The sequence below is a fragment of the Symphalangus syndactylus genome, chromosome 5 (genome assembly GCF_028878055.3).
Source record: "Symphalangus syndactylus isolate Jambi chromosome 5, NHGRI_mSymSyn1-v2.1_pri, whole genome shotgun sequence".
Taxonomy (NCBI): domain Eukaryota; kingdom Metazoa; phylum Chordata; class Mammalia; order Primates; family Hylobatidae; genus Symphalangus; species Symphalangus syndactylus.
In genome coordinates this window covers 88,226,139-88,368,704 of record NC_072427.2, presented here as the reverse complement: position 1 = coordinate 88,368,704, position 142,566 = coordinate 88,226,139, and the positions used below count along the sequence as shown (strand labels likewise).

Here is a 142,566-nt window from a genome sequence, read left to right as displayed (position 1 = left end):
AGAGACCTGGCGGGGGAGGGGGCAGAAGTGGGGTGCTCACCTGTTGCCATGTCCAGGGTGGGGTGGTGATAGATTCAGGCTGAACTTCAGGCTGAGCCCTGGAGAGCCAGGCAGAGTTGATCCTGCCTCCTGGGGACCAAGGAGCCTTCAGTGAACTGTCACCCACTACTGCAGAGCCCAGGACCCTCAGAAAACATGTTTTGAATGAATGGAGTGGAAATCAGGTACAAATATGAGACAAGGGCCTGACACTATGTGTAATGCTGGGTCAGACCCGTGGGCAGGTGAGCAGTGCTTGTTTAGAGGGGACCTTGGGCCTGGTTTCCCTTGCTCTGTGGTCCTGCTTCTGAGCTGAGTAGCTGTGGACCTATCGTGGGGAGAAGGAACTCAGAATATGCCCAGCTCAGAGTCTGGGTCTTAGAAGAGAGAAATCGGGGGTGTGGTGCAAGCCCTGGGGGCATTCAGCTGTGCAGTCCAGGGGAAACCGCCATAGCTTTGTGGGGTCAGACTGTGAGGCTTGGAACCAGGTGGCCGGCCCGGCCCGGGTGTTCTACTCCAGATACTCTGTGTGAGTTGCTGTTCGTGTGGTCCAGGGCACTGCCTCACCCTGAGCATTGCATCCACTGGAGACTGGGCATTTCTCATCACAGAGGAGCCTGCACACGCTACAGAGCACAACCAGGCTCTGAGAGCTCTGAGAGGGGCCCTGGAGGAAAGAATTTCCAGCATGATGTGCCCAGTCCTTAGACCCTCTGTCCCCAGGTGTGTGGCCTGCAGCATCCCTGTGCATTCTGTGGGTCACCGATGTCTCCAAGAAGGGAGCATTTTCTCCGGAACCCAGCAAGGAGCAGCTGATGAAGGCCTGCTGACTGCTTTTGGCTTTGCGAGTGCTCTTGAAACCCGTGTACTCCCCAGGAGCTCTGGGCAGCTGCTTCGGCTGCAAGAAGCCTTCACTCACAGATATGGATGCGTCTCAGGGCACCTCGCTCCTGCCTTTATTCTTTCAGCCACACGCCAGGCGTCCCCAGGCCACCTCTACTGAGATTAGGCAGCGTGTTTCTATCATAATGATTCACACATTAGCCATTGTGATATATAATTTTAGCCTTAGAAAAAAGTTGCAAGAATAGTACAAAGAAATGTTTGTACACTTCAACCAATTCATTAATTGTGAGCATTTTCTCTCATTTGCTTAATATCCTCTCTCTAGTATAATCTCTATGTACATATCTTTTCTTACATATATATAGTACCATCTCTGTCCATGTACATATCTTTTCATATATATGTGTGTACATATGTGCATATACATAGGTGTGTATGCAAATATATGTGTATATGTATGTGTGTATATATGTGTGTATGTAAATATATGTGTGTGTATATATGTGCATATACATGTGTGTGTGAATATATGTGTATGTATATGTGTGTTTATATGTGCGTATACATATGTGTAAGCAAATATATGTATGTGTATGTATGTTTGTATATATGTACACACACATAGATTTTAGGGCAAGAACTATTTAAAGAGGTTGCAGACATCGGGTTTCTTTTCCCAAGTGCTTGGGTGTGTATTGCTAAGAATATTCATTCTCTTATATCACTGGCATTGCTATATCCTACCCTTGAACCCATCATCCTTATTCAAATATAATGCCCTTTGCAACCACTTTTTTTCCAGTTGAGGGTCTTTTCTCCAATCCATGCTGCATTTGCCCTCATGATCATGACAATACTGAGGGAAGGATTATTTTCATTTTCTTTAGTAAAGAAAGTGCAAAACTGGAACCAACAACATCAAAGTCGCTTTTATTGAAAGGCTTGGAATCCACAAATCCTTCCTATCGATCAGCAGAATCCAAAAACCTATCTGCTGGGCGGACCTCCGCATGTGGCTGACCTCCAGGGAGCAGGTGGGCGCGGTGGCCTGTTTTCAGGTTTGCAGTGTACGAGGCGACACCATCTGGATACTGGCCTCCTCCGAGTCTGTATGACTGAGAAGGCAGCCCCTGGTTCTCCAGCCTTGACTCTGGTTTCAGATGCTGCTCTTGGATTAAAAAGCAGATTTCTGGCCACGCTCTTTGATCACAAATTTAATTACAAAATTTGTTCTAACCCCAAAGGAATGAAAACTTACCAGCTAAATGAAAGCCGCAAGTTGCTAGATTTTGACTTGATCAGCCTGTCTTTCTATAACCAAATAATCATTCTTTGTCCCGATGCGATGTTGGTCACCCTCAACCTCAAAGCCCTTTTGTGGGCCGCCTTTATCTCTCTGAGGGCCTGTGTGATGCAGATAAGGGGAGTGAGAAGAGATGATGTGATCGCTCTTGGCCCTACTCTTACATCCTGAGCCAGCAGTGGGACTTAGACCGCAGCATCTTGACCTGACTTCCAGGCTCTGCTTCCAGGGAGTGAGCTTCTCCAGCAGGCTGAGGACACGTGCAAAATTAAGGTACATTTCCAGGCTGGCTTTTATGTTAAAAACCCCAATTTAGAAATTTTTTTTCCATAAGTTATTGGGGGGTAGGTGGTATTTGGATACAAGAGTAAGTTCTTTAGTGGTGCGTTGTAAGACTTCGGTGCACCCATCACCCGTGCAATATACTGCACCATATTTGTAGTATTTTATCCCTCGCCCCCCTCCAACTCTTCCCCCTAGGTCCCCAAAGACCATTGTATCATTCTTATGCCTTTGCATCCTCATAGCTTAGCTCCCACGTATCAGTGAGAACATATGATGTTCGGTTTTCCATTCCTGAGTTACATTGCATAGAATAATAGTCTCCAGTCTCATCCAGGTCACTGCAAATGCTGTTAATTCATTTCTTTTTATGGCTGCGTAGTATTCCATCATTGTATTATGAAAATTTTCAAACACACAGAAAAGTGGAAACAATTGTAAAGTAGACGCTCTGGGTTCTACAGTGAATATTTGCGGTACTTTATCACATATCTACCCACCCATTTATCTCTCATCCATCAACCCTTGGCATCTTGTGTTTAATGCATTTCAAAGTAACTTGTGGACCTCCATTTGTTTCCCTAAATATTTCACCTGTCATATCATTAATTAGAGCTTCATATTTGTTTACAGTCCTTTTTTGAGGTAAAATTTAGATACAGTGTAATGTGCAAATGCTAAGTGTACATTCATTGAGTTCCAACAAGTGCATAAGCTTCTTTCAAGGCTTAGAACATCCCCAGAACCCTAGAAGGTTCTCTAATGCCCTTTCCAAGCAATACCCCCTTCAATCTTCAGAAGCAAGCACTGCTCCTATTTTTTCTTCACCATAGATTTGTTTTGCCTGTTCTAGAACTTTATAGAAATGAAGTCATGTTCTGTATGTAGTCAGTTCTGTCTGGCTCCTTCCTTTCAGTGTGTTTTGTGCTATATTCATGTCCTTTGTGATGTGCTGAGGATTCATTTCTTTTTGTTAGTGAGTAGTACTCCATTTTAAGAAGATATCATAATTTGTTTTTACGTTCTCCTCTTAATGGGCTGTTTCTGGGTTTTGGCTATTATTCATAAAACTGGTGTGACCAAATATTTTTGTGGACATCAATTTTCCTTTATCTTGAGTAAATATCAGATTGAAATGGTTGGGTCTGGGGTAGGTGTATTTCTGGTTTTATAAGAGACTTCCAGGCCCTTTTCCAGATGGTTGCACCACTTTATATCCACCAGCAATGCTTGTGCGTTCCAGTTGCTCCACAGCAGCCTACTAAAGTCTTTTTAAAATGTTAGCCATTCCCGAGCGCAGCATATAGAATCTTCCAAAAAATTCAACATCATCTTCTGCTGTGTTTCCATCCATCTGAGGCCTGTTAAAATTTATCTAAACCCAAATCAGAGTAAACCCAGAGTCAGTTCTCCAAAAATTGTGTGGAAAATCTAAAATTAATCTTTAATACTGCTGGATGCCCCCTGTTGGCACTTCTGTGCTCTTAGGCACCAGGAATTTGGTAACTTGGTTTCTCATCTCTTCCATTGTTTTGTTTTGTTGGAGACAGGGTCTCACTCTGTCACCCAGGCTGGAGTGCAGTGGTGCCATCATAGCTCACTGCAGCCTCAACCTCCTGGGCTCAGGTGATCCGTCCACCTCAGCTTCTCAAGTAGCTGGGACTTCAGATGCACGCCACCACACTCAACTAATTTTTTTTTTTGTATTTTTTTCTACAGATGAGGTTTTGTCATGTTCCCCAGGCTGGTCTTGTACTCCTGAGTTCAAGCAATCCACCTGCTTTGGCCACCCAAAGTGCTGGGATTACAGGTGTGAGCTACTGCGTCCAGCCCTCTTCCATTGTTTTCAAGGAAGGATCAGGGGTCAGCTGTTCACATCTTGGTACGAATGAGTTGGTAATTGGATCACCTCCCTTGGGAGGAAGTCTTGCCGTGGGGATGTAGGAACAAGAACTAACATGCTCAGTGCCTCCTAACAGCCCCACTTTACCTAGTGTGTCAATTCCCCACAGACAGATAAACTGAGGCCCAGGAAGCATCGTTGTCTGAGGTTGCAGAGTTGATAAGCAAAGGTCTCAGTCCCTTGTGGACTCAGAGCCTGGGCTTCTTCTCTGGGACCCTGCAGCCCCACTGGCAGTTATTCCAATTCTTCCTCAGGTGTTGGAGGCTTGTACGGAAACTCCTTGCCTCTGTCTCTTGCTCAGCCCTTAGAAAACCTCCAAGAGATGGCCACTCCTGCCTGTGGTGCAGAGAACACCCAGGCAGAAGACCCTTGGAGGCTCAGACAGAGAACTCACTGCACTTTCAGTCATCCTGGGCTGGCTCCCCGGCCCCTCTCACATTCTTTATGGATTTGGCCCAAAGTCTTCCAGATGGATGGAGCTGTGGGCACTGAGTCTGGGAATGTCTCAGCCCACCTTGGCTCCCTTCTCCAGCAGGAGTGGGGGTGTGTGATGTCAAACAGGCCCAGCCTCTCTCTCAGACCCGGTTCTGGGCCCACACAGCCCCTTCTTCCTGAAAGCAGAAGTGGCGGTAAGAGGATGGCTTTGGTCTTTGAATGTTCTCGAGTGATCCAAGTTCAGAGTATACTGTTGCTGTCCTCTGTCCCTGAAGCTTCTCTCCTACTCCTTGGACAAACTCACTTCTCCCCTCAGGGACTTCTCTCACGTAGCAGAGTGTACCCCTGCTGCCCCAGCAAGGCCTTCACAATGATCCAAGCTGGCCTATTGCTCCAGCTTCTGGAACCTCCCATGGCTTTCGGTCTACTTGAATGCTCCTGAGGCCAGGTAGCTCATCACTGCCGGAGGACCTGTTGCCACTCACTTCTAGCCACAAGAAACATCTTCCTGTCCTGAGCAAAACCCACCTTGGGGGAACTTCTTTACTTCCTTGTTGAATTTTTGGCTCTACCAAATAAACATGAATTCCTTCCCTATGACAGACCTCCAAACACTTTCCTCTGCCTGTGTGATGTTAATCAGTGGTGTAGCCAAATCCAGGGGGAGGAGGACCTGCATTTTAGCTGGTGTTAACCAGAGTGGAGGGAGGATAAGGAGTGGCCTTCAGGTGGACAGGAGGCATGACAGGCTGCAGATGGTGGACCAAGCCTTGCTGTGCCCCCAACCCAGCTCGACATGCACACGTGGGTGGTTCTGGCTCCCTGGGTGGAAAGAATGGTGGGGTGGGTGGGCATTGTGAGCCTGGCAACCAGACTCCACAGAATAGCAGGGAGGAGGAGGAAGGAGGACCCCCTCCAAGAAACTGGAGTGAAACCTTAGTGCCTACTTCACAGCCTATCTGGGGTCTCTCCCTGTTTGCTTCTGGGCAGATGGTGTCCATTATACCACAAGCACAACCCTGAAATGTGCTGGAGCAGGAAGTTGCTCAGGACCTCGTTCCCCAGGACTTTCTATACATGAGGAATGCAGGACCGAGCAGGTGAAATGCGGCGGTGGGAGGCATGCCGCCTGCTCCCCTCTCCTGATTCACTGGGGTTTTGGGCTGCAGGCGGTCAGAAGGTCTCATTTTGGGGGGTTCTCAGCAATAGATGGGGATACAGTAGGAGGGAAAAGTCACAGAAATTCTCTACTGGAACTCCAAGACGCAGGGGCTGGGAGCCGTCTGTGGGACCAAGACCCAGAGTTGGACCAGGGTTAAAGGTGGTGAGGGGTGTGGGGTGCCGAACGTGAGGAACAGAATGGAAGTGCAGGAAGACAGCCCGACCTCCAGGAGACACCATCACTCTTGGTGTTTCCCTCCCTGTGTTTCTTTCTTCCAAGAAAGGGTATTTCCTAGAGGACAGATTGGATGACCAAAAGGCCATTTTATTTCTACTTTATAAAAATAGATGAAAGGAGACTTGAAATTATTTTGCCTCTTACATCACTGGGTTTGGGTTCTGGAAGTCCCCGGAGGGTGCACCTGTAGCCCAGCCTTCACAGGTAGACATGGAGGTCATGCAGGTCACATGGCTGGTTGACACTTGTAAAGCTATGATGGCCAAGCAGAACTTTGCTGGGTATCTCTGGTCCTATTCTCTTCCCGGGGTCATCTGCCTCTCTCCCGGAATTGATTGATTAAGTGCTGTCCCTCCATTTCGTCTAATAGACCACGGGAAGGATAGGCCAAACAAGAAGGGCCTACTTTAACTTACAAGTCAAGTCAGGGTTTCAGAACACCTGAGCTTGAACCTCTGCCCTTACCACCAGCCAGCCCGACAGTGTCCTCATCTGATTTTCTCAAAATAGTTTGGGTGATCTTGAGGGCAAATCCATTAAATGTCTGTACCCAGTCTAGCATCCAGAGTTGTCAGCATTCGTGAGCAAACAGACCTCAGAGGCATCAGTGTTCGTGAGCAAACAGATCTCAGAGGCGTCAGCGTTCGTGAGCAAACAGATCTCATTCTTAGTAGAGTGCTTCTCCTCTGGAAGCTCTCGGGGAGACACCCTCCTTGCATCTTCCAGCTGCTGGTGTTACCGGCAAACCATGGTGTGCCTTGGCTCACAGCCACATCTCTCCAACCTCTGCCTCCTCGGAGTCCTTTTCTGTTGCTTAGAAGGACGCTCTCCCTGGACTCTGGGCAAAGCTAGGGCAGGATGATCTCATCTCTGACCTTACATCTGCAACAGCCCTTTCCAAATAAGGTCCCATCCTAAGATTCTGGATGGACATGAATTTAGAGGAGACACGATTCGAGCATATCTTTGTATCTCTTCCTTCTCAGGGTGTGTCCCACCCCTCATAGCTTACTCTTTTTCTCTTCAAACACTCTGTTGAGATCTTACACCAGGCAGTTTCCCCAGACACCGCATAGATCACTCCTCCCTAACGAGTTCCGCAGACTCCCTGGAAGTCTGGCTGGAAATGCTGCTCTCCCTTTTTCCTTCTGGGATGGAAAAACGCTCCCGATGGCTCCACCAGTCAATCAGTGAGATGTTCCAAACCGGTCTTTCCACTTGGGCTTCCTCATCTGTTTATCTTTTATTTATACAAGCCTCAAACCACTGAACACTGCTTGGTAAACATTCCCTCATTTACTATGCAAATGCTAGCACGGGGGCCCATGCCTGCCCTTCCCCAGGAAAGCCACTGAGTGCTGAATGCGGATGGACTTTCTTCACATTCTTTGGGGTTTTCGGAAAGGGTTTGTTTTTCCTAACATCATTTCAAAGGTATTTCTTAACAAAAACCTTCTAACCTTTGGAAAATGGAAAAGAAGTTACTCATCTGGAAGGAAACTCCAAGTTTTTAGGACCTGTAACCAAACCCCTGAGTGACTGCGGTCACCTCGCCTGCCAGCATGCTAAGAAGGCATTGTCTTGCCGCAAGGCTGAATTTCTGGCAGCGATTTCTGCAGCATGTTATGTCTGGGTTATGTATTTGAATTCCCAGCCAGGATTTTCTGGTGGGTCTCCCTACCCGCCATGAAAGAGCCCCCGTGCAGTGCCAGCCCTGTTCTCGCAACGCCTGAGCATTCTGCACACGTGGAAAGGTGGAGCAGCCAGGAGGATGAATGGCCGTCAGCTTCTGAGTCCCTCCTCATCTTTACAACGCAATAGTGAGAGTCTTTTTCTAGGTCAGTGGTTTGTAAAATGGCCAGCTTTAGAGGGAACCACCACCCTTCTAAGAATTGTAACTATATAATCACATGGCATTTAAATATATTACCAAGACCAAAGGCATCAGAGGGCATCCGATTCTCAGCTGGGAGTGACTTCCTCACACTCCTGGATCCTCTCGGCAGGAGGCAGATGAAGCGAGCTGCTGAAAAAGTGACTTTCCTGGTTTGTGATCTCCACAGGAAACATGAGACCCGTCTGAGCCTTGAATGTCGGAATGAAGTGTTTTGCTGCTGGTCACAGCTATTCTGGGAAGCACGGCTGTGGGTCTGTGAGACCATAGAAGAGGTCCTTAAAATAAGATGCACACCCGGGATGTGGGAGTGATGAGCGGCTGTGGGGAGCCCTCTTCTGCCTGCTTCTTCCTGGTCCTACCCTAATGTGTATGTGGGCTGACCCCAGGCCATTCAACTAGCACTTATTGAGTACCTACTGTATGCCAGACATGGGCTGGGCCCCAGGAGGAAGTAGTCTTAGGTCCTGATTCCTCCTTTTGTTTTTGTTTTGTTTTGTTTTTGTTTTCGAGATAGGGCCTGGTTCTGCTGCCCAGGCTGGAGTGCAGTGGCCTGATCATGGCTCATTGTAGCTTAGACCTCCTGGGCCCAAGTGATCCTCCTGCCTTAGCCTCCCGCATAGCTGGGTCTACAGGCACACACCACCACACCTGGCAAATTTTTTCTTTTGTATTGTTTTGTAGAGGCAGGGGTCTCACTATGTTGCCCAGGCTGATCTCAAGCTCTTGGTGTGAAGTGATCCTCCTGCCTCAGCCTCCTAAAGTGCTGGGATTACAGGCGTGAGTCACTGCGCCAGGCCCTGACTCCTCCCTTTGTGCTGCCCATCACCTATCAGGGTAGGGGAGACCTTCACTCACATTGTCACAGAATAAAGGGAACAATGACCTCAGAGAGGTGACAGTGAAGTGCTGTTTTAGGTGTCGGGAAGTGGGATGGCAGTGGGCCGAGGACTGAAGGGCAGCAGGGAGGAATGAGAATTTGAATTGGCGCTGAGTGGGATGAGTGTTTGAATTGGCACTGATCGGAATGAGTATTTGGATTGGCGCTGAATGGGTCAATATTGGTTCTCCCATTTTGGGTTGATGCTGATGTGTGGCCCTAATGTCCCCCAGGCAGGGCCCTGATTATGTTGCTTGAACTTGGCCTCTGACCCCAGGCTGACGTGGACCCTGGGTTTAGCTGCTGCAGCTTGGCTCTGCCTCTGTTGCATTCTGGTTCTGGTCATCTGCTCAGTGGCTCACCCCCTTTGGGGATGGCTCTTGCCATATTTAGTCCCAGTGTCAGGAGTTTCTGGGCCTGGAGTCAGTCCTGCCACTCCCTGGAGGACTTTCCCGAGGCCGGCTGCCTAGTCCCCAGCCCCGATCCCCTGTCTGTGGCCTTGTGTCGTGATCCACACTGTCCTGCCCACCACGCTGTCATCTGCTTGCCTCAACGCTGGCCAGCTACTGCTGAACACCCTTGGAAGCCCTGACCTGGCCCAGGCTGAGTGTCCCCTCCCCTGACCATTGGTGGGGACAGCTCCTCCAGCTCTGGCCGGCTCTCATCGGGGTCCACTGGGGGCCGCTTCTAGGCTAGGCCTTCACTGCCTGCCTGTCTGTCCCTAGAGACCACCAATGGCAAGGAGTCCATCTGGCCAGTGGTCCCATGGACAGTGGACCGTGGACAGTGACAGCAGGTTGGACAGTGACTGCAGTGGACATGACACATCCCTTTCTTGCAGGGAAGGTTGATTTCAGGGTCACTCTTGCACTTGATCTTCCTAAGGAGGAAGCAAGAAAGCCAGCCTCTCTGAAGCACTGATTGCATCCTGGGGTCTCTGAGCAAGCTGGCTCAGTTGCCACCTGTGGGCATGTACTATTCTTCCATTTGCAGATTAGATGCCAGGCCAAGTGTCTTCCAAAGACCACCTAGAAAGCAAATGTCAATGGATCTGGGGTTAGACCTGGCTCTGCAAGGACTCAAAGGCCATGGCAGCCCTCTTCCTCCTCGTCTTCCTCAGCGGTCAGCAGCTCCTGATGTCTCCGTTCCCCATTCGGTGCGTCCTTGTGCCTCAGAGCTGAGCTTCTTATCTACCCTCCACAGATGCCGCCCACTCGGGAAGCAGCCTCCCTTGCTCCGAAGCTGTCACTCAGGTACGGAGGCTGGAGGGCCCCACTGGGGACAGACAGGGTGGGTAGGGTAGTGAGTGCTGCCTGCCTGGCAGATTCACCCAATGCCAGCATTTCTCATCACTGCACCTCAGACAAGGCAGCCTGAGGCTTAACAGCCCTCATTATCTGACCTAAATTCCAGCTGAAATTGAAGTCGGCCTCTTCTGATTCTGCCCCAAGTGATCTGGAGGCCTCGGTCACCATGCCCCTGTGAGGGGTCGCACCCTGCGCACGGGAACTGATAGTGACCGGGGCCACGTTCACTGGTGCCCTGCCTTGATGCCCACTTCTAGAGAGGCAGAGCTCTCAGCACCTACATTGTCCTGGGGGCTGGGCAGGCCTGGGCCTGGCAAGTGGCTGGAAGGGTGGAGTGATGGGGTGGTGGAAATGCATCTTGTGCCCTGTGCTCCGGCGTCCCTGCCCTCTGCATGGGTTCCTGGGTGAGGCCAGCTGCCGGCCCCAGCCTCTCTGGAAGGCCCAACTGACCCTTCTCCCTTCAGGCTTCAGTGTTGGTACCACGGACCCTGTTGTCTGGGCATAATTGGGCATGGGATTATGTTTAACCTACAGGTGCACACCTGTAGTCCCAGCTACTCGGGAGGCTGAGGTGGGAGGATTGGTGCCCAGGAGGTCAAGGCTGCAGTGAGCCCAGATCCTGTCATGCACTCCAGCCTGAGTGACAGAGAGAGACCCTGTCTAAAACAAACAAACAAACAAACAAACAAACAAAAAAACCAGCCAATTACTAAACAAATAAAAAAGCAGTGAGGGCAGGACATGGTGGCTCATGCCTGTAATCCCAGCACTTTGGGAGGCTGAGGCGGGAGGATTATGTTTAACGTGTTTAACCTCTTCCCCATTAGACCCTGTGTGAGTCGGCTTGGGCTGGGAACAAAGCAGTGCAAACTGGGAGCTTAAACAACCGATGCTGATTCCCTCACAGCTCTGGAGGCCGGAAGGTCAAGATCCAGGTGTCTGGACAGAGCCCTCCTGGCCTGTGCTGGTGCCGGCGGGGGCGGTGGTCCCCGGGGGTGCCCTGGCTGCAGCCGCCTCACTCCCCCTCCACCTCTGTTGTCTCTTGGTACTCCCTTCTCCATTCATCTGCATCCGAATGTCTCTCTTTTTATAAGGACATATTAGATTTAGGGCCCACTCTACTCCAGTTTGACCTCATCTTAACTACACCTGCAAAAACCCTGTTCCCAAATACAGTCACATTCACCAGTTCAGAGGGGTAGGACTTCAACATACCTTTTTGAGGGACACAATTTAGCCCACAAGAGACTTTAAGCCTTTTGGAGGCCGTGAGTGGGTCCCACTGAGGCCCCGGCTGGCCTGCAGCAGGCAGGGCGGCGAATGTGTGTGGAAGGAGTGGGGCAGGGCAGAGGCTGGCTCTCAGGCAGGCAGCTGAGGAAAAGCCCGGCGCACCCACGGGGAGTTCGTGCTGGTGTCTTCTCTCTCTCTTTTCCTCTCCTTTCTTGTACGTTGGGTTCTTCTCAAATGTGAATTTTCTGTATCAGCATCCCTCCTGCTTGCCCACACCCTCCTCCCACTGCCCAAGTCTCACTTCCTGTTTTCGGCCTTTTGCCTGAGCTGCTTCAGAAGTTGAAACCCCGCAGGGCTGGGCCTGCCTCTGCCAGGCGTGTTTTTTTCTGGAAGGAGGAAGCGGCAACAGGTTACAAGCTGGAGGCTGTCCCTGTGCTCAGATCCCACACACGTCCCCAACAAGCCCCAGCCCCTGCCCTGCGGGAAGCGGGGTCTTGAACACTGCCCTGTGGGGGCGATGTGGCTGCAGGGCTCTCTCAGTGGCAGGCGAGGCAGCGTCTTCTCGTGCCCTCATTTCCCTCCACTTGTCTCCAGGGTAAAATCCTACACAGTGGCAGCCAGTGACCGGCCCTGACTTTGATCTTGGGAGCTTTCCTCTCCACGCTAGAGGCTCTGAGGTCATCTCTGTATCAGAAAATCAGCAAGATCCGCAGCGGGACAGTGGCAACTGATGGTCACTGTCATCAACGTCATGGTGAGCACTTGAGCTGTGGTTTCCTCAGGACAAATTGGCCTTCCCCACGTGAACTCGTGGCAGGCAGAGAATCTAGGTTGGGACCCTGGACTGCACCCCGTGCTGGGCTCCTGACCTTTTCCCTCTCCACCCTGCTAAGGCTGCTGTGCCGAGCCCTGGGACCGTCCAACAGGGAGAAAGGCCTTGGGACAAAAATGACACTTTCTCAACATCACCCACTGTTGAGGTTACAAGAAGCAGAGAATGTGAGAACATTTCCAAATGAAAGTGGGGGAAGGATCACAAAGAAGCAAGTTAGTTAGTGCTGTGCCCGGCCAGCGCCAGCGCCAACGCTGAGCCGCCTCTGCAGGGGAAACTGAAGCAGATGTGGTGAGATAATACATCCAACCCTGAGTGCTACTTTAACCTGCCAGAGGCGGAGGGTTCTCAGTGAGATGAAAGCATTACAGATGCGTTAGATCTAAGGGAGGGGCCTGCAGAAGCGCAGCTGGCAGAGAAACCAGGGAGGGGCTGAACTGTCAGTTGCGACCACCAGGGATCTGAATCAGTTCACCAACAGCCTTGGGGACGTTCACCTTGGGCTCCACAACCTGTCAGAAATGCCCCCAAGCCCAAAGGCGTCGAGAGAATGGCCAGGTTGTTTCAGATTGACACACATCCTAATGTGCAAGTCAGCCCACACACCCCATGTGCACTGAGCGTCTCTTGTTCACCCCAAATAAACTCTGCTGGAACTGGGGCGGGACTCGCAGGGGTGGAGAAGAGGGGAGATGGGCAGAGGGCAAAAGTGGGTGGTGAGAAGAGCCAACGGAGGGGTCCCACGACAGTGAGTGAGGCTGCACTCTTAACCAACGTCCTGGGGATACTGTACAAAGAAAGAACCACAAGCTGGGAGGCTGAACAATAGACCTGCACTCTCTCAAAGCTCGGAGGCTGCAGGTCTGAAATCAAGGGGCTGACAGCACTGGTTTCCTCTGGAGGCTGCGAGGGAGAAACCGTCCCCTGCCTCTCCCAGGGTCTGGGGTGAGCCCTTCCTGGCATTCCAGGCTCTTCGTAGATGGATCACTCCAATCTCCATGGCTTCTCAGGGCTTCCCTCTATGCACCTCAAATCTCCCTCTCCTTCTTTTTGTAAGGATGCCAGTCATTGGATTTAGGTTCACCTTAAATCCAGGATGATCTCATCTAAATTACATCTGCAAAAAGACCCTTTTTCCAAATAAGTTGACATTCACAGGTACCTGGGGTTAGGATTGGACACATCTTTTGCAGGGGTGCGTGGGGCTGCCATTCAGCCCGCTGCACAGGGTGACCTTGGCCAAGGGCCCTTCGCTTTCACTTCCTCATTGGCAAGCTGCCCTGTGTTTGGACTGGGTCAAGGCTGTCAACCTTGCTGCCCCTTGGAGTCCCCCCAGGTGTTCCCCAAAGAGATTCTAAGCTGCTTTCCCGGGGCTGGAGGCCAGGCATCGGGATTTTTAAAAGAGCTTCCCAGCAGGTGAGCAGCCCGTCCTGGGTATCAGGAGTCTTTCCTGGCAAAGGTGGTGAAAGTCCTTCCTCCTGAGCGATGCCTTAGACCCAGGAACCCAGGGAGGCTGCTCACCTGATCGTTAGGACAGGAGCAGTGGAAACCTCTGGCCTCAGTCCCTCTGGAGGAATCCCTCCCTCTAAGACTCTGGGGCTGGTGCATGCAAGGAGCCATTGTGAACATTGCTCCCAACTGGCCACTTGCTTGTCCCCCGGCTCCCCCTCACCCCAGTGGAGGCTTTGCCTGAATTAGAGGGCGTGAGAGCCACCTGTGTCTCAGCACTGCAATTAAAGCAGGAAGCCCTTTCAGAAGCAGCCGTGTGCACCAGCCTTCCATGGGTGGAGCAGAGCAAACCACCCACTTCTGCCCTCTGCCCTTCTTCCCTCTTCTCCACACCCTGCGGCCCCCCAGTTTCACCAGAGTTTATTTGGGGTGAGCAACAAGAGACGCTCAGTGCCTGTGGGATGTGTGGGCTGACTTGTGCACTAGGACGTGTGTCAATCTGAAATAACCCGGCTGTTGTATGGATGCCTTTGGGCTTGGGGGGTTTCTGGCAGTTTGTGGAGCCTGAGGTGAATGTCCCCAAGGCTGCTGGTGAATCAGATCCCTGGCGTTCTCAGTTGGCAGTCCAGCCCAACGGTTTCTCTGCCGGCCGTGCCTCTGCAGGTCCCTCCTCTGATCTGATTGGATTCATATTTGAATCAATAGACTGAGTCAAGCAGAATGTGAGTGGGCCTCGTGCAATCAGCCAAAGGCCTGAAAACAGCAAAAGGGCTGCCCCTGCCCCCAAGGAGGAGAGAACCCCTCCTGCCGGATGGCCTCCGAACTGGAACATCAGCTTTTTGATGCCTTTGGACTTGAACTGAAACATCACCTCTCCCCGGGTCTTGAGTCTGCCTACGTCGGTGCAGGAACTCCACGGCGGCTCTCTTGGGCCCCAGCTTGCTGACTCACTCTGCAGGTGGTGTTGGACTTGTCAGCTCCATAACTGTGTGAGCCAATTTCTTATAATCACGAATTTCTTTCTTTCTTTTCTTTTTTTCTTTTGAGACAGAGTTTCGCTTTAGTTGCCCAGGCTGGAGTGCAAAGGCGTAATCTCGGCTCACTGCAACCTCTGCCTCCAGGTTCAAGTGATTCCCCTGCCTAAGCCTCCTGAGTAGCTGGGACTACAGGTGCCCACCACCACACCTGGCTAATTTTTGTATTTTTAGTAGAGACGGGTTTTTGCCATGTTGGCCAGACCGGTCTCTAACTCCTGACCTCAGATGATCTGCCCGCCTCAGCCTCCCAAAGCGCTGGGATTACAGGCGTGTGCCAACATGCCCGGCCCACAAATTTCTTTCTTTTCTTTTCTTTTTCTTTTTTTTTTTTTTAAATCAGTTTTCTGTTTCTCTGGAGAATCCTGACAAAGAATGCATATCTGAGAATTTTTAAATCATTTATTGGAGCTATTGAATCTGTTGTATTCTGTTTTTACTTTTGAAAATCCTTGTGGCTGGGGGAATGTACACCTTCTCTCTTTTCCTCTTAAAGATTAAAGCCTGATTCAAGGTAGAGGCAACTCGCTGTTGTGATGTCCTTTTATCCCAACCTCAGCCCCGGCAGAAAGACTCCGCGCCTTGGGACATTGGTGTTTCCCAGGAGTGACTGTGCTGGGGCAGCTGCCTGTTGAGATGAGGGCTGGCGGGGAACGATCCCCACTGAGTTTGGCGTCACTTATTTGGAACCCTCCAGCAGAAAGCTTTCTAACATGCCACACTATAAACTCATTCATGTAGTTACTGCATTTCAGTTCAGATTCGATTGCTCTCGCTTCATTATTTCAAAGCCACATGATGATATCCATTACTGGGTGCAGAATGGACCTGATGGGTCTGGAAGCACCATGGTCTGACCTGTCCTAAGAGATGATCCAGTCGTGAAATGCTGGTGCAAGTGTGGATCGAGCCAGTCATCTTCACCATCCGGAAACAAGACCCTGAAGTCCAGGTGGCCAACGACTGCACCAACTCTTTTTTTTTTTTTTGAGGCAGAGTCTAGCTCTGTCAGCCTGACTGGAGTGCAGTGGCATGATCTTGTCTCACTGCAACCTCCGACTCCCTGGTTCAAGTGATTCTCCTGCCTCAGCCTCCCGAGTAGCTGGGATTACAGGCGTGCTCCCCCATGCCCAGATTTTGTATTTTTATTAGAGAGGGGGTTTCACCATGTTGGCCAGGAGGGCCTCGATCTGCTGACCTTGTGATCCGGCCGCCTCAGCCTCCCAAAGTGTTGGGATTTCAGGAGTGAGCCACTGCGCTCGGCCTGCACCAACTCTTACAGACAGGCTGGAGTCCTGTCTAGAAGTCAGGACACCAGACCTGGCTGGCACCCTATTCTCCAGACCAAGCTGCCCTCCGCAGCCAGGTTCCAGGACCCAGACGTAGGTGGACTTTTGTTTCTGACTTGCATTCACTCTTTTACATGAACTGTGAATTCTTTGTCCTAACGTTACTTGTTAGGACTGACAGCATTCCTGATCGTGGTGCTAATGCTGTTATCAATAGGCTCCAAAGCTTATCCTTGATGCTCACTATCTCAGAGTTGGAAGAGGCCCTGGCACGCACCCAGGCCAGCCTTCTCTGGTAAGTGTGCTATGCCCTTAAAACCACCTCAGGATTTCAAGCACAGAGACAAATTAAAAATAGAGGCTTAAGTCTCCTGATTGAAAAGAAGGGAAGAGATTTTTCTCTCCTTTTTCTCTGAGCATTACTCTTTTTTTTTTTTTCTTTTTTTGAGACGGAGTCTTGCTCTGTTGCCCAGGCTGGAGTGCAGTGGCGCAATCTCGGCTCACCGCAACCTCCACCTCCTGGGTTCAAGCAATTCTCCTGCCTCAGCCTTCCGAGTAGCTGGGATTACAGGTGTGTGCCACTGTGCTTGGCTAATTTTTTTTTGTATTTTTAGTAGAGGCAGGGTTTCACCATGTTGGCCAGGCTGGTCTTGAACTCCTGACCTCAGGCGATCTGCCCAGCTCAGCCTCCCAAACTGTCTTCTGGCCTCTCTGGTTTCCTAGGGAGGCCAAAAGCCTAACTTAGTCCATCTTGCTCCAGGCTGCAAAACTACCTCTTGTCATGAAGATAGGAGTTCATTCTTCTTCTAGATACAGACAATTAACAAACACAGATGGTAACCCCAGTGACCAGGTGGTTCTGGGGTCAACAGTGTATGGGGTCAATGGTCAACGGCACTGTCAGGGCCTCTTCCTTAAGGACTAGTTATTGTTTATGTTGAAAACACGCATGCAGTGAGTCGTACCTGTTTGAGTCTTTAAAAGGATAAGATCCTTTCTTTGCAATCTCTTAGCCATTGCTTGTGATGCATATCATCTTCTGGCTTAATGGTTATTCAATAATGAAATTTTCTTTGTCTTCCACCTTTGTGGAGAGGTTTTCTGGGTTGGGAACACACTTCTTTATTCTTTCTTTTTTTTTTTTTTTGAGACGGAGTCTTGCTCTGTCCTCCAGGCTGGAGTGCAGTGGCGCGATCTTGGCTCACTGCAACCTCCGCCTCCTGGGTTCAAGCAATTCTCTGCCTCAGCCTCCCAAGTAGCTGAGATTACAGGCATGTGCCACCACACCTGGCTAATTTTTGTATTTTTAGTAGAGATGGGGTTTCACCATCTTGGCCAGGCTGGTCTTGAACTCCTGACTTCGTGATCCACCCCCCTCCAACCTCCCAAAGTGCTGGGATTACAGACGTGAGCCATTGTGCCTGGCCAGCACATTTTATTTTTAATTATATTTCCCCAGTAATGGCCTTACCTACATTTAATGACAATAAGTGATGGATACTTAAAATACACTCTAGTTCTGGAAGGCATTCCCAAACATTAATTAATTTGGTTTTCATAAAATCAGGAGGCATTAAAACACCACTAAATTAGAAGGCATCACTATTCCCTTTTGGTAATTTCCCATTTAGGGAACCGAGGCACTGCGTGGATAAATGCCACCCAGGGGACCCTGTCCAGCTGTTGGCAGAACGAGGACTGGACTGAGGGTATTTGGCTCCTAATCCAGGGCTTTCCCCAGGTTCCACTGTGAGGCATGCAGGGTCTGAAAACACACCGGCACGTGCATGTCCACCACGCCCCTGGCCTTAGATATGCCTTCGCTGTATTACAGAAGCACCTCTGAAGGCCTGGGCACCTCTTCTGGGAGTTTCTTGTGTCTCTTCGCCTTCCGATCTGCTCGGCCTCACCAGGAGAAAGCGACATGCCCACACTGCTCCTTGGGGCCTGGAGACAGCGTCCCGACCCCAGGCCGCACCCTCACTTTCCATCCAACCCGGCAGCTGTCGCCCGTGGACAGTCTCCGAAGAGGAATGTGAAAAAGGAAAAGTCATTCGGGCTGTGATAAGAAAGCCGAGCTCTGCAAAGGCAAACGGAAACAGAGACAAAGACGAGGGCACGTGTCTGTGTGAGTGAGGGAGAGAGAGATGGGGGAGGGGAGCAAAACAGAGGCGGCCCGGAGAACTCTCCAGAAGGGTCCGAAGGCTGCCACATGGAGGAGTGGCACTCACCGTCCAGTGTGAGGGTGGACCAGGCTTCTCGGGTGTGGTCGTTCCAGCAGGAAGGCCAACCGTGATTCCACATCGGGCGGAATTTTCAGGCAGAGCCATCTGTCCACAGAAGGGGCCATCCCACTGGATTCGTGGCCTGGTGTTCAGGAGGACGGAGTCCCGTACTCAAGGTCGTGTGAGCACCCCAGTCACCCGGATGCCGGGGGCCTACCTCCAGTGCCTGAGTGAGACAGGGGTGAGGCTGGGAGCCTGCATTTTCTATATGTTCCCTCCCCATGCAGGTGGTCCCCACCCACACCCCGAGAAACAGGGTGTTAAGTCACCACCGCTGTCGGACAGCCACCTGGATGGCCTGGATGCTGGGCCGGATGACTCAAGGTCTCTTCCAAGTCCAAACCATTTCTCGGTTGCATGACTCTCCTCCGTAGCTCGTCCTCACATTCTCCATCACAACCAGCTTTCCCTGAAAATAAACCCACCTGGCCACCCTTGGAGATGAGGGCTTCTCCCGCCCTGCCTCTTTCTGCCTGCACCTGCCTGGCAGCCGTTACCATGCATGCCCATATATGTATGAGTGAATATGTGTACATGTGTTAGTGTGGGCATGTGTGAATGCACATGCATGAGTGAGTGGTATGGCATATGAGTGTGTGTGTGTGTGTGTGAACGTGTGTCTGTATGTCAGTGCACATGTGAGTGTGGATGTGTCTGTGTTTACACCCAGTGTGAGTGCATGTATGTGAGTGTGAGTGGGTGTGAATGCCTGGGGATACGAAGAGGAGGCTGTGAACATTTTGGCTGTAGGGTAATGACAGACGTGTGATTTTGCAGTATAACTTGTTGAGCCTCTGTGAGCTTGCACACATAGGGTCCTAGAAGTCTGACCTGAGATGAGAAAGGCCCCCCGGAGGCCATTGAGTTCAAATCACTCCCTCTAGAGATGGAGAAAACAGGGCAGCTGCCGGCCCAGGCACCAGCGCTCAAGACAGGAGGTGCAGCACACGCCCAGGGAGAGGCTGCGTCCAGGGATGGGAAGCACTTCCTTGGCTCCTGTGTTGTGCGTGTGAGAGTGGGTAGCTGTGTGTGTGCAAGTACGAGTGTGAATGTGTGTGATTGTGAGTATGAGCATGTGTGTGGGTGTGCAGATTAAAGAGTGAATGTGAGTGTGCACAAGTGTGAGGGTGTGAATGTGTGTCTGTGTGTGTGCATGCCCATATGCGTATGAGTGTGAATACATGTACATGTGTTAGTGTGGGCATGTGTGAATGGGCATGCATGAGTGAGTGATGTGACATATGAGTTTGTGTTTGTGTGTGTGTGAACGTGTGTCAGTATGTGTGTGGACTTGTGTGAGTGTGTCTGTATGTGTCGGTGCACATGTGAGTGTGGATGTGTCTGTGTTTACGCCCAGTGTGAGCGCAGGTATGTGGGTGTGAGTGGGTGTGAATGCCTGGGCGTGGGTGCCCTGAAAGCCAGCATGGCACACCAGTGGCCTCCATTGTCTCTCCGGACTTTGGATGCTGTGTGGGGGATGCTGTCCTTTCTGCACAGCGGCACTGAGCGAATTTGGGGCTCTCCGCCGGATGGACTGTGGAAGACACACTCTGGGCATGTTGGACACCAAGTGCTGGAGAATTCTCTCCCTGTTGGGTTATAGTATAGGGTTGTTTTTCTCCTCAGAGTGTTTACATGGACAGTACAAACATGGAAAATCCCTCCGGCCATCATGCAGAAAAATATGCATAAAGGATAACTGGAGAAAAATGCCTTCTGTGGACAAAACACAGACAGAAACACACATGCGCGCGCGCACACACACACACACACACACAGTAGGGGTTTCTTTCATTGTGCCTCAATGAAATGGAGGTTGAAGGAGAGACCAAGCTAGAAACAGACAGTTAATTTTGAGATTTTTTTCTTTAATCATTTAATATAAAGAGACAGCATGTTACAATGACATTTTACGGGCAATTGTAACTTATTATGAAGTCCTCAATTGGTAAAATGTCTTGACTTTGTTCCCCTGTCTTGAGGTCTGTGGTTAAATCATGACAGACCAGCAGTGGAGGGGAGTGTGAAGAACTGCGGCTTGAGGCTTGGACAAGCCGGGGTTTAATCTCTTGTTTACTGGCTGTGTGGCCTTTCTGAACCTGTTTTCTCACCTATATAATAGGGACAAAGGACCTATTTCATAGGGTAATCGTGAAGATGAGAGACAACAGTGCACCAGACAAATTTTGAGTTTTAACCTGTAATATTATCTCTGATTTACCTTGATATTTTATAGACATTCATACATTATAGTAGCAAACATTTTGAGATGATATATACAAGATAATACAAATTCATCTTGCATTTTAAAATGTTCAGATTTACTTAAATCATAATACTTTTTTCTTTTAGTGTTAATAAATTTTCACTTTCTTGAGTATTATATAATAGCTTTAACATTTATTCTTTTCCCATGAAAACTTTTTTTAGTGAGCCAATTCTGCGTGAAGCTTTTGGTTTTCTATAAAAGCTGCTGTGTTCCAAGGACACCGGTTGTACGCAACCCCTTTGCTGTGAGATCATTTCCAGCCTCCTTTTTGTATTCTTGTCATGGCATCTGACGTTTAGTCATTAGCCAAGCAAATGCCACAGTTCATCATCTCAGAGATTAATCTACAGAGAATAAAAGAGGTAGCAACGTTGGTGCGGGCGTTAGGCGAGAAGGTCCCTTCTGGAGGAATTGTTTTGTATCTAGAACACCAGGGAACTATGCTCCCAAACCATGCAGCCAAGGTGAATCTTTGTTAACTCATCTGAATGTTTCCTCAGTAAAAGCAACAAGATCTTCTTCATCCAATGTTAAAAATTGGGCTTCAGCAGTCAGCACCAAGCAGTAAGAGGCAATCAACAGTGTGGTATGAACACATCATGAGCTAGAAAGAACTTAACATGAGATTTAGAAATCTACTTCACATATACCACGATGATTACTTAAATAAAACATAAATCACCTGTATCCTTATCACTCCTCAAAATGTTTTCTTCCTGTCCCATGGCCCTTTCTGGAGTTTTCTCCGTGCTTATATAACTGTACAGAGTTGTCACTTTCATGGAGATGAAGTTGCATGCGCTGCTGTTTTGACTTCACATTGTTAAGTATTTCCTATGCTACTAAAACTTCACGGTGAGCATTTCAACGCCCGTATAATACTGCATCCAGATGCTCTGTAATAATTACTCTCCCATTCTCCTGTGGCTGTTCAATTATGTAATTTCCCACTTTAAGTCATAATAAGTAATGCACATCCCTGTGACCACAGCTTCGTGCTCTCAGCCCAAGCTCCAGGAGGAGAGGACTGGGTCAAAGCACCTGGACATTTTTGTGACTTTTGAACTGCATTGTGGAACCGTGTGAAGGACGCTTTTCTGAACGTGATGTACCACTTTGATTTGATGCTGTTTTCTTCTGCCAGTTCGGAACGATAGGGTAAGAGAATAGTCTATGTTGATGGAGAGACTCAGATTTGGGTCTCAAATGTGTTTTCTGCGTAACAACGAGATGGGATCCAGCGATGCAGTCTGGGCTGTTAGGTACTCACCTTTCCTGAAAGATGCCATCTGCTTGGAGCAGAATAGGCTGTGACACGCAGGAGCCCCCAGGGAAACGGCCATGGCAGTGGTAGGTGTTAACGAGCAGGCATAAGGGACTGCTCCCAGCGGTGCTTCCTCTGAAGTCATTGCCACCTGCAGCAGCATAGGGGACAGAAAGGCCGTTTCTCCAGGTCCAGGCAGCTCAGGCCCCTATGAGCCTTGGTGTAGCAGAGACCCAGGCTTCGTGGTAGAGGCCCAGAGCCCTGTACTGCCACCACTGCCGGACGATGCTCAGGACCTCGGGGCTGGCCCTGCTGGCTCTGGTCAGTGCTGTGGGCCCAAGCCAGGCCAGCGGCTTCACAGGTGAGGGGTCTGGGCTTGGCATGGGCAGTTCTTAAGGACAGGGGCTCCCTGGCATGGGTCTCATGAGGACAGCCTCCTGCGGAGACCTGGGCAGGCAAGGACGCCTCTGCTTGGAGAGGCGACGTCTGTTCCTTGGTGGACAAGCTTTTCCGTAAGCGCACATGCTAGCAGCTGTGGAGGTGGGCCAGGAGTGCCAGGTAGGGTTTTGGGAAGAGGACTCCCCCAGTGGGAACCTGTTGCTGAATCACCTGGGCGTTCGTGGGGGTAAAATGCAGATTCTTAGCCAGCAGGTCTGGGGTGCAGGGCCTGGAACTCTGCATGTCTGTGGGTGATGCAGATGCTGTGGGTCCTCAGATCCCACTGAGAACAGTGAGCTCCTACAGAAGAAAGGTCTCCTGAACCTTGGTGCATTCAAGTCCCCGCTTATAGATTAAAAAAAAAAGGAGGTCTAGCCTGGGCAACATCATGAGACCCCATCTGTACCGAAAAAAAAAAAAAAAATTAGCCAGGCATGGTGGTGCACACTTGTGGTCCCAGCTACACAGGAGGCTGGGATGGGAGGATCGCTTGAGCTTGGGAGGTCGAGGCTGCAGTGAGCTAAGATTGCTCCACTGCACTGCAGCCTGGGCGGCAGAGCAAAAGCCCCCAAACAAACAAACAAACAAACAAAAAAAGCCACAATACAAAAACCAAAAAGAAAGGGAGACCCAGAATGGATCAGGGACTCGCCCAGCCCACACAGCTCACAGGGCAGAGTCACCACAGGAGCCAGAGGCTGCACCAGGGCTCTGTCCGGAGTTTTCCCAGGCATGCGGAGAGCAGAGCAGCTTCTAAAAAACACACGGGGATTCTGAAACCCCAGAATCCAGGGAAATGGGGGTGCAGAATTTTAAAATCATTTTCCTCTTAAAAATCTGTCTTATTCAGTTACAAATTTAAAGGAATCCATTCTGTTTCTAAAATAAACTATGTTTTTGTACTACTTTAAAGTTTTTCACCCAGAAGCAGGATTTTGCTTTGTGATTTGTGGAATGGATTTTCCCATTGGAACAGGTAATGTGTAGACCCCACAGTTCAGATGCATAATGAGTGGGAATCCTGGGAAGCTGGAGAAGGTCTTAGGAGGTGTTTACAGAACCCCTCATTGTATATGAGGACACGGGGCAGAACCTCAGCAACCCCACATGTGCTCGCCCCGAATTTCCCCTGTATGCCAGCACTGCCTTCACGGGCATGGCCCCACTTCAGCCTTTTGCAGCCACAGGGCATGGCTGTTATTTCACGGATGACAAGAGAGGGGCACTGGGAGGGCATGACATGGGCGCAATCATGCAACAGGTGTTTCTGAGCCTGGGTGTGAGCGCAGGTCCATCTGACCCCAGGACTCTTGTCGGCCCCAGAGCATTAGGCTTTCCCGTCTCTGAGACGGGAATCCAAGACCCCTGGCTCCTGCTCCGATGGCCCTTGTGGGTCTTTGTGGAATGGCAGGATCTGCTAAATGCTTTCTTCTCTGGGCTTGGCCAAGAAGCCAGGCTTGGGATGGCACATGACCTCAGATAAAACGTTAAAAACAAAACAGGGCAAACATCTCCCGGGTTCTACAGGAGACGAGTGTGTGTGTGTGTGCGTGTGCGTGTGCGTGCAGGAGGGCTCTGCTGCGGACCAGCTGGGGCTATGTAAAGATCAGGTGGGGCCCTGGCACCTCTCTAGAGACAAGGAGCTGTAAGTGTCCTTAATGTGGTTGGCATCTCTGCTCAGGTTACGATGAAAAACACAAGCTAGATCCACTCTGCTTCTTGGTGCAGGAAGTCCTCGGCCTTTGCCTTGCTCGGCGTGGTCACTGAGTAGGTGAGCGCGTTCCTTCCGGCCATATTCCACCATTCTTCATGCAAGTCACCTCTAGGCTCTCAGTCAAGCTGCCCTGGTCCTAGAAGCTGATTTGTCCTGTTCCACCCTGTATGACGAGGACCTCCCGTTCCTTTGCAGAGCTCACAGTAACTGCCCCACTGGTGATGCCAAGCAGCAGGTGGTCCCCATCCCCAGAGGCCCAGCTGAGCCCTCAAGGTGATTTGGGGTTCAGCCCCTAGAAGAGGTTGCAGCTTCAGTCCCTGTTGCTTGTGGAGTGGGGTCGCTCTGCAGCAAGTGTGTGGTCCAGCACCTGTGTTCTGCCCAGAGCAAATCTGCAGCCTCTTCCCTCACCTTGTTTGAGGGCTGGCTCTGCCCCTTTTCTTCCTGGGGTGAGTAACAAGCCCCTGGAGTCCCGCTTTCTGCACACTTGTAGGTTGCTGTGAAGTCCAAGGAGGGTATCTTCAGAGATGCTGCCCCAGTGGAGAGAATAAGGACAGCAGTGGTTTTGTGATCATTTCTGCTCCCATCTCTGTGTTCCTCCCCAGAAATCAATCCAGCTACTCATTGAGGGAAATAAACCGTAATACTGAGCCCCACCTCTTGGGGGTACGCTCTAGTAAAGCTTAGAGCCCAGGGGTTGAGTGTCTGAAATGCAAGCACTGTACGTCAAATCCTCCGTTCATCCTGCACTGAGAGTCCATGTACTCAGGGCCCCCTGCTAGGTGCCACAGGGGAGCTGGAGGGGACCCTTCACCATCCCTGTGTGCACTGGCTAGGGCTGCTGCAACAAAGAAACACAGCCTGGGCGGCTTAAACAGCAGAAATGGATTCAGTCACAGTTCTGGAGGCCAGAAGTCTAAGGTGAAGTTGCGGGCAGGCCTGGCTTCTCCCGAGCCCTTGCAGGAGTCTCTGCTCCGGGCCTCCAGTTTCTGGGGCTGCTGGCGATCTTTGGTGTTCCTTGACTGGTAGAAGCATCACCCTGGTCTCTACCTTCTCCCTATGTGCCTGTCTGTCTCCACATTTCCCTTTAATATAAGGACCAGTCATATTGTATTAGGGCCCACCCTAATGTCTCCACTTTAACTTGATACCCTCCATAAGACATTACTGCAGATAAGGTCATATTCTGAGTTACTGGGGTTTAGGACTTTAACACGCGAATTTTTGGAGGAACACAATCAATTCCAACTAGGCAGTAGGGGCTCCCGGAGAGATGGGTAGCCCAGGCACCATGTCAGGGGATGCCCACGACCAAAGAGTCTCGTGGTGAATGAATGTCATGGGGCCAGGGGTCTCGAGAACGGAGTAATCACATTGATGGAGGGTGATGGACCTTGTGTAAAGGAACCAGGCTCCGGTGAGAGATGTGTGGGGCCCGATAGGGTAAACTTGATGCTTGTCCTGCAGGGGGGGTGATGGTGCCTCCTCCTGATCACAGTGGTAACGGCTGAAAAGTTGAACTGGCCTTTTTTTTTGAGATGGAGTCTTGCTCTGTCACCCAGGCTGGATGGCAGTGACATGATCTAGGCTCACTGCAATCTCCGCCTCCTGGGTTCAAGCAATTCTCCTGCCTCAGCCTCCTGAGTAGCTGGGATTACAGGCGCCCACCACCACAGTTTTTTATTTTTTTCAGAGAGAGTCTTCGCTCTGTCACCCAGGGTGGAGTGTAGTGGCGCAATCTTGGCTCACTGCAAACTCCGCCTCCTGGGTTCACGCCATTCTGTCTCAGCCTCCCAAGTAGCTGGGACTACAGGCACCCACCACCACTCCCGGCTAATTTTTTGTATTTTTAGTAGAGAGGGGCTTTCACCATGTTAGCCAGGATGGTCTCAATCTCCTGACCTCGTGATCCGCCCACCTCAGCCTCCCAAAGTGCTGGGATTACAGGCATGAGCCACTGCGCCCAGCCCATACCCGGCTAATTTTTAAAAAATATTTTTGGTGGAGATGGGGTTTCACCATGTTGGCCAGGCTGAATCTCGAACTCCTGAGCTCTAGTGATCCGCCTGCCTCGGCCTCCCACAGTGCTGGGATTACAGGTGTGAGCCATCACGCCCGGCCTGAGCTGGTCTTTTATCATCAACAAACTTCTCACACACTTGCCACAGAGCGACCCCACTCCACAGGTGCTTTAAGTACCTGCTTACTTATCTTCCACCTCATAGAAAAGAAAGCCGTCATTGTCATGTCCTGGCCACAGCAGGCCTTCAGTTTGCACTGTGGAGGGAAGTGCTGCACGTTCACTTCCCATGTGGCAACCTTGAGGCTCAGGGGGACTAAGAGATAGATGTGCACGAGATTCTACGGCCTGTGGAATCAGCTCACATGGAGCAGAACAAAGGGACGTGATCTCTAAGCGTTGATTCCAGCGCTGTGCTCTCTCCTTCGTATATTGACAGTGAGACCCCTGTGCTTCAGGAAGTATGCATGGGGCCCAGGTGGCACCTCCTCCTCAGTCACAGCGGCTTTCTTAGCAGGCCAGGCTACGTTTATGCTTTATTCTTCAGTGCTCACTCAAGCAACAGCCTTCCTGGTGCACTAGCAGGCAAAGGCCGGTGGAGAGGGCTGGTGGGCAGCTTCTGAGCGGCCTGCCCGAGTGCGGGAGGCGTGGTCTCACTTGCTGTTGCAGAGGGACGCCTGGCGGATAACTGCGCGCACGGATCTGATCCTGGTGTTCTCAGTCGCCTCCTTGCTTGCCTCTTTTAGAAAAAGGCCTCTCCCTGTTGGGCTACCAGCTGTGCAGCTACCGTGTGACCCACACTGTACAGAAGGTGGAGGCGGTGCAGACGTCCTACATGACCTATGTGTCCTGCGGTGGCTGGATCCCCTGGAGGCGGTGCCCCAAGACGGTTTACTGGACCCAGTACCTGGTAGTGGAGGTCCCTGAGTCCAGGAACGTGACCGACTGCTGTGAGGGCTATGAACAGCTCGGCCTCTACTGTGTCTTGCGTGAGTCCAGGGCTGCTGGGCTGGGGCGGGGCCACCCTTGCCGTCGAGAATCCTGATGGGACAGGTGCTGGCATCCATTGGCCCCGAACTTGCTAGATCTTCTAGGAGCACGGTTCCCAGCCTTGACCAGACAGCAGGGTCATCGGCAGGGCTTGTCCCTGGCCCCACTCCCAGGTTTCTGAGTCCGTGGGTGGGGGTGAAGTACAAGAATTTGCCCTCCTGACAAGTTCCCGGGTGACACTGACGCTGCTGGCCCAGGGACCCCACTTTGAGAAACTCTGTTGTTCTCAGAGGGCTCCTGGACAGCTTTAAAAATGCAGATGCCTGGGTCTCTTCCTGAGAGAGTGTGGGGGAATTGGCCCGGGGCGTTGAGAGAGTGTCAGGGAATTCGTCGGGGTCGTGGCATGGGTGTCGGGAGTTTTCAAAGCTCCCAGAGTGATTCTCATATACTGCTGAGTGTGAGAGCCAGCACTGAACTCTCTTCTACAGCAGCCTTTTCTTTCTAAAAGCTGCAGTGAAATGCTTTCGTAACCAAAATCCTATTCTGAACTCCAATACGTGAAAGAGCTGGAAGGAGCCCCGAGCCTACCACCCTAAGTGCTCAGAGGCCCCCACATCCTCCCAGTTCCTCAGTGCAGTTTGGAAGCTGCTGTCCTGTAGGATGCTTGGGGCCAGTTACCAGGGTGACCTGTGTGGTTATGCCAGGCCAGGGTCTGAGCCGTTGGGATAGGGCGGGGACTCAGGGCACAGCCCACTGACACACAGGTGATCTCTTCCAGGGGAGGGGTGTGTGTGTGTGTGTGTGTGTGTGTGTGTGTGTGTGTGTGTGTGTGTGATGGCTGCTAATTTTGAGTCAATACCAGATCTGCAGTGAGTTTCTGTACAGTCAGAAGGTCCTGCCTCACACCCCCACTGTGGAGGGATGTGGGGATGTGTGGCTCCAGCTTGGTGCTGGCTAGGGTCACTGAGACATAAGGGCTGCGACCTCCAGAGTGCAGAAGCCACCAGCTCCTGGGTACCCCGAAGGGGATCCTACAGGACCCATCCTTGTGGCCTGAGACTGTTGTACCCAGGCGAGTTAGAGAAAACGCCACACTTTGAGACGAATTAAGAGTCCTTTATTAGCCGGCGACCGAGAGATGGCTAACGCTCAAAATTCTCTCGGCCCCGAAGAAGGGGCTAGATTTTCTTTTATACTTTGGTTTAGAAAGGGGAGGGGGTCTAGTTAAAACAATTTTACAGAAATAAAGTAGGCAAAAAGTTAAAAGGATAAATGGTTACAGGAAAGTAAACAGTTCCAGGTGCAGGGGCTTTAAGACTATTACAAGGTGATAGACACGGGGCTTTGGGCGTTACCAATCAGACGAATTCCTGGGAACTGCGGATATAGCTCGCCACAGTATCTTATCAGTTAATTGCACTCTTGGATGTGCTGGGAGTCAGCTTGCACGAGTTAAGTCCTTGAGGAAGGGGCTGCCAGTGAAAGAGCCAAGATGGAGTCTGTCTGGCTCTCTTAGCTAAGGGAGAGTCAATTCAGGTGGAAACAAGGCTAGGTGCTTAAAGGAAAGGGAGAGTCTAAAAACAGGGTTAGTAAAAACCAGGTTGGGCATTACAAGACCAGGACAACAGCAGAATGGAGCGCAGACTCCGCAAACCAGGGTGTCTGCCTCCTCCAGAAACCAAGGGCCCCAGATTGTAGAGTCTGGGGTCTGCATAGACCTGCATGCTGGGCCATCCTGAGTGGGCCCTCCCTCAGCCCCCAGTGCGATTTCACCGATGACAGGGACAGTTGACGTGTTTCTGTTGTCCCGTTCAGAGGGCCAGGCAGAGAGAGGGCCCGATGGTTTCAGGTGTGCTGTTAACAGGCATGTTCCTCTTTCAGGCGTGTTAAAACAATACCACCATGACCAACACCTCCATCACCAATAGAAACCAGGCAGGGCCAGCTGACCCCAGAGCAACACCTCCATCACCAATAGAAACCAGGCAGGGCCAGCTGATCCCAGAGCAACACCTCCATCACCAATAGAAACCAGGCAGGGCCAGCTGGCCCTAGAGCAACACCTCCATCACCAATAGAAACCAGGCAGGGCCAGCTGATCCCAGAGCAACACCTCCATCACCAATAGAAACCAGGCAGGGCCAGCTGATCCCAGAGCAACACCTCCATCACCAATAGAAACCAGGTGGGGCCAGCTGACCCCAGAGCAATGGCCCTTCTGTGCTCTCATTGGTTCCCTAGAGGGCCACTGGCAGGACAAGGCTATGCCTTGGCCATGCTGCTCAGGTGCTGGTCTAAGGAGACCCTTCCTGTCCTGATGCCGGGCCCCATTTCCACTTTCCCTTTCTTTGAGGGCCACACACACAGGGGCCTGCTGAGCCACAGTTGCTGCTGTGCAACAACTCCACTCCTAGGGGATGGTTGGGGGCCATTAGGACACAGGTGCTGGTGCCACAGCACCTCGGTTTAGAGCATGTGGGCTTTGCAGTCAGGACGTGCCCTGTCCTGTCCGGTCTTACCTGTGAAGGCCACACCTCTTCCTACCTGTTGGCATTGTCAGGACTAGTGAGGGGAGGAGGCCCTGGGGGAGGCTGATCAGCAGCCCCTTCCTGCCCCCGTTCTGCAGGGCCACACCAGCCCCACCCATGCCCACCATCACCTTCTGTAAGAGACCCTGGCCTGCTGCAACAAACAAGTTAATTCCCTCCCAGAAGACAGGGAGGCCCCTCCCCACCACCTGCCCTGCATCCCCCTCCACAGACCAGCCTCCAGGAAGTGCCTCTTGTTGGAATCAGCCCCACTTTTAGAGTGTTAATACCTTTAATTAGGGGCTCACCAGGGTGATGCCCTTGCAGTCAGGGAGTCCTGTGGGTGTGAGTGGGCTGCCCTGGGGAGCTGCAGGGAGTGGAGGGCGAGGCCACAGGGAGGGACGTGGGGCATGAGGGGAGGTAGACTCGCCCTGCAGGCCCCGAGCCCCTCAGTAATGGCCCCTCAGGTTCTAGAAGGCTCACTCTGGCACAGTGAAGAGGAGGCAGACCTAGAAGGAGGAAGGAAGAGAAGAGGGAGGGGAACAGGCACTGCCTGAGTGCATTCTTTCTAAGAGGCCAGGGCAGGAGACCCTCCAATCCCTCGGGCACCAAAGGAATGAGTATCCCTGGCTCTGCAGGTGGGGATCCAGGCTAGGGGAGGCCCGTGCCTCCGCCAGCGTGGCACAGCTCCAGGAAGGCAGGCTGGGAACGTGGACCTGGGGCTCTCTGACCCCCAGGCAGATTTTTGGGGGTTTACCAAGCTGCACTTTAGTGTAAGGGAGTTTGTGGCATTTGAGTGCTGTGGCTGTGGTGACTGTGGGAGGAGGAATATTTCAGGGCACTGAGGACATGGAGTTCTTTCTCAGAAAGATCCCTGCCTGTGCCAGGGCCTGGTGAAGGGCACAGCCCACGAGGTTTCTGCAACTCCTGCCACTGGAGGGCCTGTATCCCATTTCTTCCCAGCCCCAAGGTCAGAGACATCATGCTGGTGGTGTGAAGGCGCCTGTGGTGGGTGGATTTACACCCTGGATTTTGGCAGCGCAACCTTCTCCATGCTTGCACAGCTCTTTTGATCAAAGCCACTTTTTTCCGGGATGCCGCACAGCAGGTTGGTTCCTTGGAGCTGGATGTGAGATGGTTTCAGTAAGTGGCCTGTTGAGCACCATGACTCTGATTTGTACAGAATGAAGCAGGACCTGGCAGATGTTGGAGGCCCCTGGAAATACTGGGAGGCGTGAAGGGCAGGAGATGCTCCTTCCTCTGCGGTGGGGCCTCCAGGTCGCCCGAGTGTGGGTGACTCACACCTCAGCCGCCCAGGGGTCTGCGCCTCGGAGTCCTATGCCCCAGACAGTGGTAAAATGCCAGACATGTTTCCTCCTTTCTCCTCCCACTCAATAATGACTTATGCAAAAAAGGGAAGGGAAGCGTGGACACACACGTGATACGACTTTCAGTGACTTTTTCAACTTTTTCAGTCCAGCACGTGGAATGCGATGACAATTGGTGCATTATTTTATGTTTTTAAAAATATAATTACAGAAATGAACACACAAGCCATGCAGAAAATTTGGAAACACAGAAAAGAACAGGAGGAGGAAACGATCCCAAGCCTGCCACTCACGAATAACCACCTTTCACATGTTCTTTATCCAGGGCAGACATTTCACAAGAGGGTGGCCACTGTGTCCGAAACATTTGTAGCGTGATTTTACCACTCAGCAATGTATCCACAGCAGCTTTCATGCCCATAAACATGACTCCACTGCATGCTTTTACGGCCACGTGGCATTACCTCATACGCACATCAGCATTCATTGAGCAAGCTCTTGCCACTTCACAGTCAGTTGCTTCTAATTACTCATTATCATACATAATGCTGTGATGAACATCATACGCTACAAACACGACTGTGCACACGGGTGGATTATGTGCTGAGGATGAATTCTGAGAAGTGGAACCCAGCATCTTAGCTGTGCTCCGTAACTCCAGTGACACCCCAGTTCTGCACAGGATCAACCTCCTGGCAAACTCAGCCTCATTAGGCAAGTCCAGGACCCCCAGAGGACCAGGAGACTCCCCAAACTTCCTGTCCCCGCGTGCTGATGACCAGGGGCCCTTTGGTGAGAACCTCCTGTTCCGATCAGGCGAAGAGACACCAAAGAAGGAGGAGGGAGACAGGAGCGACTCCTCCCCAGCCCATCCAGTCCTCAGCCCTGGGAGCCTTGGGTTTTGTTGCTCAAACAGAAAGCTCCCCTGTTGCCTCACTGGACCATGACTAACAGTGTTGCCAGGAGCTGAGCAGCTCTGTTTTATTGTTTGCGTTGAGTTAGGGAAGAAGGAGATTTTTGACTTTCTATCAGGTTGGAGTTGTTCAGCGTTCTCAGGGCACTCGGTCAGCTGGCCGGCTCCAAGGGATGGAGGGGCTTCCCGGCAGTACCCAGTTAAGACGCAAACGTTTCACTCAAAAACACGCTTCTGGTGATTAGGCAACTATTTTTGGAAGCCAGTTTTGGGGGGATTGTTTCTATTTAAATAGGCTTTTAGTTTAGAATAGTTTTAGATTTGCAGGGAAGTTGCAAAGATAATGCAGAAAGGTCCTGTACCCCCCACCCCAGCTTCCCCTAATGTTAGCATCTTACAGCTCTCGGGGCTACTTGTCCTAAGGAACCGACACTGGGCATTGTCAGGAAACTCCATAGTTTATTTGGATTCCCCTGTTTTCCCCTGAATGTCTTTTCCTGTCCCAGGAGCCCACCTTCTCTTTAGTCCACATGTCTGCTTAACCCTGAGGCCTTTGCTTTTTGCACTGGGAGGCAAAGCAGAGACCTTCAGATTCTCAGCAAGCCTCCACCAGGCTCCTGGCATTGCCCTCCTCGAGCTGCACCCAACGTTCATTTTTCATGCACGGCCATTGGTAGAGCTGCCTGGATGATGAGGAGATGAAGAGTGAGTCAGGGACAACGCAGGAAAGAGAGTGCGGCTGAGAGGAATGCCCACAGCAAGGCTGGGCGCCAGGCAGACAGGGCTGTGTGAGAAGAGTGGGGATGCAGGCTATCTGTATATTCCCTGACTCTGGCTCCCCCTGCTCTGGCCAGCTGAGCAGTGTCCTTGGTGATGTGGTCCCAACAGAAGTCAGGGCCGCCACCTTCTTTCTTGGTTGCAGAGTGCTCTGCCGAGAACTTGGGGGACCTGAGAGGCTGGTCCCTGGGACTGCAGCCTGCTGAGGCTGCCCTTCCACTTGGCCAATCCCACGAGTTTTCCCCACCCTCGCGGGGGTGAGTCCAGGACCTAGTTACCAGCTGGCCTCCTCTAGTCTTCTGGGCTCTGAGAAGTCTTCTGAGTAAAGCCCCAGGGGGGCATGGCACCCACCATCAGGGTGGCTGGCCATGGAGGCCACAGAGCTGGGCAAGCCTTCTCTGGAGCCCAGCAATGGGGTCCCTCCTCCCTCTGTGTCTTCCTCATGGCTGCCCTCAGCCTCCTCCTGGAGCTCCCATCTTCTCAGCTTCCTTCCGTCCTGGGAGATGGGGTCGTCTCCTGCCCTGGGCCCACCTCTGCCATCTTGGCAAAGGCACACTGCAGGCTCTGCGGCATCGGGCACATGCTCCGCTGTCTCCTGTCCCCTGGGGTTCGGTTTCTTCTCCTTGCCCTCCTCTTGTGCTTCTCAGAGCCCTGAGCGTCAGCCCCCAGACTCCTGACAGCTTCCCTTTGGGTGGATTCTCAGACTCCTGCAGTGCTTTCTGAGAGCGCTACAAGCCCCTTTTCTGGAAAGCCCACCGTGGCCTCCTCCTGCAGCCTTGGCTGAGGTCTGGTCCCCAGGACCAGTGCACCTCCCAGGGGGACCCCACCGGGCTGGCCTCTTGCCTTCTTCATCTTTGCCTCCTGCAGAGGCTCGCCACGTTTCTGTGTCTGGAGCTGCATCCGAGCTGCACTCACACTGTGAAGGTCTGGGGAGCTGTGCAGCCAACAGCCGGCGGGCTGGCCTCAGTGGCCGCCTCCAGGGCCACTCTGCCATGCGTCTCCACATGGGCGAGCGGTGGACATGTCCGACTTCACATTTGCACTGCTACACTCCTGGTCTACACCAGGCCGTTCTTCCTGCAGCTTTCCCCAGCTCAGGAATGAAGCCCGGGAGCCTTCCTGAAGCTTCTTCTCTTACACCCCATCCTGTCTGTCAGCACATCCTGTGGACGCCCCCACCTGATCTCCCCAGGGTCCCATGCTGCACTCGCCTGCACTGTCACCTAGGCCGGCCCCCACCACACCCCACACCAGGCCTGTACCTCGCCTCGTGGGCGCCAGGGCTGATGTCTGCAGAGCTGCTCCGAGCTCCCCTCTACCCAGCCTGGGCATGAGCCCCTCTCCAGAGTGTCCTTCAACCCCCCACACTGCTTCATTCCCTGAGGCTCTCACCCCATCTGAATATCTGTAGATCTCCTTGCACTGTTGTTTCCCCACTGGAATATAAGTTCCCTGAAGGCTGGGCCCTGGGCACCCGGCATTGTGCCTGGCACATAGCAGGTGCTCAACAAATATTGAATGAATGAATGAATGAGCTATCAGGACTTGAAGCAGCAAGGGGCCCTCTCAGGGGGTGATGGAGCCCCCTGGACCTGGGCTTCTGAGGCCTAGAGGAAACAGAGACACCTAGGACCCCAGCTGAAGCTGCCCTGGCAGGACAGATGGGCAGAGGATATGAAAGCCAAAGCCAACGGCCCTCCATTGGGGTGGGTGTCTGCCCAGGCATGGGGATGGGCCCCGAAAAGGCCACGGACCTATAGGCAGACTTCAGCATCAGGAAGCACCGACACGAGGTCCCTGTGCAGCAAATCAGGTTTGTCCTTCATCGCCAGCATCATTAATTGTATCATTTTCTCCCAGCCCTGAATCAGTCCAGGGAGTTCACATCAAGACCCGGGGTCTGCCCCGCAGAGGGGCCTGAACCATCCACCTCCCCCTGCAGCTTGGACACCGACTGTCCTGGACTTGAGAAGTGCTGCTCCCGGTCAGCGGGGCGCTGCTGCGTGGCCCCTGCACCCCAAGGTAGGCTGCTGCGGGCCGTGCTCATGGACAGGCAGCAAAGGGGGGTCTCGGTGAGGCCTGATCTGTGTGAAGGTGTGGGGAGGAGCGTGTTTCTAGGAGCAGTGACCGATTTCACCAGGAGCCCCCACTGTGTGCACAGGCAACGCCTGCTCTGAGATAATTTCTTAGTCAAAATCTGGCCACTGAACTCTCGGGGGAGAAATCTCATGGTGCTCTTAGGGGCCCTGAAATGGGAAGATGCTTCTGGTGGAGCAGAGACCCGGATTTCCCAGTTTGCCTGGAGAGGTGAGGAGCTCCAGGTAGATTTGTTGCAGATGTGGAGCTGGCTGTGCCTGCAGTGCCACAGGGGCCTGATGAGCGCCACAGCATCCGTAGGCAGGCCCTGCCACCTCAAATGTGCGCCTGCTGGTCTGGAAAACTCTCTTTTGATTGGGGTCTGCATCCAGGAGAATGGGATGGCCTATACATATATATATGTATAATGTTACATATTATTTAATATTTAAAATACTATATATTATAGCATTAGTATGGTATGCAGTAATAAAGCAATAGTATACATAATATCAAATATTATTATATGATAATACTATATCATTATACTACATGCTATTATATAGTATATATCATATTACATATGATTATACTATCCAATATTTGTAGTATCAATAAAATAATGACACAGTATAAAGCAATTTTCTGTATCAACATGCTATGAGAGTATAATGAGGCTGATAGGCTCTATCTACCTCCTAAGTGGATCTCTTCAAGGGAAGGCCCGCTGCTGTGGGTCCCAGGCCCAGCTCACCTCTGAGCAGGGATCGGTGGTCTTCAGGGACATTAGGATGGAGAGGAGCAAGGGGCGGGCAGTGAGGACATCCCCCGTGTCCTGTGGTAGATGTCTTTTTTGCAGGGAGGTAAATGCAGGGCAGGGCCTCTCATGGCCTCTTGTTCCCTCTCCTGCCCCCTCTCCCACCCCAGTGGCTTTTGTGACTTCAACCTGTCCTGGGTCCATAATCATCAGTGTTTTCGCTTGTGCAGCTCCAGAGAGGGACCCCATGGGCTCCTGGTACAATGTCACCATAGTGGTGAAAATGGACTTCGAGGAACTCCAGCAAGTGGACCCCAGGCTCCTCAACCACATGCGCCTTCTGCATTCCTTGGTAGGTGACACGGACAGGGGCTACCTGCATGCTCCTTGCAGCAGCTGCTCAGGCAGACCCAGGTATGGGGCCCTGGAAGGGACCTGGGGGTTGGGCAGGGTGATGTTCCACAAATGGCCCCAAATGACTGACTCTGAACCAAATTCTAGTTCTTAAAAAATCAGCTTCAAAGAGGTATGATTTACATGCAACAAAATGCACACAACTGAAGCGTGTAGTTGGCTCAGTTGTGATGTGTGTACCCTCATAGGCCCGCCTGTTGTGGTGGAGAACACGGATCCCTAAGCTTGCAGGGGTCTGCAGTCCCAGCAAAGACAGCCTAAGCCCCGAGCTCTTCCCTCACCACCCTCACTCCCAATTTCTTCAAGTTCTGGCTCCTGCTTCGTGGAAGCCAGCACCATCCTGGGAGTGCCGAGATGGGAACCGTAGCCCAGGGCTGGAGAGCACCCTGGGGTCCGATGGTTAGCAGCGCCCCTGGCCTCTCCACACAAGTCAGAAGCACACCCCAAGGTGACATCCAAAACTGTCTCCAGACGTCACCCACTGTTCCCTGGGGATAAAAACAAACACCCTGGCTGACCCTTGCTGATGACACAGCTCATGCTTTCTGGCCCATCAGCAGTGATTTCCAACCAGGATGTCTTCTCCAGCTCAGGCCACCATCAGTCTCGGGAATCCCAGCGTGGACAGGGTGCTGCGTGTCCCCAAGGCGGCCCTCCCTGGGGGATGGTCTGGCTTCAGGGCCGGCTGCTGACAGGGCCTGTGCTCAGAGGGGCCTCAGCTTGGTCTAATGTGCTGCTGCTGTTGCCTCTGGAAATGCCGAACACTTTTCAGACAAGGGGCCCCGCATTTTCCTTCAGCATCTGTGTAGCTGTTCTGTGCTTCAGATCTTTTGTGTGTCCCATGTGTGCCTGGGTGTCTTGGTGTCAAACCCAGGGTTGGGGCGCTCCTTGGCCGTTAGACTAAGCTGGCTGGGAGCCCAGATCAGATGGTGCGCACCTCACGTTGTTCTGGGCTGCTGGCCAGTGAGCTGCTAGACGGGTAGTCTGCAGCCTCGGCCTTAACAGCCCGGGCTAGGAGTGATTCCTGTTTCCTCTTAGCTTGTTAAGGGGACTGCCCAATTGGCCAGTAAGAAACTAGCTCTGAAGCCACACTGCCTGGCCCTAGTGTTGCCACTCATCAGCTGTGTGACCTTGGGCAAGTCACTTAACCTCTCTGTGCCTGAGATACCGCCTCCATTAAATATAAATAATCGGCCAGGAGTGGTGGCTCAAGCTTGTAATCCCAGCACTTTGGGAGGCCAAGGCAGGCGGATCACTTGAGTTCAGGAGTTCAAGACCAGCCTGGCCAACATGGCGAAACCCCGTCTCTACTAGAAATCCAGTAATTAGCCAGACGTGGTGGCACGTGCCTGTAATCCCAGCTACGGGGGAGGCTGAGGCAGGAGAATTGCTTGAACCTGGGAAGCGGAGGTTGCAGTGAGCTGAGATCGTGCCACTGCGCTCCAGCCTGGGCTACAGAGCGAGACTCTGTCTCTAAATAAATAAATAAGTAAATAAATAGAAATAATCATCACCCTGCCTGAGACAGGGCCATGAGTTTAAATCATACATGTAAAGAGCTTGAGATGGTTCCTGAGCTTCCTGGTGTGTGTGGGCCTGAGATGTTGTGGCTGTTGTGATTTCAGTATTGCTGCGTGCCACCTGCTGTCTCCTCGTGCACGCAGGTTTCGTGTCTCCAACCAGCCCATTACCCCCGCAGAAGCGCCTTGCCTTGCACAGGGGTCAGGCACCAGCAGGGGCTGGGCTCTGAGACCTGCTTCTGCTGCTGAATAAGGGGTTCCGATGAGGCCGGGGCTGGTTCCCAGTTCTGTATGCTAAATTATGAGCTGCATCTCCTCCCAGGAAGGGGCTTCAAGTGTGTATCGGAGGACTCCAGCTCTCCCCAAACCTCCTTTGGAGTTCCCAGTGGAGACTTGGGGGTTTGCTGGCAAAGTTTGTTCTGGTGACCACTGGTCTGGCTGTGCAGCTGCCGGTTTGCCTGGCTTCCCAAAGTTTGAGATTTCAAGATACTAAGCTGAAATAAAAATAATGCATATGAAATGAGGAAAGTGATTATTAAACCTCAAAAAAGTAATTGGATGTGTACAACAGGAGACCGTGGCTTTTGATCTCGAATTGTCTAATTCTAGTTCTAATTCTCTGTTGTCAGCTGCAAGAGACCTGCAGTCTTGGCAAGGGTGGAAGACCGAGGGTCCTGGGGCCGGCTGCTGTATGAGTGTGCTGGGGCCACTGTAACCAAGGACCACAGACTGGGGGCTTCAAACAACAGAAACTTATTCTGTCACAGTTCTGAGGGCTGAAGAGTCTGAAATGAAGGTGTCGGCAGGGCTGGTTCCTCCTGAGGCCTCCAGGCCTCTCTCCTTGGCCTGCAGACAGCTGTCTTCTCTGTCTCTTCACATTGTCTTCCCCCCATTCATGTCTGTTTCTGTGTCCAAATTTCCCCTTTTGTGAGGGCACCAGCCATATTGGATTAGAACCCACCTTCACTAATTACATCTGCAGTGACCCTGTTTCCAAATAAGGTCACATTCTGAGGTACTGGAGGTTAGGACTTCAACATATGGATTTTAGGGCACAGAATTCGGCTTATCACAACTGGTGCTGAAAGGTACTGATAGTTCTGGTTTGTAGGACTTTTATTGGGATAGTGATGGATATATAAGTACTGTAGAGGTTCTTTGCTGAAGAGCAGAATGGTGTGTGTGTCTGGACAGTTCATTTCAGCTCTGTGGGCCTCAATCTTCTCGTCTCTCTGACGGAGTGTCCTTCTGCTGTGTGACGCTCTGATTCTGGCTTCACAGGTCACCAGCGCCCTGCAACCAATGGCCTCCACCATCCACCACCTGCACTCAGCCCCTGGGGATGCCTCCACCACAGTGTCACGGCTGCTACTGGGCCTGTCGCGGCCACTGCCTGTGGCCAACGTCTCCGCCCTGCTGGGTGACATTGCAAAGCGTGTCTACGAAGTGATCAGCGTCCAGGTGCAAGGTTGGGCTTCCCTTGATCCTCCCTCTGGGGAGGCTACAGGGCGGTGCCTGAACAGCCAAAATGCAAGGTGGACGCTAAAGCCAGACCAGTCCTTTGTCTTTTAAAGGAGGTTTAAGTTCAGGAGCAAAAGAATAACTGGTTCAAGTGTGTTCATCCCACAGGTGTGGGACCCATCTTCAGCTCACCCTGCAAACTCCAAGTCCCCAAGTGCAGACCTCGAGAACTTATTTTGCCCCCCATTTCCCGCCCCTCTCCCCTTCCCTCCATCTCTCCTCGGATCCCTCTGGCCTCCTGCCCCCTCGGCAGGCTTCTCCTTCCATCCTAGTGGACACTGGAGTGCAAATCCCAGAGCCACACACAAAGAACTTGTTTCTTCAGTTCTTTGGTTTCCTAAATTTCCCTGTCGCCTCTTTCCCACCCTCGCCAAGGACATCCTTGTACTCCAAAGGCTCCTTCAGCACAATTTGTCTAAAGCTGAATTCGTATCTGGCAAAGCACATAGACGTGGCCTTGTTTCTGGGAAGAAATTACCTATTCTTTGTTGTTGTTGTTCTATGTCAGGAATTGGCAAACCTCATCTAAAAGGGATCAGATAGTAAATATTTTTGGCTTTGTGGGCCCATGTGGTCTCTGTCTCAACGACTCAGCTCTGCTGCTGTAGCAGTCACAGACAGTCTGCAAGCAAACCGCTGGGCTCCCGTATGGCTTCCTGTACCCAAGCAGGAGGCAGCCAGGCTAGTCTGCTGCTCCCAGGGCTTTGCGGGAGGGTGGCTGCCTTGGTGAAGCCTCTTCTATGACACTGAGGAGGCACGTGACAAAGCCAGGGCTCAGAGCTGTGTGAAAGCTCTAGCGATTGCATTGATCTCCCTTCAGATCAGCACATGTTCTTCAAAACCAAGCTGCATTGCTCTAGTGCCATTAAGCAAAGTGCTCGTTCTGTCATCTGCTCTGTCAATGACCTTTGGCCAGAGGTGGCAGGAGCACACCTGTGGGTGGACCACTTGAGTTTATTATTTGAGGCAGCGAGGGAGAACCCACACCATGGAGAACCATGAGGTCTCTCAGTAAGAGATTGTTAGAAAGAACCTGTTATAGGATGTGGGTTTTGATTGGGTGGTTTGGGGAGGGTCTAGGGAAGTGTGATTTTGTTCTGAATTGAATGCTGTCAGAAAATGGAGGCAACTCCACGTTTGGGAATCTCAATACATCTAAGCAAAAGAGACGGGAACAATTGCATAAACATAAGCCATAGTTTGTAAAGAACTAATAATCACTCATTTGGGCCAAGAGAGGGGTATTAGTATTTTGTGAGTGACACATGAGCTTCTCGCTGTCTGTACTTAGACAGCATTAGGAGGAGGCCCTGTCTGAGGCTGGTTGCTGCAAGATGGTTCTGTCTGGGAGGCCTGGGCCAGCGTCAGAACGTCAGGGGTGGCTCCGGGTTTCCTTGTTGGCACAGAAAACACCCACTGATTTGCTTTACGCTTGGGGTGGGTTGTTTTGGCCCCGTCTTTTCATGACCACTCAGACTCAGTCCAGCCCGGAGTGACTTGCTCACGTGAGGCTGTCCGATGAGCCAGCTGTGAGTCCTGCCTGAACATGGGCTGCTGCTCGGATGAAGATGGTCAGCAGCCGCACAGGGCCTTCTAAGACGAGGCTTCCATAGTCCCCCTTGGGATCACTGCCCAAGGCACCCCTCAACCGACATGGCACAAATCCATGGCACGAGTCCACAGAGGCCGTGTGTGTGCAGGTAGATGAAGATGACGAGGCAGCTGCGACTGCTGAGCCTGGGTCCCGCTCTCCTTCCCTGTAGATGTCAATGAGTGTTCCTACAAGGAGCTCAATGCCTGTTCTGGAAGGGAACTCTGCGCAAACCTGGAGGGCTCGTACCAGTGCGTCTGTCACCAGGAAGCTCCAGCCACGTCTCCACGGAAGCTGAACCTGGAGTGGGAAGGTAATGGCTAGGCTCTCTCAGATGGTGTGGGAATGGCTTAATTCCTGTTTGCCCCCGGAATACTCACTGGCAGTGCTTACAGCTGCAGCATTTACCCCGCGATAACTCTGCCATGAAAGATCTTGCTTTTATTATTATTTTCACATCACTCTGGTATATTGACTTTGGAAACAAAGGAGACGATTCTACTTATAGCATTCTGCTTTTAGTAGTGGTATTTCCATTTACAACATATAGTGATTCTCAATCACTGAAAATGTCAAATCCTAGAAAACAGCAGTCCCATGTGTGTTGTTAACATTGTTCTCGAACAAGTTGTTGGCCGATGATTCATTTGCTGAACCTGTTTTTCTGAAATAGATGATTCTGATGATTCAGACAATTCTGATGTTAGTTCTGTTCAGAATTAATTCTAAGAACAGTTTTTATATTTTGTTTTCATATTGAAAATCAGTTAGATTTGCTTCAGCCCCAAAGAGCGTGTTTATGTAAAATTAAATGAGTGCTGGCAGCGAGCTGCCCTTTTTTTTCTACGAAACGGGAAAAGGGTGAAGGCATTTTTTAAAGGCTGGATGGTCTTCAGACCACAGGGACTCTTCTTGCCAAGAGGGAACGGCTGGCTCACAGGCACAGAATACACTTAGTTCTTTCAACCATTATTGATCTCCTAGTGGGCCACCCTTGCATCCATTCTTTGGCTTAGGAAATGTTGATTTAGGTGCTATTCACTGTGCTAGGTGCTGGTGATGGAAGCATGCAGAAGCAGGTCCTAATCTCTGGCTGTCTAGTGAATTGTGGAAATGGAGACATTTTGGCGCATGAAAGGGCATGACTGATGTCTGCTTTGGAACCACGAGGATAGGCTGGGGCCATCCCTAGCATCGCGGGATCAGCCTGGAGAGCAGAAGAGCAGACTGGGCGTGGGGGGAAGCACGTAGATAAACGTGCCCAGGTCTGTTCCTGTTGGGAGTGGGGAGGGATGTACCAGCCAGGACTGGCACACGGGATTGGCTCTGCCATCAAGCAGCTTGGAATAAGAAGTAACTGTGTAATCTGAAATGTAGGAAGGTGCTATAAAGACGATACTCTGAGTGCAGGAGTCTAGGGTGTGGAAGGTGGTGGAGAAAAGGATTCAGGCAACATTTTAGAGGTAGAACCTCTGGAACTTACTGATTAATTCAGTCAAGAAGAGGAAAAAGGAAAGAAGACGGAATCCAGATATCTTGATTGAACAATGGAGTAGAGGGTGTTTCCACTGGAAGGGAAGGGGAAGATGCGAGCTGTTGCTATTGTCAATAATAGTTACAGCTGAGATGGAGTGAGTGGAGGTGCCAGGATGCTGACTGAGTTGGACACGTGGTGCTGGAGCGCAGAGGTGGGGCTGGGCTGCATACGTGAGTCCAGGGTCACCTCCAGGTGACACTTAAACCATGGTATGGCTGAGAGAAGGGAAGAGGCCTGGGGCCTGTGGCCAGAGAACCCCAACAGTGCCAGGTCAGTGCAGGAGGAGAGGCTGCAGAGGACGTGGGTAAGGCAGGAAAACAGCTGGAAGGGCGTGCACAGCAAGGTCAGCAGGGAAGGCTCAGCAATCCCCAAGAGAGCAAGCGGTAAGCTGGATGGCAAGCAGGGAAGGCACACGCGTGGGTAACAGCGGGGCAGGAAAGCGCCCGTGGGAATCGTGGGGATCCAGTGTAGACTTCAGGAGAGCAGAAGGGAAGCAGCCAGCAGCCCGGGTTAGGAAGACAGCTGGAGGAGAGAAAGAAGAGAGAACAACCGAGAATCCCACAGGGAAGCTTGACTATGAAGAGGCTGAGGGAAGGAAAGCCTGATGTGGAGGAGGCTGTGCACTCCCAGGGGGTCTCTCAAAAGACAGGCGAAGCTGATCCTGGCTCTTTCTAGTCCCTGTTCCTTTCCAGGTTTGACCTTATTGAATACAGGGTTGTGTTTTTGTTTTTTTTTTTTTTTTGAACCTTATTTAAATCCTGCTACATGTGTAATTTTATAAGCTGCTTTCTTCAGTTCCTATAGTGTGTATAAAGTTTTCAAGAAGAAGCCTGGTTTTCACCATGATAATTATTGGTGGTTGAAAACTAGTGGCTTTCTAAGGCAATCATATAATATTCTTTCCCCTCATGGGAGCACTTCTGTTGCTTCCAAGAGTCTGGAACTGTAACATTGTGACAGGGATTACAGAGAATCTCTTTATATCCAATTTGAATTCATTAATCATTTAATTTGCATGTTCTTTTTCCTTAAAAGGGACTCAAGAGTGAGGACCGTCCCTTTGTTCACAATAACAGCACTTCACGCACACTGGGCTCTGCTCTGAGCACTCTGTGGGTATTGCTTCGTGTAAATTCTTAGAATAACCCCAAGAGGCAACTACTCTTCTTAAGCTCATTTTTTTCAGAAGAGGAAATTGAGGGAGAGAAAGATTATTTTCTTGCGTCAGATCCTAAGGCTGGTCCTTTGCAGACGCACATGAACCAGCTGTTCACGACTCCCTGCCGCCCCCGTGTCCCAAGGCCATCTTCCCTAGGAGCCCTCTGGCGGGGACCTGCCCGAGAGTGTGATGGCCTCTCCCCCGTCCTCGGGGGCTGCCTTTTGTCCTGGTGCACTCAGGACAACCGCCATGCCCTTTCCTACCTTCATGAGTGCTTAGGACCAAGAGTCGGGTAGAACTCCAGAAGAGCTGAATTATTTTATTTGGCGTTCCAGAACCCAACTAGGAAAAGGAGTCTAAGGTTCTGGTTTATTTAATTAATTTTATTTTTTGTTTTTTATAGAGACAGGGTCTTACTCTGTCACCCAGGCTGGAGTGCAGTGGCATGATCACTGGTCACTGCAGCCTCCAGCTCCCAAGCTCCAATCTCAGCCTCTGGAGTAGCCGGGATCACAGGCATGCACCACCACAGCCATGCACCAACACAGCCATGCACCACCACAGCTGGCTCACTTTTAAATTTTTTTGTAGAGACGAGGTCTCACTGAGTAGCCCAGGCTGGTCTCAAGCTCCCAGCCTCAAGAGATCCTTCCTCCTTGGCCTCACAAAGCGCTGGGATTGCAGGCAGGAGACCCCGTGTTCAGCCTAAGGTTCTGATTGGCTCTTCTCGTTGTCCTGTGGGCGAGGGGTGGAGGGAGTGGACGAGTTCCCAAAGCCAGCTGTGGATGTGGCAGGCTCCAGGGTCAGATCTTCCCCCCATCACCAGGAATGTTCCCCTCCTATCAGAATGAGGCTATGTGGGGACAGCGGACTTGCCTTCCACCCGCCGGCAGATGAATCCCTGGTGCCCCGCAAAGAGCAGGCACTCTACAAACGTTTCCTGGATCAATCACGGAAAGAGAGGTTTTCACAGTGGTCATCCCCAGGGTCTCCAAGTATTAAAAATTTCCAGCCCAGCTCTGGCAGCAAAACACTGAGAATACTCCTGTACCCTGCAGCATGTGGCCTTGAGATCCACTTAGAACTTCGCGCTGCGTCCACACCCCATGGCACCCCACTAAGCTCTGCAGAGAACCGTCTATAGATTCCTGCTCTGTGGCTTCCAGGGCGAGAATCCTGTCCCTTTCGTGAGCACAGAAGGTTGGAAAACAGGTATTTTCCGAATAGTTATTTTTACCCTGGTCAGTCATCTGGAAAAATATTAGATTCTATTTACGGTTAGGTTCGTTGGCAGTCACACTCTGCCGTGTTGCTTGGCACGGTGAGCTGCCAGATTGCGTCAGGATACAGGGACGCTCGAGCGACCGCCAAACACAAACAGGGGAGGCTGTGCAGCCCCAGCTTCACTTCTAATAGGTCAGGACACACTAATCCAGTGTTTCCAGATCAGCAGTTTAGAGTGAATTCCAATTGCATATTGCTAAAGGAAACAGCATCCCCAGCACCTTCTCTGCTGAACCAGAGATGAGTCACAGCTGCCCGGAAGAAACAAGGCCAGACCGTCAGACGTGGAGAACCCAGGGTGCTTTACCCAGATAGAGGCAAAGTTCTGAACTTGTGTTCCTAGCTGTGGATGGGGAGGGCTGTGGAGCAAGGGCTCTGGGGCCTGAAGTTTAGATTATCCGCATCGCCGTGGCCTTGGGTCATGCAAACACAGAGTCAAGAGCATCATTTTCTAGGGCCACATTTAAGGGGGACACTGAAAAGGGTCCCTATTTAAGGGTAACCAAAGGAGGGTGTCCTGGCTAATGAAAAACCAAAAACCAAGTTATAGGGGCCTACCCTGGAAGAGAGGAGTCAGGGGTAAAAGGAAGATTTCTAGTTTTAAAATACCCCAAGGTCTGTCCAACAAAAGAGAGATTGGCCTTAGCACGTTAGAAGTTGGTTGGTTGGTTTTACAACACAAAGAAAATTCTCCAAGCTGTCCAGCCATGGGAACAGCTGCCGTGAAATTTCGTTAAAGAAGGGTTGGGAGATATGTAAGTTTCCCGGGTTTCCCTAACAAAGGCCCATGAACTGGGTGGCTTCAAACAAGAGAAATGTATCCTCTCACAGTTCTGAGGACCAGAAATTTGAAATAGTTACCACTGGGCCTAAATCAGGTTGCCAGCAGGGCTGTGCTCCCAGGAGGCTCTGGGAGAATCCATTCCTTGCCTCTCTGCCCTCTGGTGGCTGCCAGCATTCCTTGGCTTGTGGCCGCATCACTCCTTCATCTTCTGCTGTTTTTTTTTTTTTTTTTTTTTTTTTTTTTTTTTTTTTTTGAGACAGGGTCTTGCTCTGTCACTCAGGCTGAAGTACAGTGGCACAGTCTTGGCTCACTGTAGCCTCCACCTCCCGGGTTCAATTGATCCTCCTAGCTCAGCGCCCCAAGTAGCTGGGACTATAGGCACACATCACCACGTCTGGCTAATGTTTGTACTTTTTGTAAAGATGGGGTCTTGCTATATTACCCAGGCTAGTTTCAACCTCCTGGGCTCAAGCCATCCGCCCGCTTTGGCCTCCCAAAGTTCTGGGATTACAGATGTGAGCCACCACGCCCAGCCCTACTCCATCTTCAAGGTGAACATCTTTGTTTTTTCTCTATTCCAGCTTCATACTGCCTTCTCCTCTGTGTGTGTGTGTGTGTGTGTGTGCGCAAATCTCCCCTGATTCTCTTTTATAAGGACACTTGTGATTGCATTTAGGGTGGACCTGGGAAATCCAGGATTATCTTTCCATCTGAAGATACCTCACTGAATCACATCTGCAAAGATTCCTTTTCCAAATAAGGTCACAGTCATAGGTTGCAGGGATTAGGACTTGATGTCTTTGAAGCTCATTATTCAGCCTGCTACTGGTGATAGGAAAGCTTAGTAGTAAGGCAAGTGAACTTTGCTATTTCCTATTGTTCAGCTTTGCGATTTACTACCTACTTGACCTTTCTAGGCCTCAGTTTTGTCCTCTGTAAAATGGGGATCCTAGAAGAACCTATTACCTGGGATTGCTGTAAGGACTAAATAGGATAACATGCCTGGTGCACACAGCATCCAGGAAACATTACCTGTAAACATGTCGCTGATAGCTTGGCTGGTTTGTGACATGTGTGTCATGGGAGGGAGTACTGCAGGGGGCTCACACCAGGGAGTTAATTTATAGCTCCCTGCAAGTTCCTACCGCTGCTATAATGCATGCTGCACTAGCTTGGACACTGTGGACATTAACTCATCATTGTTCCCTCAGTGTTTATGGTGATGCTGGGTGCATAGTAGATGCTCAATTTAAAAAAAAATGAGCCGTAAGAAACTGGTGCCCTTATTGGTCAAACATGGTCAAATATGGACAATTCCAAATGCTTCAGGGTAACACATTGGAGAAAGTGCCACACAGATATTGGATGGGAACATTGTCCTCAGGGATAATGCATTTCTTTGGATTAGATGAAATTCTCTTTCCCCAAATGCTCACAATCTCTCTTAGTTGCAGAAGTCACTGATGGCAGCTTCTGCAGATGCCTCGGAGGGTTTCACAGCATTTGAAATGCCAGGTTTCCAGGTCCCCCATCCAGTGATCCAAAAACCCCCTGGCATCTTAATTTAAAGAGTAAATATACTTATTAAAAGAGGTAAAGCCCGGTACCCTTTGAGACTTCTTTCCAAACACCATTCCTCTGCGTTCTTTTCAAATAAGTATGGGTGCCCTTTTAATTTGAACTCCGCTCCGCTCAGAAGCACTCCTTATAGAATGCGTTTTTAAATGGCCTGTAATCTGGGTGGGCCATCTGTCGTCCCACCCGTGTGCTCTCTTGCTCCGCGTCAAGTTTGATATCTGAACGGCAACAAGGAGGCAAGGTTGGAGCCCTGGGTGTGGGCTTGGGGGCTGCTGTTCAAGCTGCTGCGCCTGCTTGTGGCCGCCCCACTTTCCTATTTGCAGGGCGTTTTGCTGTCACACCATCCTCCACCAACGTGGATAAAAAAAATGCTTGGAGCTGTGTCCTGACTGTACAAAAATAGAACAGTCAGTGCTTTTAGCAGACTTTTTGGAAAAGAAATTGTAGCCCTTCCTTCCTTTTTCAGTGAGACATATGTTCCCAAGGAATAGAGTTTAAAAAGCTGGGTGGTTGTTAGAAGGCCAGGCAGTGAGTAGGGGGTTTCTTTGATTCCAGGGTTCTGGTGACCCTGGAGATGGGGGTGCCACCCACAATTTCAGGTTCCAAGCTTTGGGCCACCCTCAGTTGAAGCATTTCTGCTTTTCTTGCCACTAAAGAAAATATCATAAAGAATGAATCCATGTCTGTTTCTCTGACCAGTATGCCGAAAATCACTGGACAATCCTGTGAAAAGTATAGATGTGTCTTTTAAAAAAATACATTCTACCCCACATCCTAGAAGTGTTATTAGGACACATCAGAATTTGGATGGATGTCACTGATCCTGTCCCAGTGAAGCCCGTCCAGATTCCAGTAACAGATGCTCATCTGCTGGGAGGTGGAGCGGCAGGGTTCTCAGTGAGGGAGCTCACCTACACAGGGACCAAGATTCCAAAGAGGCAGCTCAGTCTCAGACTGGAAGGAGGAGACAGCAGGGCTATGTTGCATGGTGGTGACTGGGCACTAAATTGGATTCTGAGCCTCTCGGCAGCCAAGGTGAAAAGGGAAATGAGTTGGATAGTGTTGGTTTTTTTGTTTTTTTTTTTTTTTTGTTATTGAGAGAAAGTAGGCACATGTGTCTAAAAACAGAATTTTTTCATGATACTAGAAAGCATATATCCTACCAGTCCTAACATAAAAGTCTTTGGGAAGCCACACATTATAAAATTATTATTTTCTTTACCATGGTTTTGCAAAATGTATTTTTAAAAGTTCTTCGTTGCTTATTTTTATAGAACTTAAATTCTGATGTGAAAATTTTGGTGCGTAGACTGGGAGCCGTCTACTTTTTATATAATTCTTACTGCCCAGACACTTGCTGTACAGCCAGAATGTTTTTAACCAAAAAAGAGCTTCAATGCTATTTGAGCACTAGAATATATATAGGTTGGTACATCAGAGCTTTGCTCTCTGAGGCATGGATTTCAGTAGGAAAGCATAAAAAGGGCAATAAAGGAAGCTCAGCCTGATTTCTGAGTCCGGCTTCCTGATGAGACCATCGTTTACGGTGTGATGAGTCAGCCCAGGGCAGAAGTTCTCGTGGAAATGATCAAGTGCTTGTCATGAATCAGAGCAGCCCAGGGCCTTGGGAGAGGCTGTCAAGTCAGTATTTGTAGATGTGGCACAGAAACCTCACACTGTCGTGGCCATTGCTACAAATGTTTTCTGTACGATGACTGTATACGGGTCCCCAGAGAGACTGTTCTGACTTTCTAGTAACCACCGATTCTGGATCCCAGAGAGCCCCACGACTCAGTGCTGTTCACTGTGTAGACAGAGGCACACTTGGATGACTCCCACCCTCTAACTTGGCTCAGTGATAGAGAGGCTGGGATTTCAACTTCAGACCTCTTGCTTCTCCATTTCATCTCAAATATCCCCATCACCTAATGCAATCCTGAGTTACCTTCCAAAATTATTCAGAAGCCTGGAGAGAGAGAAGATTGATACCTCTGTTTTGAATGAATGGGTTTCATTTATTATTGGGAAAAAAAACAGCGAGTGGGTCAGGCGTGGTGGCTCACACCTGTAATCCCAGCACTTTGGGAGGCTGAGGTGGGTGGATCATGAGGTCAGGAGTTCAAGACCATCCTGGCCAACATGGTGAAACCCCATCTCTACTAAAAATACAAAAAATTAGCCGGGCGTGGTGGCGAGTGCCTGTAATCCTAGCTACTCAGGAGGCTGAGGCAGAGAATTGCTTGAACCCGGGAGGCGGAGGTTGCAGTGAGCCGAGATCACACCACTGCACTCCAGCCTGGGTGACAGAGTGATACTCTGTCTCAAAACAAAAAACAAAAAATAGCCAGTGCTGTCCTGGATGGGTCAACTTGATCAATAAATCGGTGAGAACCAAGTTGAGACGAGGCTGTGTTATCTGCTTCAGAAGATAAAGCCGCCCTCACTGACCCTTTGCTCATCTTCTTTCTGTGCTTTCGTAGACTGTCCTCCACTCAGTGACTACGTGGTCCTCAACGTCACCAGTGACAGTTTTCAAGTATCCTGGCGCTTAAATTCTACGCAGAACCACACTTTCCATGTCCGGGTTTACTGGGGTGTGGAGTTGCTCAGGAGTGCCAGGACACGGAGCCAGGCACTGGTGGTGGCTGGGCTGGAGCCTGGAGTGCTGTACAGGGTGAAGACCAGCTACCAGGGGTGCGGGGCCGATGTCTCCACCACGCTGACCGTCAAAACCGGTAAGGCCCCCAGTCAGAGACCCACATTAGCTTGCGAGCTTGTCTTTCTATCCCAGGTCTGTGGCCCTAGCATGTTGTGTTCTTCTTCCTATAACCAGGGCACCAGAAGTCAGTGACCGCCCTGAACTTCCTCCCTCCCCTCCCAGTCATCCCACTGCCTGCCCGGCATTGCACCGGCCCGCTGGTGCCTTCACTGGCTCCCTCGCTTCCCTACATCTCGTCCTGTTAGGGGTTCACTCTGCCGTGTGAGGGGACAACATGTGGACTCAGAAGCACCAACAAGGCATCAGCTAGAGTGAAGCAAAGGAATAAAATAATAATAATAAAGCAGAAGGCGGCAGCTCCTGGCAGGCAGATCAGGACCCTGTCTGCATACCCTGCAGCACTGAAGCCATCTAAGTTCCCTCCCCGAGAGGGGAGCATCGCTGACGTTTTCACGCCTTGCTTCCCTCATGATGCATGTAAAGTGAATGCCGTGCCCACCACATTTGTGCTGGGACAAAATGTTTTTTTCTTTTTGAGACAGGGTCTCGCTCTGTCACCCAGGCTGGAGTGCAGTGGCATGATCACAGCTCGCTGCAGCCTCGACCCCCTGGACTCACGTGATCCTGCCACCTCAGCCTCCCTAGTAGCTGGGACCACAGGCACACACCACCACACCAGGCTAAATTTTTTATTTTTCATAAGGATGGAGTCTTGCCTTGTTGCTCAGGCTGGTGTCAAACTCCTGGGCTCAAGTGATCTCAGGAGGAAACTTTTGTCTCCAAAACACACACGACGCACACAAGAACTTGGGACTTGTGTCGGGAAGGCAGCCGGTGTGGCCCATCTGGGTCTGTCCTGGGCAGCCCACTTGGCTCTGCCCGTGTCTTGCTCCCCACTTTCCTGGTGCCCGGTGGTGCCTAGACTTGGTCAGGTGAGGCCTGGCTGGTGGAAGTTCTCCCCCAGGCTGGCATCCGTGGCTGTGGGGTATGAATGTGGGGTTTCTGGGGCTCCATTCTGGTCCTGGGTTCCGATGCGTGTCCCTGACGTAGAGCCAGTGGGAGCCCTGGGCTGTGGGCTTTGGGCTTCATGTCTCAGCAGAGTGTACAGAGCATAGAAGTTGCTGCATAAAGAGCATACTGGGGCCTTTCTCACTCACAGAGGTTAATGCTAGTGACAGTGAGTGGTGGTGGAGAATGAATGGCGGAATGAGCAGACCTTCTGTGGCTCGGCCCTACACCCTTTTCAAACTGATTTGGGGCGGACCTCAAACCAAGTCCTCATAGCAGCCAGCACGGGCATCCAGAAAGCCCTCAAGCAGCCTGGCCACCCTCGACACAAGCCCTCCACTGTGCACGCGGCTTCCCATTCCAAGCTGACTCCACCTCATCTCATTTCGTTTCCAAAGTACGCCAGGACTAAAGGGAGGGACACTCTTTTCCCTTTTTGGAAACTGAGACCTGAGAGGCAGTTCCATTACAGAGCCATCCTCCAGGGTGCAAAATTGATCTCTACTGGGAAATGCAATAGGAACTTGCAGCTCCCTCCCAACCCCAGCAACCCCGTGTCCTCCTCACCCTCCCCACCCCAGCAACCCCGTGTCCTCCTCACCCTCCCCACCCCAGCAACCCCGTGCCCTCCTCACCCTCCCCACCCCAGCAACCCCGTGTCCTCCTCACCCTCCCCACCCCAGCAACCCCGTGCCCTCACCCTCCCCACCCCCCAACCCCGTGCCCTCACCCTCCCCACCCACCAACCCTGTGCCCTCCTCACCCTCCCCACCCACCAACCCCGTGCCCTCTGGAAAAAAAAATACCTGCATCCCAATGTCAGGCACAGATAATTTGGAAGAGTCTAGAAGACTCTTGAATTACCAACCTATTCCACTTCCCAGCCTTGGTTTTCTTTCCTTTTCCAGATTATAAAAATGCTCTTTTTTTGTAGAGCCCTTTTTTAAGGAGCCCAGTTTGCTTTAAAAGCCTCGTCTAATTCCACTTGTCATGAGACTGTGACGCTGGGAGGCAGCAGGGCAGGTGTTACAGTGGCAGCTGATGCCCAGAGCCTCCAGGAAGTCCAACTCCCAGGGCCCTGGAGGAGGCCACCAGTCCACGGGGCTCTGCGATACGTCGGGGCCTGAGAATCGGAGGCCACAAGGAGTGCTCCTCCCTCTTGCTAAGATGGGAGATTCACAGGGGCCCCAACTGGGAAATATACAATATATAACATTGGTGGCATTTCTGCGGCCTTAAGTGTGGCATGCATAGGTGACACACTGATGGCCCGTAGCTTGCCAGCTGGGAGAGAGCCAGGGTGGGGCACAGCTGCGGGTGGCTGTTAGATAACTAGAGAAACGTGCAGAATTGCAGCCGACCTGCTCCTGTGCCCACTGACGCTTGAGTTGTGCATGTTGGATTTCCTCTCAGTAATGAAAGATGAATATTCCCGTGTCCCATCTTGAACCTTTTTTCCATCTTTGCTTATGCCCAAAAATAACGCAACCTCCCTTGTAAGTGAGCAACCCTACCATGTTGACTGGCAGAGTATGTTCTTGAGAAGCAGTACTTTCAGAGCTAAATTCTGGAACCTCCCGGGCAGGTTGGAACCCTTGGTCACCCTGATGTTGGGGGCCTGAGTAAGGGCCTCGTGTGAGTACCCGCTGGGACCTGTGGTTCTGAATAGGGCAAAGGAAAGCAGCAGCCACCCAACGGGAAAGGACCCTCCATGTGCTGGTTGAATCCCAGTTCCCATGGGTACGGGCTGTGTGTGACGTTTGTACCTCCTTCCTGGGGTGTCTCTGCCCTGGACATAAAAGTGTTTGTTTATTCTCTCGTTTCTTACATTCATTTCCCCCAATTAGGATACCTCAATCTAAGATTCATGCCTCAATCTATTAAAATTATCCGCCAAAGAGTAGGCTTCATAGAAAACATTAATAGACAAGCATGTGACTTTTGACCACAGGCTAATTTGTTTCACTGTCTGTCTCAGATGCCCAGGTATTTGAAGTCACAATAAGGATTGTAAACCACAACCTGACGGAGAAGTTACTGAACCGCAGCAGCATGGAGTACCAGGACTTTTCTAGACAACTGCTTCACGAGGTAAAGCCACAATGCAGACATAGAAATCTTTTCTTGGGTGTTCTGAGTGAGGACATCAAACACAAGCTGTTAATTCCTGCCCAGCTCTTCCTCTGGGATTGTGGCAAAAATACATGTTACTGCAGCTGGGAAGTGGAATAGGTTGGTAATTCAAGAGTCTTCTTTACTCTTCCAAATTATCTGTGCCTGACATTGGAATGCAGGTATTTTTTTTTCCAGAGAGCACGGGGTTGGTGGGTGGGGAGGGTGAGGAGGGCATGGGGTTGGTGGGGTGGGGAGGGTGAGGGCATGGGGTTGGTGGGGTGGGGAGGGTGAGGGCACGGGGTTGGGGTGGGGAGGGTGAGGGCACAGGGTTGCTGGGGTGGGGAGGGTGAGGAGGGCACGGGGTTGCTGGGGTGGGGAGGGTGAGAAGGACACAGGGTTGGTGGGTGGGGAGGGTGAGGAGGACTCAGGGTTGCTGGGGTGGGGAGGGAGCTGCAAGTTCCTATTGCATTTCCCAGTAGAGATCAATTTTGCACCCTGGAGGATGGCTCTGTAATGGAACTGCCTCTCAGGCCTCAGTTTCCAAAAAGGGAAAAGAGTGTCCCTCCCTTTAGTCCTGGCGTACTTTGGAAATGAAATGAGATGAGATGGAGTCAGCTTGGAATGGGAAGCCGCATGCACAGTGGAGGGCTTGTGTCGAGGGTGGCCAGGCTGCTTGAGGGCTTTCTGGATGCCCGTGCTGGCTGCTATGAGGACTTGGTTTGAGGTCTGCCCCAAATCAGTTTGAAAAGTGTGTAGGGCCGAGCCACAGAAGGTCTGCTCATTCCGCCATTCATTCTCCGCCACCACTCACTGTCACTAGCATTAACCTCTGTGAGTGAGAAAGGCCCCGGTATGCTCTTTATGCAGCAACTTCTATGCTCTGTACGCTCTGCTGAGACATGAAGCCCAAAGCCCACATCGCACAGTGATTAGTCAAAAGCTTCCCCCCTGCTTTTATGGGGTACTTAATCCAGATACTGGGCCAATCCGTCTTTAAAATATGTGCCTTTATTCAAATGGTATACACCACTTAATCCTACTGTTGGATTTTCTGTGGAACCTTCTGTCTGAGGGCTCTGTCTTCCAGCTCTGGGGTAGCTTCCTTAGCGAAGCATTTACCAGCAATCACGGCATCCATTCCTCCCTCGTGACTAAAGGGAGACATCAGCAGACAGCCAGGGAGAAGCAAGCCAGTGGAAAGCACCATCTATTCACAGATGATGCATTGGAGGGAAAAGTGACTTCCTAAGCTGCCAAGAATCACATAAGGTCTGAGGTTTTACCCTCCCTGCAAACTAACAAGTGAGTCTGCCACAGTTGCATGGATGCTGGCAGAAGACACGAGACTCCTGGGCTAGAGACGGAAGACTGTATTACTCACAGCACAGCAGGCAGCATGCATGTGCTGTTGTGCCAGTTCCCCTTCCTGCACCCGAGTCCTGCAGAGGTGATGCAGAGGGGCCCAGGGGCATGAAGCACACAAAGTGGGTCTGCAGCTGAGCTGAGGAACCCCAACTCTAGGGAACCTGAATCTTTTATAATGGGCGCAAGCACTGGCTCCAGAAGGAGACATTATCTGTTACATCGGACAGTAACAAACCTGCCCTTTGCTCTGGAGGGAGCTGCTATCTCTCCCTCCCAAGGCTGTTCACTATGCAAACATCCTTGGAAAGATATTCTGGAACAAAAGGGCAGTTAGTGCATCTACTTGCAAGATGTGTAGAAATGCCAGAGACCCACAGAGTGTTGCTTCCCAGCATTCGCCTGCAGGGGGAATCTGGTTTTCAATGTTTTCAGAGAATTCCCTCCCTTTTTAAATGTTAACTCACTTGTGTGTGCAAGTATGGGTTGGCACAAAGGCGGGGAACCAGGCTGGTATCTCCCTTGCTTGGGCATGGGTAGCTCTGAGCACCTGGCTCTGCGTGCGTGTTTTCTGTGGGATACAGCCTAGTAAGAGGGCGGACAGCTCCAAATAGCCATAGGCATTTTTCCTTGGTGGGCCTCTCCATCTATCAATCAATCCAATAGTCCTTCTCACACACTCACACAAATGACCTTCGCACCAGTTTTCAGGACACTCAGAGGGGATTGTCCATCTGATGCTCCACAACTGGGAGCTTGATTGCAGTGGTCACTGTGAGTCCCCAGCAGACACCAGGCCAGGCCCGGCCGTCCCAGGGAAAGCCCAGCTAAGGTGCTGTGAACGGACTTCTCTGCGTGCTCTGAGAGGTCGGTTGTCAGGTACCTCCTCTTGATTGTAGAGGAGAGAAATGGCTCCAAGCACCATCCATCGGTCACACCTGGAACCCTGCTTAATGGTCGTGAAGACGTTGATGGATGTCTGCCCTGTCTGAGTAGCTGTTGCCTCTTCTTGGCTAGGTCGAGAGCTCCTTCCCACCGGCGGTGTCTGACTTGTACCAAAATGGGAAACTGAGAATGCAGATCGTGTCTCTCCAGGCGGGAAGCGTGGTCGTGAGGCTCAAGCTCACTGTGCAGGACCCCGGGTTTCCCGTGGGCATCTCCACGCTGGCCCCCATGCTCCAGCCCCTGTTGGCAAGCACAGTGTTCCAGATTGACCGGCAGGGGACACGTGTGCAAGGTATGGCCTGGCCACCCGCCCTGCTGCCTGGTGTCCTCCAGCTCAGAAATCCTCTTGGTGACTTTATTTGAGTCAATCTTTCCTTTATTTCAAGGGGTAAAGAAATGCAAATCCTTATTCTATCTTCCTCCACCGGAACCAGGGGCCAGGGCAGTAGCCCTGAATAACTAGCTCACCTGTGTCTCATTGGTCAGCCCAGGACACTGAGTGAAACGGGGCTGGAAGGTCCCCTTGGGGGAAAGGGACCGGAGTTCACTGTGTCTGTGGTCAGGGCCCCCCAGCACTTCTGGGCAGCTGGACAACTGCCCACCTGTGGGTCTATTTCTTTTCTTTTTTTCTTTTTCTTTTCTTTTTTTAAGACAGAGTTTTGCTCTTGTTGCCCAGGCTGGAGTGCAATGGCATGATCTCGGCTCACTGCAACCTCTGCCTCCTAGGTTAAAGTGAATCTCCTGCCTCAGCCTCTCCAGTAGCTGGGATTATAGGCGCCTGCCACCACACCTGGCTAATTTTTATATTTTAAGTACAGACAGGGTTTCACTGTGTTGGTCAGGCTGGTCTCCAACTCCTGACCTCAGGTGATCCACCTCCCTCAGCCTCCCAAAGTGCTGGGATTATAGGTGTGACACCGCGCCTGGCCTCTGTGGGTCTATTTCATTACCCTGTGTGTTATTTCATTTTACTTGGTGTTGCCTTGAAGCAGTAGGTCATGGACACAGGACAGACAAAAAGACAGAGACAGAGAGATAGAGAGACAGAAAGGCACAGAAACCAGGTTTTTGCCATCCTACAGCAGGCACGAAGTTCTCTCCTGGCTGTGAGGGCACACACTGTCTCTAGATCCACAAGCTCCAGTTTTGGGCTCAATCTGTGGAGTGGGCGCCTCTCTGATTGTCTCCTGGGGTGCTGGGTCTTAGAGCTCAGCCACGTGCTGGCTTTCTGTCCCAACCTTCCCCACCAGGAGGTGCCGGGAATAACTGGGTTGGGTGTGGGGGACCTGCTCTTTGAAGTCATGCCTGGAAACCTCAGCCTGGGGCCACTCTGTTCACTTGGCACTCACTAAGGATGGAGATACTGCAGTGGCCCCTGTACCTGGTAAGATCCCAGCTAGCTGGGCTGCAGGGTATGGCCTGAGGGTGGGGTCCGCAGGGTATGCCCCCAGCAGGGTCCTCAGTGTGTGACCCCATGATCCAACCTTCAGGTGAATCCAGCCTTCAGGTGGATGCCGCCCAGCCCGCCCTCCACACCTCCCTGCCTCCCTCCTCCCATCCTCTGGGACCATGGCTCAGGCGATTCCAGATCCCTGCCAAATGAGAACCTTGGCAGCAGGGATGTCATGGGTAGAATGGTGGCCCCCTCCAAAAAGATATGTTCACCTGGGACTTCAGAGTGTGACCTTATTTAAAATAAGGGTGTTTGCAGACATGATTAAGGTAGGGATGTCAAGATGGGGTCCTCCTGCCGTTGGATTTGGGTGGGCCTGAAGTTCAGTGACAAGTGTCCTTATACGAGACAAGAGGAGGAGACAGACACAGAGGCCAAGATTGGAGTGATGCAGCCACAAGCCAAGGGACTCCTGGAGCCACAAGATAAGACACTGGAAGAGGCCTGGGAAAGCCCCTTTCCTGGAGCCCCAGAGGGAGGGTGGCCCTGCTGACACCTGGAGTTTGGACTTCGCCTCCGGAACAGCAGGAATACATCTGTGCTGTTTCAGGCCCCCCAGCTGGTGTGTTTGTGATGGCAGCCACAGGAGACTCATGTCTTGCATCTCTAGGACTGGATGAATCCATTTTAATCATTCCCAGCATCCCACTCCCCACGCAGTTCCAGTGGCCCTACAGAAGTTGTTAAGCTCCTTCTGCAGGCTCTTGCCCGGCAGGGTCCCAGGCAGGCTGTTGGCTGCTTCCTGCACATTTCAGAGCTGAAGTGCTGGTTGCGGGCAGGTCTCCTGAGCTGGGGGGTCAGCTGTGTGGCCAGCGATGGTGACGCCTCAGGCTGTGCATAGCCAGGGAGGCAGCACTGTGAACCCTCTGCACTGATCTCAGCCAGACGAGCACGACTCCCACCGGCATCCTTCTGCGTGAGGCCGTGTGGGTCTTCTGGGGCCCTGGAATCAACGCCGCTTTTCCTGGGGCCAGAGTAGGTGGAGCTGAGCTCCCCAAAGCTTCCAGTTGGCTGCCTGCTCCCACCCACCTCGCCACTGTGCGAGCCCTTTCCATCCCCTCTGCAGAATGAGAGAAGGGCCGTGAGTGAGGATCCTGGGGCTGTCGCCATCCCCCTCACCTGCTGGCCAGCCTAACCTACTGCAGGCTGCTTCCTTTCCTTAGGTTCGTGGGCACCGCTATTTGACCAGCGTCCATTTGCGGTGGCATTAGGACAAGGTGTTCTGTGCCCTCCTTCTCCCAGTGTGAATCTGACACATGCCCCCAGGAGAGTCTGAGGGGCATCACTTCCGGAGGACACCCTGGGCCCTGAAAGACAGCTCATGGTCCAACTGAGGAGCTTGCACCTTGGTGGGACAGGGTGGCCCAGGAGATCTGGGGTCTGTACCTGCTCCTGGACCCTCTCCAGCTTGTTGTTCTGGGTGGGGCAAGCTCAGGAGGGGCACCTGGGCTGGGAGTCTCTGAAGCAGCTGCCCCCATTGCTCCAGGAGAGGGTTCAGCCCTTGTCCCGGCTGTGGCGCCAGTGGGAGCAGTGTGCAGCGTCCTGCCCTGGGCTGTCGCTGGCTCTGCGCCCTCGCCTGGCCAGCCCGGGAGGGTGCAGAGGCTCACTGGCAGCTCTTCCTGCTCCCACACCTGCCTCTTCCTCTGAACTGGAGGACCGGCAAGCCTCAAGGCTTAATGCAAGACTAAATACAGCTGTCAGTGCCTTCCTCTGAGCTCGCTTGGGAGCTGTCTGGGGGGACGGAGGAGTGAAGACTAGGTGAATCACCACGCACCAAAATAGACACCAGGTGCTTGGTGATTTGAGCCAGCGTCCTGACTGGTGCCTCTGCCGTCCTCCGTGGACTGCAGCCCAGCCAGCCGGGGCTCCAACCCCAACCCGGAGCACCCCCAGGAGAGTCACCTGTAGGCTGGAAGTTGAGCAGCACCCCAGGAAGAGGTGTGGGTTGGCACCAGCAGTGTTCTGATGGCAAGGCAGCCCCCAGGCCATGCCAGGGTGGTGGCATAGCTGTTGTGGCAGCTGACGAGCTTGCTGTTCTCCAGGGAAGCTGCTGCTGTGGAGACCGCAGGAAGCACAACAGAAAAAAACCACAAAACGAGCCTCAGAGCACTCAGCAGCAGGGTTTTCTTTGCCCAGAACTGAACTGGTCCCGCATCGTGGCTTAAATTCCAGCTGAACTGGAACCTCTCTGGCATGGCGGGTGTGGGTTCGTTCCCGAGCACCTCCACCTGCAGCTCTGCAGAAGCACGCACAGAAGGCACTGTCACCATCCAGCAGGGCCTGGCACCTGATGACCTCAGCTCAGCCACCCCATGGGAACTACATCATCCTTGTCCTCACCTTCATTCCCCTCAGGCGGGCCCCCGGTGACATGACATCACAAGTCTTTGGGGCACAGGAGGAGGGGCATACCTGTGGTGGAGACACCTGGCTGCTCTAGAATGGCGTGGGAAGTTCATGTTATATTCAGGCTGGCCCCCACCTTCCACGAGAGAAGTCCATGTTATACTCAGCTGGACCCCCACCCCCGGCGTGGAAAGCTCATGTTAGGCGGATCCCCACCCCCAGCGTGTAAAGCTCATTTTATACTCAGCTGGACCCCCACCCCCGGCGTGGAAAGCTCACGTTATATTCAGCTGGACCCCCACCCCCGGCGTGGAAAGCTCATGTTATACTCAGCTGGACCCCCACCCCCCATGCAGAAAGTTCACGTTATACTCAGCTATATCCCCACCCCTGGCTCAGTTACTTTTCTATTTCTTGGTTGAGACACTAAGTATTGGAGAATGTTGGCACATCAAAGAAAGAGGAGAAAGCATTTCAACTTTTGGGTGTGGAAACAGAGAATAAAGAAGAGAGGGTTAGATGTATACCCATGGGTCCTAATATTTAAGGAATGAACACTTCCTAATCTTTGCCCCCAAATAAGCCAACCAATGTGAAGGTGGGCACAGGCAGGCCATAAGCTTGTCATGAGAGTGTTGGACGGATGCCCCACCTCTGCCCCAAAAGTGCCTCTGCTCCCGGCCGTTCACTGCAAAGACGGCTAGGAAGGACTCCTTCCAGCATGGGTCTGTGTTCTGATCACTCTCTGGTGGTTTTCTCATGGGTTTTGACTTGTGTCTCCCCCTGGCAGACTGGGACGAGTGTGCGGATACCGCGGAACACGACTGCTCACCGGCTGCCTGGTGCATCAACCTGGAGGGCTCCTACACCTGCCAGTGCCGCACCGCCAGGGACGCCACCCCCTCCCGCGCAGGCCGGGCCTGTGAGGGTACGTGTCGACCCCTCTGCCGACTCTGGGAAGACCCCCTGCCCGAGAATCTGGGGGTGGGGCAAGGTCCAATTCTCCATAGGCACAGCGCTGAGGACCTACGCTAATGTTAGGGGCCTACAGAAATGTTTTCATTTCAATGTCTTTTAAAATCAGAAGAAAGAAATTAATAGAAGCATAGTAAATATACATAAAACAATGAATCTAGCTTGGGTTACACTCATCTCTATCCAAATGCCATTATAAAATGTAATTTTTGATAGATTTTTAAGTGGAGGGGTGCAGGGGTCCATGAAGGCCAAGTTCCTTGGGCCCCCGGAAGTCAGGATGCAGCCCGGGGTCGGGGGGGTGGGGGGGGGATTCCTCCCTAGGTGGCCTGGAGTCCCAGAGGGTGTGGCCTGGAGCCCGAGAGGGTGTGGCCTGGAGCCCGAGGGGGTGTGGCCTGGAGCCCAAGAGGGTGTGGCCTGGAGCCCGAGGGGGTGTGGCCTGGAGCCCGAGAGGGTGTGGAAGCCCAGAGAAGCTACAGAGAGGCTCGATGGGGGCCGCTGAGCTCTAGTCCTGCTGTATCGGTCCCCAGTCTTTTCTGTGGGCCAGTTCTGATGAGTGGGTTGGGGATACCTGGGATGCTGAGTTGAGCAGCAGGAGGAGGCCATGTAGGGTCCTAAAACGCAGTGACTGATTAGCAATGTCAGCCCGGACACGGGCGTGGCAGAGGCGCCCAGCCACTGGCTTGCCAGGCCCCGCTGAAGGCTTTCTAGCTGGAAGGAGCAGCCGAGACCAGTTCCCTGGGGAGAATATTCCTTAGACACTGCGTGTGCTGTCCTGCTTCGTAACATCCCACACGTTGTCTTCTGTTTTTCTTATTTTCCTAATGTCCTGCAAGTCGATGACAGCATCCAGCAGCAAGTCCCACACTGAGCACAAATCTGGGGGAAATTGTCCCATTTTCCCAGAGTCCCGATGGATTAATCTGAGGCCTGTGAGAACCAAGCCCTGCATTCAGGTCCGGGTTTTGTAGCTCCCCGGGTGGTTCCCTCACCCTCAACTTCGGTTTCCTCATTTATCCAGTGGAGAGGCGTGATTTGCCTTCGGAGAGCCCCCGGGAGCCTGCAAACATGGGCCCGTGAAACACTCCTGAACGCCGGCTGAGGCCGCCTGCGTCCCTGGCCAGGTCCACTTGGGGATGCAGAGCAGTCCCGCTGGACGGCCATGCTGCCCTCCTGGGAGGGCTGTTTCTCATGGGCGGGATCCAGCAGGCTCTGACAGTGGATGTGTCTTGGCAGGTGACCTGGTGAGCCCCACGGGCGGTGGGCTGTCTGCGGCAGCAGGGGTGACGGTCCCAGCTCTTGGCACGGGAACAGCAGCCCTCGGCCTAGAAAACTTCACCTTGTCACCCAGCCCTGGGCACCCTCAGGGCACCCCGGCAGCAGGCCAGGCCTGGACCCCAGAGCCCCCACCCAGAAGAGGGGGCAGCAGTGTGGTTGGGTATGACAGGAACAACACAGGAAAAGGCGTGGAGCAGGAGGTGGCCAGCACTGCCCCGGGTCTGGGGATGGACCAGGGGAGCCCCAGCCAGGTGAACCTGAGCCAGGGGAGCCTCAGAGAGGGGAGCACCAGCCAGGCGAGCCCCAGCCACACAAAATCCAGCCAGGGGAGCCCCAGCCAGGCGAGCCCCAGCCACGCAAACTCCAGCCAGGGGAGCCCCAGTCAGGTGAACCCCAGCCAGGGGAGCACCAGCCACACAAACTCCAGCCAGGGGAGCCCCAGCCACATAAACTCCAGCCAGGGGAGCACCAGCCACGTAAACTCCAGCCAGGCGAGCCCCAGCCACGCAAACTCCAGCCAGGCGAGCCCCAGCCAGGCGAGCCCCAGCCAGGCGAGCACCAGCCAGGCGAGCCCCAGCCAGGGGAGCCCCAGCCATAGGAACACTATCGGGGTGATAGGCACCACCTCCTCCCCGAAGGCTCCCGGGTCAACCCACAGCTTCCCTCCTGGGGCCACAGATGGCCCACTGGCCCTCCCTGGACAGCTACAGGGAAACTCCACCATGGAGCCACCCTCCTGGCCTTCCCCTACTGAGGACCCCGCCGGTCATGTCATGTGGCATGCCACCCGTTCCACCCGGGAAACACTTCTGAATCTCACGTGGCTGCGAAATGAGGACAGTGGACCCTCCGGTTCTGTAGCCCTGCCATTGACCCCCACCCTCACAGCTCTGAAGACCCCCACCTGTGGTGAGTTCCTCGAATGGTGCATGGGAACTAGGACTAATAGGACCCATAGCCTGTGTGAGCCTCTGGGGGCAAAGCTCCCGCAGCCGTGCAGTCGCAGGCTGCTCGCAATGCCCAGGCGGCTTGCTCATTTTGTGCGTGAGGAAACGGAGGCATCCAGCAGCTGGTTTCTAGTTGAGTTTGGAAGACAGCTTGGTCCCCTTGCCTGTCCCAGACCTCTCTTCCCCATCTCTTAGGGCTCCCTGTCTGCAGCAGCTGGGGCAGAGGTCTGCCTTCAGGAGCAGGCTTTGGGGCTTGTCACATTAGGTGCTGGAGCTATCCCCTGAGGTGTTGACCACCCCCACTGTCCTGCCTCCTAGCAGAGCTGTGCCCCAGCCCCGATCAGTGTGATGACACCCCCACAACAACTCTGCACCCCCTAGTGATGCTGGACTTCCGTAGCTGTTCTGCACCCCTCAGCTGTTCCATCACCCTGACAAGCATTCTGCAGTCCTGCAGCTGCTCTGCACACCAAGGTGTGCTGCACCCCAGCTTTTCTGCACCCCCGGCTCTTCTGTACTCCCAGCTGTTCTGTACCTCCCCAGCTGTTCTGTATCTCCCCAGCTGCTCTGTATCTGCCCAGCTGTTCTATATGCCCCAGAGATTCTGCATTTCCCCAGCTGTTCTGCACCCCTAGCTGTTCTGCACCTCCCCAGCTCTTCTGCACCCCCAGCTGTTCTGCATCCCCAGCTGTTCTGTATCTGCCCAGCTGCTCTCTATCTGCCCAGCTGTTCTGTATCTGCCCAGCTGTTCTGTATCTCCCCAGCTGCTCTGTATCTGCCCAGCTGTTCTATATGCCCCAGAGATTCTGCATCGTCCCAGCTGTTCTGCACCCCCAGCTGTTTTGTACCTCCCAGCTCTTCTGTATCTCCCCAGCTCTTCTGTATCTCCCCAGCTGTTCTGCACCTACATAGGTGTTCTGTACCTCCCCAGCTGTTTTGTGCCCCCTCAGCTGTTCTGCACCCACAGTTTTGTAGTTCCCCAGCTGTTCTTCACCCCAGATATTGAACCTCCGCAGATGCTCTGGATTGTCAGCTGTTCCGCACCCCCGGTTGTTTTTTTACCCCCTAAGTGTTCTGTACCCCCGTCTGCTCTACACATCCAGAGTTCCTGCACCCCTAGCTGTTCTGCACCTCTAGTCATACTGTAACCCCCAGCAGTTCCATGTTACTTGTAGGAGATTTAGCCATCACCAAGGCCCTAGGTGACATCTCAGGAGATTCACAGCAGCTCTGTGCAGGAATTGGGTCTCGGCCATGACAGCCCTGTGAGCTTGCAGAGCTAGCCTGCCTCTGGATTTCATCCAAATGAGCTGTTAAATGTGATCTTCCTCAATGCACTAAGCAGCACAGGCTCTAAGACTAAACTCTTAAGCCCGTGTAAGTCAGTATTACCAAGGGGCTTGGGGTCCTCCTGTAAGAATGGCTCTCTAGCCAGCATTGTCACCAGTGTCAACTCCTAGTTGGACCCTGGGTAAATCCACCCAGGGGTCAAGAGTAGACAGTCCGTCTGAGGTGCCACCAAGAACCTGCTCAAGAGGCCTTCATTCTGGGGAGTCCAGGGGCCTCAGGGATGTATATGAACCATCTGCTGAAACAAAACAAAACCGGAAGCCATTTGCTATCATCCGAAGGAGGGGCAAGGGTGCAGGCCCAGGAAGCCCGGGCTTGGGAGGTTTGTACAGGATCCTAGTCACCCATCACCTTGGCGGCCATCACCTTGGCACCCACCACCTTGGCACCCATCACCTTGGCGGCCATCACCTGCAAATCGCTCATGTCCCCATGGTGACGAATTTGATTCTTGGCATTGGGCGAGGCTTCTTTTCTCCTAGAAATGGCCTGATTTTAATTTTGCTGTTTATGTTCCACTTCCCAGTTCCTGTCTCCATTGGGAGGATCGTGATCTCCAATGTGACCAGCACCGGCTTCCACCTGGCATGGGAGGCAGGTCTTGCTTTGGACTCCACCTTCCAGCTCACTCTGACTTCCACGTGGAGCCCCACTGTGGTCCTAGAGACCTGGAACACGAGTGTGACACTGTCGGGGCTGGAGCCTGGGGTCTTGCACCTGGTTGAGATCTTGGCCAAAGCATGTGGGAAAGAAGGTGCCAGAGCTCATCTGAAAGTGAGGACAGGTAATGGGCTTCCATTTGTTTTTAAAGAGAGGAACAAAAAGCATGAGAAAGACTTTCCACGGGTTAAGGCTTAAGAGAGCTGGATTTGTTTGTGGGCTACTAGGTGTCATTGTTCCTCTCAGCTTAGGGACATCCGGCTGGCTTCAGCAGGCATGCAACCATGGCCAGGCAAGAGGCGGCTTATTCAGGAAAAGGCATTAGGCAGCCTGCGGGCACGGAGGCGGCAGCAGAGTGCCACAGACTGCGCCTGGGAGGCTGCGGGTACGGCTCCCCCGTGTCCTCGTGGGGAGGCAGCATGGAAAATGCATGCGGTGCTCATCTGTTGAGCTGCATCCACTCCCTCTGATCTCAACAGTCGTACAGAGGACTTGGCTTTCAGGAAGGACATCAACAGACAATCAGCAGTCACACGGATGATCTGTGAGCAGCCTGCCAGAGCCTGGGGCCACGAAGTAAAGAATTGAGCAATAACGAATCAAACATAGACTCCACTGCGTTCGAGCTGGACAGTGACAATATTACACATATTTGGATGAAATTCCTCTTTTCTTTTCATTAGCATCGCTACCTGGGTATTTTCTTATGTGTACCTTACCTGGGTAGTCAAGGGCGTGTCTGATGTTGCAGGCTGGTTTTCACACCGTGGGCAGCTTCCCAAGCGTTGATAGCAGTGGTCTGCATGGTGGGGCACACCCCTCGAGGGAGGTGTAAGATGGTTTCACACCGTGGGCAGCGTTGATAGCAGTGGTCTGCACAGTGGGGCGCACACCCCTTGAGAGAGGCATAAGATGGCCTATTGGGATGCAGTAATAGAAGTTGAGAACTTCTATGTATGTGCTTTAAAGTACTAATCAGCCATGGCCTGAGAAATTAGAGAACAGATGGAGTGCATGACATGAATTGTGCACGTTCATGAGCAACTGGAGAGGAGGGAGATCAGTGCTGGCTGGACGGTCCGGCAGCGTGGCTCTGGGGTCTGAGAGCCAGAGTTGGGCCTCTGAAGGTCTCAGCTGCTCTGGACGGGACAGGCTGCATGGGGGACCCCGAACCTGTGAGTGCACTTATACCCACTCTCACCTGTGCGCCTGTCCTGCTACTGATGGCTTTCAGACTGCGTTGCCCATGCCAGCCGTGGAGACTGAACCAGAGGCCCTCAGGGGCAGCAACGACAATGATCTGAAGGATGTAGAGTTTGGGGTTCACCCAGGAATGCATAGCAGAATGGCTCTGTGGTTTATCTTAAGCCTGAGTGAGAAGCTCTGGGGAGATGGACTCTAAGCCCCCTGAGAGGAGAGCTGTGTCTTTCTCCTTCACTGTCTAGAATGCCTCTGGCACGTGGCAGGCGCTTTGCAAATATCTGGTGAGGGACTGACTAAACACTGGGGTGGCTGCCATGCCAGGGCCAGGATGGGGTGGCGACATTCCTGGACCACATTTATGTGCCACCTACTCCTAGAAGCCCTCTGTGGAGGGAAAAGATTCAGATGGAACAGATGATGCCAAAACAGGGACTGCCCATAGACCAGGGGAGGTGGGGCTGCTGGGGGAGTAAGAAGGGCTGGCTCTAAACAAGACCCCTGGGCACCCTGTGGCCATGTGGACTCTGAGCAGGGGCCTGGCCAGGGCCCTAAGTCCTGGTATACCTGGGACAGCCCAGTTTGCACCCGTGGCCCTGGAAAAGTTATTTAATGGTGCCTCCACATGCTTCAAGTCATGCCAGCTTGCTGGGAAATTGTCTGAACACCAGCAAGGGGAATGGCAGCAAGGAAGGAAGGCTGTGTGTGGTGGGAAGACAGTTGCAAGGGCCAAGCTGGCTCTGTGGCCTCTGGAAGGTTCTCCCACTGTGTTCAGGCTTTGTCCTGTGTCCTCTGGAATCTGATGGGCTGTGTCCCCGAGCCCTGGCACTATTCCTTCTTTCTAGAACACAGGTCGGCATTGGTGTGATGCTCTTCCTGGACGTGAAAATACATTTATTAATATTGAAATGTTAGTCTGTTATCTAATACATCACCAACTCCAAATGCGCTTCTCCTCCACCCTGCAGCAGCCCGGAAGCTCGTTGGAAACGTCAGAATCACAAATGTCAGGTACTCAGAATCCTTTCGCAACGCAAGCAGCCAGGAGTATCGAGATTTCCTAGAACTATTCTTCAGGACGGTGAGTTGGTGATATCAGCCCTTAATTCCTTTCAGGAGGGAAAGGGTGGAAGGCCGATAGAATTCTAGGTTAGGCACGGTGGCTCACCCCTGTAATCCTAGCACTTTGGGAGGCAGAGGCGGGCAGATTGCCTGAGGTCAGGAGTTGGAGACTAGCCTGGGCAACATGGTAAAACCCCATCTCCACCAAAAAAAAAAAAAAAAAATACAAAAAATTAGCCTGTCGTGGTGGCGCATGTTTGTGACCTCAGCTACTCAGCAGGCTAAGGCAGGAGAATCTCTTGAACCCAGGAGGCAGAGGTTGCAGTAAGCCGAGATCGAGCCACTGCACTCCAGCCTGGACAACAGAGTGAGACCCTGCGGAAAAAAAAAAAGAATTCTAGTCTCATCCAACTAGGAATCTGACTTGTAGGTCCTATGAGCTCCTCATTTCTGAAGGAAGCCAGGACTTTAAGCTCTGGCCTGGCTCCCTGAGTGTCCCTGTATCTGCCCTGGCAAAGACATGGTTAGCAGACAGGAGGCACAACTCTTCCTCTGCTGCATCCTTACTTCACACTTCACTTTCTGTCCGGTGAAAACTGTTTTTCAGTTGTGGAAACTATGAAGCAGAAAGTCCCTCCAGGTTTTTTTTTGAAACCTGTAAAAAATGAGATTTATTTCATAGACCATAAAATCTACTTTTAAACTGTACAATTCAGTGGTTTCGACTATTTTGCAAAATTGTGCAACCATCACTACTAATTCCAGAACATGTTCATCACCCAAAAAGAAACCTCACACCCATTAGAAGTCACTCCCAGCTGGGTGTGGTGGCTCATGCCTATAATCCCAGCAGTTTGGAAGGCTGAGGTGGGTGGATCGCCTGAGGTCAGGAGTTCTAGACTAGCCTGGTCGACATGGCGAAACCCCATCTCTACTAAAAATACAAAAATTAGCCGGATGTGGTGGTGTATGCCTGTAATCCGAGGTACTCAGGAGGCTGGGGCAGGAGAATGGCTTGATACCAGGAGGCGGAGGTTGCAGTGAGCTGAGATCGTGCCACTGCACTCCAGCCTAGGCGACAGAGCAAGACCCCATCTCAAAAAAAAAAAAAAAGTCACTCCCTCTCGCCACTTCCTCCAGCTCCTGCTAATCAATAATCTGCTTTTTATCTCTATAGATTTGCCCATTGTGGACATTTCACAGAAATAGAATCGTACAATATGTGACTTTTTGTGTCTGGCTTCTTTCAGTTAAAATGAGGTTTTCGAGTTTCATCCACGTGGCAGCATGTGTCAGCACTGGATTCCTTGTTATGGCTGGGGCATAACCCGTGCAGGCTCATCCATTCATTCACCGAGGGCACTGGGCGGCTCCCTCCTTCTGTCTGTTATAAATAGTGCTGCGATGTCCCTGCCTCAAAGTTCTTTTCCTGCTCATTCCTGCATTCCTCCCTGCCATCCCCTCAGCATTTTCCAGGACGCTATCTGTTACCATTTAGTGACGTGCCTTCTTGTGGACTTTTTGAGGTATAGGGAGTGCCCTTGTCATAATCTAGTGATTTTGTTTGCACGGAATCTCACATTGTAGATTTCCTGAGTCTGGGCTCAGCACAGAGAGGGTTTGACATTGCCACCTAGTGGCCTGTCGTGGTAATACCGTAGCAGGGCTGCAAACCCCAGCCCTTCACCCACAGATGAGAAGATTCGGCAGCTTAGCTCATTCCCTGCTCCTGGTTTGTGCATTCAAGAGTTGCTGACGGTTTGACTAATAATATGGTTTGATTAATAATGTGATTTCATTAATAAGGTTAAATAGTAGTTAGAATATTAAACAACTAACACTGAATCCTTCCACCAGGCTCTAGTGGTCAAAAGAGGCAGCTCCCTTTCCTTCCCAACTTTCTTGATTAATCTTTCCTCTTTGAACCACTTCTTCCTTTGCCCATTTTGGGGGATGTTGTTTTTCTGTTTGCCTAGAATTTCAGGACAGCAAATAATTATACAACTTAATCACAGAAGTAGGATGTTAAGAGAAATTTCGGGGGTTTCACTTGCTAATAACCTCAGACGCGGATGTCCAGGAGGTGTTGGCTGCATGCCTTGGTACCTGGCTCTTCACCACTTCCTAGCAAGGGGCCTGGAAGTTTGCTTAGAGGTTGGTTTGAAATGCAGCTAAAAGTCACATTAATCCAAGACTATGCCAGATTCCTCTGAGAGAAAGAGAGAGGGAAGAACTGATTGTGAAGATGGTCACGACAACAGTCATCTACTGAGCCAACCAAGGGCAGCTGTGGTCTCCCTGGGGTCCACAGTCTCTGAGAGGGACAATGGATCTGTTCACCTCGGCGACCCAGAAGCCGGGAAGTGAGTCCATCACCCAGGCCTTGAGCCATCGCACCTGTGAGGACAAACCCTGGAAGTGCCCATAGGAGATTTGCATTGAGGATGATTGAAGCTCATTATAAGATTGTTTGCCTTTCTGGGTGCTTTGACCATGATGGGTTAGCGTGGAATCATATAGTGTGTGGTGTGTGACTCTGTCCAAAGAGACAGAGTAGAAAGCGGGGCGTTCGGGGGCAGGAACCCCGTGTCCTAATAGGGATGTTGGAAATGCTCACAGGAAGCAGTCTGGGGACAGGTAGGGAGGGAGAATGAAAGGAGACATGTTCTGCACTGTCAGGAGCGAAAGGGCTGTTCCAGAGAAGGCAGCGGGCAGTGGTCTCCCTCCCCACCACCCGCACCCAGCCCCTGCCCTCCCCACCACCCCGCACCCAGCCCCTGCCCTCCCCACCACCCCGCACCCAGCCCCTGCCCTCCCCACCACCCCGCACCCAGCCCCTGCCCTCCCCACCACCCCGCACCCAGCCCCTGCCCTCCCCACCACCCCACACCCAGCCCCCTGCCTCCCCACCACCCCGCACCCAGCCCCTGCCCTCCCCACCACCCGCACCCAGCCCCTGCCCTCCCCACCACCCGCATCCACCCCCTGCCCTCCCCACCACCCCGCACCCAGCCCCCTGCCTCCCCACCACCCGCATCCAACCCCCTGCCCTCCCCACCACCCGCATCCACCCCCTGCCCTCCCCACCACCCCGCACCCAGCCCCCTGCCTCCCCACCACCCCACACCCAGCCCCTGCCCTCCCCACCACCCCGCACCCAGCCCCTGCCCTCCCCACCACCCCGCACCCAGCCCCTGTCCTCCCCACCACCCCGCACCCAGCCCCTGCCCTCCCCACCACCCCGCACCCAGCCCCTGCCCTCCCCACCACCCCGCACCCAGCCCCTGCCCTCCCCACCACCCGCACCCAGCCCCTGCCCTCCCCACCACCCGCATCCAACCCCCTGCCCTCCCCACCAGCCTGCACTCAGCCCCCTGCCCTCCCCACCAGCCCGCACAAAGCCCCCTGCCCTCCCCACCACCCCGCACTCAGCCCCCTGCCCTCGGTGGCTACAAACCAGGGGTGTTAGGTTCTAGAAGCCCTTGTGAGCCCCCAGCAAATTTTAAGCCCCGTGAGGTAGGGTCTCTGCCTGTGCCCCAAGTCCCACCCTCACCCCACAGGCATCTTTCTGAAGCTGTTTACTGGTTTGGGGGGGAAACAAGGGCTCTTCTCATATCACAGATACTCCCAGGCATTTGTGCTGGGCTTGAAAACACGGCAGACAGGAAAGGGGCCCAGAACCAACCTGTGGCTTTTACCTTTGTGCCACGGGCCAGCCCTGCTGCTGGGCAGACTGGCAGGAGGAACCGCCTTGAGACGGGCATCTGTTTCCTCTCAGCGTGGGGACCTCCTCACATGGCCTCTTTCCCCGCAGGTGCGGGGCTCCCTGCCAGCCACCCTGTGTCAGCACATGGACGCTGGCGGGGTCAGGATGGAAGTCATTGGCATCACCAACGGCAGCGTCGTGGTGGAGTTTCACTTGCTGATAATCGCAGATGTGGATGTCCAGGAGGTGTCAGCTGCATTTCTCACTGCCTTCCAGACCGCGCCTCTGCTGGAGGTGATCAGAGGCGACACCTTCATACAGGGTACGAGAGGCTGGGATGAAGCCTCTCCCATGTTCCGGAACCAGAGGCAGCCAGAGCGCAGCCACCACCCTTTGCTTTTGAAAGATGTTGTGTTGTGCCCATGTGGTCCTTCTTCCCCCAGAATTAGATGAAGATGTGAAATAGATAGGACCCTGTCTGTCCCTCTTATTGTGATTATAATTTTGTAAAGGTTGAAGTGTTGAAAACATCTTCGGGTGAACCTGCAGATCCCCAGGGGTGCTGCTTTCTTTCTGGGTCGACTGCTCCCCCGCTGCTTGTTTCCATGGGCTGAGGGCAGATGCATCCCTCTCTGCAGCCAGACTCTCAAGCATAGTTCCCGAGGAGATCCCAGTAAAAATAATTAATGAGAAAAGCAGGGAGCAAAAGACAATTCAGATTCTTTTCTCCTATCATACTTGAACATAAATGATAAATGGCTTACAGTTACATGTATCAGAAACAAAAGACCTTTTAAAAATTGAAGATTCATATTAATTTTTTGATTTTTAGAATAAGGACTTCCTAAAGAAAATACAATTTTTAGAGGAAAAGGATGAGATGCTGACTACATGCAGAGAGAAATCAAAATAAAGGCACCATTTTAAAGCAAACAAAAAATTTTTCAATAATTTGATGAAGTGTTAGTATCCCAAATATATAGAGAGATCATACAAATAGATGATAAATATTAAGAACCTGATGGATAAATGCACAAAAGCTCTACACAGACAAAGTATAAAAGAAGAAATATGAATGACTAACAAAGATGTGGTAACCCAAGACATCTCCATTAGAATGCATTGCACTTTTTGCCCATCAAATTGCAAAAAAAGGTCTCTTTACTGCTGACATGAATACTGGTGAAAGTGTAGTGAGGCAGGTGTTTGCACAGATTGCTGGTGGAAGAAGGATTTGCTCACGCTTCCTGGAAACCAGTTTGGTGATATAAATCAAGCACTTTCAAAGTGGCCATCCACTTGGATTCTGATATATCACCTCTACGACTTTGTCCTAATGAATTTGATCTCAGTTTGGACCGTAGTTTAAATACAAATATGTTACTTTGTATTCAGTGTTACTTTAAAAGCCAAAGAGTTGGAAGTCACCAGTCATCCAGTAACAAAGAAGGTGCTAAATTAGCAGGTGTCCCTGCCCCAGGCTGTTGTGCAATGATGAGAATAGAGGTTTGTGGATTTGCATGGAGCTAGTTGGTGGCAGAGGCAAGCTATGCTCTCAGAGCATGCCTGCATTTTAAAAGGCCGGAGGGAAATACGTCCACATGCTAACTTGCCCCTGGCCATGCTTTTCTGATTCTTATCCATGTTCTGCAGTAAACCTGTTTTGCTGTCAATAATCAACCCAGCATCATGGTGAAGGGCAAATGGCCTGAGGGCCTTCTGCCGGGGGTTGGGCTTGTGGCCTGGGTCCCTTGGACTGGACCGAGGTGGGTCTGGGGGCCTGTGCATCTCCTGGTTACTCCCAGGAACTGAAGGGATGGCCCTGCTCTGCCCAGATCCCCCTCCCAGCCCTGGGCCAGAATCATCCTTCCAGAACAGCCCCTGCAGACATACCTAGCCGTTCCCAGCCCCGGCTGCAGGAAGCCTCCTGTATTCTTCAGAACTGGCGAGCTTGACTGCAGTCTGCTGAGGCTGGAGTTTCCAGCTTTGTCTGTGAGATGCACTCTCCCCCAACGAGGCTGCTGTGAGCCCTCAAGCCCCCAGGGATGTTCTTCTGTTTTGTCTTCTAAATGTTGTGCAGATTATGATGAGTGTGAAAGGAAGGAGGATGACTGTGTGCCGGGGACATCCTGTCGAAACACCCTCGGGTCTTTCACTTGTAGCTGCGAGGGAGGAGCCCCCGACTTCCCCGTGGAATATTCTGAGAGACCCTGTGAAGGTAATGTTGTCAGAGTTTCTTTTTCTGGAATAGTGTCTCATAATCGGTTTTTTTTTTTTTTTAAGGACATTCACATGCAAAGGGCTTCTTGTCCCTCTGAAGTCATATTTTTATGTCCTGGGGAAGTTTCCTGTGTGTGTGATGTGGGTGCACGTGTGTGTGTGTGATGTATGTGTACATGTGTGTGTACATGCATGTGCATGTTCCTTCCCATTCTTTCATATGTGTCCAGGCTTCTGGGCAGTGCCTTATCTCTCTGAGTGCTAGCTCTGATATCCACAGAGATATGTGGATTTTTCTGAGAGAAAATACGCACATACATGAGGTGTGAACGTGCAGATGCTGAGCGACCGTTTTGTGAAACACGCAGCCATGGGACATGTGACACAGGGGAATGTTTCCTCTTGGCCACTCTTTCCACCCAGCTCTTTTCCTGTTAAACAGGGTCTTAGTGGATTTAGCACTGACCCCAAGATGGCCACTGCTATCCAGGAATCTGCGTCAAGTGAAAGGAGGCGGACATTTATACCAGTGAGCGTGGTATCCAGGGGGCTATAGAACGTGTCCTGCTTGAGGTAGAATCAGGAAGCACAGAGGAGGCTAAGTTGCTTCAGTCCAGTGAGTGTGGCCAGGGAGGGCTTCCTGGAAGTGGTGTCTTGAAGCTGGTCTTAATGGATAGCTAAGACGGCACCCAGCAGGGAGGGCAGGGCATGGTGGCTGGGTGCCGTGGTGAGAACAGAGCTGGTGACGGGCATGATCTCACATGGAGGGACCTGCAGGAGGTGGGTGGCAGAGAGCAAGAAGCAGGCTGCCCAGGGAGGCGGGTGAGGCAGCAGCCAACTGTGAAGTCCTCAGCAATGGTTTGGACTATGGCCCAGAGACAGGAGTGAGCTGGGTGGAGCTGCAGGGTGCTGGGGCTGGGCAAGCCCCACTCTGAGATAAAAGAAGGCACAAACCAGGCCCACAGATGCTGGAGCCACTGCGGAAGGAGGGTGGAGGGCATGTGCGGAGCTGTGTCTGGGGTCTGCTTCCGTATAGACCACCCCGAGAACAGGTGGGTGGATCGGAAACCTTTCCGGGCCCCTTGTTCTCCTAGGCATTGAAACTGAACCTGCTCTGGGGGCGAGAAGGGAGCTGGAGTGGGAAGTTTGGGCACAAGGACCTCAAGAGGAGGCATCATTACCCCGTCTTAGAGAACAGACTCAGGGCTCTGAGGGCAGAAGACTCACCCTGTGTCCACTGGCCTGGCACATCCCCGGCATCAGGTCCCTCGGTCCTTGGCCCTCAGGGGCCCATGGTGAGCCTGGATCCCTGAGCTGGTGGAAATGTGCAACATGTGCATGTGTGCGTGCATATGGGTGTGTGCATCTGTGTGCACGTGTGTGTGCATGTGTGTATGTGCGCACGCGTGTGTGCATATCTCTGTGTGTGTACGTGTGTGCATATGTGTGCGTGTGTATGTGTGCACGTGTGTAGTTGTGGCTGGAACATGCAGTTCCCAGGTGTGACTGCTGCAGAGTGCAGGGCAGCTCCAGTTTGCTCCTTACCCCTGCCCCTCCATGCCAACCCCAAACACAGAGCCACTCTTTGCCTTTTCCTCCTTGTGCCTTGCAGGTGACTCTCCTGGCAATGAAACCTGGGCCACCAGCCCAGAGAGGCCTCTCACCACAGCAGGGACCAAGACTGCCTTTGTGCAAGGCACCAGCCCCACCCCACAAGGCCTGCCCCAGCGGCTGAACCTGACCGGAGCAGTCAGGGTGCTCTGTGAGATCGAGAAGGTGGTTGTCGCCATCCAGAAGCGCTTCCTGCAGCAGGAATCCATCCCTGAGTCCTCGCTGTACCTCAGCCACCCCTCCTGCAACGTGAGCCACAGCAATGGCACACACGTGCTCCTGGAGGCCGGCTGGAGCGAGTGCGGGACCGTCATGCAGAGCGTAAGACCAGGAGAGCCAGGCTCAGGATGTATACTAGGGCGCAGGGGGCTCTAGGGCGCGTGGGCTTCGATATGGAGGGCCAGGCAAGACTGCACCCCGAGGGGAACCCAGCAAGGGGGGTGAGGACAGGGTTGAGTTCTCAACCAGGGACCAGCCTGCACCCCAGAATCAGAAGGGAGCTGTGAGTCCACCCAGGAGGGACTCTGGTGTAGAGTGCTGGGGCAGGCATCAGAGTCATGGCTTAAAACTCCTCCCTGCACAGACAGAATGGAGAGGTAGTGGGACAGGAAGAGGCAGGAAAGCCAAGGAGTCGTGTGTGGATATGACAGTGTGTGTGTGAAAGTGTGTGTGCGTGAGTGTACATGTGTGCATGTGTGCATGTGTCTGAATATATCTGTGTGGGGGTGTGCATGTGCGTGAATGTGTGTAAATGTGTGAATCTGTGTGTGCGAATGTGTATGTGTGTATGTATGGCTGTGCTTGTATGTACGTGCGTGTGTGCATGTGTATCGTGTGCATGTGGGTGTGCATGCGTGTATGAATGTGTGTGTGAATGTGAGAATGTGTCTATGTGCATGTGTGCATGTATGCGTGAATTGAGCATGTGTGGATGTGTTTCTGTGTGAGTGTGTATGTATGGGTGTGTGTTTGGGGGGCATTGGGTGGCATTAGTCAGAACTGCCCTGTCGGAGGGACTGTGTTCCTAGTGAACATTCTCTATTTCAGGGTCCTGGATGGGCCGCGGGGCTCCTAGGACAGAGGGAGCCCAGGTAGGAAAAGTGGGTTTTCCTGGCCTGAGGCCTTCGCACCTCCGTATTCACAGATGGGCTCTGGCACCTCCCCTTGCAGGTGACTCTGGGCCAGTGGGTCCTGGGTCTACTCTGAGCCTCCAGTGTGTGGCACCCACAAGGCGGCTGACCTGGCTCCAGGTCCTCCTGCTTCCCAGGGTGCCTCTGTGTCACAGTGAATGCCCCCATGCAGACCCTTGTTCACCTCCAAACCCACTTGGCCACATGGAGCACAAAGGCTTCGTGTTCAGGGCCCTGCTCAGGGGACAAGAGGAGGAGACAGCCAGCACCTTCCACCAGCTCAGCCTAGTACTGGGCACAGGGGCCTGGGCTGCATGGACCTGGGCGTGCAGGGTCGATCAGGGAGGCTGCATGGAGGGGCCGGCGGCTTCAGAGGGAGCCCGTGCCGGCGCTGGGTTGGGGAAGTGGCCTTCTGGGAAGGGGCTCGACTTAGAAAGAAGGCCAGCATCGTCCCAAGGGTGAGTGAGAGAGCTGTGAGCGTATCCAAGGGCCATGCCAGGGGTGGCTAGATGAGGGAGGCTGGAGGCCATGGCGGAGTGAAGAGTCTGCCCGGGTGGTTCTGGCCAGGTGGGCAGGGATGGAAGGGTGGACTCGTGGGCAGGGTGGGGTGTGAGGCCTGGTGGGAAAGGTGGGGCTGTGGATGGGGCGGAGCAGGGAACAGTGCCTGGCTTAGGAGCTAGGGCCAGAAGGCTCTCCTAATGGGGCCATTGTCTTCTTCGGGAGCTAGGCAGGAATGGTGGTTCCTGGTCGTTGGCAGGAACTCTGGGCCCTGGGCTTCTGTCCCTCAGGACCTTTGAGCAGTCCAAGGCATTGCATTCTAAAAAAAAGGTACTGGGAGGGGTGGTGCCCCAAAACCACCGTGGACCTGCTTGGCTGAGAGTTCTACCTGCGTGATGATGTTTAGTCCCTTAGCGACCCCATGGGTCAGGCATCACCATCCACGCTCTGCGGCTGAGCCCTGGGTGCTCGGCAGGGTCCACGGGAGTTCAGGGTGAAAGTTACCCTGACGCCAAGAAGCAGCCCCGTCCCTGTGGCTCTGCCTCTCGAGGAGCCTTGAGGGGGCGCTGCTTCTGGCTGGGGCTCTGGACACACTCCCCAGTGGGACAGGGTGGCCTCTGGCACCGGATGGGGCAAAGCTGGCAGATGAAACCCAGAGTCCCGGCATGGGGTGTCAACGTCTGGGAGCCGACAAAGTGGGAACCGGGTGGGCGTCCTGAGCTGAGTAAGGAGCTAGCCCTGGGAGCAGAGGCCAGAAAGCCCCAGGGGCTGAGGGATGAGGTGGGGAGGTGGGGCATAAGGTGATTCCACAGTGTGGAGCCTGCTTGGAGCCTGGAGCTGGGACTGAGGGTGGCCAGGAAGCTGAGGGATTCACGCGGACACGTCCAAGGCCATCGCAGAGCACAAGCTTGCCTGGGAGGTACAGGTCACTCTGCTGGGCTCATTCCGCCCCCTCGCGGGCTCTTCGGATCCTCCCTGGGCTGAAGGAGTGACCTGCACTGTTTCAACAGCTACAAAACCTTCCCCACCCTTCAGCCCCTCAAACGGCACAACTTAAGCAGAACTGCCCAGAATTAGTTTTCTCCCTCAAAGATTCTTAGACGGCCACCTGGAGGCCGAGCGTTGGCAGCAGGGGGGTGTCTGCAAGGGGAATGGGCAGTGATCAGTGGCTCCTGTGGCTTCTTGGCAGCTTCCCTGGTGAGGGAGGTCTGGGGTGAGAGGTGCACATGGGTGGGGCCACTGCAGCATCCTCAAGCCTTTGCAGGGCTGCAGGGCCAAGTGGAGGGGCTGAGGGTGCAGGACAGCCTGTCTGGTGCTCAGAGCACCACCCACACACTGGCAGCTCCAGTGGAGAGGCAGCACCTCTGAGGACTGGGGCCCCGGGTGGAGCCTGCAGCTGGCAGCTCCCTCTGTGTTTTTCTGAGCCAGACCAATGCTTGGCTTGATTATTAAATGCAGCAGGGTTTGGGGCATGTTGAAAGAAAAGGGAATTTGTTTCTGATGAGTCACCCAGTCCCTGACATCCACAGAAGCTCTTGACAGTTTTTGACACTTGTCAAAAACTAAGTTTCCCAGAAAGACTTATTTGTGCAGCTGCCATGGAATCCACACAGGTTCAGGTTCGGCCTCCTCTGGCCAATAGGGAATGAGCAGAGGCCGAGCCCTTAGGCTCTTAGGCAGTTTATGGTTGGGAGAATCACCAGGGTCTCGATGCTCCTGGGGAGAGGCTTTAGAGAAGAACCCCCATCCCCCATCCCCCATCCCCCCAGCACCTAGAGCCGTGGCCCACAGCAGGGCGTGGGGGGCCGGCTGGGGCCTGGGAGCTCCTCACGCTCCGCTTTGTGCTCAGAACGTGACGAACACCGTGGTGAGGACTACGCTGAGGAACGACCTGTCCCAGGAGGGCATCATCCACCACCTGAAGATCCTGAGCCCCATCTACTGCGCCTTCCAGAATGACCTGCTGACATCCTCCGGCTTCACCCTGGAGTGGGGGTAAGGGAGGAATGCCCCGGCTGCCCCACAGCCGCGTGCTTCCAGAGCACCTGCACTGGAGAGTTCTTCAGGGTTTCAACCACTTAAGGACCCTTTCTTGAGACGGAATATACAAATAGGTGTGGCCGGGCTGCTCCCTAAACTTTGTTCCCTCTTCCCACTCAGGGCCAGCCAGAGAAGGCCAAATATGTCCTATGGCCAATCCCATGGGATGGCCCCGCTTCCAGTGAGCCCCCAGCGGGCTGCCACCCAAGCCTCCATCAGGCACCACTTTTTCTATAATAGGTGGCCCCCCACCTGCCACTGAGTCTCCACCAATGCAAGTGAGGGAGGCAACCTCTGGACCAGCCAGTCCTGAATAAATGGCCTCCAAGTGCTCTCATTTGGGGTGGGGTGGGGGGTCTTCTCGTTCATTTGCACGCTCCTCTGGAGCTGTGTTTTAGGGGAGAAGTGGGAATTTTAGGGGAGAAGCGGGAATGGGAGGGGCCATGATAACGCGCCTCCTGAAACACGTCTCCTGCAAGCTGCTTCCTCTTGCAGGGTTTACACCGTCATCGAGGACCTCCATGGCGCTGGGAATTTTGTTACCGAAATGCAGTTGTTTATCGGAGACTCTCCCATACCTCAGAATTACAGCGTGTCTGCCAGTGACGACGTCAAGATCGAAGTGGGGCTCTACAGGCTGAAAAGCAACCTCAAGGTGGTCCTGACGGAGTGCTGGGCAACCCCGTCTAGCAACGCCTGGGACCCGGTCACCTTCAGCTTCATTAACAACAGGTAGGGCTCAGGAGTGCAGGCACCCCCATCTAGCAATGCCTGGGGCTTCATTAACAATAGATAGGGCTCAGGAGTGCAGGCACCCCTATCCAGCAATGCCTGGGGTTTCATTAACAATAGATAGGGCTCAGGAGTGCTGGCACCCCCGTCCAGCAATGCCTGGGGCTTCATTAACAATAGATAGGGCTCAGGAGTGCAGGCACCCCCATCCAGCAATGCCTGGGGCTTCATTAACAATAGGTAGGGCTCAGGAGTGCAGGCACCCCTGTCCAGCAATGCCCAGGGCTTCATTAAGAACAGGTAGGGCTCAGGCGGGCACTGCCATTGCCTGGCCTTGCTGTGTGGCCGGCTCTGGGCTCTGCAGGATTCCTAGGCAAGTGCTGTCACGGACCTGGGTTTTGGGGAATAAATGAGGTGCCCGGTCCTCAACTTCCACGGAGCCTGTGGGATCTGCGAACGTCATCAGGTGGAGTCGTGAGTAAACTCATCTGGGAACAAGGACAGCGGGGCTCGCTGACAAGCCAGGAGTCCCATTTCCTCTCTCCTCAGCTGCCCTGTGCCCAACACATACACCAACGTGATTGAGAACGGCAACTCTAGTAAGGCCCAGTTCAAGCTGAGGGTCTTTTCCTTCATCAACAACTCCATCGTCTACCTGCACTGCAGACTCCGCATCTGCATGGAATCCCCCGGGGCCACGTGCAAAATCGTAAGTGGTTTTTGGTTTTCTAAACGTTTGGTTGGATTCAGGTTCCTTATTGTCACGTTGCAAGGCTCTGTTAATAAAGGCCTAGGGCTCGAGTGGCTCGGGGCCACCCTCTGGGAGGAGTCGCTGTGCCTGTCCTGCAGACTCCGCGTCTGAAATGGTATTTCCACAGCAGGCAGCCCTTGGATGGAGGACCCACGTGGACTGGTGGGCATTTCCCATTTCTCAATGGCTGAGCTGAGTTCCTTCTTGAGGCCATAATATTCAACTGGCTGTCACATCGGCACTGCCTTGCCATGATACCTAGTGCTTCTAACGTGATTTATAGGTGTAAAAATGTTTTTTAAATATTATTGTTAAAAACATCGATGGAACATACTAAATATCAGCCACTCGGTTATTTAATAAAGTTTTTTCTCCTTTGTTCAACATTCGTGCAGGGATAATTTTACATTCCTGTTTCCTTAGACTTTTGAATTTGAAATATGCTTTGTAATCCTGAGGTTTCAAAACTGTGCTTTATGTCACAGACAAGTACATGGGGTTCCCACGTGTTGGTCGCCTGTTGTCTGAGGCAGGGGACAGCTTAGGGGGCTCCACTGCTTTTTGCTCAGTGACTGAATGCTTCTCTCTCCTCGGAGGGAGTGCTTGTTCCTGCTCTCATCTGAGCATGCGTCGCAGAACGTGGCTGTTTTCCTGGTGACCAAGCTCTGAGCATCTGCGGGACGTGGATAGAGAAGCAACACAAGGAAGGCTGATTCTGTTCATGTCCGTTTTGCTCAAACAGTAGATCTTCCTGAGCAATGGGACAGAAGGAATCTCAGGTCCTAATGAAAGCAGGCTGAGGGCCACACACGAGGAGCCTGCCGCTGGTTCCACTGGAGCCTCAGAGATGACAGGAGCACGGACGGCCACCGCCAGGCTTCGTCTCTGCAGGGAGCGGCTGGCTCTCAAGTTCTTTACGAGAGGATTCTTTACAAGAGGAGTGGCACACAGTGTTTTTTTCAAGCTCCGTTGGGATGGATAGTGTATGAGCTTTCCAGGCTGCTGTAGGAACGTACCACAAACTGAGCAGCTTAAACAGTGGAAACTTATCGTCTCGGTTCTGGATGCAGGAAGTCCAAGACGGAGGTGTCAGCCGGCTGGTTCCCTCTGAGAGTTCTGAAGGAAGAATCTGTCTCAGGCCTCTCTCCCAGCTTCTGGTGGCCTCGGGCGTTCCTTGGCTGGTAGATGGCATTTGCCCTGTCTCTCTGTGTCGCCTTCCCTCAGTACACATCTACGTTTGTATCCAAATTTCCCCTTTACAGAAGGACACCAGCCATAGTGGATTAGGGCCCACCCCGATGACCTCAGCTTGATTATCTATTTCCAAATAAGGTCACATGCACAGGTGCTGGGATTTAGGACTTCAATCCCTTTTTGGAGGACATGTTGCAGCCCATCTCAGGCATCTAGTGAGCAGATCCCACCATGTCACTGAGCCAGGCAGTCTTTTTTGTAAGGCAAAGGTGTGAAGGGGAACAAATGGCTGCAGCAGCCTTTGGAGAACACAGAGGGACTCTGAGGGCTGTGACCAAGACACAGTCCTCAAGGGACCCAAGGAAGCAGCTCTAGGAACCAAAAGCAGCTCAAGGGGTCTTCTCCAGGCTGCTGCTCTTGCAGACCTCATCTCCTTCCCCGCTGATGCCTGGGCCTGCCTCTTGTTCCACCAGGACCCACAACCCTGGTCTCACCAGGTCTCCCACTTCTCTGCCTAAACTCAGCCCCCTTGCCTTGCAACTTCTAGCAGGATAAAATCGCATGCATCACATTAGCATCCTTGATAGTAGCTCCTTTCTCATAAATGTCGTTCAGTTAATTTGATGTTTCTCTCCTTGGAAAAAAAACAGAATTGCAATAACTTTCGGTTGCTGCAAAATAGTGAAACCTCTGCCACACACCAGATGTCCTGGGGACCCCTCATCCGGTCTGAAGGTGAGTTGATGACTTGGTTTAGACAACGAAAGAAAAGATGCAGCCAATTCCTTTTCACCAGCATGTAAACAAAAAAGCAACTGTTGTGAAATGCAGAACTCTTGAGAGACTTCTAAGAAGCTTATAATAATAGAAATAGTAATAGTTAATATTCACTGAGAGTTGCTACGTGTCAGCCTGGCGCTAAGTTCTTTACATGCAGAGTGTAATATGCTCCTCTCAGCAACCCTATGGGGCATGGGCTATTACCATACCCATGCTACAGATGAAAAGACTGAGGCTTCAAGAGGCCAGGCACAAAGTTACATAATGAAATGTTTTGAGTTGCATAATATCAAGCTGGTGAAGTTTTCTGACACTGAGTAAATACATCCAGTGGGCTGTTAAGAGATAAGAACTCAAGCTATAATTAGGCCATGTCAACTTGTGTGTGTGTGTGTGTGTGTGCGCGTGTGCACACAAATATACATGTACAAGAAAAAGCTATTTTATTCAAAAGATGCAAAAAATGGCGTGTCTATTCCCTCTCAGTTTAAAACTTCCATCAGCCAATTACATTGCATGTATTTTGAAAACCCCACATCAACTTTCCAGAAAAATATTTTATTTTCTATATGGTCCATCATCTTATTTTGAAAAAAAAAATACATTGGTTTGGGGGAAATTGTGTCCTTTGGGTATTAAGAGAGAAATCGCTAGTTGTCCCATAGTATCTGTTCTCCTCCCCTTTCATAGGAATAGCGTCCCCGGGTTTTGCTGGTACATGGCTGCCAGGAATAAAAACTGCAATTCCAACCTCCTGGCAGCTAAATGTGGCCATGTGAGTAAGTTCTGACCAATGGGATGTAAGTGGGAAAGTCACGTGACAACTTTTAGAGGTGCACCCGCCTTAAAAGACATCTGTGCCTACCCTCTGCCTCTTTCTTCTTTAGGGCTGTGGGGCCCAGTCTTTGGAGGGATCTGGCTTCCCCAGGACACTGTGGGCAAGCGGCCAAGGCAGGCCTCGGTTCTGACCTCCACTTTTTTTTTTTTTTTTTTTTCAGACGGAGTTTTGCTCTGTCGCCCAGGCTGGAGTGCAGTGGCGTGATCTCAGCTCACAGCAAGCTCTGCCTCCTGGGTTCACACCATTCTCCTGCCTCAGCCTCCCGAGTAACAGGGACTATGGGCGCCCGCCACCATGCCTGGCTAATTTTTTGTATCTTCAGTAGACACGGGGTTTCACCATGTTAGCCAGGATGGTCTCGATCTCCTGACCTCGTGATCCGCCCGCCTCGGCCTCCCAAAGTGCTGGGATTACAGACGTGAGCGACTGCGCCCGGCCTGACCCCCACTTTTATGACAGAAAGAAAGAAACTTCCATGTCCTTTAACCCACTGCTATTTTGATTTTTTTCTCTTGCTTGCTGCTGAGCCTAATCCTAGTTGGTTTTCCTTTTTTGTTGTTTTTTTTCCCTAATCTTGATGACCCTCTTCCTTCTCTCTCTTTCCCTGTATGAGAACTTCTGAGGTTTGGATGCAGAGTGTGAGCCAGAATCTGAATGCTGCTCAGGTCTTGGCCATGAAGCTGGGGAACAGGAGGAGGGAGGTCTTGGCCAGTGACTCAGCTGCTGGTTCTCATTTAAAGCATTTGGGAAACTAAAAAAAGTAGACACAGGTCCCAGGCCACACCCCAGGCCTACACACTTAGAATCTCTAGAGTTGGGTCCCAGGCCCCTGAGCTGGTCATCAGGTGACTGTTGGTCAAGGTGCTGGGAAAACCTGCTTCTCCTCACTCTTCATTTTCTTAATTTCCTGGAAAGAACAGGTCAGCCTATTTCTTTCACCCTATAAGAAATAACACATATGTGAAATATGTTCTCATTAATAGATAATCTGTTCTTTCGTGAATAGAAATTAAACTTCCTCCTTCATTCATTGATATCATAGGGAATGTCGTGACTAGGGGGTGAAAAGCACTAGACTTGGACTTGGGACACCTGAATTTGATTATAGGCTCTGACACTTATGAGCTGTGTGGTTCATCCATCATCCACCCATACATCTATCTCTCATCTTTCCATCTATCATTTATCCATCCATCCATCCATCTACCCATTCATTCATCTATCCATCTATCATCCATTCATCTATCATCCATGCATCCATTCATCCCTCCACTCATCTATCATCCATCCATCCATCTATCCATTGGTCATCCATCTATCCACCCATTCATTCATCTGTTCATCTATCATCCATCCATCCATCCGTGCACTCATCTATCATCCATCCATCCATCCATGTATCCATTGTTCATCCATCCATCCACCCATTCATTAATCCATCCATCTATCAACCATCCATCATCCATCCATCCATCCATTCATCCAACCATCCATTCATCTATCATCCATCCATCCATCCATCCATCCATCCAACTATCAGCCATCTATCCATCCATCATCCATCTATCATCATCCATTCATCCGTCTATCATTCATCCTTCTATCGTCCCTTCATCCATCCATCCATTCATCCATCCATCCTCCATCCATCCATCTGTTCATTAATCCATCCACCCACCCATCCATCCATCTATCCATCCACCCACTTATTCATTAATTCATTCATCTACTATGTTTCAGATACTCTGATTTTTCTTTGCAACATGCCCTGCCTACCTCATAAGGTTGTTGTGAGTGTCTAATGGTAACTAAGAATTCTTTGTGAAGCTAAGATTTGTGAGGTTGAAACTAGGCTCCCTGGATTCACAACTTGGCTCTGACACTTAACAATTTTGTGGCTTTGTGCATGCTGCATATGAATTGTGCCTTATTTTCCTCATCTGTGAAAAGGGAATAATAATAATTCCTACTTCATAAAGTGCCTGGCCCATAGAAATTATTGAATAAGTGCTACTTTTCACTTGTAATCCGTAGAGCACCACACTGGCATAACCAAAGCAGGAAGCACCAAATGTAATAAGGGTGTAATTGCTCACGCTCAAGAACAAGGACTGTAAATATTCATGTTCTTCAACATTCTTTCTCATTGTGTTAGTAGCTTTTGTTTGATCCATGACTATCATACAAATATACAGCAAAATCATTTAGACACATGGAATCTCGCAGGTGGTGGGGACTTGGCTACATTTTAATAGTGTATATTAACAGAAACACTGTTGGAGACTGCAGAGATGAGAGGAGGCTGGCAGACAGCTTCCTCAGGACCTCACTGCTATCCGCGGCCTCTGAGCTCCCACGCTCTGTCCCTGCCATCGCCATCACCTCCACTTCAGGGAAGAAATGAGAACAACTCAGAGATTTTAGGGAATGTGCCTAAGCTCACACAGCTGGTACCTGTGTGAGCTGGGCCTGCGAGTGCAGATCCAGGCTGCTCATAACCTGCCCTCCTCTCTCTGTCCCCTGGGGACTGGGCTGGCTTCATTTTGAGGCTTCCCTCCACCCCAGCCCTCACATCACACTCACGATGTCCTGGCACCACCATAACAAAGTCCCACAGCCTGGGTGGCTTGAACAACAGAAATCTGTTCTCTCTCAGTTCTGGAGGTCAGAAGTCCAAAATCAAGGTGCTGGCAAAGCCACAGTCCCTCGCAACGTTGTGGGGCTGAGTCCTCCCTTGCCGCTTCCTCATTTCTGCTGGATGTGCCCAATCTTTGGTGGACCTTGGCTTGCAGCTGCCTCCCTCCAGTCTCTGCCCCCATCTGCACATGGTCTTCTTTTTATAAGAACACCAGTCATGTTGGACTAGGGACCTATCTACCTACTTAAGCACCTGCAACAATTCCATTTCCAAATAAGGCCATGCCCCACAGTACTAAGGGTTAGGATTTCAATATATCTGTTTTTTGTTTTGTCTTGTTTTGTTTTGTTTGAGACAGTCTCACTCTATTGCCAGGCTGGAGTGCAGTGGCATGATCTCAGCTCACTGCAACATCTGCCTCCCAGGTTCAAGCGATTCTCCTGTCTTGGCCTCCAGAGTAGCTGGGGCTACGGGTGTTGTGGGCCACCATGCCAAGCTAATTTTTGTATTTTCAGTAGAGTTGGGGTTTCACCATGTTGGCCAGGACAGTCTTGATCTCTTGACCTCATGATCTACCCACCTCAGCCTCCCAAAGTGTCAACATATCTGTTTTTGCAGGGGGTGAGGGGTTCACAATTCAACACATAGATAACCCTGTATATTGGCAGTTTAAGAAAGAATCCATCTGGGCATCTTCCCCAAATGTCTGCCACCAACAAGTAGTACATCGGCATCATAATTTTTGCATATTCAGCTTTTGGAAATCTTCCATGGCCTTTATTTTCCTAGCTGGCCCTTATTTCACATTCATGAGCATGTCCCTGTGCTAAAAGGCCGAGAAAGTTCGAGGATAGTGTCCAGGGAGTGCTCAGTGTCCCAGCAGGAAGGGCCTGGAGCGATTACTGTGGCTGCTCAGCAGTGAGGAGACTAAGAAGCCCCAGGCGGTGGCTGAGCTGGAACTCAAACCCCTGGAAGGGCCCTGTTTCCTCTGAACCCAGATTCTTTTTTAATTTTTAAACTTAATTAATTTATGTATTTATTTTTGAGACAGAGTCTCATTCTGTTGGCCAGGCTGGAGTGCAGTGGTGCGATCTCGGCTCACTGCAGCCTCTGCCTCTCGGGTTCAAGCGATTCTCCTGCCTCAGCCTCCTGAGTAGCTGGGACTACAGGCGCCCGCCATCTGGCCCAGCTAATTTTTGTATTTTTAGTAAACAAGGGGTTACACCATGTTGGACAGGATGGTCTCGATCTCCTGACATTGTGATCCGCCCGCCTTGGCCTCCCAAACTTCTAGGATTATAGGCATGAGCCCCCTTGCCTGGCAATTTTTTATTTTAAGTTCTGGGATACATGTGCAGAACGTGCAGGTTGTTACATAGGTGTACATGTGCCACGGTGGTTTGCTGCACCCATCAAACCCATCATCTAGGTTTTAAGCCCCACATGCATTCTTCCCTTTCCCTCACTGGGTTATATCCCCCTTTACAAAAGCAGCCATTGCTGAGTCTCAGCCGTCATTTAAATTTCCCCCGCATCATGGACTGACATGTGGTCCGACGGTCATGATGCATACGCAGCTCACGCCACATGCATGGAGCCTCCCTGAACAGGGAGACAGATGCCCTGTTTGGCAGGATGCCTCACCAGTGGCTGCGGGAAATTACCATCCACAGTTCTCAGGGCTTGCTCTCCTCTTCTAGCTAATCTGGCCATGGGGAGTAACCATTCCTGGACTTTGGTGTCAGTCAGTGGGCAGCACTGGCCTGCGGACCCCCTGTGGCCAGCCCTGAGCTAGTGGTTCAGTTCAGAGCACACAGCTGCAGGTCACAGACACCTAGCTGGAGAGGTGGCAGCTGAACAGGGATGGGCCTTTCCCACGGCTGAGAGTCTGGGGCCATTCCGGGCTGCAAGGGGCCAGCAAGAGCGGGTCTCCTTGGTCTTTCTACTCCGCATCCTCAGGGCGGCACCCCCCTTGTGCTGGCAAGGTGGCCTGTCACTCGAGGCCCAGGAGGAAGGTCCACTACAGAGCCCCTGGGGGCTGGATTTAGTGGCCATCGTGATTTAGGGGTTGTCTGGGGAAGTGGCCGGCCGGGGTATGGGGGCCTCAGTTGGTTGGGGAGGGTGGAGTCACTGGAGCGGGGGAGGTGTTCCCTGTCCCTCTCTCTGGAGGAGGGGTGGTGTGGTTCTAGCTGGCTTATGTTCAGCACCCCAGGGATCCCACAGTGCCATTGTTGGATGGCTTTGCTGATGGTGACACTATGCTGTTCCCTGGGGACGCACAGCGCGTCCACTCTGGGCAGACTGCCCAGAAATCAATACAGGGAATGAAAATGGGATCTCAGATGCTCCTGGTTGCACAGAAAGGCTGTTTCCAATGCAGACCTTCCTGATATGTGGGGATGAACACCCCGAGATGGAGAGGACTGGGTGGTGCAGGATGTGGCTGTGACCTGCCTATAGATGCCCTTGACAACGAATTATACCCACACATGGTGGGCAGAGGGTCACATCTCCCCCAGGGCTCATGGGGGCCGGCTGGAGAGCCAGCAGGCAGCTGGCATCTTTCTCAGGCAGCACAGTTTTTAAAAAATTAAACTGAGATGAAATTCACGTAACCTCAAGCTAACTGTGTTAGAGTAAACGACTCAGTGGTGTTTGGTGCATTGACAGTGTTGTAAAGCCACCAAATCCATGTAGTTTCAAAACATTTTTCCTCACCCTAAATGCAACTTCATACGCATGAGTCCCTCCCCATCCACCTTCCCCCTGTCCCTGAAAGTTGCTCGTTTGCTTTCTGTCCAGTTCTGGGTAGTTCCTATGAACAGGATCATGCGATTGGTGCCTCTGGGGCCTGGCTTCCTTCCCTCGGTACTTCCACCCAGCGTGACATCTTCAAGGTTCATTTATGTGGCAGTGGGTCAGCGCTTTACCCCTTTCACGGCTGGATCACGTTCCATTGCACGGTGGGGCCACAATGTAGGGATTCATTCACCTATTGGCGGACACTTAAGTTGTTGCCACCCTTTGGCTGGTGCTGTGAACATGGGTGTGCAAATAGCTGTTTGAATCAGTTTTCACATCTTTTAGGGTCCACACTCTGTTTTTCTTTTTTTTGTTTTTGTTTTGTTTTGTTTTTTCTTTCTTTTTTGAGACCGAGTCTTGCTCTGTAACCAGTCCGGAGTACAGTGGCATGATCTCAGCTCACTATAACCTCCGCCTCCTGTGTTCAAGTGATTCTCCTGCCTCAGCCTCCTGAGTAGCTGGGGCTACAGACATGCACCACCATGCCCCGCTAATTTTTGTATTTTTAGTAGAGACGGGGTTTCACCATGTTGGCCAGGATGGTCTCAATCTCTTGACCTTGTGACCCGCCCACCTTGGCCCCCCAAAGTGCTGAGATTACAGGCGTCAGCCACTGCCCCCAGCCCACACTCTCTCTCTTTTTTAATTGCTCCTCTGGGTCTGGGGATGGCTCATACCTCTGTGTTGTGGAGCCTGTGTAGCCCAACTGTGGCTCCATGCAGGAAATCGGGCTGAGCTCTCCCCCTCCCACCAGGAGGACCTGCTGGTCCCATGCAGCCCCACCCTCGTGGCCCAGGCCTCCCCAGGCTGCGCTGTCCTGACTCCAATGCTGTTCTGGGCTTGGACACCTCCCTCGGCTTTGGTAACCCACAGGCACACGGGTGCACACGTGGGCCTTGCATTCTCCGTGCTTCAGATCCATCAGCCCCCGATCCAGTGGAGGGCTTGCTCTATCGCCTTCCTCCCGTTTGGGCAGATCTCTCACCTGTGCCTGTCTCCTCCCCGAGGTGAGCCTCCACGTGCAGAAGCAGGCCTGGGTGCCGGTTATGTGGTCCTCATTGCGGCGGCCATCTTCGTGCTGGTGGCGGGAACAGCCACCCTTCTGATCGTGCGCTACCAGAGAATGAATGGGAGACACGACTTTAAAATCCAGTCCAACAACTTCAGCTACCAGGTGTTCTACGAATAGGAGGCGCAGGCTGACAGGAAGGTGGGTGCAGTGTGGGGTAGGAGGTGCAGGCTGACAGGAAGGTGGGTGCAGTATGGGGTAGTAGGTGCAGGCTGACGGGAAGGTGGGTGCGGAGTGGGGGCATCTGATGTGCGTGTCCTGCCTTGCCATCCATGGTGATGGGGATGGCCAAGCAGGATTCGGCCAAGGGTAGATTTGTGTGTGTCTGTGTTTTGTGGCCCTTTACGGAGCATGCAGACTCCCTTCTGAAAAAGCAACCACGAGCAGGCAGAGAGGGGAAACTACAGGTAGGTTGGTGAAGGTTCGATCGCTTCACACACCCACTGGACTGGCTCCACGATACCAGCGGCAGTGCTACGTGGGTGACCACAGGACCTAGGGGCCCACCAGAAATCCCGTCTCTGCCACCCACTGTCTTGGCTGCCTGGGCAAGGTCCTGAGCCTCTTGGTGCCTCGGTTTCATCATTTGTAAAAGAAAGCATGGTAACAGTTTCGGCCACGTGGAGGGTGTGAGATTCAAATGAGAAGATGCCCAAGAGGACCCGCTATGGGGTCTGACGCCCTCAATCGCTGGTGGATCCTAAGGATGGTCCTTGGCTGAGTGTCCCTGAAACTTGACGCTCGTAGGGATTGTCACATGTGGTGTGGATGCCACAGTGGACCCCCCACACCTTGCTGCTCAGGCCTGCAGCCCCGACTTACGTATGACCTTTTGAGGCTGAAGATGCCTCTCTGATCTGCCCCGTGGACTTTTGTTTTTTCCTGGGCCTGCACATAGTTCACTACAATGAATGACAAGCATTATGGAGGGCAGTATCGTCAGAATAAACCTTCAGTGGGAAATGCCAAGACTGGGACTTTTGTAAAGATTTTCAGATTTTTCTTTTTTTTTGAGATGGAGTTTCACTCTTGTTACCCAGGTTGGAATGCAATGGTGCGATCTCGGCTCACCACAACCTCCACCTCCCAGGTTAAAGCGATTCTCCTGCGTCAGCCTCCCGAGTAGCTGGGATTACAGGCATGCGCCACCACGCCCAGCTAGTTTTGTATTTTTATTAGATACAGGGTTTCTCCATGTTGGTCAGGCTGGTCTCGAACTCCTGACCTCAGGTGATCCACCCATCTCGGCCTCTCAAAGTGTTGGGATTACAGGCGTGAGCCACCGTGCCCGGCCAAATTTTGAGATTTTTCTAAAAAAAAGAACATACCTGTAATCCTAGTACTTTTGGAGGCCAAGGCAGGAGGATCGCTTAAGCCTAGGAGTTCGAGACCAGCCTAGGCAAAATAGAAAGACTCCATCTCTACAAAAAATACAAACATAAGCTGTGTGTGGTGGCACACATCTGTGGTCCCAGCTAATCGGGAGGCTGAGCTGGGAGGATTGCTTGAGCTTGAGACGTGGAGGTTGCAGTGAGCCAAGACCGCCCCACTGCACTCTAGAGGGAAACCCTGCCTCAAAAATAAATAAATAATAGAAGAAGAAGAGAAGCAATCACGAGGCTTATCTGGCAGCATGTGAGACTGCTGACTCCAAATGCTGTAAGGGAAGCACGGCGGCATCGGCTTCCCGGGAGGCATCAGGAAACTTACAATCATGATGGAAGGCCAGGGGAAGCAGGCACGTCTCCCATGGCTGGAGCAGGAGGAAGGGTTTGGGGCAGGTGCTACAGACGTTTAATCAACCAGATCTTATGAGAACTCTATCATGAGACAGCACCAAGGGGATGGTGCTAAACCATTTATGAAGGATCCACCCCATGATCCAACCACCTCCCACCAGGCCCCACCTTTGACATGGGGATCACATTCAACATGAAATTTGGGTGGGGACACAGATCCACACCATATCAACTGCCCACCCTCTAAGCCAACAGGAGAACAAGGAAAGACGAGAGGCCAGTTTTCCCTCGGATGTTTTAATTTCAAGGAGGGGGACATTCAGCATGACCTAGGCACCAACCCACCAGATTTTCTTAGAAAGCTAGCGGGATAGTGTTGGCCTCATCGCTGGGATTCACATCTTAAATATTCAGTAAAAGGCACTGACATTTCCTCGTAACTCTATCTAGGGGGTGACTGGCCTCTAGCACTGGCCCCATCTATGCTGTAAGGGTTCTGCTAGGCGCTGCTGCTCAATTGTGGTCTGGGTCCTCAGCCACCTCCGGGGATCCCAAAGGGGCAGGGAACAACAGTGAAGTTTCAGTTCAACTTTACACTCTAATAGTGAAAAATAAGTAAGCTTCCTCAGTTTGGTAGCTTTTGGCCTCTGGTTTGGGGCCCATGGGGTTTGGGCCGTGAAGACCCCGTCCTCACCAACCCCGTTGCCTCCCATCCCGGGCAGGAGACGTTATCAACACCAGCCCGCCCCCTCTTTGTCCGGCAGGCAGCTTCCCCAGCCAAGCCCATCTTCCCTGTGCTCAGGTCCTTACTTTCTTGAGATAACAGATTTTTGAAACAACTCAGCAAAGTGTAGTAGACACTGGCCCCAATCTTAAAATGAGGAAATGGGGCCCAGAGAACTCAAGCCAATCCCCCCAGGTCACCAGCAAAGCCCAGACTACAGCACATGTTTCCAAAAGGCAACCTCCATGCTGCCCTTGCTGGGCAACTTCAGAGAAAACGCCACCCGCTTGTGGATGTGATTCTGCCCATGCGAGGGGGATGCTTGTGTTAGCTTTGTCTCTCCCCTCTCTCCTGCCAGCACTCCTGGTAACTAGCGTGCACATGATTCTGGGGTCTCAGGACCCTTACAGCGTAGACGGGGCCAGTGCTAGAGGCCAGTCACCTCCCTAGATAGAGTTACGAGGAAATGTCAGTGCCTTTTACTGAATATTTAAGATGTGAATCCCAGCCATGAGGCCAACACTATCCCGCTAGCTTTCTAAGGAGATCTGGTGGGTTGGTGCCTAGGTCATGCTGAATCTCCCCCTCCTCAAAATTAAAACATCCGAGGGAAAATTGGCCTCTCGTCTTTCTTTGTTCTCCTGGGCTCCTGTCTTTTGAAGTGAGAACCGTCTCACCAGTTCTAAAGTTCCTGCAGACATCTGCTCTTTGAAAAGCATCAGCCAACCCACCCACCCCCACCAGGTTGACCCTTGGGCAGCCCCACTCAGAGATGTTCCCAGAGTCCTGGTGGGTTCTCCACGGATGGTGCAAAGATGCGGGGGCCCCAGGTGTGCTTGTCCGGCTTAGGTATCTTCACCAGCCACCCCCACCAGCTGGCGTGGCGGGAGCATCGCTCACCTGAGGGCAGGCACAGCCCCACGGTCCCCGTTCCACTGGGCACTCTGGGAGTGGCTGCCTTTTCATTTGGGGCTTGATCTGTCCCTCTCCAGTAAACATAGACGCCATGTCCTCGGGTTGGTGGTTCCTCCACTACCCATCCTCCCGGGGTTTTCTGTATTAACTGTACCTTTCCTGCATGCAAGCTGACCCAGGCGACCTTTTTTTCCACACAGGTCGCCGCGAGTCAACCTGCCTCCAGAACCTCAGAGCTTCCCTGGCAGGTTCCCCCGGGATCCCCAGTGTCTCTCTGCACCTCCACCCATCCCTCGGTTCTTCAGTCTTCAAGCCTTAATGGGGGTCTGCTCTGATGGGTGGGCTCTGCCAGAGCCTGGGCGAGCCCAGAAAGGAAGACAGCAGCCACCGTCTGCCCCTTAGAGGCAGGCCGTCCTGTAGGTCCTAGAGGAGCCACAGCCCACAGGCAGATGAAGGGGCTACGGAAGACAGGGACAGTGCTGGGGGTGCTCCGGCTACGCCACCACCTGCGTGGCCCCCACAGCCCAGACCTCCCAGACCTGTGACCCTCCACACCAGCCCACAGAACCCTCCTGGGCTTGCCCTCCCTTGGTGTCCGTCACCCTTTGGCAAATATAGAATATTTCACATCCTCAGAGAGACCCGACCGTGCTCTTGATGCTCTTTTGAAAATAGGTCAGTCTTAGAAATATACTGCTAATGTTATTTTTAGTGGATGTTTATGCTCTTTGACTTTTCTCCTGTGTACCAAGGGATTGCTTTTATTTACACAACAGCGACTCAAAAGGCACTCTATTAATGTGACAACCTTTTTAATAAATAGAAATAACATATGTACACATCACTCTTTACATTTTTCTAAGCATTTTCACAGCCGTTTTTTCATATAATCTGACCACAGTGGGAGGTGTGATTTATCCATTACACAATGAGAAACCAGAGGAGCTGATGAGTTACTTAATTGAGGTCACAGAATGAATTAGCAAGAAAATGGTTCTAAAATCTAAGTATTTTAGTCTAGAATTTTCTCCGTTATATCATCCTAAGAGATAATGCTCTGTACTTTATTTGAAATAAATTGGAATTGTATTAGATAGGTCACACCTGAAAGGAGAGTGTTTTTCCTCAACGAACTTAGAATTGTAACATGGCCTTAGTTTTCAACCCATGATACTAATTTTGTTGAATATAATTAATTGTCATTCATACAGAACATTTGGGGAAAGGAGTATTTTGATTTACTGGATATTCTCAGAGTCAGTAAAGAATGACAGTGGGTAATATGTGTAGATTGCAGATTCTGATCAAGTAGAATCAATAGCATAAGACACTGAAATGTGGCTGGTTGTGCTGGATGCTCCATTTGGGATGGTCCATCACAGGCTCACTGAGCATCTAGCTAGGGCCGGTGCTGTGTTGGGCACTCTGGGGAGGCCAGGAAAGCATCTCTGGTTCTTCCCAAGTCATGTCCAGCTGTTCTGATGTCAGCTGAGGAGCTTTCACTTGCCTTTCTTGGAAAAGCATGACACATATTCAGTAAAACCAGCTGTTGAGCCCCATGACTGTGTGGCTCTTTGGATTTCAGATAAAGTCGTTGACATATATTTAAAAACCCTGTCTTTCAAACTTCATCTACAGTTTTCAAGTAATTTTTTTTTTTTTTTGAGACAAAGTCTCACCCTTGTTGCCCAGGCTGGAGTGCAATGGCGTGACCTCGGCTCACTGCAACCTCCGCCTCCCGGGTTCAAGCAATTCTCCTACCTCAGCCTCCCTAGTAGTTGGGATTACAGGCTCCTGCCACCACGCCTAGCTAATTTTTGTATTTTTAATAGAGACGGGGTTTCACCATGTTGGCCAGGCTGGTCTCGAACTCCTGACCTCAGGTGATTCACCCACCTCAGCCTCTCAAAGTGCTGGGATTACAGGCATGAGCCGCTGCACCTGGCCTCATGTAATCTTTTTTTTTTTTTTTTTTTTTTTTTTGAGACGGAGTCTTGCTCTGTCGCCCAGGCTGGATGGAGTGCAGTGGCGCTATCTCGGCTCACTGCAAGCTCCGCCTCCCGGGTTCACGCCATTCTCCTGCCTCAGCCTCTCCGAGTAGCTGGGACTACAGGCGCCCGCCACCACGCCCGGCTAATTTTTTGTATTTTTAGTAGAGATGGGGTTTCACCATGGTCTCGATCTCCTGACCTCGTGATCCGCCCGCCTCGGCCTCCCAAAGTGCTGGGATTACAAGCGTGAGCCACCGCGCCCGGCCACGGCCTCATGTAATCTTAATACATATGCCACGTCTGTTCATTTGTGTTTTCTGTAATAATGAAAACTTGGTTTCCTGTCATCCTACCTCCCCCATTCAAGTCTATTCTTCGACAAACACTTCCTGAGCACTCACAGTGCCCCAGGCCCTGAGCTTAGTGCTCTGGGCAAAGTGATGAGAGGGACAGACCAAGCCCTGCCCTCACAGAGCACACGGTCTTGTGGGGGAGGGAAACGCTGAAGTCAGATGGCGAGAGCCATGGTAAGTACTGAAAGTGATGATTGCATGTGTGCTGTGAGATGCCCCTGACCTAGTCCCTTCATCCACCCATCTAGCCATCTAACCATCTACCCATCCATTCACCCACCCATCCACCCATTTGTCCACCTGTTCACACATCCACTCATCTGTCCATCCATCCACCCACCCACCCATCCACCCATTCACCCATCCATCCACCCGTTCACCCATCCATCCATCTGTTCATCCATCCAACCATCCATTCATCTATTCAACCATCCATCCATTCATCCACTCAACCATTTATCGATCCATTCATCCAACCACTCACCCACGCATCCACCCACTCATCCACCCCTCCATCCATCCATCCACCTCCATCCACCCACCCACCCATCCACCCAACCATCTGACCGACCATCCACTCAACCATCCATCCATCCATCTATCCATCCATCCATCCATCCATCCATCCATCCATCCATCCAACCAAGGAATGTGTATTGAGTCCCAGTTTATATACTGACATGAGGAAGACAAGAAGAATGAGGCAGAGTTTTTGCCCTCAAGTATTCACAATCCATCTGAAGAAAAACCCCTGTGGATACTATAATATGTGCAGTAAATCCAGGGAGGCCTCTGGTGGAAGGAAGAGAGAGAAACAGAAAAATGCACGTCTATGCATATGGACCTGTACACCTGTTCCCATTACCTCATTGGAAGGGCTTTGGGATGCTGCCGTGTCATGACTGCTGTTTAAGAATATTATCAGGTTGCATATTGCTTGTAGCTTAAACCCTCCAATCCTAGCCTGTTTCCACTGGCATGGCTTAAGGGATTAAACCCAAAGTGTATGGAAACAGAAGGAGGAAGGGAGGGCCCCTGGGTGGCCCTTGGACGTCTGTAGAAGTTGTTCACTGTTCCCCAGTGCAGATGTCACCCCAGGGTTGTGCAGTGCACAACCTGTGAGGCCAGACTTCATGGCCTTGGAGACTCTCCAGAAGATCGCTTAACAGACTGAGTGGGCGACTCAAATCCTCCTGTCTGTGGAAGCGGGGACACTGACATAGACATATTCTATACAAGCCTCATTATAAGCCCCCCACAAATGATTGTTCTCACTTCACAGTTGAGGAAATGGAGACAGTTAGCAACTTTTCTGAAGCTAAACAGCTGGCCAGTGAGGGAGCTGCAATTTAAACCAAGCCCATCGGGTGTAAAGTTCATGCCACCCTCTGCTTTCTGTGGGGGATGGGAAGGAGGGTCTTTGCAGACTTTAGAACTCAGAGTACCTCTGAGATGTGGGAAGAGGGATTAGGGGTTCCCCAAGGCCAGTGGGCCTTGGGCTCCTGGGTTTCTGGGTCCCTGGAAGTTCTCATGTTCAGACACTATTGGGATCTCAATCTTCCTGGCCCAGGATCCCAAGCTGTGAATCACTGGAAAGTGGAAGATCTGATGGAGGTGGAGGGTCTGATGGAAGAGAATGTGATGGAGGAGGGTCTGATGGAGGTGAAGGCTCTGATGGAGGAGGGTCTGATGGCGGGGGAGGGTCTGATGGAAGTGGAGAATTACTGGGGCTTTCCATGGGCCCTCTGGCCCAGGTTGCATCTCTCCATGCCGGCCACTAGATGGCGACATTAGCTGGAGTCCACGCTGGAAACCGAGTGTCCCCTGAGTTTCCGCAGCAACGGCATCCCTGGGTTCTCGTTTGTTCTCTTTCACTGGATTTGAGCCTCTTGCGTGTCTGAAATTGTTCTGCAGACCTGCAGGGTCCGGGGCACATGTGTGCAAAGGCGGTGCCCTGGAGGCCCTGTAAATAGCTCAGAAAGTGAGGCTAGTCATCTTCAAAGACTGAGTGATTGCGAAGTGCAGGACAAATGAGTCTATGTGGGGGCCACGGCACGGACGTCCACCCTCCCATCTGGATTTCCCAAGAGTGGGAGACACCTTTTCCCTCCCTTCCCGTTTCTGGGAGGAAAGGGGCAGATGGACAGGTGACTAAGACAGGTGGCAGGGAGCCAGCAGCCCCAGGAGCTGGTGCTGGGGAGGCCCAGGTGAGATGCCTGTGGCTCAGGAGAGGACCTGTGCATGTGGAAGGGATGCCCACAATGCCCAGTGACACCTCTGTCTATTGTGGAGGGTGACGGAGTCTGCTGAGGTAGCCACATAAGCACCTAAACCAGAAGTGAGTATCCAGAACGGCCCTGCATGCCGTTAAGTCATCAGATAAGAGGGGCTGGACAGGGGCTCCCCAAGCCTGTCCTCAGCTGTGACCAGGTGGTTAGCAACCCTCTTTAGTTTGAGCACCTGCTTTGTCCCAGAGAGGAGTATTAAATGTCTGCTGTTCACCCCCCACGCCCCGTCTCTGTCCCTCTTGGGGAGGAGGGCTGCCGTGGGAGTCACCCCCTATGCCCTGTCTCTGTCCCTCCTGGGGAGGAGGGCTGCGGTGGGAGTCACCCCCTGCACCCCGTCTCTGTCCCTCCTGGGGAGGAGGGCTGCAGTGGGAGTCCCACGATACAGGCTCCTCCCAGTTCTCTGCTCATCTGTGCTGAGGCTCTGCATTCTGTGGAATGGGGCCGTGTTGCAGGCCCTTGTAAGGATCAGTGTTGCCCACCGACGGCCCAGCACACAGGCTCCTAAGGTGGCAAAGCACACATCCTGCTGCCAAAGTCACAGCAGCAGCGGTGCCCTCAGACGGGCCCGTGGGCCTCTCCTCCGCACAGTGTTGGGTGCTGAGTGCCTCTTGTGGGCTCTGGGCTTCGCGTCCAGCACTGCCAAAGTTGCCCAGATTGTGCGGGAAGCTCGCGGCAGGCCGGGTCCAGCAGCCTTCCGGGAGAAGGACACCACGCATCGGCGGCCCTGCATGTCCCCAGGAGCCCATGGGCTCCAGCACGGGTGTGGGCAAGGGGCGAGAGTCCGGCCCCTCATCTCCTGGCAGATTTCAAAGTGTGGTCAGAAACATAGCTGGAGTGGGTGACTGGCTGAAGTGGGAAGTCATCATTCAGCTAATGAGGCTTGATATTTTCTCCATCCCCTGCTACTGCTGGTGTCTGTGCTGGCCTGGAGCTCACCCCACCTCACCCGGGCAGAGCAAAGGCCCTTGGCTGGCAGATGCTGGAGGGTCTGTGCATTGTTGCTGGTGAGTGCCCAGCTGTGGACACACAGCAGATGCCTGTCAGGGGAGAATGAGCCAAGGAGAGCCCTGGGGATCCCCAAGAGCTTCAGGGTGTAGGGACAATCGCCCAGGCAGGCTGATTCTGCAAGGCTTGTCCCTATAGCAGGAGATGGCCTGCGCGAAGTGGGACTCCTGGGAAGGAGCGATGAGGACTAGAGGGAAGGGGCAGCATGACTCCACAGGCTCTCACAAGGGACACAGCATGGACATGCTTCTGGCCTGGATGCCCCTCTGAGTCGACAGAGATCCATGTGCCCTGGCATCACGGTCAGGCAGGGGAGACGTGCAGGGAGTGGAGTGGACACCGAGGGGAGCCATGGGTCCTGGGGGTGGCCTGGGACTGGACTGTTGAGGCTTGGGTGGGCAGAAATCATTCCCCTCATCAAGGACTGTAGATCCTCACTTGCGACAGCCATGACACCAAAGCGCTTCTGTTACCGGATAAAAGGTGTGTGTCATCGGATTGTCTTCTGTTACCGGAGAACAGATGTGTGTCATCCAGGCTCTTTGTGTTGAACAAAAAATTGAACAAAATGCATAAACAAAGTAAAAAAGAAGCCACGAAAGACAAAGCAACAAAATAACAGTAAATAAAGTGCAGGTATATTGAAGCTAAAGTACACTCCACAGAGTGGGAGCAGACTGGAGCAGGTGGCTCAAGAGCCCCCATTACAACGTTCTTTAGGGTTTTTGTAAAGCTCAAATAATCTGGTAACACCCCTAGGCACCCTTTAGAAGCCTCCAATTAGTCAGACCCTGTGAAGGATTGGCCTGTGACCAATCAGAAGCTGAAGTGGAAACTTCTGTCTTGTTATCACAGGAGTGAGGATGTGGCCCGTGTGCTGCCTAATCTTGCCTAGAACTGGCTGCATCTGCTGTTCTTTTGCTTATACCTTAACCCTTGGTCATCCTAATCCCTATTCCCCTGTCTCAGTTCTGATGGAAAGAAAGTGACAGATGACCTGGAGGTTCCTAGCCCAGGGAATAGCTAGAGTTTGCATCCCACAAGCTAGTGTGAGACTGTGGGAGGCTAAGGGCATGGGCTTTGCGGTTGTGAGAGTTTGGAGGTTGAATTTCAGCCCTCCTGTGTGGGGCATGTCACCCAATCTCTCTGAGCCCCTGTTTCCTCATATTTACCCCACCTGTGAAGTGAAGGTGTTGTTAGCATTGGTTAGGGAACTTTGGGCAACAAGCAATGGAAATGCCAACTCCAACAGGCTTTAAGGATAAAGTCAATTTATGACCCCTTGCAAGTGAGAAGTCCAGGCCAGGGTGGACCTCAGGTGTGGCTTGCTCCTGCAGCTCTCAATGGCCCAGATTTTGTCTGCCTTTTGCTCTGCATTCCATGGTGTTAGTTTAACCCAAAGCTCCCTCTTAGCTCCCAAATAGCTGCGAGCAGTAATCAGGACTAATTGCTCATTTGTGCATGTCCAGCTGAAGACAGAACAGGTCTTCCCCCAAGTACTGATTAAAAGGCTGGGTTAGGCTGGGTGCGGTGGCTTACGCCTGTAATCCTAGCACTTTGGGAGGCCGAGGCAGGTGGATCACGAGGTCAGGAGTTCCAGACCAGTCTGGCCAATTGGTGAAACCCCGTCTCTACCAATAATACAAAAATTAGCTGGGCATGGTGGCACGTACATATAATCCCAGCTACTCTGGAGGCTGAGGCAAGAGAATCGCTTGAACCCGGGAGGTGGAGGTTGCAGTGAGCCGAGATCATGCCATTGCACTCCAGCCTGGGCCACAGAGTGAGACGAGACTCTGTCTCAAAAAAATAAAATAAAATAAAATAAATAAAATTTAAAAGGGTTAGAGTTATCTCTTGATTGAAATGTCCTGCGTGATGTCCCCAACTCCAAGCCTATCGCTCTGGCCAGGAGGGTGTTGTGTGCTGCTGATGGGCTGAGGCCTGGGCCATTTGCAGCATCAAAGGGAAAGGCCTCATGCTGTTGGTTCATTAGTGAGAAGCCACAGGCAGGTAACATGCCAGGGAAAGAGACTAGGCTCTGTGTTTTGGGTTCACAGCACCCAAGCCTGCATCCAAACATGGAGGAGGGGACTTGAGTGTCTTTTGAATGGTCTACATTGATATTTGCTTCTCTGACCTCTGAAGCCTCCATCTCCTAGGACGTTTTTTGGGAGCTAGGGAAAGCAGGATAGCAGAGCCTGATCAAGTAGTTCTTTGAGAATGCTCTCGGTGGGCGAGTGGTGCCTTCTTATTGGGTTGTTCTTGTGAGAAGCATTCTGATTCCTACTTGGAAGCCCTGAGTGAAGGTGGGAGCCCCTGACGGTGGCAGAGGCGGGTATGTCTAGGGTCTGGGGGTACTTGGAGTCATCTACTTGAGTCCTCTTTGAACTCTGCATTTGGCAGCTGAGCGATGCCGAGGAAGTCTCTTCCCCTCAGCGTCAAGCACCTGTGCTCATCCTCAAAGGGGTCGGTGATGCTTAGGTCACACTCTCCGGGGCCCAGAGCTGCTGAGCTGCACACATGTACGTTTCTCCATGAGACCATCTTGGGGTACAAGTGCTGGCACCCCCACATGGTAGGACAAAGACAGAGGCCCTGAGACATTAGTAACCTGCCTCAGATCACACAGCTGGGGCCAGACCAGAGCCCAGGCTGCCCACGGTCATGTTCTAGGCACCATTTCCCATGGGCGTCGTTGGGTGGGAGTCTGGGCTAAACAAGACCACACTGGTTTTGATGACGGCATTTTCTGCCCCTGTACCGCATGGTAGGCCAGGGCCTCCCTCCCACCTGGCTACATTGCACCTCCACCTTCACTCTCAGTCTCTGTAAAGCCATGTTTTGAGTGCTTGTGGCAGTGGCTGAGGATATTAAAGACATAACACAGGGGCGTGCACGACGCGGGGCCCCAGTGGGCTTGGTACAGGTTGGCTCCATGTCTGCCCTGGCTCTGGGACCCTCCTCCCCAGGGTAGAGCCAGGACAGGTGGGGAGGGGGTCACTACCTGGCATGATCCGCCAGGGGCTGGGCAGAGGGATGGAGCCTGGCAACAGTTCCAGGGGCCGTCCTTGCTGGGACTTCCCCTTCCCAGGACCGCCAATCCCCCGAACACAGCGGGAACCCTGGTCAGGGAGGCTGGCAACCTAGGGGGAAGCCAGCACTGGAGCTCTGGCTGAGGATGGAGCCGGCATTCTCTGTTCAACCCTCCAGGAAGCCAGCATCACCAGGTGGCTGGGGTAGCTTCTGGCCTCCACTGTCATCACGCTGTGCCCTGGAGCTGCCTTGGGAAGGTTGTGGCTCCTGCAGCTCCCCCACGTCCACGCAGGTACTGACCTCATTCAGAGCTCTTCCCCAGGGGCAGGCCCCTCTCATGCAGTCCCCTTTCACTTTATCGGAGTCACAATAATCTGACTTCCTCCTATTGATCACGCACAGCATTTCCTGGGACTGAGTCTAATTTCTAATATCTGACCCATCAGGCCCCTCCTGGGCAATCCTCTTCCTTCCTGGAAGGTACATTAAACTCTGAGGTTTCACAAGGGCTGGCTGCATCTCTGTGCAGGCAGACAGGACCCCACACACCCAAGCGAGCCCTCCTTAGCGGCCTGTTCATCTGCAGGGATTCTTCTGGTTCCCCCTCTGGACAGCCCCATGGCCCAGATGCCTTGGCTTCCCAGCCACAGATCCCTCATTGACCTCCCCTCCTTGCTGGGGAGAGGCAGGCGCTGGGCCATCCATGGGGCATGAAAGTGACAGCTACACCCTCCAAGCCCGCTGGGTCCCTCTGCCGGGTGCCTCCCACACCTGCCCCTCTGCAGTTGAGCAGGAGAGATCTGCTGGGGGAGGAGGTGGCCCCAGGATCCCTGTCGCCGTCCTGGCCTCCCCGCTGCCCTGCACTGGCTCCTGGGCTTCTCCTCGGCCCTCGGTTCCATGGCTTACAGGCTCCGGCCTCCTGCCTGGGGCTACCCAGGGCCGCCAGGGGCTTGGTTGTTCCAGGAGGCTGTTGTACACAGAAAACAGCTTCGTAGCTGCTTGAACATTTAATATATAATTTATTGAGGTTAATTTAAAAAAACGATTAGTTTTCCTTAAGTAAATTCAATTCATGAAGCTTATTCGTTTTATATTCATCTGGGAGCTTTTGGCAATCTGTTTCAGAGGGACTTTTGAATAATGTTTGACCAACTCAGTTGAAAAAACCCTCATAAACAGTCAATTCTGTTAATTAAATTCCCTCAGACATTTACACTGAACTTACAAATTTATTTGATTTTCTCTTCAAGACACTTCAGCTGCCTGACCCAAGTGCTTGAGAGGTCTCTGAGAAAACCACTGACACCTTTGTAAACAGGCGGCTCCCAGATTCCAGGAAACATTCCAATTCTACTTATGTATCTAGTTTGTTTTGCTCACACCTTTCAATTTAGAATCACTTGTCTGTAGAGAATGGCACATTTTAAACCAGAATCAGCTATTCTGGGGAATAAACTAGGAAAGTGTGTGCTGTGGGAACCTCTAGTATGCCTCATTCTCTTACACACCGTAAACACTTTCAAACACACACACAGACTGTTTCAGAACACAGCAGGAAAGTATTAATGTGATAGGTTTGATTTACTTCATCATCTGCAAACAATGGTAAACCTTCCTGGAGCTGAAGAGCTTTCTCCACTATGGAAGCAATTTCCTGTAGCAAGAATGGGGTTACTTTCTCTAAGTGTGCGTCATTTCTGTCTGGGCTTGACACCTGGGATCATAGGCCTTCCGGATGATTCTCTGATGCCACTGATGAGAACTTTGGAAGCTGCCCTGACACAGACCTCCACATCCTCCAGAGGGGCCAGTCTCCCAGGCATGACCTGGTTCAGATAAATCATTCCCCGATCCTTCCATCAGATTAGTCTGTGCCCATTGCCCGGTGACTTCACCACTGATTAGGTTCAATGTTTCTGCTTCTTCTCGAGTTATTTTCAAGCTCTTCTGAACTGGAGAAGTACAACTGATTAGATTCAACTTCTCTGCTTCTCTTTCAAGTTATTTTCAAGCTCTTCTGAACTGCAGGGGTATGATTCTTACAGGCAGAGTCTCCATGTCTTTTGTGCTCTGCCCAGCCAGGTGGTTCCTGTGCTGTGATGCTGCCTGGTGCTCTGGGCTGCCCCTTGATCTGCTTCTGATTTAGCATCTGGCTCCAGCTCCTCCACTGTGGCCCTGACCCTACCTGTGCTCTTGCAGGGAGCATTTGGCCTAGTCGAAACTAAACCCTACCACCCAGTCTGTCCACATGCGCTTAGAGAGAGTAGCACAATTGGTTGGCTGTATAGGACTGTGGGCTTTGGAGACCTTCATGCACATTTGATCATTGATCCTCACAAAGGCTGTGCAGTTAGCAGGCATCCTCCCAGGTGAGGAATTGATTCCAAGGCACGTTAAGGGGCCTCATCAAGCTGCATAACCAGTACACTTAGAACCTCGATAGCAAGAGCGGATATTGATTGGTTATGTTCTTAGAGCTGGATGCTGTGCTAAAAAGTTTACATACAAGATCTCAATGATGCCCCCCAAGAATAGCACGGTTTGGGAACTATTACCACCCCCGTCTCACAGATGGGCACTCAGGAGCTCACAGAGGATGAGCAACTCGGTGAGGCTGAGATTCCAGCCGAGGCACCCTGACCCCAGAGCTTGAGCTTAGCGTCTGCAGCGCTGTGTTTCCCCTGACGTCAGCCCCGGCATCACCACCTGCAGTGGCTTTGGACACAGTTATAGGTGCCCTGCTTAACTGCATCTGGGGGAGGCAGGGTGGGTGAGCTATATCAGGACAAATCTTGGGGGTGGCCCCAGCTGCAGACTGGACTCGGTCCTCAGCAGAGTGGCCACTGTACAGAAGGCCAAGCCAAGTCAGAGGGCGCAGGGTGGCACTGCAAGGAAGGAGTGTGTCCAACACTCAGCACCCAGGCTGCACCTGGAGGGGGCAGCAGCACAGCTTTCCCGGCAGGCAGGCAGCTGGAGACACCCATCCAGGGGCAGCACTGTCCACTGCCAGGCTGGCTGATTGGGATGCAGGAGTGAGACTCTATTCCCTGGCTTGGGTAGAGGCAAGGTTTCTAACAAGAATGTTTGTTGAACTTTTATTATGTGCTGGGTGGTGAACCATGCACTTCACAGAGATGATGCCCTTGAATGTGCTCTTGGTGGCAGGAAGGGTTTTCCTTATTCTTCAGCCAGAGAAACTGAGCACAGAGCAAAGGGAGCTTGGCCAAGGTCGTCCGTGAGCAGTCGGGCCTGACCTAGCACGCCACACCTGGGCAGGTCACCAAGGCTCTGTGCTTCAGAAACCGGGCTGGGGAGCCCCGGCCCATCCACAGGAGCAGCACCAGGCTGTGTGGGACTGAGCCCCGGAACACAGGACAGGAGAGCTGATGCCCTGATTCTCTGGAGCCTGAGCCCTGGGACCCGAGCTGGGCCGAGTGTGCGTGGCCCTCTCTCAGGTCTCAGTGGCAGGGGAAGGAGGTCGTGGGGACTGGGGACCAGTGCATCCACCTCCTCCCAACCCCCGTTATGATACAATGTGTCAACTCTCAGACAGCAAATGCTTCTCTGATAAAGGGGCAGGATCATCTCCATCCTGTTTGTTCCAACAGAGGCTGTAGTCAGGGGCAGTTTATGGGGGAAGAAGGATGTGCTGGGGGCCCCCAGGACCACGCTTAGGCTTGATGCTTCTCTGGAAAGACTCACAGACCACAGAAGTCACAGTTTCTTACAGCAAAAGGAGGCAGATTAAAATCAGCAAATGAGAAAGTCACACAGGGTGGGGAGGGACCGGGCACGAGTTTTCAGCTCCTCTCCCAGCGGGGTCACCAGTCAGCACCCGTTCCCTCAGCGTCGATGTGTGACAACACTCACGGTGCCTTGCCACCACCCTGGGAGCCCTGAGCCTTGGTGTCCACATTTTTACTGGGTGTCAGCCACGAAGGCATGGAGCACCCACATGTCTGCCCATGGCTTCTCAGCCCCCAGCCCCCAAGAGGTCACAACTGATACAGTATGGCCCAGGACCGCAGAGGACCAAGCCAAACCTTTACCCGAAATCCCCTGGTTAGGGTAAACCATCCAACAGGGCCCCAGGTCCCAGGTCTACAAAGACATGCTTGTCGGGCGGGATATTCCAAGGGCTGAGGCCATCACCAGGCCCAGCAGGACCCAGTCCTGTGGGATGTGCAGGGTCTGGACGCCCAGCCTCACTGAGCGAGCCCTTCCCCGCACAGAGGACAGGGGGTCTGGAAGGGAGGGGCATGAGTGTCCGAGAGTGCCTGTGTCCATGGAGCCGCCCTCTGAGCACTGACATCTCATAAAGACGTGTCCCGGCTGTTAGGGGTCAGCCCCTCCTGTGTCTGGCTGTGATTTCCCTGCAGGGTGGGGAAATTGCCCGACTCCAGGCACCCAGGCGCAGCTGGACTAAAGGTCAAGGGGGCATTAGCTCAATCGGGGAGCTCCTTGACTTCAGCTGTGCAGAAACGATGAACGCCTGCTGGAGGGACAAGTGTGTGCAGCTGATGGCGCACAGCTGAGAGGAGACGCCCGTCGTTGTTTTTGGCTGCATCATATTTTACACATCTCTGAAGGTGTTTATAATTTTTTTTTTTCAAGTAGCAGAAATCGCCATCAACCCAGCAAAAATAAACATGTCAGTAACCATGGTGACTTCAGCCCTCCAGCCCTGGGCAGAAATGACCTAAGGCAGACACAGAGGGGCGCAGGCGTGGATCTAAACGCTGGGTTCTATTGAAGGCGGACTAGATCTGATTGAAACTCTTCACAGCTGCTGGTGGTTGGAATTCCAGGTTCCCTGCAGGTGTCTGCCCTAACCCTGGGAAGCCTCAACAGTGACAGGGGCTGTAGCTGCTGGTACCCGGGCTGGTCTCCTGAGGCCACCACTAGCTTCCTGGGGAGGGGCTTTACCCAACTAGGACTCAGGGCCAGAGACCTGGGCACCGCTCGGCCAGGCTTCCTTCCTTGGGCCCGGAATCATGATCTGCCTGGGCTTCTGTTGCACAGCGATGATGCTGGGAAGCCCGAATATTCCAGCGCTCAGCAGTGCACACCAGTCTTTGTGGATTTTGGGAGAGCGAGAGCGAGAGAGAAACAACGGCAACAAAACTCTAAGGAACTAACGGTATGAGAAAATAAATTAACATGCGGAATTTTCTATGGAAAATTGATAGACACCACCAGGTTATAGCCTTGTGAGTGTCAGTTAACAGTGGGGTATGAGGGCGTGGGAGTCCCCTCCCCCCCGCCCCAGTTAGGATGAAGATGTTGAGGCTTGAACCTTCTCTACCCTGTAACAGGAGATGACTGGGGTGGTGTGTTAAGCAGCAGTGGGGCAGAGAAGCCACAGGACAGGGCCTTCCACAGAGGCGACAGGGAAGGGGACTTCCTGCCAGGCAGGCAGCTAGAGACCCTGAGTTTTCCAGCAGAGGGGCCCCCAGGCATGGCCTGCGGCTGGCGAGGAAGTGTGAGCTGGGGTCTGTGCATGTTCACGTAGTCTCCGGGGTCTTAGCTGGGGTTGTGGCTGGCAGTAAGAAAACAAATGTTTTGTGGAAGTTATTTTAGAATTCTTAGACAAGACAAGCCACGAGCACTCGAGGTTCCCTTCCTGAGGGTTTGCAGTTCCCATTAAATGGAGTCCAGAAAGTTCTCTGGCTCCAGTGAATGGATGGAGGAAGAGGCATGAGGCTGGTGTTGGGAGGCCTGTGCCCATGGGGCTGGGGCAAGAGGGGCCAGCCTGCTGGAGATCCCAGGGGTGCACAGCCCAGGCACCACCTTCATAGACCCCTGGGGGGTTGCTGGGGGCTTAGAAAGAGGCTGGGCCTGGGGAAGGCCCAGAGGAGACAACCTGGGGAGAGTCCAACGGGGCCAGTGTCCCTTCTACCGTCCATGTGACATGCTTACATTGCTACAGAGAACGAGGCCATGAACTTAACCTCGAGAAGCTCAGCTTGACTGGAGGCAATGGCTGGAGGAAGCCCTTCCCTGTTCTGTAGCGGGGTCATGCAGGCTGTGCTGGACTCTGCCCTTCCTCCAAGGGCAGGTGGCCGGCCCAGGTTTGCCCATCTGTGGAGTCAGAATAATTAAAATGTGTGATACCCCAGGGACACTCTTAGCGGGACTCTGGGCCACGTCGCACACTTGATCCTAAAAGGGTCTTCCCAAACTTTCCCAAATCTTAGGACCACCTGGGGCTTGTTGGGCAGATCCTGGGCCCCACGCACAGTCTTTCCAATTCAATAAACTGGAGGGTGCCCTCTTTTTTTTAAAAGTGTATCTTTTGGCGCAATAATTGTACACATTTATGGGGTACCTGGTGATGTTTTGATACATCACCCCATGATGTGTTGTGATCGGATCCATCATCTCAAACATCATTTCTTCATGTTGGGAATATCAGTCTCCTCCCTCTAGCTATTTGAAACTTTGCACTACTGTGAGCTGTGGCCATCCTACAGTGCTATAGCTATAACCCACCAGAACTTACCCCTCCCAGCCAGCTGCAGTTTTGTATCCTTCAACAAATCTCTCACTATCCCTCCCTCCCGCTACCCTTCCTTCTCAGCCTCTGGCATCCTCTGTCCTACGTTTTACTTCCACGAGATTTTTTTTTTTAGCTTCTACACATGAGTTCATGCATGTGAACTACACAGCAGTTCTGCTCCTGGCTTATTTCACTTGACATCATGTCCTTTAATTCCATCCAGGCCACCTCAAATGACAGGATTCCCTCCTTTTTGATGGCTAAATAAGATTCCATTGTGCATATTTCCCTTTGTGTAATATATGCATTCCATGTGTGTATTTACCACGCTTTATCCATTCATCTGTTGTTGGTTTATCACGTTTCTTACAAGTGTTTTGGGGGGCATTAGGCAGGCGGCCCTCTCCCCACAGTGCTCCAAGCAAGACTGGAAGCTTCTTTGCAGATTTCAGAGTCCGAGAGGGACTCCATTGCTCCTGGTGACTGGATCTGGGTGTGGAATGTGGGAGCTGCCAACGGTAAGGATCAGGGTCACAGGTTCAGCGACCCCATCCCCGGGGCCTGCCTCTGTGGGGCGTTGTGTGGTCATGTGGAGCTGCTGTGGGAAGTGAATATTTCCTGAGCACCTACTATGCCCAAAGCAAAGTGACATTCTGGGGAGATAAAGAGGAACAAGACACACAGCCTTGTCCCCAAAGAACTTTCTGAGGAGCAGGGGGGATGGAGAGGCATGGAGCCAGAACGTGGGTCAGGACAGACAGCTGCCGAGGGGCATTAGGAGCGCAGTCTGCAGGAGGCCTGGGACAGCTAGGGAAGGCCCACGCTCTGGCCCTGGAGCTTGTCATGGGGCAGCAAGCAAGGGCCGGGCATGTCCTGGGGGACTGGCCCAGCCCTGCAAATGGCGCCTCTGCTTGGCCAGAACTTCTCTACTGAATTCAGACCCAAGATCTTTCCAGTGCCTGAACTTGCAAATAGAGACATCCGCATACACTTCGGGCATTTAGAGAAACGGCAACTGGAGGGTTCCTCCCCTGGCTGCCTGGTCACTGGAATCCCCACAGCGCGCTGTGGCTGCCTTCTCTGTGGGCAGCAGAGCAAGGAGGCATTTCTCCCTTGTCTGCAGTGAGCTTCGGTACCCCCTGCAATACCACGGGAATGCGAGGCTGCAGGTCTCCCTGCAATTCTGGGTAGCGGACACTGTGCGTGGGATCTGTAGGACACTCAAACCTTGTCCCCAAACTTCAGATGAGCCAGCAACACAGGCTCTCACTACCCAGGCCACAGCTCTCTAGGACTGACCTCACATAGGAGCTGTCTGCATGGCCTCCCCAGGCAAAGCTTTCACCTTTTTCCTAAGGCCCAGCTTCCCCCTGGAGAAAAGGCCATTCCCCCACCTGCTGGCGAGGGAGAGGTGGCCCCCAGATTCTCACACTCAGGGTCACGGAGCTTGTCCTCCCTCCCAAACCACCTTCACTTCGGATCTGCCTGGACGCTGATTAGACTGGAGAGAGGAACAGATCAGAGACACCAGACCAGGGTGGGCAGAGGAGGGGCCAGGAGGCAGATGCAAAAAGGGGAGCCTGCCAGGCGCGGTGGTTCACGCCTGTAATCCCAGCACTTTGGGACACCGAGGTGGTAGATCACTTGAGGTCAGGAGTTCGAGACCAGCCTGGCCAACATGGCAAAACCCCGTCTCTACTAAAAATACAAAAATTAGCTGGGCGTGGTGGCAGTCTCCTGTAATCCCAGCTACTCGGGAGGCTGAGGCAGGAGAATCGCTTGAACCTGGGAGATGGAGGTTGCAGTGAGCTGAGATTGTGCCACTGCACTCCAGGCTGGGGGACAGAGCGAGACTCCATCTCAAAATGCAAACAAACTAAAAGGGGAACCTGAGACCCCCAGCTCTGGCTGCCCTTGGTCTACACTGCTGGCAGCAAGTCCAGTCCATAGTTTTTTCAGACTTTGAGGCCCAAATCTTTGATCTGGAAGGACCTGGGATCACCAACTTGGCAGGGACTAGAGGGTAAAGGGTGGAGTCTGTTGAGGCGGGGTGTGGAGTGTCCTGGACACAGAAGACTGGATTTTGGGTCTTTATCCCTCATTGTCTCCTGTCTCCGCAGATGCTTTTGTGAAGATAGGTCTGCTCTCCAGGTACTCGCCTCTGCCCCTGGGTCCTGAGGGCACCAGCCCTGCCTCCCCAGCCTTCTTCCAGATGAGAATGCAGGTCAGGCTGGAGGCAGACACCTGCAGATGCTCCTAGAATGCGGGCTGCTGGGGACTCCAGATGTGGGAGTCCTGATACCCACAGTCCAGCTGTGGCCGAGAAAAGGGGCATTTTCCACTTTGCTGATCTATTTGAAGGGAATAACACCCAAAGATGGCTTTCTCCCAAGTCATGGACAGACAAAGGCAAACACGAAAACACCATCAGCCTGGCTGGCTCCGGGCCATGACGCCTGCGGGGCTGAGCAGACTTCTGCTGCATCTGTTGGGAAACAATGCACAGTGGTCCTTGTCCCGAGGACGCAGGCTGCCTTTCAATCACTGCTGTTTCTGGAAAAAGAGAGCCCAGTCTTCCCAGAGAAGCGGGCTTAATAAGGACACAACCCTTCTGTACTCATGATAATCACAGCTCACGGCCGTGGAGAGCTTCATAGCACCCCATCCTGTACTAGCCCTACACATTTATAATCTCATTTAATCCTCGTAACAATCGGGCAAGGTCGATATCGCCGTCACTGCTCCCCTTCAGGAAGCTGAGGAACTGCCCAGGGCCCCAGGATAGATCAGCGTGGGGCAGGGTCAGCCCGAGACTCCCAGCCCTTAGCCCACAGAGCCTGGGGTCACAGCGGTGAAAGAACGGGACATATAAATGCAGAGGGCTCCTGCTCTAGGGTCCTCTAGGTGCTGTCACAGAGGACCACACAATTGGTAATTTAAAACAATGCATGTTTATTCTCTTAAAGGTCTAGAGGTTGAAGTCCAACACAGGTCTCCTTGAGCTAAAATCAAGGTACTGCAGGGCTGGTTCCTCTCAGAGGCTCAGTTTAGGGAGAGTCCACTTCTTGCCTTTCCCGGCTTCTAGAGCCGCCCTCAGGCCTTGGCCCTCGGCCCCTCCTCCCTCTTCAAAGGCAGCACTGGTGTGGAGGCCTTCTCACATCTCATCCCCTGAGCTCCTCTTCCGCCTGCTCTTTCACATTTAAGGATCTTGGTGATCACTTTGGGCCTACCAGGATAACTCCTGACGTTAAGGTCAGTAGATTAGCAATTTTCATTCCACCCGATGCCTTAATTCACTTTGCCAGGTAAGGCAACTGAGTCACAGGTTCCAGGATTAGGAGGCAGAAAGGGCTTCAGCCGGGGTTGACGCATTCAGATGTGTGCTCTCTATGGCTTTTCTGTGTCTTGGCCTGGCAGTCCTCCTGGAGTCTTGTCCCTGCTGGCAGGGACAGGTGCTGGAGTCAGCTCACGCTGGCTTGTGAGAGCCCAGTGGGGAACAGCTGAAATGTACAATTAATAAATTGCATTAAAACAAAGGTAACTTGAGTTTTGAGCATTTGTTACCTTTGTTTTAATACAATTTATTAATTGTACATTTTATGGTATTATGGTATAATTTTATTGTGATATAATTTTATGATCATCATGCTGTGGCAGTTATTACCTCTATTGCATCTGTATGGCAGAAATCCTATGTACAGGAGGTTTGCTAGGGCACACTGGTCTCTGCATTGAGCTTCGTCGTGTCCACAGCTTGAACCCACCATCGCAAGAGCATTTACGTCACGGAAATCAGCATGTGCTGTAAATCAAGGCTTGATTTTATCGTCTTATTGAGTATCTAGACTTCACGTTGTGGGTGCAGCTTATCATGGGATGACAGTGGGGGGTTGGAGGCTCCCCTCCCCGACGGGTCCCAGAGATGCCAAGTGAGGTCATCGTGATGATGGAGGTGCTGGCTGGTGGCCTCCAAAGCCAGGCAGGGGCAGGCCCTTTCCCTGTGTCCAAGTCCACATGGGCACTCTCAGGGCTATGCCCATTTGACACATGAGCGGGGAGACCAAAGTCTCCACGCCTGGTGAATGTCGGCACCAGGACAGCCATTCCATCGAGGCCCTGAAACCACCACAGAATACTCCATATCATGATCGTAAAACACTCAGTGCCAGCCGCAAGCTCCTCTGACGGAGGCTGTGGTTCCCATGGAGCCCGGGCGCCTGTGGCACCCTCTGCCCTCCCGCTCTATCCGGAGCCCTGGTGGCTGTGAGGCAGGGGCTCCTCTCCTGTCCCTGCCACCCCCACCAGGTGGTGGCACCCCATCCTGGGAGGCCCCCGCCTCCTCTGCCTCTTCTTCTACTTGGAGTGTGAAATCAGTGCACACGCGCTGGGACAGAGTGCGGTGCTGACCCCCGTGCTCGCTCACTCTGCAAGCGCTGTGGGCAGGGGCTGGGTGGGGGGCTGCTGAGCCAGCGTGAGGGCCCTCCCCACATCCTCACCTGGGAAGGAAATGCCCTCCCTGGAGCCGCAGGGCAGTAACTGAGGCAGCACAGGTGTTGAGTGTGTGTCTGGTGCCAGGCCAGGGGGACAACCCGTGTTGGGGACATGTTGGATGCCTCTCTGAGTCCTGGAGCCTGAGTGGCTCTAGCCCCCGGATGTTCTCCAGGAAGCTTTACTGGCCTGAGGGTCGCTCGGGAGCACAGATGGAGGGGAGAGGTGGGCCCTTTCCACTCAGCCTCCAGCAGCTCGGCCCAGCCTCTGCCCCCTGCCAACCCCACTTTTCAGGTCTCCTTTTGAAGACAACAAGGTCACTGTGGCACGAGGACCCACAGTTCCTTATAGTCCAGAGAAATTTAGGGCGGTGGATGGTAAGCTGGGGCAAGAACTGTTCTCAGGCAGCCCCAGCTGGAAACATCACAGATTGTCAATGAGTTTGCAAACATGATTGAGACGCCTCCACTCAGGAGCCCGGGGCTTCAGGTGACAATGACTCACTGGCATGGGCTACCAAATGGGTGTGTATTTGACCTCCGTGGGTTACACATGCACAACATACAGACACACAAAGACACAGACACAGACACACACACACACACAGAAATACACACAGGCCGGGCACGGTGGTTCAGGCCTGTAATCTCAGCACTTTGGGAGGCTGAGGTGGGCGGATCACTTGAGGTCAGGAGTTGGAGACCAGCCTGGCCAACATGGTAAAACCCCATCTCCACTAAAAATACAAAATTAGCTGAGTGTGGTGGTGCATGCCTGTAATCCCAGCTACTCAGGAGGCTGAGGCAGGAGAATTGCTTGAACCTGGGAGAAAGAGGTTGCAGTAGCTGAGATCACACCACTGCACTCCAGCCCGGGCAACAGAGCGAGACTCCATATAAAAAAAAAAAAAAACACAGAGACATACCCAAACATATACACAGACACACACACACACAAATACAGACACAGAGAGACACATGCAAACACATACACACACTGACACACAGACACATACAGAGACGCACATAGATACAGACACAGAGAAACACACACACACAGACATATGCACAGAGAAACACACAGAAGACATACAGACACACACACAGAGACACAGCCACATACAGACACACAGAGCCTCACACACAGGCACACACGCCGCCCTGAGGCCACACTTCGTACGCAGCACCCACCTTTCACAGGCCTCTCTGTACAAACACCGCCAAACACATCCCCCTCATCAGCCCGTTTGAGTTTTCAAAATAGTTATGATATCCTCACTCCAACAATATCTGGAGGAAGGCTGCCTTTCCCCAATTTTATTTTTCTTAGACAAAGAAACAGAGTCCAGGAGATGCCTGGGAGAAGATGGAGGAAGTGGCAGAGCGGGGGCGGGGAGCAGAGCATCCAGCAGCCCAGAGAAGGGGAGCAGGGGAGGGGGGACCCAGTGGAAGGCTCAGAGCCACCAGTGAGGTGGAGGACCAGCACAGCCACGGATTCTGCAGGCGGACTTGTCAGGACAGAGTGGAGTGAGGGTGAGTGAGGGGCAGATTCAGATGGCTGTTCAGGGGCGAGTGCGGGAAGATTTGTGGCTGTGCGGGGGTGAGTCGGGGGAGACTTGCGTGGCTGTGCAGGGGTGAATGGGGGGAGACTCACATGGCTGGGCAGCAGTGAGTAGGGGGAGGCTTGCACGGCTGTGCAGGGGTGAGTCGGGGAAGACTCCCATGGCTGTGCAGGGGTGAGTCGGGGGAGACCCGCATGGCTGGGTAGTGGTGAGTAGGGGGAGACTCGCATGGATGTGCAGGGGTGAGTGGGGGAAGACTTGCATGTCTGTGCAGGGGTGAGGAGGAGACTCACATGTCTGGGCAGGGATGAGTGAGGGGTGACTCCCATGGCTATGCAGGGGTGAGTAGGGGGAGACTCGCATGGCTGTGCAGGGGTGAGTGGGGGGAGACTCACATGACTGTGCAGAGGTGAGTGGGGGGAGACTCGCATGGCTGTGCAGGGGTGAGTTGGGAGACTCACTTTGCTGTGCAGGGATAAGTGTGGAGGAGACTCAAATGTCTGGGCAGGAGTGAGGGAGGGATGACTCACATGACTGGGCAGGGGTGAGTGAGGAGGAGACTCACAAGGCTGGGCAGGGGTTAGTAGGGGGTGACTCCTATGGCTGGGCAGAGGTGAATGGGGAGAGACTCTCATCGCTGGGCAGGGATGAGTGAGGGGAGACTCATGGCTGTGCAGGGGTGACTGAGAAAGGGAGACTCCCGTGGCTGGACAGGGGTGAGCGGGGTGAAGACTCCTATGGCTGGGCAAGGATGAGTGAGAGGAGACTCACAGGGCTGTGCAGGGATGAGTCGGGGGGCGACTTACGTGCTGTGCAAGGGTGAGTCGGGGGGAGACTCACGCAGCTGTGCAGGGGTGAGTGGGAGGAGACTTACGTGGCTGTGCAGGGGTCAGTCGGGGGAGACTCGCATGGCTGTGCAGGGATAACTGAGGAGGAGACTCACATGTCTGGGCAGGAGTAAGTGAGGGGTGAGTCACATGGCTGGGTAGGGGTGTGTGAGAGGGAGACTCACATGGCTGGGCAGGGGTGAGCGAGGAGGAGACTCACATGTCTCTGCAGGGTTTAGTGGGGGGTGATTCCTATGGCTGGGCAGAGGTGAGTCGGGAGAGACTCCCATGGCTGGGCAGGGGTGAGTGAGAGGAGACTGGGGGCTGTGCAGGAGTGAGTGAGAGAGGGAGACTCACATGGCTGGACAGGGGTTAGTGGGGGTGACTCCTATGGCTGGGCAGGGGTGAGTGAGAGGAGACTCAGGGCTGTGCAGGGGTGTGTGAGAGAGGGAGACTCACATGGCTGGGCAGGAGCTAGTGAGGCTGAGACCGCATGGCTGGGCAGGGGTGGGTGAGGGATGAGGAATGGAGGCAAAGAGCAGATTGCTCCTTAAGGACCTGGGTCGCTAATGGTAAGAGGCAGCCAGCTGCTGAGGAGGCGCCTGGTTGCAGAGAAGGGTTTGTTTTCGCCTTGTGCAAGATGGGCAGGTTTGTGGGCTGGAGGGCAGGAGGCGAAGACACAGCCTGGATGAGGGGGAGGAGGAGGAGCTTGGGGAGCAGCTGCTGGAGACATGGGGAATGGGTCGCTGTGAGTAGAGGTCCCTGCCAGCTTCGGATAGAGAGGCAGTGGTGAAGGAGGGAACGTGAGTGGACAGATGTTAGGGCTCAGTGGAGGGTGCGGGGTGCAGGATTGGGCCCGCTGGTGGAGTGGAGGTTGGTTATGAGGGATGTGCCAGGTGCCCAGTCCTCAGTGTAGCCAGAGCTGAGCCCCAGGTCAGAGTGCACGGCCTGGGGAGTGTGGTGAGTAGTTAATAGGTGCGAACCTGTTGACTTCTGCCATTAAAATCTTTTTATTTTGAGACAATTATTATAAGAAGAGTAGATAAGATACACTGCACTCCAGCCTGGGCGACAGAGCGAGACTCCATCTCAAAAGACAAAAAACAAATGAAAAAAAGAAGAGTAGATAAGAGATCTCATGTGCCCACCTCCCGTTGCCCGTGGTAGCATCCTGCCCGACTCAGGACTCTCTGCCCTGTGTTCTGGTCCCTGGGCTCTCCTCATGGTGGCCATGCCCCTGACTTTCCTGTCCTGGATTTCTAAGCCATCTTTGACCTAATTAGAAAGCCTGTCCTACCAACCTGCAGACCACCTGGGAGAACCCTTAACCCTGACCCAGTGTCTGGCATGGGCCTCTGGGTTTTAGAATGGGGCTAGTGATCAGAGGAGCTAGTCAAGGTCTTTGGTTGCAAGCCACAGAATATGGATCTGGCTGAGAATGCAAGAGGCCAGGGTATGTGGGAACTTGGAACCGGGGCAATAGCTAAAGAACCAACCAAGAAAGAGCAGTTTCCAGGCAGCTGTGGGGATCCAGGTAGTTGAGTCTGCAGGTCACTGCCCTGGGAGGAATTGCTTTTGACAGTTTCACCTCCATCCCTCCATCACCCTGATCAGGGTTTCAAACTAGAATCTCCTTGGCCTGGCTTGTGTCCCAGCCCCACACTTGGCCAGGAGGTGGAGCTCCTTGATTGACAACCTCTAAGCCCGCACACAGGGTCAAAGGCAGCCGTCCAAAGTCAGGCAACTGTGGCCAGAGGAAGGAGAAAGAAACAAACTAATTTGACCCCCAGATCTTGGTTCGATGTTGGGTAAAATTATGGCTGGCACCAGAGCCCAGAAGCTGCAAGGACACTCAAGTGAGAATGTTTGGGTGCGGAGGTGCAAGACAAGTGCATCTGAGAGTTCGAGTCCCAGTGTGGACGTGTCTGGCATTGTTTAGATAGGCAGACTGTGCTGAAACGTGTAGATCAGTGGCAGAGAACGAAAAGACCTTTAGTTTTCTGGGAAACTGTACTTAAAACTAGTTATGCATCTTGCCGTCATGAAACAGAGTCACTTATTCCAAGTGATCTCCCTATGAGAATCCACTCAAACTCAGATGGTTTATGTTTTATAACTTTAACCTGGAGACTATGATGTTTGTTTTACTTACTTGTGTGGAGAAATTATATTTACTCATGCTTTGTTCATTTATAGGAAATTGGGCTTACTTACCAACCATATTACATTAACCTATGGACTAACTTGTTTTAATAACCCAGCAGCAATATAAAAGAATGGCTTTAGATTCTCTTTGAATAAGGAAAACATCTGTTTTTCTTCTTAAATAGAAAAAAAACTCAGTAAGACTATTAATGATGATTAAAGCTGATTTAAAATACACAGCAAGACTTTCAGTTTAAAAACAGTGTTCTAGGCTGGGCGCGGTGGCTCACACCTGTAATGCCAGCACTGTGTGAGGCTGATAGGGGCAGATCACCTGAGGTCAGGAGTTCGAGACCAGCCTGGCCAACATGGAGAAACCCCATCTCTACTAAAAATACAAAAAATTAGCTGGGTGTCGTGGCACATGCCTGTAATCCCACCTACTCGGGAGGCTGAGGTAGGAGAATCGCTTGAATCTGGGAGGCAGAGGTTACAGTGAGCCTAGATCCCGCCACTGCACTCCAGCCTGGGAAACAGAGCAAGACTCCATCTCAAAAAAACAAACAAAAACAGTGGTCTAAGGGCAGAATTTCCCCCTTAACATCTAGGAAGACCTGCACACAAGAGGAATAAGAAACATGAGCTCTATCTGTAATAAAATCTAGGTGTACATGAGACCTCAAGCCATGGAGGTGGAAGAGATATCAAAAGCAGTAGCTGGCCGGGCCCAGTGGCTCACGCCAGTAATCCCAGCACTTTGGGAGGCCGAGGTGGGCGGATCACCTGAGGTCAGGAGTTCAAGACCAGCCTGGCCAACATGGTGAAACCCCGTCTCTACTAAAAATACAAAAATTAGCCGGGCGTGGTGGTGGGCCCCTGTAATCCCCACTACTCGAGAGGCTGAGGCATGAGAATCGCTTGAACCCGGGAGTCAGAGGTTGCAGTGAGCCGAGATCACGCCACTGCACTCCAGCCTGGGCGGAGCAAGGGTGCAGGAAGAAATGGAGACAGAATCTTGCATCCACACATTTCAGAAAAGGCCATGAAGGATCACATCACAAAGGCAAAAGCTGGTATGCAGCAGGGAGATGAGGTCCATGCGCAGGCAGAGGGGCACCTGCACCTGTGTTGGTTCTGAGAAGTGGAGGATGTGTGGCTGAATGAAGAATTACCTAGCAAACCATATGATGAGGAAGCTGTGTGTTGATGTTGTACCTTTTTATTATAAAAAGAGAAAGCGTCCCATGTACACGTACGAGAGAACCAAGATCAAACGCGTCAGGTCATTTAATATAAATGAGATAAACAGAAGAATCAAAAACTCAATCCCGTGCCTGTCCAGGAGAGAGTCCTAAAGCTCTGTGACTGAGAGAGCTTGTAAAATGAAATGATGGGCGAAGAAGGGATGGACAGCCTCAAACAGAAACGAAGCTGGATTTGTATCCTTTATGTCAGGTAAGGCTGAGTTCAGGGAGAAACACACCAAGAAAGACCAGAATAGGTTCTTTAGAATAATAAAGAATGCAATTGACAACAGATATGTCCCAACTACAAATATTTATGTACCAAAAAGGTGCTTCAACGTGCATAGGGTGAAAATTGTGGGAGATACAGTGAGGTACGTGTAGGGCCACAATACTAGTAAGAGACTTTAAAGAAAATAACTGTTGTAATGTATTTAATTTCTTTTTGTATTTTCCCTGATATTTTACTATGAAAATGTTTTAAATACACAGAAAAGTTGAAAGAATTGTACAAGAAATACCCACATGCCCTCCTCCTATGTCAGGGGTCAGCAAATTATAGCCCATGGGCTAAAGCTCACCCACTACCCATTATTATATGGTCTGCAAGCTAACAATGGTTTTTCTGTTCTTAAACGGTTAAAACGTCAAAAGAAAAAATATGTTGGGACACATAAAAATTATATGAAATTCAACTTTCGACATCTATAAATGAAGTTGCATTTATTTTACAACAGAACCCAGGCGCACTCATCATTTGCACAGTGACTGTGGCTGGCTTCTTGCAATAACGAAGGAAGAGTCCAGCCATCGTGACTGAGATTGTCTGGTCCATAAAATCTGCAACATGCATTTGGCCCTTTATAGAAAAGTGTACCAAACTCTTCCTAGATTCTAAAATGAACATTTTTCTATTATTGCTTTATCACATATTTGTCAATTCCTCTGTCAACAAATCCACTGGTTTTTCGGATGCATTTTTTTTTTTTTTTTTTTTTTTTTTGAGGCGGAGTCTCACTCTCACCCAGGCTGGAGTGCAGTGGCACGATCTCGGCTCACTGCAAACTCTGCCTCCTGGGTTCACACCATTCTCCTGCCTCAGCCTCCCAAGTAGCTGGGACTACAGGCGCCCGCTACCATGCCCGGCTAATTTTTTTTTGTATTTTTAGTAGAGACGGGGTTTCACCATGTTAGCCAGGATGGTCTCAATCTCCTGACCTCGTGATCCGCCCACCTTGGCCTCCCAAAGTGCTGGGATTACAGGCTTGAGCCACTGCGCCTGGCCTCAGATGCATTTTAAAGTAAGTTGTAGACACCAATACGCTTCACTTTGCAAACGCTTCAGCATGCATATCATTAATTAGAGTTCATTATGAGTTTATAATTTTTTTAAATAAAATTTACAAACAGCAATGTGCATAACCTTTAAGTCTCATCCAAACCTCTCTCACAATGCAGAACATTAGCCGAGAATCCCCTGTGACCTTTCCCAGGCACTACGGAACCACTAAGGCAAACACAGTGTTGAATTTTCTTCCCTGGGGATGAGCTTTGCTGGCTCTAGACCTTCATATAAATTGAGTTGCACAGTCTGTACTCTTTTGTGTAAGATTTCTCTCACATGGCATGGGGTTCTGAGAATCACACTGTTGCATGCAATGGTAGGCCAAGCCTTTGATGGATGAGTATTGCTCCATTGTATGAATGCACCATGGCTTGTCAATTCGCTCTCCTGGTGACAGACACACAAGCTGAGTCCAGGATTTGCTTTGACTTGTCTTGGGTAAATATCTACGAGTGGGAGGTTAACTCATGGGGCTGTTGCACATTTAGTTTTATAAGATCCTGCTGGACATTTTTCCAAAGTGGCTGTGCCATTTTGCCTTCCAATGTGTGAGAGTTCTCGTCATACTACATCTTTCCCAACAATTGGTGTTGCCATTCTTTCTAATTTTAGCCATTCTGTTGTGATCTCTTTGTGGCTTATGGGTATTTTCCTGACGTTGATGATTTTTGCATGTGCTTTTCAGAGATCATGTATCTTCCTTCATAAAGTAAAAAGTTAGATGGGCTCATGCCTGTAATCCCTGCACTTTAGGAGGCCGAGGTGGGTGGATCACCTGAGGTCAGGAGTTCGAGACCAGCCTGGCCAACATGGTGAAACCCCATCTCTACTAAAAATACAAAAATTAGCCGGGCGTGGTGGCACACGCCTGTGATCCCAGCTACTCGGGAGGCTGAGGCAGAAGAATCTCTTGAACCTGGGAGGTGGAGGTTGCAGTGACCTGAGATCACGCTACTGCCTGAGCAACAAGAGCGAGACTCCATCTCAAAAAAAAAAAAAAAGAGTAGATGAATTCTTGTCATCTAAATGTTCTTGTGAACATTTGTGTATCAATATTTGTGTATTTGCTCACTGTGAACATTTGTATATTTGCTCACAGATAAGTAAGACTAAGAATAATAGTCTTGAAACATTCATCTGTGAGCAAATACACAAATAACAACACTGGAATAATCAGTGAATTGGTTAAAAATAGCTCTTTTTAAAAAATTAACTTTATTGAGATGTAATTTGCACATTCAGCAACGCACCCATTGCAAGTATACAGTTCAATGCATATGTCCTGAGGGAAGGTTTGAGGTTCCTTTTTCTTGTTCTCATATGGACCCCCTGTTGTTCCAGTACCATTTGTTGGAAAGACTATCCCTCCTGCCCCCATTCGATTACCTTAGCATTTTTTGTCAACAATTAATTGAGGGTATATTTCTGTACTCTCTGTCCTGTCCCATGAATCTTTATGTCTATGTTTATATCCATACTACAATGTCCTGATATAAGCCTTAAAAGTATGTAGTGGAAGACTTCTAATTTTATTCATTTTCCAAAAAATTTTGGCTGTTCTAGGTCCTATGCATTTCCATATTAAATTTTTGGATCAGCTTATCAATTTCTACAAAGAAAGAATGCTAAGCTCTTTAAAGAGTTTTGCAGAATTAATGTTATTTCTGCCTAAAATGTTTAGTAGAATTCACCAATGAAGCCATCTGGGGCTACAGTTTTCTTTGAGGAAAGCTTTTAACTACAAATTCAATTTCTTTAATAGATTCAGGTTATTGATTTTTTTCTTGAGTGAGCTATGGTAGTTTGTGTTTTTCAAGAAATGTTTTTCAAGTAACTTGTCAAATTTATTGGCATAAAGTTATTCATAATATTCCTTTATCAATCATTCTTTTAAAGTTTATAGTATTTATAGTAATGTCCTCTTTATAATTTCTGATATTGGTGACTTCTGTCTTTTCTCCTTTTTAAAAATTTTTTTATTAATACATCTAGAGATGTATTAATTGTGTTGATCTTGTCAAATAACTTGGTTTTATTTTCATTGATTTTTCTATTCATTTTTTGTCTCCTGTTTCATTGATTTCCACCCTTAGGTTTATCATTTTCTTTCTTCTGTAATTTGAGTTTAATTTACTTTTTTCTTCCTTCTTGTGTTGCAAATATGGATAATTGATTTGAGGCCTTTGTTCTTTTTCTTACATAAACATTTAATGCTATCAACTTCCCTTTAAGTGCTACTTTAGCTGCATTTCACAAATTTTGATATGGTGTGATTTTATTTTCATTCAATTCAAAATATTTTCTAATTTCCTTTGTAATTTCTTCTTTGGCCTATGGGCTATTTAAATGTGTGTTATAATTTCCAAATACTTGAAAGATTTTCCACATATTTTTCTCTTATTGATTCCTAGTTTAATTATCTTATGGTTAAAAAACAAATACTACATAATTCGAACCACTTTACCTGTATTATGATTTGTTTAGTGGCCTGGGATATGGTCTATCTTGGTAAGCATGCTACATGTACTTGGAAAGAATGTATTTTTATTTGTCAGTAGTTGGGTGGAGTGTCAGTAATTGTGAACTGGGCAAGCAGGTTGGTAGTGGCTAGTACTTTGTTCCTAAGGAACATCTTCTTGCTAACTTCCTGTCTACTTGTTCTATCAATTACTGAGAAGAATGTTTAATTGCCAGCCCTAATTGCTGATTTGTCTGTTTCTTCTTTGGGATCTGTCAGCTTTTCCTTTATGTATTTTTGAAGTTCTATAATTAGGTACATTCACATTTAGAATTGTTATATCCTCATAATACATTTCTTCCTTTATCATTCTGAAATGTCCCTCTCTATCCCTGGTAATATTCCTTGTTCTAAAGTCTACTTTGCCTGATGTTAACATAGCTATGCCAGCTAATTTCATGGCTAGTATATGCATGGTATATTTTTTCTCATTTTTTTAATCTTTATCTGTGTCATTATGTGGATTTAAAGTCAGTTTCTTGTAGACAGCATAAATTTGGGCCGTGCTTTCTTATCCAGTTTGGCAGTCTTTGTCTTTTAATTGCAGTGCTTAGCCCATTTATATGTGAGATAATTTGGGGGTGGTTGACTTTAAGTCTACTATCTTGTAATTTGCTTCATTTGTCCCATCATTTACTTGTTTCTTTTTCCATTTTTCCTCTCCTATTTTGATCAACTGAATATTCAGTATTTTTTAAAATCATAGTAAAATACCCATAACCTAAAATTTAAATTGAGTGTTTTTTAGTGTTTCATCTTATCTCCATAACTGGCTTGTTGGTTGTACTTTTTTTGTTATTTAGTGGTTGCTCTGTTGCTTTTTAGTATCAGGCTCTAGGGCATCTTCATTTGTCACAGGCCATCTCCAAATCACAGGACACCTCCTTCCCCATGTAGTATAAGAACCTTACAACTATAACTGTGTACTTTCATTTCCCCACCCTCCCTTTGTATTATTGTTTTCATACATTTTATTTTTACACATGTAGGATACACATGAATCCTACAATACATTCCACATCATTTTTAAGCACTTCTTTTACAATCACAACCTAATGGAAAAATAATTTTTAAATACAAATATCATGAACATAAGATGTCAAAATGACACAGCAACTACACGGCTTCTTCCTCTTGCTTCTGGAATGTACAGTTTGTACTTCAGTTGCAGCATTTTTATGCTGTTATTATTTGTTTGTCTTTCTCTTGCATTAGACAATAAGGCCCTTGAGAGTAGAAACAATATCTATTCATCTCGTAACTTTAGCACAATGCTTGGCGCTCGGCAGGAGGTCAACAAATGCTGTACCATCACTGATTTCCTGACTGTCCAAGTGACTGACTGACTGAATGAAGGAATGACGAGCCTGCGGAAACACACATACCACACGCAGGTTGGGGCAGGCTCTAGCACACGCAACCAGATAAGCACCCTCCCCCTCGATAACTTTTTTTTTTTTTTTTTTTGAGACGGAGTCTCGCTTTTTCACCCAGGCTGGAGTGCAGTGGCGCGATCTCGGCTCACTGCAGGCTCCGCCCCCCGGGGTTCACGCCATTCTCCTGCCTCAGCCTCCCGCGTAGCTGGGACTACAGGCACCCGCCACCTCGCCCGGCTAATTTTTTGTATTTTTAATAGAGACGGGGTTTCACCGTGTTAGCCAGGATGGTCTTGATCCCATGACCTTGTGATCCGCCCTCCTCGGCCTCCCAGAGTGCTGGGATTACAGGCGTGAGCCACCGCGCCCGGCCCCCCTTGATAACTTTTATGTGCGACTCCTCCCCTCTGTCCTCACCTCTCAATGCTCAGCTTCTCATTTAAAATTTGGCAAAAGGAAAGAGGAAATCATGGACCATCACAGAGTGCCTTAAAGAGAACAGACTTTTAAAAGTCACAAATAGGACTCAGGTGGACCCTAAGTTTGGCTGCCTGCCAGGAGCTGCTGAACGTGGCCATATTCGGTGCGTCATTGTGTCTGGAGGCCTTGGGTGTGTCTGTATGGCTAACAAATGTGACTGTGGGTGGGGTCTGGAAACAGAGTGGGTCACTCTGGATCCGTGTTCTAGCTGGGCCTGGAAGCTGTCCCAGAGCCGATGCTTACTCCCGATCTCATTGGGCAAACTGAGACATCTTAGCAGCAGCATCAACTGCAAATAATTCTCTGCAACTAAAGTGGAGCATTGAATACTTAATAATGTGGGTGTTAATTGTTTGGGATATAAAAATTTCATGCCTAGAGCTTTAAAGTCATACCCCAAATGCTTTCTAAAGCGGTTGTGCGCCACAGGAATAGTGAAAGCTGCCTCGCAGTGTAAAACAGTGTTCTCAGTTCTAAAAATGAGGATGTGGAAGTATTTCTCTTCTAGCATTTTGAGTTCAGAACAATGATAGCATTATGTTATACTTCACTCTGCTTTACTGACCTTTCTCTAATTTTTTAATCCTTGAATGTTGGAATGATTAGAAAAATGTTCACAATGTGCTTTAATAAAAGTTTCTACATAAATAAACAAAAAACCAAAAATAATAAAATAATACTCTCCCCTCCCCAGCTAGTTTTTTTTTTTTTTTTTTTTTTTTTTTGAGACAGAGTATCACTCTGTCACCCAGGCTGGAGTGCAGTGGCGCAATCTCGGCTCACTGCAACCTCCGCCTCCCAGGTTCAAGAGCAGAGAAAGACTCCGTCTCAAAAAAAAAAAAAAAAAAAAGAGATTCTCCTGCCTCAGCCTCCCGTGTAGCTAGGACTACAGGCACCCGCCGCCAGGTCCGGCTAATTTTTGCATTTTTAATAGAGACGGGGTTTCACCGTGTTAGCCAGGATGGCCTCGATTTCCTGACCTCAGATGATCCGCCTGTCTCAGCCTCCCAAAGTGCTGGGATTACAGGTGTGAGCCACTGTGCCCAGCCCCCAGATAGTTTTAACTTTCTATTGAAGAGGACTTTTTTCATAGAGGGATCTTTAAGGTATATATAACATTATTTAAAAAGCTAAAGAATTTTCTTTCAAATGTAAAATTAAAATTAAGTTCAACAGCCTTCCTGTTTCCTGTTTCATTTATTGAGCACGGATTTCTTTTGCATTTTTGATGGAGAGAGGTGGGTTTTGTCATCTGTGACTCTGATAGAAGACCGATGGGGTGACTTGCTAAGGGAGGCAGGAAGGTCTCCGCCAAGTGATCAGCATTTGCTCTCAATGTGCTTCCGTGTTTCCCACACACGTATGGATCGGACACATGTAGAAATGCCTCCTGCCACTGCATCACGGAACCAGCAAGCCCTTGAAGGCCATGCGCCATGGCGGTTCAGGCATTCTTTTGTAGCCCAGGGGCCTGCTGCGCAGTGATCCAAGTGGAGCCGCAGGTAGCAGTGGGGCAGGGCTCATGGCTCTGCCTCTTACCACCTCCCCATTGTTCTCCCGAGACTTGGGCGGTGGGCGGTGGAGAACCACTGACCTCGGCTACTGCCTTCATTTAAACATGGGGAAACTGTGGCTCAGTGAGCTTCTGTGGCCTGCCAAGGTCCCATGCACCCCTCCCTCGACCCTTGCCGAGACAGAGCTGGCCTCCATAGGGGTCTTCTGACTCCTGGGCCGGTGTGGTCTCCCTTGCACCTGCATTCTCGGAGAGGGCAGCAGTGGCGGTATGGGGGAGAGGGCATGCCTTGAGAAGCGCCAGCACCTCTGAGCACGTGGGTGAGACCCCGGCCAGCTGAGCAGTGGTGACCCACTGAATTAGTGGCCGGGGCTCCCAGCATCCAGGGGGTCTTGGAACCCAGAACCTCTCTGAGCTTGAAGGCTAAGGCTAGGATCCCGTGAGAAAGCCTGTTCTCGGTCCATTTGGGCCCTGGCCAGTGTGGAGACCTGCCAAGTGTGATGGCATGGGAGAGGGGACCTCTCGTTTAGAGGTTGCCCAGGGAATGGCAGTGAGCCCAGGAGATCCTCCAAGGGGAATCGGGACAGGACTTTTTCCGCAGAAAACACCCCATGTGGCTCATCAAAGAGGAGAGGCAACCCATCTGTTCCAGAACATTCCAGATCATCATTTAAGACCCCCAATGACTCTATCACAGAAGATAGGGTCAGTATCTCCTTTGCCTTTAAAGAGGCCATCGCCCCTAGAGCTTAGAGTTTTCTAGAAGTGTTCAGCCTAATTCAACCAATTCAAAAACTACTCTAAGACAGCAAGCCAGGTATTGTTTTAGAAGTTCCATGAACTCTTCCAAAATGATCAGGTACCATTTAGTTAATGACTACTCTGGAGTATTTAATGACATTCCAGCACCTGAGAACATTGGTTTCATCTCATAACACTCGCTAAACTGTGTGTGGGTGGGAGAGAGGAGAGAGACACAGAGAGCTAGTTTGGAGAAATAATGTATAAACGAAAGGTTTCTCTACACCTCTAAAATGTACCTCATTCCTCTCTCGGTGGCCTGAATTAGCAGCCGGTTCTGTTTCTATTTTGGGGAATTATTAGCTGTAGTTTCTTTAAAATGCCGTTTATCACCCCATTATGGTTAAAGGCTGTATTAGTCTGAGAAGCAGCCGCCTCAAACCGGCCTAAGCAAAACAGGAAGCCCCTTGGCTGACACAAATGCAAAGTCCAGAGTGCACCCAAGTGGCCCTTGGCCAGGCTCTAATGATGTCATTAGTCTCCCCCAGCCCCTTCCTATCCTCTTACCTTTCAAAGGTGCTTTCTGGGCCAGGCTGGAGAGGAGGCAGGTGGACCCTTGGGTTTCACATTCTCTTTGGTGCAACACATCGATGAAGGGAGAGAGCTTTTCCCATTGGTTCAGTGCTGGCCAGGAGAGAGTCTGATTGGCCCAGACTGAGTCACGTGAGTGAGCTTAAACCAATACCATAGCCAGGAGGTGGGGTGCTCTGATTGGTCAGGTCTGGACCATATGGTTGGCAAGATGTCAGCCCCATCTGGGCCAGGTGGAAACGATCCCTCTTGGGAAAAGGGGTTGGTTGACATCAGAAAGACACGAAAGGGTACTGTACACACAAAACTCACCAGCCCCTGTTTTTCTGGCCCTTAGTTCATGTCTTAAATGACCTTAATCTTGACAGCCCTACGAATAACGCCAATGACACCCTCCTAATCCTCCCTGGAACAAGGCTGGGTCTCAATACATAAATGTATAACTGTACACTGTTTTATTTTAAAACCTCGTTGCCTGCTGTCTCTGTTGTTACTGCCTTGTGTTTAGCTTTTAGTCTGGCTTTATTTCTTCATATATAGGCCATTTGTTCTAGCAATATACATTTCAAACTCCATTTCAAGAATTCTGAGAGGCCAGGCACAGTGGCTTACGTCTGTAATCCCAGCACTTTGGGAGGCTGAGGTGGGTGGATCACCCCAGGTCATGAGTTCAAGACCAGCCTTGCTGACATAGTGAAATCCTATCTCTACTAAAAATACAAAAATTAGCTGGGTGTGGTGGCAAGCTTGTAATCACAGCTACTTGGGAGTCTGAGGCAAGAGAATTGCTTGAACCCAGGAGGTGGAAGTTGCAGTGAGCTGAGATAGCGCCATTGCACTCCAGCCTGGGTGACAGAGCGAGACTCTGTCAAAAAAAAAAAGAAAAGAAAAAAGAAAGAAAGGAAGGAAGGAAAGAAAGAAAGTTTCGAGAGATTTAGCGAAGTCATCCCTTAATGCCTCTGAGTAGTGAGTTTTTTAACACTGGAACGTCCTGGCAATTTCTACTGTTCCACGTACTGTCCTTGGCTATTTGAATTGCTTAACAGACTGACCTTCAACCTGCCAGAAATGCCTCCTGCAGAGGAGCTCCATGGATGTCCTTACTCTTCCTGGCAATGGCCTTAAAAATGTGAATGAATTTTCCCAGTGGCCCCTCAAGCGCTTGTCTGCACCCCTTCACCCAAGCCACTCGCCTACACAGAAGCCTCCCGATCACTCCATCTTCCCTTCGAAGCTTCTCAGCTTCTTGGCTCCACATGTTTTCTCTTGGCTACCATGTGGATTTTTAAAATCTGATTATTTTAGTAAGAAATGACCTCAAACCACAGTTTTGAAGTTGGCTTTATGAAGCACTAACAAACCACTTTAGATCTTTAGAGTCAGGGAACCTAACCTTGCTCCTTTGCACACTTGGCCATCCGCTGAGTGGCTTCTTCGCTACATACAGTGGGTGTGTGATGCTTGCAGATTTAACCCCAATATGGACATGACACACTTCCCTCTTCCATCTAGAAGGCGTCCTGCTGCATCTGACAGCAAGTTCTGTCTCCTTTGGGCTTCTGCAAAACATGGACACTTGATCAAATGCTGCTTAAATGTTGGCCATGTTTTGGATGCTCGAGTGGGCATGCGTGTTCGTGTGTCTGAGCGTGTGTGTGCAAGTGCACAGAACTTAGCTCCATTAATTAGCCTGTCAACTCGAGGTTGGGGACCAAATTTTCCAGAGCTTTGGATTCTGCACAGTGCCTTCCTAGCCAGCACTCAATAAACACTTTTGAATGAACTCAAGACCTGCTTCAAGATTTACAAAGGTATTTTCCTTCTGTTCTACTCCTGGGTCTGCACCTTGCCCTCACAGATCTGAAGCTCACAGGACCCCCAGCACCAGCCTGCTCTTACACCCGCTCAGCTGCCACAGCCTTCTGGGGTTTTTTGATGGCCACACAGTCACAGCGGGAGACAGTGCAGCTGCTTTGGTGTCTCTTTCTGGAACCTCAAAATGGTGCGTGCTTTAAGATTCAAGATCTGAACATGCAAAACCCAACACTGAGGTACCAGTGCATCCCCTGGAGGAACTGAGGCTCACTGGAGCCTTCCTGCCGGGCTGCCAGTGTGCTTCCCAGAGCTGAGAAGGATCACAAGGTGACTGGGGAGACATGATCGCCAAAGCCTAACCTCAAACTCACAGTGAAATAGGGGAAAAGCCAGAGGATTTTCCTCATCTGGAGAAAGGGGCTGGGAATGAGGATTCCCAGGTTCCTTCTTTTTTTTTTTTTTTTGTTTTGAGATGGAGTCTCTCTCTTGTCGCCCGGGCTGGAGTGCAATGGCACATCTCGGCTCACTGCAACCTCCACCTCTCGGGTTCAAGCAATTCTCCTGCTTCAGCCTCCTGAGTAGCTGGGATTACAGGCACCTGCTACCACGCCCAGCTAATTTTTTTTACTTTTAGTAGAGACAAGGTTTTGCCATGTTGTCCAGGCTGGTCTCGAACTCCTGACCTCAGGTGATCCACCTGCCTCAGCCTCCCAAAGTGTTGGGATTACAGGTGTGAGCCACTGCACCCAGCCTCCACGTTCCTCCTGCTAAAAATCTTAGGGACACAAAACACGTGGGCAGGATTGGTGAGAAATCATTTAAAAGCAGCCCCTTACGTGATTCAGCCCTTATAGGATGGAACAATCCAATTTGACTTCATAGAAGCATGGATTTCCTCCAGCAAAATGCACTTGGTTTCTTTTTAGAAAACAGGCCGTTTTTAAGTGGTTGAAATATTCTTGGAAACATTCTCACATGATTGCACTGAATACTTTGTGTTAACATTAAAGCTAAAAATACACCCAGTGTTTTGTTTTTGTTCTTCTCTGCTTGTAATATTGACATCCCTTGTATCGACACACTCAAGGAGCTAACATTTGATGATTAGATTTTCCAATTGGATTAAACACTTTGGAAGTTTGTTTCTTATAAGTATGAGAAAACAAACCATGAGATCATGAGGGTGAACAAAACGTGGACTTGTTAAAATGTCCAAACGCCATTAGAGATTGATCATCTCACATGATTAATCTCCTTGTTTTGAGAGGCAGGGGTGCCTAATGGGCAGAGCAGAGCCCTGGATGGAGCTGGGCACTGCCATGCACTGGTTTTGTAATCTTGAGCACCTGCATCCTTTCCTTTACCCTTAAAAGGACCAGCTTACAGAGGATACACATCCTCAAATTCACCAAATGTCATGAACCTGCCCTCCAAAGTGGTTTTACCATTTTATTCTCCACTAAAAATATGCTAGAAATCCTGTTATCGGCATGCTTGGGTACAATTGTTGTCGACAGGCTCAAAACGTCTAAACATGTGAACGAGTGTGACATGGTCTGTCATTGTTTTAAGTTACAACTCCATGTTTACTGACAAATTTGAACATCTTTTTATGTGTTTGGTGGATATCTGAGTTTCTTCTGTGAATTTTCTATTCATATCCATTGCATATTTCAAATATCAGTTTTTTGTTTTGTTTTGAGACAGGGTCTCTGTTGCCTATGCTGGAGTGCAGTGGTGCAAACTTGGCTCACTACAGCCTCAACCTCCTGGGCTCAAGCAATCCTCCCACCCCAGCCTCCAGGGTAGCAGGGACTACAGGTGCAAGCCACCTCACCCAGGTAATTTTTGTATTTTCTGTAGAGACTTGGTCTCACTTTATTACCCAGGATGGTCTTGAACTCCTAGGCTCAAGCAATCCTCCAACCTTGGCCTCCCAAAGTGCCGGGATTACAGGTGTAAACCACCATTCCTGGCCTGAATTTCTTATATAGTCTAGATATTAAATCTTTTTGGTTGAGTTGTACATGTATATTCCCTTAAACTTATACTAGCATCTTAAAAGCGTTGCCATGAAGAATAGTGTTCTACCAATACTCTTCGAACTTGATTTCAGGGATTCTGAAAGATTTAACATTTTTATAAATGCTAATGTATGTATGTATAGCATACATATATATATATGTATATGTGTATGATGAAGATAATCTATTTCTTGAGGATTTGATAAAAACTCATCTGAAATTCTGTCTAGGATCTCTAGGGAGGTGGGAGAATTTTGATTACCAAATCAATGTATGTTAATGGTTATAGGTTTTTCCAAGTGTTTGATTTCTTCTTGATTCGGTTTTGGTGATGTTTACTTTTCTGAAGATGATCCATTCCATTGCTGCTTTCAGGTTCATTGGACAGTTATTCATAGTATCTCATAGATGTGCTTTAAATTTCACTGCCATTAAATCCCCTTTTCATTCTCATTGGTCATAATCTGTTCTCTTTACTCCCTCTTCCTCTCCCTCCGTATTCTCTGTCCCCTCTCTCCCTTTCTATGTCATTCTGGCTGATGCTTGTCTACTTTATTAGTTTTTACAGAGAACCCACTTTTGGATTTGTTGATTTTTTAATTGCTTCTAGGGGTAATATTCATCTATGACAATATGACGTGTTCTTGCCATCCATCCATTCAGGTGGAGCTGGCATCCCCTAACCCAAATGATTCTTGGGTTAGAAATTGCCGTTTCCTAACCCCAGAGTCATTTAAGAGGACATTTTAATTTCTTTCTTTTTTTTTTTTTTTTTTTTTATTGAGATGGAGTCACGCTGGAATGCAATGGCATGATCTTGGCTCACCACATCCTCCGCCTCCCGGGTTCAAGCGATTCTCCTGCCTCAGCCTCCTGAGTAGCTGGGATTACAGGCGCCTGCCACCACGCCCGGCTACTTGTGTATTTTCAGTAGAGACGGGGTTTCTCCATGTTGGTCAGGCTGGTCTCAAACTCCTGACCTCAGGTGATCTGCCCGCCTCAGCCTCCCAAAGTGCTGGGATTACAGGCGTGAGCCACCGCACCCGGTCCTTAATTTCTAACATACTTTTGAAGTGCTTGTATTGTTGATTTCTAACTTAATTGCATTGTGGTCTGAGAAAGTGCTCTGAATGGTGGAAATTTTAAAAACTTGCTGAAACTTTTTTTAAAACTTTATTTACAGTTATTTAACCTGGTCCCATGTGCTTGAAAGAATTATTTTGTTTCTTGGATGCTAAAATGTTGGCCACTGCTCTGAGCAATTCCAACTCTTCCAGCCTCCACTCATCACCAAGCTCCAAAGCTGCATCCGTATTTGTGGGTCTTGGTTACAGCAGCATCCCACTCCTCAGGGCCACTTTCTGTCTCAGTCAGCTTAGGCTGCCATGGGGACTGGGTGGCTCATAAGCAACAGGCTCCTAGTTCCAGAGCCTGGGAACTGTGAGATCAGGGTGGTGGCAGGGTCAGGGTCTGGTGGGGGCCCTCTTCATGACTGGCCAACAGAAGACTTCTTGCTGTGTCCTCCCGTGGTTAGGGTTGAGAGAGCACGAACATGCTGGTATCTCTCTCTTTGTATAAGAGCACCAATCCAAACATGAGAGCCCCACCCTCATGACCTTATCTCCTCCCCAAGGCAGCACCTCCAAATACCACCACATTGGAGATCAGGGGTTTAGCACAGGGATTTTGGGAGTCCATAGCAGAAATACACCCAATTTTTAAGTATCTGATACGTGCCTTGGGAGTGAAAAAGGCTAGAAGCATTGTTTCGTATATCTTTATTTTGTTGTAATTTATCCTATTTTTTCGAAAGAGATCTTCTGCTTCTTTTTGTTTTCTGAATAATTTGGTCCTAAAATCATGAGGTGGGCTGAGCAGGGTAGGGGTCTGTTCTGGCATGGGCGGGGCAGTGCCCTGGGGCAGAGGAGGTGCAGGAGTTTGAGCAGGGTGAGGGTCGTGCTCTTGGAGGGGAGGCCTGGTGTAGAGGTGAGAGCTGGGGGAGGTTGGGAGGCATCCTTTGGTGGGGGCAGCTGACTCAGGGTGTGTGTACCCCAGCAGGGACAGGTGGGTTTCCCACAGGAGGGCTGAACGCTGCAGCTCATGTCTGTTCCTTATGTCTTTCACGGTTCACCCAGGGCCCGAAAGCTTGTGTCTGGACCATTGAGAAAGACAACTGGACAGTTCTATGTGGATAAGAACATGTAGGAGGAAGTCCACGCTTCCTAGCACAGGCCCTAGAATCAGAGTAAACGAGGTCAGAAGTCAGCTGCCCCACTGGCTGTGTGCCCTGGAGAAGCCAGGGGCTCCTCTGTGCCTCAGTTACCTCACCTGGAAAATGGGAATCACTTTGGAGTGACCAACTTGTCCTGGTTTTAGCACTGAAATTCCCGCTTTCCAGGAGCTCCTCTCCCCTCCTTCCCAGTCCTGGCAAAGCCACCCTAAATAATCCCCACAGTGCCAGGGTGTCCTGAGAGTAAAGTGCTGAGCACGGGGCAGTCACTTGGTAACAGGTAGTTACTACTTTCATAATAATGGAAGCAGTTTACAGACATCTGCTTGGGAGAAAGTATGAAACTGTCCACCACCCACAGTCTGGAACCGCTAGGCTTTTAGAGTTTGTGGAGGCCTCGCTGACTGTCTCCTTCTCTTCTGCAGTTAGAGAAGGGCTGCAGAAGTGTTAGCAACAACTCAGCCAGAAAGAGAAACCAGCGTATTTCCTGTGATCAAGTCACACAGCCTAGGCTGCAACAGCGAGGCAGCCAGTAGTTAAGAAGGTGGCTCTAAGGCTGAGCAACCAGGAAGAGCTTTGGCTGTGGGCTAAGATGGAAACCACGAGCGGAAGTCAGACATAGCCCAGGGAGAAGGGGGCTGGGCGAGGCATTTACTCATTTAGAAATCTATCATCTCTCTCTCTGCCTACCTATCTATGTATCTATCATCTATCTATCTCTTTATCTATCTGTTCATCATTGATTTATTCCTTCCTTCATTCAAAGAGATGTCCTACATACGGTTGCTTCATATTGGTTGAGCTCAGTTATGTTGCTAAAAAGATTTTTTTGTTTAATTTAGCAGGCACGAACATTTTGCAGTGGATTTCAGTGGAAAGTTGATGTTTGTGGGTTCAGAAGTCAGTCCTTCCCACACGAGCCCCAGGCCCAACACCTGCATCTGCTGGGAAGCAGGTCGCAAGCCCTGTGAATGCTTCTGGGTCAACAGTTCCCTGTCTCAGCCTCTGAGATGAGCTGTGCCATGGTGCACGCTCTTGCAATGGGGCGGCATGAATATTGCAGTTAGCAAAGGATGCTCTGCTATCCTAGAATACCCAGGAAACTCCCCTTGAGACCTTTAATCATTTGTTTGCCTTTCAGTAACTGCTTATGGAGAAGTTCCCAGACTCACTGACACCTATCATTTTAGGGGACAGTTATGGATGAAAAACACTTTAAATTGGCAACGATTGGTCCGGGTGCAGTGGCTCACGCCTGTAATCCCAGTACTTTGGGAGGCCGAAGTGGGCGGATCACCTGAGGTTAGAAGTTTGAGACCAGCCTGGCCAACATGGTGGAACCCCATCTCTACTAAAAATACAAAAAATCAGCCAGGCGTGGCAGTGCACACCTGTAGTTCCAGCCACTTGGGAGGCTGAGGCAGGAGAATCGCTTGAACCCAGGGGGTGGAGGTTGCAGTGAGCTGAGCTTGTGCCACTGCACTCCAGTCTGGGTAACAGGAGTGAAAGTCTATCTCAAAAAAAAAAAAAAAAAAAAAAGAATGATTGAATTGTTACATTTCAGTTATAATACATCTTTTAAATTATGTTGTAAATCAGTTGACAATATTTAATGTCCCAAAATATATTAGTGTTTATACAACTTTGAAGAGATATGAAGTATGGCAATATAAAATTACAGAAACAACTCAGGTGCAATACACAGTGGCTGTAAATATACTTTGTAGCTAAGTTTTTCTGGACACAGAAGTGGGAAACATTCAACTTTTCAAAACTAGTGATTTCAGCTCTCTAGACTACACTTGGTTTTGTGTACAGAAAAAAAACCTTTTCCCCAGAACATGACTGCCTGCTTTTTCCCTGACATTGCATAGATGCCATTTGGCATAGAACATTTTTAGATTTATGTGCCCAATTGTAGAATCCTTGACAAATAATGCTTCCAGTATGGACTTCTGAAAATGACCCAAGTGTCAGCTTGCATTTAAGAGCACATTTTTCCATGGGGAATTCAACTTGCATTTAAGAGCACATTTTTCCATGGGGAATTCAGCTTGCATTTAAGAGCACATTTTTCCATGGGGAATTCTAAAAGTATGGCAGGTACTAACTTTCCCAGTGAAGATGTGGCCAGGCTTGGCAAATTCCCAACACAGTATCCCTGCCCTGTTCCGTGGCAGACATCACTAATCAATCAGAGCCTCGGGCCCCGCTGAGTATGGGCTTGGCTCCACAGGAATTAAGGCAGTGACGGCCTTACCGGCAGATCGGACTGGGCGTGTGAGATGAACCCAAATGGCCTCCTCCTCAAGTGAGGTCCTTTGTGCTGACAGGAGCTCCGTTGGTGTTCACTTCATCAGCCCTTGCTCCACAGTTTAGAAGCCATCGGAGCTCTCAGGTCTCAACCCTCAGAAATGACTGTGTTAACCAATATCCTGTCATCTCCATCTCACCTCCTCGACCCTGGGGTTGCCCCCCTGGCCAAGAACCACCCTGTCGGTGATGCTGGGCCATACTTGCCCCTGCACAAAACCCCACCTGGATCCCAGTGGATTCCTCAGTGCCTGCGTGGTTGTGGCGTGTGGGCTGCCAGAGATCTCGTGTGAAGGGAAGACCAAGCCTATAGCCCTGGAGGCCAGGGGCCAAATTTGGAATATTTTTCCAACACCCACAGCATTGCAGAACTCTCTATACTGAGTCCTACAGTTTGGTACCATGAGGAATCACCAAATAGTGAGGCAATCTATTTACAAATGAAACAAAAACAGGCTTTTATGGACTGGGTTGGGAACCTCACCCTTGCACAGATGGGAAAATGCATTCTAATTTCTGAACAATAAGCCCACGAAAGCACTGGCTTGCCTGGGACTGCCAACACAGGATGGTCTGTGCGCTGCCCACAGACCAGAGAAGTGGACAGTGGCGGCTGCCGCAAGCTGCTGGGGCACCCGCTGCAGAGCTGGGGCTGAGGAGGAGGTGGGCTTTTAGCCCCAGCAACTTTAAAGATCCTGTCTCCAGTGCTCCATCAGGTTTTATAAAGAGATCTGAATATTCAAAGTTTTTAAGTTAAGATTTCAATGGTTTCTAAAGACAAAACCTTTGTTATCAGGGCACATTTGTACACAGGGCCCCCAGTCTGACTTTTAAAGAGCGCAGCCAGGAGCCAGGAAGGCTGAAACGGAATCGCACTGTTAGTCCCTGGCCGCCTCTGGCTCTGCTCTGCTGGAAGGGCCCTGCCCACTGCCCTGAGCAGCTCAGGACCTCATGGGTTCCAAGTAGCAGGTGAGCTTTCTGTGGCCCCATACACCAGGTGTTCCATGCCACCTTGTGCAACCCACGCCACTCAGCTCCGCTTTCCATCCCCAGACCCCTTGCCATCAGCTGGAGACCTGAAGGTAGGGAACAGCTGTCCACATCCAGCGGTGACCGTGGGAGGTTCACAGCAAGCTGAGGAGGCGCATTCATCGAGACCCCGAGCTGTCCCACTTACTGCCTTCAAAACCCTCTGGACCCTGGGGAGGCACTGACTAGGTTTGCTTTTCTGTCCTCTCGGCTCCCATGATGCACAAATGGCCTTTTGGTTTTCCTGCGGCCACTGGGACTGCCCCAGCCATGTGGGCAGCACCTGGACTGTCTTGGTGAGCAGATTTGAGATTTGGTCAAAAACAGTCTGTGATTTATAACAAATGGCAGCCTACTACACACATATGCCTTTCAAGCCCAGCTACGTGAGATATTTTTATGTGGTTTTTCCGTTTTCCACATCCTGCAATTATTTAATAGGTGTTGTGGCTGTAAAATTCTGCCGCTGACAGTTGGGAATCTCTTAGGAGCCCTCTTCCCGTGTTGGGGAGCAAAATGCTCTGCCCCAACATGACTTTCTATGTTAGTTTTGATGGCGCTATTTCATTTTCTGTCCCAGCTCATGCTTACCTGGCCTGCTGTGGACAGGCCTCATCCTAGCAGCTGCTTCTCTGTAGAAAACACACAGTAAACATCCCACTGCCAACAGCAGCGTACATCCCAGAACTCATCGGCCACCGGAGCCCAAGACATTTGTTAACATGACAAGGCCAACAGCAGTGCAGAAAGTGAAGATCTTTGAGGAAGCAGGTGCGGCCAGTCTGCACTCGCCTCAAGCCCTCCCAGGCTTACAAATGAAATCATGAAGGAGCCCAGTTCTCTCCAAGTCTAAGCTCCCGGGAGGGGGGTTCCCACTAGGGGCTATATCTAAAATGGGTTATTGTTTTTGCAGACAAATTCGCCCGCACTGTCCAGTAAAACAGAGGGGCATACATTCCAGGCATGCCTTCACACGTCACTGTGGTTCGTAGCCACGCTCGCTCACTAAATCACAATGCCTGGGCAGGTTCTCCAAAGATCAGAGTATGGAAGGGCAGCGCAGCTGGCCTCAGGGCAAAGCAGTGAAGCCACTGGGCCCTGTGTTCGCTGTCTTTGGACCTGGCTGTCCCCTTCTTCCCTCACTTACCCACCCTTTCCCCACACCTATTGTACAGAAACCACCATGTGCAATAATTAGTGACCTGCCTTCCCTGTTCCCACACCACCCCCTCTGCCTCCTTGCAGCCAAATCCAATTCCCCTGGCTTCCTTCTTTGTGTTCCTATTCCCAAACCTTTCTCTCTCTTTTTTTTTTTTTTTAACACCTTTCCAGTTTCTCTTTTTGGAAGTGGGCCAGAGTCAGCGATTAGAGCAGCTCTTTCTGTGAATTGAAAAGGACAGGGGCGTCAAGCCGGTGCAGATTTGCTAGACTTCCCGCAGGGTCCTTTATCAAACCTCTCCTTATTTTTATTAAGAAGAAACATCCCCCACATCTCAAGCTCTCCCTTTCCGAGCTTTAGCCTGCTCTGCCCACCGAAGGCATTTGCAGTTACCCTGCTCTCTCCTGGGCTTTCTCCCTGGCTCCTGCCCAGAATATTCTAGAATATAGACTCCAGGAGGACTAGAAAAAACAACTCAGTGGTTTGAAAAAGACTGCTTTGGAGAATGACATCTTTTTAATGCTAAAAACGCTAATTGTCATTATCTTCATTATTCTTTATTCATCAAGTTCTTTACATGGAAAGGACCATGTTTGCTCCAGGACTTGTACCTGACACCACCCCACCCCCCATTAGACAGCTTCCTCCACTGCTGCCAGAATGGCTTTAAATGGCAGAACACAGTTCCACAACACGCAGCACAGCTTGAATGCAAATGCCCCTGAGAGGAGCAAGGGCCAAACAGCTGGTCTCAGATGCCAAGAGCAGGTTCTGAAAGGTAAGGAGAGGATGACCGAGCTCAAGGACACCAAAGATGCAGAGGGGTGGTGACCAGAGGAGGTCCCCGCAGGAGGCTCGGGGGGGGCCCTCAGAGACACAGCCCCTGCCCTTCCCAGCACGGCCCAGGGTGCTCCAGCAGGGTGAAGCCCCGCAGGCCAGACGCTCCCTTGCCTGTCATCGTCCCAGCCAGCCACCACGCCACAGTCTCCACGTCACAGCCACCACGCCACAGCCACCACGCCACAGTCTCCACGCCACAGCCACCACGCCACAGTCTCCACGCCACAGCCACCACGCCACAGCCACCACGCCACAGCCACCACGCCACAGCCACCACGCCACAGTCTCCACGCCACAGCCACCACGCCACAGCCTCCACGCCACAGTCTCCACGCCACAGCCACCACGCCACAGTCTCCACGCCACAGCCACCACGCCACAGTCTCCACGCCACAGTCTCCACGCCACAGTCTCCACGCCACAGCCACCACGCCACAGTCTCCACGCCACAGCCACCACGCCACAGCCACCACGCCACAGTCTCCACGCCACAGCCACCACGCCACAGCCACCACGCCACAGCCACCACGCCACAGTCTCCACGCCACAGTCTCCACGCCACAGTCTCCACGCCACAGCCACCACGCCACAGTCTCCACGCCACAGCCACCACGCCACAGTCTCCACGCCACAGCCACCACGCCACAGTCTCCACGCCACAGCCACCACGCCACAGTCACCACGCCACAGTCTCCTCGCCACAGCCACCACGCCACAGTCTCCACGCCACAGCCACCACGCCACAGTCTCCACGCCACAGCCACCACGCCACAGTCTCCACGCCACAGCCACCACGCCACAGTCTCCACGCCACAGCCACCACGCCACAGTCTCCACGCCACAGTCTCCACGCTGTTTTGTGGTTCTTCTCAGACCTGTTGAGCTTTCAGCAGAGCAAGAAAATAGTCTGCAGCGTATTTTTCAAAGAGTGAATCATTTCTTATCCTGTGGTTCATCAGGAAAAAACAAAGCAAAACCCTCATCCTCATGTCCTCGTGGCCTGAGCTCATACACAAATCCTGCCTGCAGTGACCTCAGACTGCACCAGCAGGTGAGGCCGGCAGTGAGGGCAGCCTGACGGGCTTAGACCAACGGACCAGGTTAGGAAAGCAGATGGTCACTTGCAGCAGGGGTGCAAAGCCCCTGAGGTATGTGTGCAAGGGGACTGGCAAAGCGTGGTGAAAGAGAAGGAGGACACTGACCATCAGCGTCGCCAGCTCCAGTGGCTCAGGACTGACCCGAGGCATGGCTCTCAACTCTGGTCACCCACTGGAGTCCACTGTTCCTGGATCCCACACCCCAAGCTCCTGCCTTATGGGTCAGGGGTGACAGTCACACCCCAGGTGATTCTACAGGGCAGCTTGGCTTCAGAACTGTGATGGCATCACACTCAGTCACTGTGCAAGAGGCAGGGAGGCCTGGCCAGTGTGGGTGGGGCTGGAAGGTTAGGTGTTCATGACAGACAGGGAAGGAGTTGGCACGCTTTGCCAGGGCTGACATTACGATGATACCATTTTCAAGAAGGAATACAGAAGTGCTGTGGGCACTTAGACCCAAGGACCTGGTTCAAAATGTACAGCTTTGGCCGGGGGCAGTGGCTCATGCCTGTAATCCCAGCACTTTGGGAGGCTGAGGCAGGCAGATCATGAGGTCAGGAGATCGAGACCGTCCTGGTTAACACGGTGAAATCCTGTCTGTACTAAAAATACAAAAAATTAGCCGGGCGTGGTGGCAGGCATCTGTAGTCCCAGCTACTGGGGAGGCTGAGGCAGAAGAATTGCTTGAACCCAGGAGGCGGAGGTTGCAGTGAGCCGAGATCACACCACTGCACTCCAGTCTGGGCGACAGAGCAACGCTCCATCTCAAAAAAAATAAATAAAAACAAAATGTGCAGTCTCAGACCTATTGAGCCAGAATGTGGCCAGTGCGTTGGGCAAGCTCTGGGCGATTTGTGCACACATTCAGTTTCAGGCATTCTCTGCCTGGGAGGCAGACTTGAATCACCTGGGAAGATGCCCAGTCTCACCCCATCAGAATCTCTGAGGGATCCCAGGCTGTGGGCCTTGCCATAGGCAGGAGGAGGGGCATGGAGTTAGATAATCGGGAAAGGGCTGGGGGGAGGGATTCCGGGAGCTGGAGACCCCCTGGGCCAGGTCCCTGCAGGGGGACAGGAGGTGGATTTGAGAAGAAGGACCCTGCATACCCGGGGCTGGAGAGGCACATGCCATCATCCCAGTGCCTGAGGCAATGGAGCAAAGGGAAAGAAGGACATCCCTCCGCTCCCCACGTCTGTGATGCTGTGGCTGGGCTCACAGGTGCTGGGAATGCCCCGTCATCACACTCGGCTGCCACACAGGAAAGGACAGTGGCTTCAACAGAGAACAGAGACCCTCAGTGTTTGACCCTCCATCTCTCAGGAGTGAATCAAGCACCCTAAAGCGAGTTAATGTGGCTGGAGGCGCTGGTCACCTCCGGGCAGCCCCACACTCAGGCCTTTCCCACCTGAGGCGCTCATTAGAGGTGCTGGCACCCTCAGCTGCCCCGGCTGGAGAAGCCACAGGAGCCAGCCAAGGGCAGGCGCTGCAGGAGCATGGGCGGACCACACACATGATGGGCTTCACGGAGAGGCCTGCAGACAATGCCAGCAGCTGAGGGAGCCACACTGATCTCAGGCTACAGGAAAGGTGCTGTCTCAGAAGTGGGTCCTGCTCTCCTCTGAGGGGCTCAGGCCCCTCAGGAGAGCTGGGGGTGGGGGAGTCACAACTTCTTATGGGGGGAGCTGAGAAATCCAAGTGTACCCAGAGGTAGGTGGCCAGAGAGCAGTGGCTGAAGGGCATGTCCTGCTGGATGTGGATGGGCTGATTCAAGAAAATGATGAAAACAATTTTTATGTATAGACGTGATTTGCCCAAGACAGGTTCCCAAGTCATTTGTGGAAAAGGAAAGACACCCCCGACTGTCAGTCACAGGCCGGTGACCTCACCACAGTTTGGGTGATTGTATTGCTGTTATTATAGATGGGTTGCAACATTCAGCTCCTGGCCTGGTTCCTGGAAATGGCATGCTGGGGACTCTAAGAAATGATGCACACGTGGGAAGACAAAGCTGACCCCAGCAGCAGGCTGTGGGTGAGAGGCAGCGCAGCTGTGGGAGGCCAGCCTCACCTCCTCCCCTCTGGAAACGGCTGTGTGTTCAGGGGCCATGCTCCAGAGAAGGAAGTGAGCAGCCAAAGACTGGAAAGTAATGCTTGTAAACATGCTCAAAAACAGAGGAAAAGATGGACATGAGGGGTGCAAAGAGAGAGCAGCCCAGTGGAGAACTGGAATCTGCAAAAGTCACCAATGAACATTCCAGAAGCACAAATAAATATTTGACATGAGGGTATTGCAGATGGCTTTAACAGCAGGCTGCATTTAGCAGAACGCAAGATTAATATGCTTCAAGACGGATCAATAGAAAATATCCAAAGCAGATCATGGAGAGAAAAAAATGGTAAAAACAGAACATTATGTTGATATAGTGAATGCCAACACAGGTGTGACTGGAGTCCTAGAGAAAGGAGGAGAGTGGGGAGGGAGAGGGAGGGAGAGAGACAGGGGGATGCAAGATTTGAAGAAATAACAGATAAATATTTTCTAAATCTTATGAAAGACAGCAACCCACAGAGTCAAGAAATTAGATCCAAGCCAGATGAATAAGTTTTTAAAGGATTACACTCAGGCACAACATAGTCAAACTATCTCTAAACAAATCTATCAACTGTTATCATTAATAAATCATCTTAGAAAATTCACTAAAATGTGAAAATTAAACAGTACTCTCTTAAATAAACAATAGTTCAAAGAAGAAATCACAAAGGAAATTGGAAAATACTTTAAAATGAATGAAAATAAATAGAAACACCACATACCAAAAGGTCCGGGACACAGCAAAAGCAGCACTGAGAGGCAAATCTGTGGCTGCCAATGCCTGTATTTAAAGAAAAATCTGAGATAAATAACCTAAACTTCCTCCTGAGAACCTAGAAAAAGGACAGCAAGCTAAACCCAAAGCAAGCAGAAAGAAGGAAATAAAGATTAGAGCAGAAACAAGTGATCTTAGCAAGGTTGCAGGTTATAAAGTCAATATACAAAGGTCGATACTATTTTTTATAGACTAACACCAAACATTTAGACAGCAAGACTAAAATATATCATTTACAATAAAATAAAAAATATTAAATACTTAAGAATAAATATAACTCAAGATGAACAAGAGCTCAACCCTGAAAACTTTAAAAAACTGCAGAGAGCTGGGCCTGGTGGCTCATGCCTGTAATCCCGGCACTTTGGGAGGCCAAGGCGGGCAGATCACTTGAGCTCAGAAGTTTGAGACCAGCCTGGACAACATGGCAAAACCCGGTCTCTACTGAAAGTACAAAAAATTAGCCGGGTGTGGTGGTGCACGTCTGTAGTCCCAGCTACTTGGGAGGCTGAGGTGGGAGGATCACCTGGGCCCAGGAGGTTGATTCAAGCACCAACATGCGTGAATCACAAAACATATGAATGAAAGAAAGCAGACACAAAGTAGTAATATTATATTCCAATTATATAAAGATCAAGAATAAACAAAGCTAATCTATGGTAATTGAAGCCAGAATAATGTTTACCTGCAGACATAGTAATTGGTTAGGAAATGGAAGAGGAACATTTTTACACAATGCAGATGGTCTATATCAGGATCTAGATGGTGAATATACAGGTGTATAGACATGTAATATTCATCAGACTTTACAGAAAGATTTGTGCACTTTACTTAAAAAGAAAGTAAGTCCTTACAGCAAGGAAAAAAAGGGCAGCTTCTGGAGCCACACTCACCTGTTTTGACTCTGGAATTGGGTACTTTCTTGCTGTGACCTTGGGCAAGTAAAATAATCTGTGCCTTACTTCCCCATTGTGAATAATAACAGTGTCTGGCTCATGGAGCTGTGATGGGGATTAAGTGAGTTAATGGATAGAGTTCTCAGCACAGAGCAGCTAATACAGCCTCCATCCCATTCGTCCTTGTTACCAGGTTTCTGCTAAGCTCCCTTCCAGGGCTGAGATTTCAGAGGCTTCGCCAGCTCACTTTCCCCCACTTTGCTGCAATAATCATTGGCTAGAGGTATTGTGATATGATGTCATTGAAGTTAATCTAGACGAAAATTTGATTTACCTAAAACTAGTACACTGTAGACCCGGAGGAATTTCAGTTTTTGCCATAATTGTTTTCAATGTGTGTTATAAAAAATAAATTCCACTATGTTCACGAACGTAAAACTTATAATCTCACCAAAAGTGAGAGATGGGTAGATTTTCCCACTTGGGTCCCTCTGTGGACAGGTACTAGGTGCTGTTTTATGCCCAGTGACTTGGGAGGAAACAGAACTGCCCTTTAGTAACCCCGCTCACTTCCTGTTTTCTGCAGTAACAATTACATTAGGCAATATTATTACACATGGAAT

General features: G+C 51.2%; 1 protein-coding gene across 2 annotated transcripts; it reads left to right on the top strand.

Annotated features, from left to right (window-relative positions):
* Positions 1–22,225: 22,225 nt before the first annotated feature.
* UMODL1 (uromodulin like 1) lies at positions 22,226–94,565 on the top strand. 2 transcript variants are annotated; one of them, XM_055279775.2, is made up of 23 exons: positions 22,226–22,301; positions 26,856–27,098; positions 34,506–34,667; positions 35,709–35,830; positions 38,694–38,880; positions 40,697–40,837; positions 49,347–49,601; positions 52,572–52,684; positions 55,088–55,307; positions 59,605–59,742; positions 61,026–61,267; positions 61,772–61,976; positions 63,891–64,148; positions 66,193–66,305; positions 70,101–70,314; positions 72,073–72,210; positions 73,825–74,144; positions 77,301–77,446; positions 77,987–78,223; positions 78,773–78,932; positions 80,819–80,903; positions 88,234–88,436; positions 91,874–94,565. In XM_055279775.2, exons 1-22 carry the CDS (start codon positions 22,226–22,228, stop codon positions 88,413–88,415), a joined length of 3,957 nt encoding a protein of 1,318 aa, XP_055135750.2. In that variant the 3' UTR covers positions 88,416–88,436; positions 91,874–94,565. The 2 variants fall into 2 exon arrangements, with proteins under 2 accessions (XP_055135750.2, XP_063495300.1); XM_063639230.1 differs by having other exon boundaries at positions 61,026–61,505; positions 61,581–61,976.
* The last annotated feature ends 48,001 nt before the right edge of the window (positions 94,566–142,566 follow it).

What these genes read in the sequence shown, in the direction of transcription:
- UMODL1 (XM_063639230.1), top strand. Translation starts at nt 22,226, where the DNA reads ATGCTCAGGACCTCGGGGCTGGCCCTGCTGGCTCTGGTCAGTGCTGTG. An exon ending in CGGCCTCTACTGTGTCTTGC is followed by an intron (nt 27,099 to 34,505) that starts GTGAGTCCAGGG and finishes ATTTTCTCCCAG; the next exon opens with CCCTGAATCAGTCCAGGGAG. An exon ending in CACGCTGACCGTCAAAACCG is followed by an intron (nt 49,602 to 52,571) that starts GTAAGGCCCCCA and finishes TGTCTGTCTCAG; the next exon opens with ATGCCCAGGTATTTGAAGTC.